This window comes from Pseudophryne corroboree, chromosome 8 (assembly GCF_028390025.1).
Source record: "Pseudophryne corroboree isolate aPseCor3 chromosome 8, aPseCor3.hap2, whole genome shotgun sequence".
NCBI lineage: Eukaryota > Metazoa > Chordata > Amphibia > Anura > Myobatrachidae > Pseudophryne > Pseudophryne corroboree.
The window spans coordinates 36,811,802-36,955,980 of NC_086451.1; the positions used below are offsets into that span (position 1 = coordinate 36,811,802).

Here is a 144,179-nt window from a genome sequence, read left to right on the forward strand (position 1 = left end):
AACGAAGCCACATCAGCCTAAACCCCAGACCCCTGATGGTAAGTCATATGTGGTAAAATGTTTTAAATGTCAGAGGGAAGGACATTACGCACAAAACTGTAATTTTAAAGACCCACATAAGGTATATCGACCCCCTAGACCAGAACATGACACACAGTATGACGCACGTAATTGGGATCAGGGACCGCATAGGAGGAATTACGAGCCACATGCAGGGGAAACAAGGAGGTACCCACCTATGAAGGACTGGCAGACCTCTGTAAATTTTCAGTTACCCCCCTCACATATTGTAGCTGCCACCGCGCTGCGGGAGGGTCACAACATATAATAGGGGTTAGGCCACACCTGTAGTTTGCAGCCAGTGAAGTTGATTGCTAGCCTTGGTAGTAAACCTGAGGTCACAGTTGATGTAGCTGGTAGATCATTCCTTGTAGATGCAGGGGTGGCCAGGTAAACTCTGTGATTTATCTTTAAAGTTTCCTCTTCATTTCTGACGTTCACCGACAGATTTACAGCTCAAACGTCACATGTCTACTAGGTCTTTTCAGAGGTCTGCCCAACCCCAGTATATCTCACCAGCATCATTGTGCCTGGCCATGCACAGAGGGTGGAGAGTGTAAATACTGGTGAAGGGAGACTGTGCAGAGATACCGATAGACATGATGGTGTGACAGCCTGAAGGTGAACGCAAATCTGACAAATTTTCTTTTATTATTCTCTCTCTCTTTTTTTATTCATTTTCTACGAATGGTTTATTGCACACAACAGTTAAACACATGGTACTGCAAGATTTATGTTCCCTACAGAAAGGTCGCTGACTCGGAAAGAACATTGTATCACTGGAGTGTCTGTTCCAGGAAGGTTGAGAGGCAGCACTGTTGAGACGGCACCTGAGCACAGAGAACTACAAGACCAGAGGCGGTAGTCGCACCAAATTTCTTTTTCCTTTTTATTATTTTCTCCATCTCCCGTTACCCTCCTTTCCCCCATTCTTGCTCCTTTTTCTCTCCCCTTAGGAAGATGGACCTACCCCAAGAGACTGCATTCCGGGTTTTTCCTGTTGACCCTGTTGTTGACCAGAGCAGTCTGTTTCGGTGAGAGTACCAGAGAGGTCGAGAAAGGATCTGGAATGGGTTCTGATGACAAGGACGGATTTGTAGAATTCCAAGAGCAACACATTCACCGAGCAAAGGCGAGTATCAGAAAACGATCTGGTAGTCATGAAACTAGGAGGCACTATGAAGGGTTATTGGCTGAGGAAAATTGTATTTGTAGAAACTGTGAAAACATAGTTGAGGACGGGTGCATCCAGAGATGTCAGTCCAGCCTTAATATCAACATGGACCGTCATCCATTGAGTGACTATCACTCATTAGTGGGTAAGGTTTTAAACCAAATAGAATGCTGGGTGTGCTCACAAGTACCTCAAGGTCGGAGCAAGTCAGGACTAGTACCGTATCCCTTAACAATAGATGAGGTACTTGAATTAAGGGGTGGGAGACCGGTGGACAAGAAATTTAATATTTCTAGGCCCCCTAGTTTGAAGCTCCACCAATATCATGTGGATAGGTCCTTAGTATGTTTCAAACATTTCCAATCCCCGAAAGCCGGGAAATTGGGAAGTGACATGGAATAACCAAACCATGGCATTTTCACACAGAGCCGATAGAATGCCCGTAGACTCAGAACTTATACGCCAAATAGCCGATGTTGGAAGATATTTTCGGTACAGGTATCCTCTAGAAAGTAGGACCATGCGGGTTGGAGAAGTATCTCCAGGGTACTGTGCGCATATCATACAGCCTGATACGTGTACTGAACAGATGAGAGAGTTAGGGGTAGGATTTTTCACTTGGAAGGTTTGCAATATGTCATATTCTGTCCCATATGTTCTCCCCGATGATGCATATTTCATATGCGGGAGGAAGGCGTATAAGTGGCTTGCCCCAAACTCAGAGGGATTGTGTTACATTGGAAGAGTGTTGCCAGAAGTAATGACTATAACCCATAATAAGATGAAAGACGTTCACCGCAATGCTCAAGCTCCTTACACTCACACTCACTATGAACACATCATTAAGAGACACCTTATAGATAGGACAGAGCACGCAGCCTCTGATTTGATCCACGAATCCACCGGGATTCAATTCCTACTCGCGTTAGATATCACCCGTACCGCCAGAGGAATTATAAATTTTAGGTATATTCATGCGCTAGCGAACCTGATAGATAATATCACCGAGATGTATGATGACACCTTCAGGTATACTGGGAGGGAATTGCAAGCTTACAAAATGGAACTGATCCAGCACAGAATGGTTCTCAATTACATCACAGCGGTGACAGGCGGGTATTGTGTCACCCTAGCAACTCAGTATGGTGTGAAGTGCTGCACGTATATTACAAACAGCACTGATGACCCAACCGAGTTCATAGATCAAAAGATGGACGATATCCTGCAATTGAAATGGGAGTTCCGAAGGAGGCACAACCTTACCCGTACTGCTGTGAGTAATGAACTGACCGGCTGGGTCTCATGGTTGAACCCACGCAATTGGTTCTCAGGTTTAGGAGAATGGGCTCAAAATGTTATCGTGAGTGTAGGAAAGTTTCTCCTTTGTATCCTGGGAGTCGTCATAATGATTGGTTTGATATTTAGATGTGTTCGGATTTTAATGCAGCGCAAGCGTAGTACCAAAGTGATGAGTTTGAGGAGCGAGGGTATTGTTACACAAACTGATTTAATTTATGACCCATCAATTGAGACAATGCTGTGATAAGACGTGATTCCACGGTCCGTTTCTTTCACCCGTTTCTCCTTTGTTTTTCTCCCAAGCAAAAATACATCCATTCGGAAGAAGACTTTGATGGACATTTCTACAGACTTTGATAGACACTTTAAAGACGTTTAAAGACTTTTTATGGACACTTGAAAGACTTTGATTACCACCCACAGCAAGGATACACCCATCCGGACAAGACTTCAATCAACACCAAAGGACGATTGCACAAAATGTTATGTGAATGTATTTGTGATACGTGTCTTATCTTCATCTCTACAATCTTCAGGTAGTATCACACATAGTCGACAGGTGATATCCACATAGTAGCATTCACATATGTTCCCCCTCCATGTATCATCAACTAAATGTGCACCCCATTTGTTGGAACAAGAAGCCGAAAAGAGCTTGGTAGTGTTTGTTGGCCCACTTACAGACCCTTAATATGGGATAAGAAGGATTTAATGTATACTTCGCAATACCTCGAAGCTTATCTAGAACATGTACGGCACGATGATACATGCCCCTCAGACATGGATTTCATACATACATGCTTTTACTATCCCACTAGGCCATACATTTCCCGCCTACTCCTCTCCTCCTACCATCCAATTATTTTATAGATATTGTATTGTATATTTTTCTTTTTAATGTTTAGATAGTGGCAGTTATTGTTGACCGCCAAAGGGTGGACTGTCAAAGTCGAAAAATATCATAATGCATATGCCTTGTACTAACCCCATGCACATGCCCGCTGCTCGTGCACTCAGTCCGCCGTGCGTGCACATATCCGCAAGTTGCGTAAGATCGCTCCAGCGATCATGCGCATGATATGGGTATTTACGGCGGAGTTTGTGAGCGTGTAGCGTGTTATTAGAACATTGCATATTTAACCCAAATTGCGTATATTGTAGATATAGTTCCCCTAGACCATGACAGCAAGTATTATTAGTTTAAACAGTTCCTGGACAGAGAGATTCCTCTTTGCATGATAGGAAGGGTCAGATAAAGGTTGGAAGGTGATGTCTAGTATCCAGCTGTAGGGTACTTTGAGGGTAACATTCCGGTGTTAGTTAGAGAAAGATCGCTTGTTCCTGCGTATAGTTATGTACAAAAGTAGATTATGAACATTAACTGTATTTACTGTAAATTACATATGCGGCGGGAATCCACAGGATACCACCCACAAGAGCAGTTGGGAAAGACAGCGCCCACCTTTTCAAATCCACCTATGACATTTGCTGTAATGTGGAGACATATCTCTGTGTTCAATGAACAATGAGATTACAGTGACCATTGTATTGTGTATGCATGTTGTGTATAAAAGGACCATTGTTGCCTGGCCGGTCAGAAGACTCTAAACGCTATCTGTATGACCAGCGGAGGACCGAGTTCGGGTTGCGCTTGCGAATATTCTCACGTACGTACATTCTCTGTAGCCATTATTCTGTTTAGATTTACTTGTTAGTCTGTAGTGTATAAATTGTATTGTTTTATCTTTTGGAATCAATCCACGGAGGCCTTAGAACCCTGTGGTTTAAACTACAAACAGTGTTGTGTTTTCACTTTCCTGCATGGGCTTTAAAGTAGTTTAACCTGTTTAAGGTGTATAAGCATTGTTAAGGTGTACGCACTGCGGATACTTTGTATCGCCAGCGCTACTTGAGGTTTAAAGGTATAACATTGTTGCAGTACTTTGCTGCCAAAGGTTTAAAGTATAAGCATATCATTACATTGTATAATTAACAAGGTTTAAAGGTTATCCATTGTGTGAGCGCTCGCTGTGTGTACTCCGTACACTCAGCGCAGCGTGCGTACGCCAAGTGCGTACCATGTGCAGGACTCTGTACGCAAATAGCGTACAAAGTGCGTAGCACGTGCACGTAGTCTAGCGGCCATAGCGGCTCAACGGTAATAGTGTACAAAGGCGTATAGCTTTGCGGTCTAAGATAATACCGACATTATCACCGGCTCTCCATATAGTATAAATACCTGTCCGGGTGCCCTCACGTAGCATGCATTCACACAGACCTCCGAGTGCGGCACTTCTGGACTTTAGTAGAAATCACGGCTCAGATAGGCTAGTATATATACTATCTTATCTGAGCCGTGATTACTACTAAAGTCCAGGAGTGCCGCACTCGGAGGTCTGTATATATATATATATATATATATATATATATATATATATATATATATATACTTGTTACCATGTTTCCTGTTCTTCCAGTAGATGTTTAGAGTGCGGACTCTTCAGGTGTAAACTACACACCTGTATTATCCTGTATGCACTTGAATATGAATTAGGAGTACCAACTTCATTTTATACGCAAATGGAATTACCACTCTTATAGTGGAGGGAGCCACTCATGACTAAACTGTCATGAAAATTGTTTATGAAGAGGTCACATACTACTAATACATTGTGGTGCACTTTAAATGACAATGGGCCGTGAAAGTGCATAACAGACCAAGAGAAAGAGTTAAAATGCTGTGTTTACTGCTTTAATTAATTCACTGGTTAAAACTTACAATGAGGACAGAAATATAATGAAAATTAATAAGCAGACATTTACTTTAATTATGCTAAATACAATCATAAGCTTTTTAGACCTTGTATTATGGTGCAGCGTTCTTATATCTGAGTAGTGGGATAAGTCTCATCCTTTAGCTATTATTTCATTTTTGTAACTATTCTCAGGATTGTGGTCGAATTTTCATTTCCGCAAGTTTGTATGAGTAACTAGACCCTCGGCCGGAGTTCCACTTAATTCCACCTTGCTTGGTGCTGATATTGCCCTTCAGGTAGAGGCCATTCAGGTTAGACCAATAACATTTTTCATACCACCAGCCTCCCTTATGCCATTCAGCACAGCTACTTTTGTCTGCATCATTGTCTCGGTCTTTGGTGGAAAATTGAAAATTTTTGTGCTTGGAAAATGAGTCACCTGGAACAGACAGGAAGACGAAATTACATTCCGAATATCGCTGATCAAACAGAGTAAAATGTGCTCCTTTACTCACCTGCATGGACATCCAGAAAGAACGTTAACAAATTGTGCTTATTATATATTTTATTTGGCTGCTTCAGTTTCAAACATAATGCTGCAATTCGGAAAGGCGATCCTTAAGGGCCCTATAGACTGGGCGACCTGCCGCCGAGCTGCCCGACCACCGATACAAGCAAAAGAATATTTTTTTTATAAAAATAAGGTATTGTGTTGACTTACTGGTGGAGAAATAACTTACTAATATTTCCCTTCTTAGGGGTATTCTAATAGTAATACTGCTGCTGCTACCCAAAGTGAGGGATGTTTTGCGCCCCTCGTGATTAGGATATATTAGAAACAAGAAAACAAACAAAGTGGGAGCGCTGCTAGTATTACTAAAAAACCAACCTTCTTCACTCATATAATTAATACTCATTAGCGGTGTAAATGATAAAATGACCTTTAATTAATACCATAAAAAAACAAAACAGAAAGAGAAAAAGAAAGAAAGAAAATAAAAAAGAAAAACAGTAATAATAACACCAATAATAAAATGTATTACTGAGATGGAATACCAGATCAGAGATATTTTATCTGATTCACCTGAAACATATAAAAGTCCTGTGCAGGCTATAATAGTATTGCACAATGCCCTTGCTTAATAGCGTGGTCTCATAGGTTAGTCCAGATGGTTACTTGTTGCTGGCCAAAAGAAAACATTGTTTCATTTTTGCATGAAGATATTGATACTTTTATATGGCTTCATCCACATATATCACAATGTAGCAGTACGGATCCAGCTAAATGCAATATCCTTTATAGAAATAAGGATCCCTTGATCACACAGTCTCTATATTGAGGTTACCTGGGTCCCACGGCACTGGTGCTGTTCCTCTATTTGTCTCCTACTGGACCTACAAGAGATCACCGGAGTGCCGCTGTGCACATCACCAGCACACAGTACTGACGTCAGCAAAGAGAACGGGACCACGAAGCACACACGGACAAAAATCCTCCTCCCTTGTTGTAAAACGCTGGCAGGTCCAGTAGGAGACAAATAGAGGAACAGCACCAGTGCCGTGGGACCCAGGTAACCTCAATATAGAGACTGTGTGATCAAGGGATCCTTATTTCTATAAAGGATATTGCATTTAGCTGGATCCGTACTGCTACATTGTGATATATGTGGATGAAGCCATATAAAAGTATCAATATCTTCATGCAAAAATGAAACAATGTTTTCTTTTGGCCAGCAACAAGTAACCATCTGGACTACCCTATGAGACCACGCTATTAAGCAAGGGCATTGTGCAATACTATTATAGCCTGCACAGGACTTTTATATGTTTCAGGTGAATCAGATAAAATATCTCTGATCTGGTATTCCATCTCAGTAATACATTTTATTATTGGTGTTATTATTATTGTTTTTCTTTTTTCTTTTCTTTCTTTCTTTTTCTCTTTCTGTTTTGTTTTTTTATGGTATTAATTAAAGGTCATTTTATCATTTACACCGCTAATGAGTATTAATTATATGAGTGAAGAAGGTTGGTTTTTTAGTAATACTAGCACCACTTTGTTTGTTCGACCACCGATACGGCAGACTGGGCGACCCGCCGCCAAGCTGCCCGACCACTGATACGGCAGACGGGCGACCCGGCGGTGGTGGTGGTGGTGGTGGGGGGGTGATGGTGGTCACTCCCCCCGTCAGCCGGCGCCATAGCAATGCATGCTAATATGGACAATCTCGTCCATATTGGCCTGCATGCATAAGCGACGGGGCACCAACGATGACCGAGCGCGGGGCAGCGCATCATTAATCGTTGGTGCCTACATACTGCATGATATGAACGTTCATATCATGCAGTGAGATCTGCCAGTGTGTAGGGCCCTTTAGTCTTGCCACTGGAAACTTTGTCAAGTTCTGTAGAAGTGTAAGGTACTACTAGTCTCTGGCCATTAAGGTGCGGCCTCCACAACGTAAGTCTTGCTGATACACAGGGGCCTGTACCTGTGCCCCCTGCCACCATATGCATAATTAGATGTCACTAAACAGTGCCATTTTTTTCAGGGTAAATAAAAAATGACTATGTTTGGACATAGCTGTAAGTAAAGTAACAGCAATATTGTGCTTGTTCTCAGGGACACAGATATAACGGGATGCTGCTAATATGCCAGCTGTCGGGATCCCGGCGGTCAGGATATTGATGCCGGGAAAATGCAGTTGGACGGAATCCCAAAACAAGCCTGGTATTCCCACTCGGGTGTTGGTCCACGCCACCACCCGAGGGGAATATAATAGTGAGGCGAGGTAAACTCGCCACGTGCCCGAAGAGTTGCAAGTGAAGGGATTGCGGCTGTAGGGATTCCAGCATTGGTCTCCTGACCGCCAGGATACCATACCGAATACAATATAACAGTTGCTTTGACAAGTTGATACAAGATCTTTTACTACACAATTCCCAAATATCAAATACTTAGCAGCAATCAAGAGAGAGAGCGATACATTTTTAAATGTATTAGACTGCAATGCATTAGCTTTTAAATAACCAGATTTTATATACAGCTGTGTCCTTATACCCCTAGAGCCTATACGCCATACGGTGCGATACCCAGTGTGATTGTGATGCTTTTTTTAGAAAAATGCACAGATTATTTGCACAGTGTTCTAGAAATGCTGGGCTGTGACTTTAACCGCACAGGAATTAGAGAGTCTGGGGCAGATGTATTAACCTGGAGAAGGCATAAGGAAGTGATAAACCAGTGATTAGTGCAAGGTGATAAACGCACCAACCAGTCAGCTTCTAACTGTCAATTTGCATATTGGAGCTGATTGGCTGGTGTGTTTATCATCTTGCACTTGTCACTGGTTTATCACTTCCTTACGCCTTCTCCAGGTTAATACATCTGCCCCTCTATTTACTAAGTCTTGGAGAGAAATAAAGTGGACGGAGATAAAGTACCAACCAACCACCTCCTAACTGTCAAACACTGCCTGTAACATGACAGTAAGGAGCTGATTGACTGGTACTTTATCTCTGTCCTCTTTATCTCTCTCCAAGGCTTAGTAAATAGACCCCTTAGTTTCAAACACATACAAAGTCACGGTTGAAGCACAACAGAACTTGGAGTGAGAAAAAGACTCATCCGTTGCATGACAGCACTTCCTACACAGATTCAGACTCAGTCGCACACAGATTTACAAATATTGCACATTAAATTAATCTAATAGAATAGTTTTGTTGCTTCCAGCTGTTTCATTTATGTGAATAAGACAATCTGTGCGTCCGTGTTGCCTGGGACCTAAGAGGGGCTGTTTGGTTGAATGAAACAGTGTATGAGGACACATCTGTATACAGCCTTTTATAAAGAACAGATGTAATGAACACACAATATATGCACTTAAGTATCCACATGTGAATAACTAAATGACTGAGACAAAAACATCTGTAATCACTTCGAACAAGGAAACATCCCTATGGGTCATAATACACAAGTTGCTAAATAAAGCAAATAGTAATACAACTAGATTAGATTCCAAACAAATACATGTGACAGGAGCTGTAGAGAATCACCGGCACCCAGCAACAGACAACTTACATATAAAATGAACAAAAGAAAAACAATAAAAAATCAGACATGCACTAAACATAGAGACAAACACCTTCAGCAGCAAAAAGGCGGAATTGAGGGATTATTTGCAGAAGTTGGACTGTCCTAAGACTTGTTAACAGTCTTCAAAAATGTCCCTGGCATCTACTACTAATGGTTATTTGCTGCTACAATAATAATAATAATAATAATAATAATAATAATAATAATAATGTGGCCATTGGCCCAATATCACCACATGCCTCTCCAATCCCCCCAAGGAAGTTTTGAGGCGAAGAAATGTGTTGGAACACTCTGGGACCTGTAACCTGTTCTAACTGGAGTTTTAAGAATCAGGACCAGTTCTTCAGCTAAGCTATTTATATATATTTTTTAAATGTACTGATGTTACCCTTTTGTATTGTGTAAACTATGTCAAATAAAACTGTATAAACTAAACCTCCTAATGATAATGTGTGGACCCCTTATTCAAAAGTAAAGCATTCAGTACCTTTAATACCAAGAAATAATGACACGGAGACTTAAATTTGGCAGAAAATTGTTAGCTATTTATTGTACCCTAACCATTAGCAAACCTGTAAATTGAAAATTTTAGTTAACATGCCGATTCAGCCGGCATATGGTGGCAGAAAAAAGAACGGCTCTATTCAACTGACGCTAACCTTAAAACATTAAAATTCAAAACTATCCAAATTTAAACACAAACTATAAAATTGGTAATAGGTGCCCGACTCATACCCCCACGGTGACTACCCACCCGGATGGGTGATGCCGCTGCCCCCGGACGGGTGGTCGAGTGGCCTTAAAAGTCAATGGAGGTGAGTGCACCTAAACCACACCAAACTGTAAATCACTACAACTAACAAGACAAACTACAACCTGACGTTCTTTTCCGCCAACAAATAGCCAACGATAACACCAGACTAACAATTCAAAGCCAAGGCACTCCGTGCCAGAACCTCTACCAAACAGGGTGGGAGGGCGGGAAGGCAATTCAGCAGCAAGAGAGACCAAGCTGGCCTAGCATTCCCTATATATATTGACCCTCCCCTCTCACCATGGGCTGTACTTTCCTCACAGCTAGGTCCACCCCTCACAGGAGGTTTAACTCTCTCTATTCCTATGCAGTCATTTCGCTCTCCTAAACCTCCTAATGATAATGTGTGGACCCCTTATTCAAAAGTAAAGCATTCAGTACCTTTAATACCAAGAAATAATGACACGGAGACTTAAATTTGGCAGAAAATTGTTAGCTATTTATTGTACCCTAACCATTAGCAAACCTGTAAATTGAAAATTTTAGTTAACGATTCAGCCGGCATATGGTGGCAGAAAAAAGAACGGCTCTATTCAACTGACGCTAACCTTAAAACATTAAAATGCAAAACTATCCTAATTTAAACACAAACTATAAAATAGGTAATAGGTGCCCGACTCATACCCCCACGGTGACTACCCACCCGGATGGGTGATGCCGCTGCCCCCGGACGGGTGGTCGAGCGGCCTTAAAAGTCAATGGAGGTGAGTGCACCTAAACCACACCAAACTGTAAATCACTACAACTAACAAGACAAACTACAACCTGCCGTTCTTTTCCGCCAACAGCGAAAGACTCCTCCCCAGAGTCTTCGCACCGCCACCATAACCTCAACCTAACTCCTGCAACACTAGAAACAGATCCTCCAGGAAAAGCATCATCCCCTCATTGGACAGATGCACACCATCAGGCCGAAAAAGGTGACTGTCTCGAAACCGAATCCTAGGGTGGCGAACCACTTTGCCTCCGTGGGACAACACCCACTTCGCCACCGCCCCATTCACCTTCTGCCTGGCCTCATCAATCAGGCGACCGTCCGCCACACCTCGCCAACTCAACCTTGGCACCATCATAGAGAACACCAAGACACAATTGGTCCATGCTGCGGCCACACTGGCCAGATCCTTCATCATGGCCCACCGCAGCTCCAAAGATGTCCTCTTCCCCAGGTCGTTGCCACCTAAATGGACAACCAGCACCCTAGGGACTCCACGCTCGCTGACCTGACTGACTAATCTACTCTTCAGATCTTTCCACATCATCCCCCGCCAACCAAGCCAATGAACGCCATGAGCCCTAGGAAACATCTGCGCCCCCTCCGAAGCCAAAAACCTGGCTGCCCAGTACACATAAGAGTGGCCAACCACCCAGACTGCCAAATCATCGTCTACCCAACCTGAAGAGAAGGAAAGGGGTAAAAATTTGGTTAATAAGAATCTAAAGCAGAATTTATTAAATGCATTAACCTGAAGGATCTGCTAAAAGAAAAAATGGATTTTCGTGTCTTGCAGAAGTAACGGCCTAGCCGATCTGCACAAGCTTCCAGCCAATTGAAGCAGAACATAAACACACAATGGGAAAAATAAAAATAAAATAAGAAAATAAACGGTGGGGAGGGGGGTATAAAATGGGAAAAACATGTAAGAACTCAGCTGGAGGTGAAAGCGTAAAAACCTGCTGAGGGACTTTGATTAGAACTGATCAGCCGAATTGTAGATTAGAATTCAGTCCGTCAAGTCAGGCAAAAAATCGCAAAAGAACTCCGGACCCCCGCTGCCAGCAGCGGCGAGTGGCTAATCCCTGAGTAGGATAAACAGGGGAGACAAACAGATACACCACACAAGGACGTTCTGAACTTTACAACAGGACTTATACAACTACAAATAAACAAAACCATATTCAAGCAAACAAATCATGCAACGGGGCGAATATATCGTCTGTAACTCGACGACTTCCATCGCCCCACCGCCTGGATTTCAGCCACGGAAAACCCTGCCGACGCAGCTGACGTCGCAGCCCCGATGCGGAAGGAATGCGTCCCGAAAGCAGCGGGTGGAAGGCCCAAGCTCGCCAGACAGCGACCCAGCATCCAACGAAACTGATATTTCGTCACTGGCAGACCGTCATAATGCAGCAACCACGACCCCCGACCATCGGGCCGCACTGTCGCATATTGTACTGCCAACCTCACTGGGCAAATGCTCTCCTCCAGCGCCGAAACCAAGGTGACCCAACGACCTCTACCTACTTGGTCCTTCTTAGAGCGACGCAATCTGCACAGCAAGGACCTCTCACCCACCTTCACGTCCTCGAGAAGCATGCGCGAATCTGCTCGCTTAGATGGCGCCACCAGCTCCGAAACCCGAAAGGCACCGTGGTAAGCCATTGAGAACGCCAAACGGAACAGAAGCGATTCAAAAATAGACGACGCGATACTGCCAACCACCATGATGACAGCCGGAAGCAAGGCCGCATCAATGGGCCGCCTCCTATCAGGCGGCGTTAGCGCCACGCGCGCCCACCCCTTCATCGCCTTAAGCAGAATCCCGCTCTTTGTCACGTCAGGGACACCCTTGATTTTGTTAAAGAACGAAATACCAGCTAAGTACCGGGATACCACCGCTCTGGACCTACCCATAACAAACAGCTGCCAAATAAAAGAAAGCATCATCCGATGCCCGCTCTTACCTTGTTGACTTCGTCCTCGGACAAACTCCTCCCACTCGCTCCAAGCTTGTCCGTAAGCCTTGAGCGTGTTCGGAGCGACTGACCGCATCGCTAGACCCTCCAGTCCGGCCCGATCACCTGCCAGACATAACCGGGACATTGAAACCCTTGCTCATCGGCCTCGGGTGCCAACAAACAAAACCTCTCCCACTGATCTCGTGACAACGCGTCGGCAATTCCGTTCTCCAGACCAGGCACATGCTGCGCGCGGAACCACACATTCCTATGCAAGCATGTCAACAGCAACTGCCCCAGCACCCTCAGGACCACCAGCGACTTCGCCCTCTGGTTATTTATCGCATGCACCACGCCCAGATTGTCACATCTAAACAAGATGCTGCGATGCGCCAGACGATCGCCCCAAACCTCCAGCGCCACCATAATGGGGAAAAGCTCCAGCAGCAAAAGGTCCTTAGTTAAACCCTCGCGATGCCATTCCGCCGGCCACAAGGCCGCGCACCAAGATCCCTCAAGGTAGCAACCGAACCCAGAGGAACCCGCCGCGTCGGTAAACAGCTGCAGCCCAGCGCTGTCGACTGTTGGGGCCTGTCAGATACACACCCCGTTGAAGTCCTCCAGGAACGAGGCCCATACGGCCAAATCCCTCTTAATCTCGGAGGACAAGCGTATGAAATGATGTGGCCTGGCACACCCCGCAGTCGCCCTCTCCAGCTTCCGGCAGAAAACCCTGCCCATCGGGATTACCCGACAAGCAAAGTTCAAAAGGCCCAGCAAGGACTGCGCCTTCCGCAGCATGACTTTGCGCGACCTTACGAACCGGCAGATAGCCTCGCGGAGCTTCGCAACCTTGTCCTGAGGCAGTCGACACGATCCTGCCACCGTGTCGATTTCTATCCCCAAGAATGACAAACAGGAGACCGGCCCCTCCGTTTTATCCTTGGCCACAGGAACGCCAAAGTGAAAAAACAGAGCTCGGATGCTGAACAGCAAGTCGCCGCAGCGTGGCGAATTCGCCGGACCCACACACAGGAAGTCGTCGAGGTAATGGGCGACTCCGTGACCCCCTGATGAAGACTCCACGCACCAATGTAAGAATGTGCTAAACCGTTCGAAAAACGAGCAGGAAACGGAACATCCCATCGGCAAACATTTGTCGATGAGATACTCCGCTCCAATCCGAAAACCCATAAAACGGAATGAGTCCGGATGCAACGGCAGCAACCGAAACGCGGATTCCACATCGATCTTAGCCATCAGGGCCCCAGGGCCGTAACTACGGACCAATTCTAGCGCCTCGTCAAACGACTGATACACCACCGAGCAATGAGCCAGCGGTATCGCGTCGTTGACCGACGACCCCGACGGGTAAGAAAGATGCTGAATGAGCCTAAAAGCACTTGGAGTCTTCTTGGGAACTGCCCCCACTGGGGAGATGACCAAGTCATCCACCGGGGGTGAGATAAACGGTCCCTCCATCCTACCCAGCCGTACCTCCTTATCCACTTTCTCCCGCAGAACCGACGGCAAGGCACGAGCAGACTGGAGATTCCGTTGGGCCCGGACCGAAACCTTGCTCGCAACAGGCAAGCGAAAACCAAACTGAAAACCGTGAAACAAAAACTGAGCGTCCGCCTTATTTGGATACCAATCCAACCACTTGGCCATTGTATCCAAATTAATTGGCGTTGGTGCCCTGCGGAGCGCTCCCGCCAGGTCTTGGGTAACTTTGCTTACCCCGCGCACCCTGGTGTTAGGTTCCTGGTGCTCAGAACAAGGGAGATGTTATGAAGCGAGTCCAGAGCACCAGGACGTAATGCTGGGAAAGGGGAATGGAAAGGGAATAGCCCCTGGCGCCCTATCTCCGTTGTCTCGCCCGTGCTGTCAGTACACTCTTGCGAGACTATGGTTGCTTGAGCCCATGGCAGCCGCGTTTGAAGGGCGGATTACGTCTGCCCAACTTCGATGCCCCCTCAGGTCTTAATGAGAGACAAAGAGTGAACCGAGACAGGGTGATAACAAGGGGCCCTCTGACTAAACAACAAGGCCAGGGGCTACTAACAAACCTAAAACCAAAGTATGTGCGGCTTGCCGCCAGAGGAAAAGAACAACAAAGGAAATGCTGACCACACGCCGACACAATACTTTTGTGTACCGGCGGTGACAGCATAAGCAGAACCCTCTGCAAAACACCAGTGACAGAAATAATAAGGGAATACAGCGGCCTAGGCCGACGGATGCGGCAGTGCCGCTACTCACGGAACCAGTACGAATACTGGCAAACGGACAGGAACTTCCAATGCTGCTGACACAGACTCTCAGAACTGGAGGACAGGCAGAATCCCAAACGACAGACCGGTGGACACCAAGAAGCCAGAAACTTGACCAGGCACAGGCAAAGGCACTGGACCTCAGGACAGGAACGCCTCACGGCAGGACACGGGATCAGACATAGGAATCGACACAGGGACTGACACAGGAATCGACACAGGAATCGACACAGGAAGCTCAGGAACTAGCAGGAACCAAGCTCAGAACTCAAGCAGACTGGAAACCCAGAAATATCACCAGCGTCTGTGAATACCACTGAGCCAGCATATAACAGAGAGGCCTAATTAATAATCTCATGCAGCTGCCCTGTTGCATGACTCCAAACTGACAAGATGCAATTAGCAGCCAGGTGAGGCTGAACACATGGGAACAAGCTGCAATTACACAGACTCACCAGCGGCAGCAACCAAGAGTACTCTTAAACAGAGCAACGGGAAATCCTGGCCTGCGAAACAACTTATAAACATAAAATAGGAATGAACCACTACCTGTGGTTCATAACAGTATCCCCTCCTTAAGGGTGAGTTCCGAGCACCCCATGACACCCACGGGGAACATGAACAGAAGAATAATAAGAATTTACTTACCGATAATTCTATTTCTCGTAGTCCGTAGTGGATGCTGGGGACTCCGTAAGGACCATGGGGAATAGCGGCTCCGCAGGAGACTGGGCACATCTAAAGAAAGCTTTAGGACTATCTGGTGTGCACTGGCTCCTCCCCCTATGACCCTCCTCCAAGCCTCAGTTAGGATACTGTGCCCGGACGAGCGTACACAATAAGGAAGGATTTTGAATCCCGGGTAAGACTCATACCAGCCACACCAATCACACTGTACAACTTGTGATCTGAACCCAGTTAACAGCATGATAACAGAGGAGCCTCTAGAAAAGATGGCTCACTACAGCAATAACCCGATTTTTTGGTAACAATAACTATGTACCAGTATTGCAGACAATCCGCACTTGGGATGGGCGCCCAGCATCTACTACGGACTACGAGAAATAGAATTATCGGTAAGTAAATTCTTATTTTCTCTAACGTCCTAAGTGGATGCTGGGGACTCCGTAAGGACCATGGGGATTATACCAAAGCTCCCAAACGGGCGGGAGAGTGCGGATGACTCTGCAGCACCAATTGAGAGAACTCCAGGTCCTCCTCAGCCAGGGTATAAATTTTGTAGAATTTTACAAACGTATTTGCTCCTGACCAAGTAGCTGCTCGGCAAAGTTTTAAAGCCGAGACCCCTCGGGCAGCCGCCCAAGATGAGCCCACCTTCCTTGTGGAGTGGGCATTTACAGATTTTTGGCTGTGGCAGGCCTGCCACAGAATGTGCAAGCTGAATTGTACTACAAATCCAACGAGCAATAGTCTGCTTAGAAGCAGGAGCACCCAGCTTGTTGGGTGCATACAGGATAAACAGCGAGTCAGATTTTCTGACTCCAGCCGTCCTGGAAACATATATTTTCAGGGCCCTGACAACGTCTAGCAACTTGGAGTCCTCCAAGTCCCTAGTAGCCGCAGGCACCACAATAGGTTGGTTCAGGTGAAACGCTGAAACCACCTTAGGGAGAAACTGAGGACGAGTCCTCAATTCCGCCCTGTCCGAATGGAAAATCAGATAAGGGCTTTTACAGGATAAAGCCGCCAATTCTGACACGCGCCTGGCCCAGGCCAGGGCCAACAGCATGACCACTTTCCATGTGAGATATTTTAACTCCACAGATTTAAGTGGTTCAAACCAATGTGACTTTTGGAACCCAAAAAACTACATTGAGATCCCAAAGTGCCACTGGAGGCACAAAAGGAGGCTGTATATGCAGTACCCCTTTTACAAACGTCTGAACTTCAGGGACTGAAGCTAGTTCTTTTTGGAAGAAAATTGACAGGGCCGAAATTTGAACCTTAATGGACCCCAATTTCAGGCCCATAGACACTCCTGTTTGCAGGAAATGTAGGAATCGACCCAGTTGAATTTCCTCCGTCGGGCCTTACTGGCCTCGCACCACGCAACATATTTTCGCCAAATGCGGTGATAATGTTTTGCGGTTACATCCTTCCTGGCTTTGATCAGGATAGGGATGACTTCATCCGGAATGCCTTTTTTCCTTCAGGATCCGGCGTTCAACCGCCATGCCGTCAAACGCAGCCGCGGTAAGTCTTGGAACAGACAGGGTCCTTGTTGGAGCAGGTCCCTTCTTAGAGGTAGAGGCCAAGGATCCTCCGTGAGCATCTCTTGAAGTTCCGGTTACCAAGTCCTTCTTGGCCAATCCGGAGCCACGAATATAGTGCTTACTCCTCTCCATCTTATCAATCTCAGTACCTTGGGTATGAGAGGCAGAGGAGGGAACACATACACTGACTGGTACACCCACGGTGTTACCAGAGCGTCTACAGCTATTGCCTGAGGGTCCTTTGACCTGGCGCAATACCTGTCGAGTTTTTCCCAACGGTTTATAATCATGTGGAAGACTTCTGGGTGAAGTCCCCACTCTCCCGGGTGGAGGTCGTGCTGAGGAAGTCTGCTTCCCAGTTGTCCACTCCCGGAATGAATACTGCTGACAGTGCTATCACATGATTTTCCGCCCAGCGAAGAATCCTTGCAGCTTCTGCCATTGCCCTCCTGCTTCTTGTGCCACCCTGTCTGTTTACGTGGGTGACTGCCGTGATGTTGTCCGACTGGATCAACACCGGCTGACCTTGAAGCAGAGGTCTTGCTAAGCTTAGAGCATTGTAAATGGCCCTTAGCTTCAGGATATTTATGTGAAGTGATGTCTCCAGGCTTGACCATAAGCCCTGGATATTCCTTCCCTGTGTGACTGCTCCCCAGCCTCGCAGGCTGGCATCCGTGGTCACCAGGACCCAGTCCTGAATGCCGAATCTGCGGCCCTCTAGAAGATGAGCACTCTGCAACCACCACAGGAGGGACACCCTTGTCCTTGGTGACAGGGTTATCCGCTGATGCATCCCGGACCATTTGTCCAGCAGGTCCCACTGGAAAGTTCTTGCGTGGAATCTGCCGAATGGGATTGCTTCGTAGGAAGCCACCATTTTACCCAGAACCCTTGTGCATTGATGCACTGAGACTTGGCTCGGTTTTAGGAGGTTCCTGACTAGCTCGGATAACTCCCTGTCTTTCCCCTCCGGGAGAAACACCTTTTTCTGGACTGTGTCCAGGATCATCCCTAGGAACAGAAGACAAGTCGTCGGAATCAGCTGCGATTTTGGAATATTGAGAATCCAATCGTGCTGCCGCGACACTACCTGAGATAGTGCTACACCGACCTCCAACTGTTCCCTGGATCTTACCCTTATCAGGGAATCGTCCAAGTAAGGGATAACTAAAATTCCCTTCCTTCGAAGGAATATCATCATTTCGGCCATTACCTTGGTAAAGACCCGGGGTGCCGTGGACCATCCATACGGCAGCGTCTGAACTGATAGTGACAGTTCTGTACCATAAACCTGAGGTACCCTTGGTGAGAAGGGTAAATTTTGACATGAAGGTAAGCATCCTTGATGTCCCGAGACATCATGTAGTCCCCTTCTTCCAGGTTCGCAATCACTGCTCTGAGTGACTCAATCTTGAATTTGAACCTCTGTATGTAAGTGTTCAAAGATTTTAGATTTAGAATCGGTCTCACCGAGCCGTCCGGCTTCGGTACCACAACAGTGTGGAATAATACCCCGTTCCCTGTTGCAGGAGGGGTACCTTGATTATCACCTGCTGGGAATACAGCTTGTGATTGGCTTCCAAAACTGTCTCCCTGTCAGAAGGAGACATCGGTAAAGCCGACTTTAGGAAAACGGCGAGGGGGAGACGTCTCGAATTCTAATTTGTACCCCTGAGATATCACCTGAAGGATCCAGGGGTCTACTTGCGAGTGAGCCCACTGCGCGCTGAAATTCATTGAGACGGGCCCCCCACCGTGCCTGATTCTGCTTGTAAAGCCCCAGCGTCATACTGAGGGCTTGGCAGAGGCGGGAGAGGGTTTCTGTTCCTGGGAACTGGCTGATTTCTGCAGCCTTTTTTCTCTCCCTCTGTCACGGGGCAGAAATGAGGAACATTTTGCCCGCTTGTCCACGAAAAGACTGCGCCTGATAATACGGCGTCTTCTCATGTTGAGAGGCGACCTGGGGTACAAACGTGGATTTCCCAGCTGTTGCCGTGGCCACCAGGTCTGAAAGACCGACCCCAAATACTCCTCCCCTTATTAAGGCAATACTTCCAAATGCCGTTTGGAATACGCATCACCTGACCACTGACGTGTCCATAACCCTCTACTGGTAGAAATGGACAACGCACTTAGACTTGATGCCAGTCGGCAAATATTCTGCTGTGCATCACGCATATATAGAAATGCATCTTTTAAATGCTCTATAGGCAAAAATATACTGTCCCTATCTAGGGTATCAATATTTTCAGTCAGGGAATCCGACCACGCCAACCCAGCACTGCACATCCAGGCTGAGGCGATTGCTGGTCGCAGTATAACACCAGTATGTGTGTAAATACATTTTAGGATACCCTCCTGCTTTCTATCAGCAGGATCCTTAAGGGCGGCCATCTCAGGAGAAAGTAGAGCCCTTACAAGCGTGTGAGCGCTTTATCCACCCTAGGGGGTGTTTCCCAACGCACCCTAACCTCTGGCGGGAAAGGATATAATGCCAATAACATTTTAGAAATTATCAGTTGTTATCGGGGGAAAACCACGCATCATCACACACCTCATTTAATTTCTCAGATTCAGGAAAACTACAGGTAGTTTTTCCTCACCGAACATAATACCCCTTTTTGGTGGTACTCGTATTATCAGAAATGTGTAAAACATTTTTCATTGCCTCAATCATGTAACGTGTGGCCCTGCTGGAAGTCACATTTGTCTCTTCACCGTCGACACTGGAGTCAGTATCCGTGTCGGCGTCTATATCTGCCATCTGAGGTAACGGGCGCTTTAGAGCCCCTGACGGCCTATGAGACGTCTGGACAGGCACAAGCTGAGTAGCCGGCTGTCTCATGTCAACCACTGTCTTTTATACAGAGCTGACACTGTCACGTAATTCCTTCCAACAGTTCATCCACTCAGGTGTCGACCCCCTAGGGGGTGACATCACTATTACAGGCAATCTGCTCCGTCTCCACATCATTTTTCTCCTCATACATGTCGACACAAACGTACCGACATACAGCACACACACAGGGAATGCTCTGATAGAGGACAGGACCCCACTAGCCCTTTGGGGAGACAGAGGGAGAGTTTGCCAGCACACACCAAAGCGCTATATATATACAGGGATAACCTTATACAAGTGTTTTTCCCCTTATAGCTGCTGTATTGTTAATACTGCGCCTAATTAGTGCCCCCCTCTCTTTTTTAACCCTTTCTGTAGTGTAGTGACTGCAGGGGAGAGCCAGGGGAGCTTCCCTCCAACTGAGCTGTGAGGGAAAATGGCGCCAGTGTGCTGAGGAGATAGGCTCCGCCCCTTTTTCGCAGACTTTTCTCCTGCTTTTTTATGGATTCTGGCAGGGGTTAAAATTCATCCATATAGCCCTGGGGGCTATATGTGATGTATTTTCGCCAGCCAAGGTGTTTTTATTGCTGCTCAGGGCGCCACCCCCCAGCGCCCTGCACCCTCAGTGACCGAAGTGTGAAGTGTGCTGAGGAGCAATGGCGCACAGCTGCAGTGCTGTGCGCTACCTTGGTGAAGACAGGATGTCTTCTGCCGCCGATTTTCCGGACCTCTTCTGTCTTCTGGCTCTGTAAGGGGGCCGGCGGCGCGGCTCTGGGACCCATCCATGGCTGGGCCTGTGATCGTCCCTCTGGAGCTAATGTCCAGTAGCCTAAGAAGCCCAATCCACTCTGCACGCAGGTGAGTTCGCTTCTTCTCCCCTTAGTCCCTCGATGCAGTGAGCCTGTTGCCAGCAGGTCTCACTGAAAATAAAAAACCTAAACTAAAACTTTCACTAAGAAGCTCAGGAGAGCCCCTAGTGTGCACCCTTCTCGTTCGGGCACAGAGATCTAACTGAGGCTTGGAGGAGGGTCATAGGGGGAGGAGCCAGTACACACCAGATAGTCCTAAAGCTTTCTTTAGATGTGCCCAGTCTCCTGCGGAGCCGCTATTCCCCATGGTCCTTACGGAGTCCCCAGCATCCACTTAGGACGTTAGAGAAAACATAAAATACCTAACTGACATGCAAAACAGGAATGAGCCACAGCCGTGGCTCATAACACCTGGCGACTGCCTTTAAAACAGGTAGAGGCTGGGTGGGAGCCGTCACATTGCAAGCACAGATGTCGAAACCGACACTGCTTGCCGAAGGAACAGGACGCATTGTTAAATGCGAAGCACTTCCCTTTTGCGGCGGCCTGCCCCCCCCCCCTCCACGGACGGCCAACCTACCTGTCTTGCCCGATCCGCCGTCCGCGCCGGTCCCTTGGGCGGACGACCCTGCGCGGTGCCCGTCCGCCCCCGGATTCCGGGGCTCCCTAGCAGGTTGAGAAGCCCGGGTGACTTGGAGCCAGACTTCCACGTCCTTGCAAACCAAAGTCAATCACCTGCAAGCAGTCCTGTTTTTCCCGGAATTTCTCGTCATCCGCCATTCGATGCCTGACGATGTGCGCTGCATATCGTGTATTAAATGCAGGTATCTAATGACGTTCATATGTTCGTCAGGCCTATCTTCTAGGTAAAAAGCCGCGAAAACGCAAAAACCGGCCAGCCAGTTGTCGAAGGTACGGAAAGCCTCGGCCCCGATGCCCTTCTTCGCTGACGCCGACTTATAGTCCTTCTTTGCGTCCTTCGTCAAGACGAACATATCAACGTAATCGCCCCTGCAGATTTTCCTACGGCAGCTATCCCGCAGTCCCCGCATCACGGCAGTGTAATCGCAGTGGACTACCCCAGGCAAATCGCGGCGCTTCTTGTCCCTGCGAGCGTCCTCGCTAAGCCGCTTACGTCTCTTCCGCCTCTCCTGCTGACCCGCCGCCCTCTTGGCGTATTTTGTCACGCGCTTTTTTGCCCTAGTCGTGCTACTGACTTCGGACGCCGGCGACGACAGGGAAGAAGAAGAGGAAGAGCTGCGAGAACTAGAGCGCGTGCTGGAGCCCGACACCGACTGCTCAACCTCACCTGATGCTGTCGACTGCTCGGACAGGGAATCCTCCGGTGTGGCCACTGCAACATCCTCTTCCTCGCTGCCCACCATCTCCACTTCGCCGCGATCACCTGAAGTAGAAGACGGAGCAAAGGACCCAGAAACCAATTGAGGCGCATGCCTAGCACCCCGGGGCGAAGGCGTCCCCACTGCGCACCCTTGCTCGTCCCGCACGGAACGACGACCTAGCTGCGCCGCGGCCGCCCCCAGCTCGCAGCAAGCGCGAGCAACTCGCTGCGCCGCCGACCCCGGCCGCGCACTGGACCCACTTGCTATTGCGTGCGTGCCGGAACGCCTTGCCACCCCCGGGGATGCGGCAGCGGCCAGCGGACCCAATGCCGCCACCACCGTTGACAGAGCCGACGTCAGTTCTCCGGAGGGGTCCTGACCACCCCAAAACTCACTGCCGGCACCCGCGGGAGCCCCCGCAGATGCCGGCGCGCGCCTCCCTGCCCGTCGCCCGACAGGCGCCAACAGGGGGCCCGATGCCCGAAGCCCAGACTGGCCCGATGGGGAACCGGCAGCGCCCCTGACCATCAGCGGCCCGGTCCCCCACCAGTCACTTCTCCCCACCAGTGCCTGCCTTTCGTTGCCAGCGCTGCTTCCACTGTCTGACCCCCCGCGTGCGCCCTCCCCACGCAGGCCGGAGCTCCCTCCGCCCGCTGGGAGGGCGCCGCGGTGGGACTCCCCGTAGCCCTGCTCGCTTCTGCTGCGCCCCCCCCCCCCCCCCGCCGCTCCCCGCCGGACTCCGGCTGCAAGGGAGGCAGCAGGGGAGACAAGGACACCAGCGGCGCCGCTGTGCGCACACGTGCGCGAACGGCGCCACCTGTGGAGAGCGCGGGCGTGCGCGCACCCTGCGCGCGCGGCCTGCCACTTCCCGCCACTACCCCTCCATCAGTGTCTGCAGGGATAACTGTCGGACCAGACCCCGCGACAGGCCTCGTCCGACTTGCCACCGCCGCCCGCTCTGCCCCCCTCGCCTGGCACCGCCTCTCGGCCGCGACAAGGGGGAAGAGAAGGGGGACGAAACGGCAGCCTCCGGCGGGCGCCCGAACGCAGCACCGAAGCCGCCAACACTGCACCCGGAGGTGAGGGCCGATGCCCGTCCACCTCCGGGCGTCCTGCCTGTGCCCCCAGCCCTCCCCGCCGCCCGCGCCCGGCCGGCAAGACCGGACCGGAACCCAGCGGCAATGAGCACCGGGTCCGCCGCACCCCGTCTGCACCAGCGCCCGCGTAGGCCCCAGAAGACGGGAAGCCGTCAGCAGTGCCAGCTAGCCCGTCCTCGGGCCCAGACCCGCCGCCTGATGAGCGGTAACGGGCTGGGGTCCCGGCGGTACGGCGAGGTTGAGATGCGGCCATCACAGACAGATTATAACTTTGAAGGGAAGTGGTAATAACGAAGCTATAGCAAACAAGGCTAACAATGTGGAAACTCTGCTATGCAGCACTCACCAAAGGCAATTCAGAGAGACCAAGCTGGCCTAGCATTCCCTATATATATTGACCCTCCCCTCTCACCATGGGCTGTACTTTCCTCACAGCTAGGTCCACCCCTCACAGGAGGTTTAACTCTCTCTATTCCTATGCAGTCATTTCGCTCTCCATACTGGACTATGCAATTATATCTTACCTTTCCGTGATCTATATCACAGGTTCTCAAACTCGGTCCTCAGGACCCCACACAGTGCATGTTTTGCAGGTTTCCTCACAGAATCACAAGTGAAATAATTAGCTCCACCTGTGGACCTTTTAAAATGTGTCAGTGAGTAATTAATACACCTGTGCACCTGCTGGGTTACCTGCAAAACATGCACTGTGTGGGATCCTGAGGACCGAGTTTGAGAACCACTGATATATATTATGACATTTGGAGAAAAGGAGAAAGGACCACGTTATAACACTCGTCAGATGAGCCATATTGCATTTGCTACTGTTTATAATCATACTACACTACATGGTGCCATCTACTCACAGATATATACCATGGTAAGTAATGTTCTCTTATGGCAGTGCCTGTGCCCATCTTAACACTTTATTTAATACTTTTTAGTTTTCTTTGGGTTTTTAACGTCAGCACAAAGGCTTGGTATCTATGCAACATGGGTGTAGTTCTGCTGACTGGCGGTCTCCTGACCGCTGGTCAGCTTACCGACGCCGGGATCCCGGCAGCCTACCGACGCCGGGATCCCGGCGGGGAGGGGCGAGTGCAGCAAGCCCCTTGCGGGCTCGCTGCACTCGCCACTCTGCGGGCTCGGTGGTGACCTGCGGTCGCCACGAGTTCTATTCCCACTCTATGGGTGTCGTGGACACCCACGAGTGGAAATAGTCCCTGTTGGTCAGCATGCCGACTATCGGGATAGTGACACGTTGGGCTGGTGGAGGAGGTCATGTGACTGCCGTGATCTAGCCTGTCCAACTGGCGACTTGTGGGCTGCATCAGCTTTTTAGTGGCTTATCCGGTACAACCTTCATAGATTCCATTACCATCTTATCTTGTATTTGTAAAATTATCATATTACGCAGCACTGTACAATGAAGGGATCATGACGCAGACCAATTACATACAATGACATGAAAGACAAGGTAAAGATGGCTGTGCCTAAATGAGGGGTATCCGTTCAGATGGTCGACCATGTTATGGTCGACAGTCATTAGGTCAACCACTATTGGTCGACATTGACATGGTCGACATGGACACATGGTCGACACATGAAAATGGTTGACACATGAAAGGTCGACATGAGTTTTTTTACTTTTTTTTCTTTTGGGGAACTTTTCCATACTTTACGATCCACGTGGACTACGATTGGAACGGTAAACTGTGCCGAGCGAAGCGAAGGCACCATGCCCGAAGCATGGCGAGCGGAGCGAGCCATGCGAGGGGACGCGGTGCACTAATTGGTGTTCCCAGTCACTTTACGCAAAAAACAACACCAAAAAAAGTTAAAAAACTCACGTCGACCTTTTCATGTGTCGACCATTTTCATGTGTCGACCATGTGTCCATGTCGACCATGTCAATGTCGACAAATAGTGGTCGACCTAATGACTGTCGACCATTCATACCGGAACCAAATGAGGATGCACTCTAAGGGATATGGGGAACAATTTATATGTAAGGTAAAAAGGAGAGTGTAAGCAGCTACTGAAGGCAGAAGCATTACCAGCCCCCAATAATAAAGCAGCCGTTTGCTGGCAAGAGAGAAGACAGAAGGATATGAACTATAACCAGTCACTGTAGAAATCTTACAGCTGATATCAACCATAACTTCACAACTTACTCCAATGGAACCTCCTTCCTCTTCTGGTTCTAGAATGTATGAAGTCGTCCTTTAAAATCGTTCACCACAAGAACTTAGGTACAGTGCCTTTGAGGACCACTTCATGTAAGGACTAAGGCCTTACTAGGCTACACCAGTGGCAGTTGTAGAGGTGGGGCTGCAGATTTATATAGGGGAGACACACCAACTGCCAATGAGTACTGGCCGGTAGAGCCGGCCCTAATCAATATGATGCCCTATGCAAGATTTTGGATGGTGCCACTTAGCACCGCTGCTAGTTCCGCCTCTGACCCTGCACCCCTTTCCCATCACCCCTCAGTCATAGCAGTCCTCATTTTGGTGCTCCTATCCCCTATATTTTAAATAGGAACAGTGTGCACATTCAGCGCGCAGCCCAAAAAGGGGCGTGTTCTTTTGGGAATGGGCATGGCCACACAATAGTGCCCCCAATTCAAAGTACGCCACACCATATTGCTCTTTATTCACATTAGACCACACAGTAGTGCCTTTTCTATACATTATGCCACACAGTAGAGCACCTTATACACATAATGCCACACATTAGTAATGCCTTTCTACACATAAGACCATGCAATATTGCCCCTTACACATATGACACACATTATTAATGTCCTTATAAACATAATACACCTTACACATTATGCCAACCTTTATTAATGTCCTTAAACACATATGACACACATAATGCCCCTTACACATGTTGCACATTGTTAACGCATTTATACACATGGCACACATAATGCCTTTTACACATATGCCAAACACTATTGCACAACGAACCTACCCACACACAGCACTCACATGGCCGCTAACACTGTGACCTCTTCCTCTGCTTGGATACAGATGTGTCCTCATACATCTTGCCTCAATATGCCATGCAGCTCCCGTCCAGCTCTGCTAACGTTGGGCGCCTTTTTTTGCAGAAAATGCATCTCATTTTCATTGCTATGTGACTAGAACGTACAAGCAGCTTCTACTGATTAAAATGATATGCAGCATGCCTATATTCTGTGTTGCCACTGTGGCTGTATCTGCATACGAAATGCTAAGTTACAATGATTTCCAGGAATACACTAATGTAGCATTTCATATGCAGATACAGCCGCAGTCACACACAGAATATAGGTATGCAGCATATTATTTTAATCAGCAGAATCTGCTTGTGCCCCATGGCATTCCAAATGCCCTAGGCATCTGCCTAGTTCGCCTATGACTAGGGCCGGCTATGCTGGCCGGCGACGTTTGGCAGTGTTTGTATGGGCAGTTGATGTGGCTCTCCTATTTGAATTTTGGACTGTGCTGTAGTCCCACCTTTGGAACCGTCACTGGACTACACCAAATAAATATTGCACTATGGAGTGCTTACAGAGAAGATACACGTCTGACCTGCATCAATCCCCAATTTGCTAGCCAAACTGTGCAGGGCTTACAGTTAAAAGGCATGGTTTAGGTAAAATGTGGAAGGGGAGATTGGGCACATTGGGATTTGCAAACTTTCCCCCTATTTTTTAGTAGGTTTGCACATAAATACCTGCACTTCCTGCTACAAAGTTGATGTCAGTCAACGTGTAGTTCTGTTTCTCTCCTGCAATACGGAAATTTCTGTACAAGGCATAAACGTGGTCTCCCTCATAATCGGTGAGATCGAAGCGCAGCTGGAAGGTCCCTGAAAATGACAACAGAGAAAGTGGAGGGATCAGCAGCGAGAATTGAGATCGGGAAGCAATTTATGTTAATCGTACACACATCTGGGGATATCACAGCCCGTACCAGGGGATTTCACCGGTACCACAGCATGCGTCTCCACAGTGACACCAATGCCATGTAGTAATGCAATCAGGGTGATCATTATTGGACTTGGCTATAAAAGTGACCAGAAGATGACCACTATGGACCTTTTCTGAGTGGTCACCTGTAAGTTATGTTAATGTGCCTCAGTTGTCCATAATATTCTCTATGAAGTCTTACCAAGTTTGCCCAATAATGTACCGGTATGTGTGGCCAAATTGGACATTAACCCTGTTAGGACTGGACTTTGCAGAGATGTAGGGGTGTCCCTTTGTCACTGTTTTACATTTTATATACACATTATTATAATCAGGTTTATTCCACCCTGTGTGTGTGTTAATTGTCGAAAGTCGAAAATATTTCAGTACACACATCACGTACAAACTACACACAGATAGCCTCCGTGCGTGTACTTGTTCTGCCGTGTGTGGTCATATTCGCAATTTGCGCATGGTCGCTCCCGTGGTCCTGCGTATTAGCGCGTGGTATGAGTATTTACGGTAGTGTTTGTAATCGCATGGAAAAGCCATAAAAACACATTACATATTTAATCCAAATAGTGCACAATGTACACATAGTCTCCCTGCATCACACCAGCAAATTACACTAGTTTAAATGGTATCAGAACAAAGGGATTCACCTTTACAGGACAGGAGGGGACAGAACTAGGTTATAAGGTGGTGTTTGGTATCCAGCTGTAGGGTATTTTAAGAGCAATATTTTGGTGTCAGTTTGCAAAAGATCGCACGCCCCTGCGAATAGTTATGCGCAGGAGCAGAATATTAATATTAACTATATTTACTATACTCTTGATATGCGGTGGGAACCCAGAGGAGAACATCTGCAAGTGCACCTGGAACAGACATCGCCCACCTATTCAAAACGACCTATGACCTCTCCTGTACTGAAAATGACCATCCCAGTGTCCAATGGACAAAGAGATTACAGCTTTCATTGTGTTAGGTTTTGGACAAATGTATAAAAAGCCAGCTGCAGGCCAGGTCACTCTCTCAATCTCTGAAGGTCATCTACCTTGATGACTGAGGACCGGACCGGAAAGCGCAGGCGAAACCAAACGTATGTACCATTGACTGTAGCCTCTTTTATGTTATTGTAATTGTATCTTTGTTGTAACCCCCTTTTATCAATTATATGTTGGTGGGTCAGATCCCAACATCTTAAATACAATTGGTGTTGTGTCTTCTCCCTGCTAAGGTTATAAGTGTACTTCAGGCACACGTGTAGCTACATTGTGCTCACGGCGTGTCGGTGTGTGTACGCTAAGTTAGTAAAAAGTACGTATGTTAAAGATTAGATCCAGCAGCCACAGCTGCTCGAATTTCAATGTAAAAGGTATTGTTTTTTCTGTCCTGTATCCAGCAGCCACAGCTGCTCGAATTTCAATGTAAAAGGTATAGCTTTTTGTCCTGTATGCAAATCAGCATTTACATACTTCAAGCACACTAATAATGCGGGTGGTATTCATGTGACCGGCGGTCACATGACCTCCACCAACATCTCGCCCCCTCACTATCCCGATGGTCGGCATGCTGACCAACAGGGACTATTTCCACTTGTGGGTGTCCATGACACCCATAGATTGGGAATAGAATCCGTGGAGACTAAAGGTCGCCACAGAGCCGGCAGTGCAGGCTGCACTCGCCCCTCCCCGCCGAGATCCTGGCTTCGGTAAACTAAGGTCAGCCATACTACACCCAATAATGCACCTAGTGGAGCACAGGGAGGAAACATACTGTATGTCTTCAGATTTCCTTGCTCTGGATGTCCGGTGTGCTGAGGTACAGTAAGACACTTTTCCCAACGGCATTGTGGGGGATAAATTTGGTGAGCATGGTGGTATGGTGGCTAACATTACTGTTACATTACTAAAAAATTAAGCTCATCGGGGATGGGGGGTTTTCCAGGTACTCGGAAACCCCTCCTACGTGTGCCACTGTGCAGGGGAGCCCTGGGTTGGTGGTCCAGGACCAATTCAAATTGTTTATGGTCAGTGTAATAGGCAAAACTAAGAATAAATAATAAGGTTTGTGGACAAACGGAAACTACTCCTGTCCCTCACGAGAAACTAAGAAACTATTGGCCTAGGGGTGCTGTGAAAAAAATTCTAATACTCTAGGGCAAAATGATTAAAAAAGGTTTGTAGCAAGCAATAGTGTGACATTTCCATACTGTATATGGGACTAATTCAGACCTGGTCGCATGCAGGCTGTATTTCGCACTGCTGGACAGAGGCGTAACTAGGGTTTTCGGAGCCCAGGGCAAGATGGAAAATGGCGCCCCCCCCCCCCCCTTAGAAAAAAAAAACACAAAAAGAAGCATGTGCGCGCGCTGAAGGCGCGTGCGCTGAAAAATGGGCGTGGCCACACACCAGAAGGGGTGTGGCTACGCTCCAGAAGGGGTGTGGCCACTGAAAATGGCCCACAGTGCCAGTTACATTGCCCCACGGTGCCGGATACATGCCCCACGGTGCCGGATACATGCCCCACGGTTCCGGGTCAATGCCCCACGGTGCCGGATACAATGCCCCACTCAGTGCCGGATACAATGCCCCACTCAGTGCCGGATACAATGCCCCACTCAGTGCCGGATACAATGCCCCACGGTGCCAGATACATTGCCCCACGGTGCCAGATTACATGCCCCACGGTGCCAGATACATGCCCCACAGTGCCAGATACATGCCCCACAGTGCCAGATACATGCCCCACAGTGCCAGTTACAGTGCCCCACAGTGCCAGTTACAGTGCCCCACAGTGCTGGATAAAATGCCCAACAGTGCTGGATACAATGCCCCCCCCCCACAGTGCCAGATACATGCCCCACAGTGCCAGTTAAAGTGCCCCACAGTGCTGGATACATGCCCCACAGTGCTGGATACATGCCCCACAGTGCCAGTTACATTGCCCCACAGTGCCAGTTACAGTGCCCCACAGTGCCAGTTACAGTGCCAGTTACAGTGCCTCACAGTGCCAGTTACATTGCCCCACAGTGCCAGTTACAGTGCCCCACAGTGCTGGATAAAATGCCCCACAGTGCTGGATACAATGCCCCACAGTGCCAGTTACATGCCCCACATTGCCAGTTACAGTGCCCCACAGTGCCAGTTACAGTGCCCCACAGTGCTGGATACAATGCCCCACAGTGCCTGTTACATGCCCCACAGTGCCAGGCCCCCCGTGCCGCCGCCGGACCCCCGTCACTCACCTCTTGTGAGGGGAGGAGAGCGCAGCGCAGCGCCTCTCCTTCCCCTTGCTGCTCCAGGTCTCCGGACACCGGCGGCTGTCTGGCGCCGGTTCGCTAGCCAATCAGAGCTCGCGGACCGGCAGCCAGTCAGGATCCGGTCCGCAAGCCCTGATTGGCTAGCGCCGGAGACCGGACACGGCAGCGCTGCTGGCAGCGCTGCTAGTGCTCCCAGTGGCGGTGAGGGGAGGGAGAGACGCTGCGCTCTCTCCTCCTCTCACATTTAGGGTTAACGGGGCGAGTGGGGCATGATGCCCTGGACGCCGGCGGCGCCCCCCTCTCCTGGGCCTGCCAGGGCGCCCAGGGCACGTGCCCCACTCGCCCTACCCTAGATACGCCTCTGCTGCTGGAACTAGGTAATCACTGTCTACAGGGGGAGCGGGCAATCGCAGTGCAGGGGTGGGATCGGCTGTGCAGAGAGCTGCACAAACAAAAGTTTGTACAGTTTCTGCACAGCCCAGGACTTACTCACCCACTGCGACGATCTGGACTGTTGGTGTCGTCAGAGATCCGCCCCCCGAATGGCTGCCTATGCCTGCGTTTTCCCAGACACTCCCTGGAAACGGTGAGTTGTTGCCCACGAACGCCTTCTTCCTGTCAATCTTCTTGCGGCTGCAGCTGCGATCCCTTTCCTCGTACATTCCGTCGCTGTCCGGCGACCCCTGTCGCCGGCCTGTGAAGCTCCTGCGCAATGCGACCCGTGCGCATGCGCAGTACAGACCCGTTCGCACAGCTGCAAAAAACTGCAGTCTGCGAATGGGTCTGTATGACCCCCTATGTCTGCTTAAACTATGAAAACTTTTAAAGTTTAGGAATTTGCTGAATGCTAAACAGCCCCATCAGGCCTGTTACTTATTACATGAGGAAACTAGTGTTTACACAAGTGTAACATGCCTATTAAGGATTAAGCTCATACAGTGTCGGACTGGGGCATGAAAAGCCCACCGGGGGGATGCAGTGATAGGCGCCCATACTTAGGGGTGTGGTCAGCCTACAATGGGGGTGTGGCCAGCTTCCACAGAGGCTTGAAATACACAATAGTTTAGTGCAGTGTAATGCAACATATCTACCATGTATAATACAAGTGCACAGTCTGGAACCTGATCCCTAGAGGAAGGAGGGGGCCCTCAGGCAGGGGGGCCTACCGGTGGTTTCCCTGGTACCCCTGTGGGCCAGTCCGACCCTGAGCTCATAACATGTATTATATAAGGTTATGGTAAGATGATATTATTATAAATATAGAAGCCTAATGGAAGTGGATTTCCACACACAGCTCTATACATTGAACAAACCGTGACCAAACCTGAAGACGTGAGACGGTGAATGTTGTCGTTCCCCAACCAGAAGTCACCCGCTTGATGTCCAAATCCCTTCTTGTAGGTGTTCCAGTCCCTATCCATATCCACAGAACCATCCAGCCGCCTCTGGAACAGCTAGGAAAGGAGGAAAGACGACCATATATCATATTGTAAGTTCAATATTGCAACCACTGAAGTGCCAGCTGCTGGCCAAGTCTACAATATTCACAGGGGAGATTCCATATTTTTTTATTTTTTAATTTTTTTTATTGAAGCATGAATAAAAATATATCATTCACAAGACACGTATGTACAGAGTGAGTACAATAAAATATTAACATTACAAATATCACCATGTAGTGTCATTCATTAATTATCAACCAATAGCAAGAAGAGTAATGAAACATTGGAGGTCATTCCGACCCGATCGCACGCTGCAATTTTTTACAGCCGCGCGATCGGGTATGTCCTGCGCATGCGTGCAGGCCGCAATGCGCAGCCGTGCCGCTGCCCCGGAGCCGACCGTCGCCAGGCAGTGATCAGGTCGGAATGAGGGCCATTATGTTGTATTCACATAATGTATAATGCACAATTTCACTTTAGATTCAGTAGAATGTGTGGCGTTTATCACCCACCCAAAGATAAAATTTAGGGGAACCAATTAGTAAAGAGCAATGGGAGGATCTCCATCTAGGATACGTAATCCATACCACGAAGACAGACGTGAGCTTTTGTGGATTCCCTCGTGTAGTGAGACAGTTTGCGTTGCTATGTAACTTTCCCAGACATCAAAGAACGGACCTACCCGCTTCTCTTTTTCGAACATGGTTTCCACCTAGTCCATTCTAAAAATATTATGCAATTTTTCTTTAGAAAGGTGAAAAAACGGAGAGATAGGATTGATCCAGCTTTGCAAGATTGCTTTTTTTTTTAGCAGCTGAGCTAATGGCTAAGAGCAACTTCTTCCCTCCCTTAGTAATACGTTGAGATTTTGGGGGGAATCCAAAAAAAGCCCACCCAGTGGAAAGAGGGACATAGTTAAAGCAATTTCTGCATCACGTTTGACTCTTGTCCAAAAGCCACTAATTATTGGACAGTCCCAAAAGCAATGGTACAAATGTGCGAGGCCTCGAGTACATTTGGGACAACTATTAGATGGGACTAAGCCCATGAGAAACTGTCTATTAGGAGAAAGATAAGTTCTGTGTATTATGTTAAAAAATAGTTTGTGGTACATACTAGAAGATAAAAGTTTGCGAGAAACATTAAGAAATCGTAAGAGGTCGAGAAAGTTGGGAAGTGGACCAACCATTGGCTCATCCCCGATTGTGAGGCAGTATGATCAAAGGGTTTTTCTCAGGAATACATAATGAGAGGAATTCCTTGACGAATGACAATATCTAAAGGGTTATCCCAATCTGGACCTTTAAGTTCCCTCAGGACAGTAGAGCTATAGTGTTGTGCTTGTAAAAATGCCACTGGATAAGATTGAAGAATTTCAAACCTAGCCACTGCTTCTAGAAACGTGAGAGGTCTTTTGTCTTTTAAATGAGCTAAGTGCCCAATTGAAATGATCCCTCCTAGCCTCAATAAAGGTGAAGGGGTAGGCTGCCATGTCGCCTTGAAAGCCTGGGTTTTTGCAGAAGGGGAGGTGTATGGAGAAATGAGCATTAAACCCATTTTTGTATCTCAAAATGTGCCAGACCTTTCTCGTACTCCAGAGAAAAGGGTTGTCTCAAAGATTAAGTGGGATATCCTGATCACGAGTGTGGAGAAAACTAGCAGTATTTGAAATCGCCTGATAGCTGAGATTCAAGTAATGTATTTGTGTATACGCTAGTGCAGAGGTTCCTGTGCCGTGGCTCCCTGGGGTGCCTCGGGACACTTGCAGGGGTGCCCTGGGTTGGTGGTCCAGGACCAATTCAAATTATTCATGGTCAATATAATAGGCAAAACCAGTGCTGGTGGCTGCCAGTCATAAAATATGTGGCCAAACAGAAGCGAATCTTGTCCCTCACCACACAACTGACCCTAAGGATGACATATAAACGCGATCTACTTAATGTAATATTTCTTTCTAAATTTCTCAATAAGAAATTTTTGGCCTAGGGGTGCCGTGAAAAAAAATCTGATATTCTAGGGCGCCGTGATTCAAAAAAGTTTGGGAACCACTGCGCTAGTGATATGTATCCAGTCAATTAAATATCTTAAATGGGCTGCATGACTATAACGTATCACATCCGGAAAATTAATCCCTCCATTGGTCCTGGTCTGGCACAGCTTTAGTAAACTAATGCAAGGCCTCTTTCCGCGCCATATAAAAGATCAAATGGCTATTAATACATTTTACATCCTTTTGAGTGAGTAGCAGAGGAAGAACCTGTAATAAATACAGTAATCTAGGAAAAGTGATAATTTTGATCAAGTTTGCTCTTCCAAGATAAGAAAGAGGTAGATGTTTCCAATCCTTTAACTCATGAGAAATATTGTGAATTGCCCTGGTGATATTGAATTTATAAAAGTCAGAAGGGTTTCTAGTTAAAGTTATACCCAGATAAGTTAAAAAATAAGATTTTACTTACCGATAAATCTATTTCTCGTAGTCCGTAGTGGATGCTGGGACTCCGTAAGGACCATGGGGAATAGCGGCTCCGCAGGAGACAGGGCACAATAATAAAAGCTTTAGGATCAGGTGGTGTGCAATGGCTCCTTCCCCTATGACGCTCCTCCAAGCCTCAGTTAGGATACTGTGCCCGGACGAGCGTACATAATAGGGAAAGATATTGAATCCCGGGTAAGACTCATACCAGCCACACCAATCACACCGTACAACTTGTGATCTGAACCCAGTTAACAGTATGATAACAACGAAGGAGCCTCTGAAAAGATGGCTCACAACAAGAATAACCCGAATTTTGTAACAATAACTATATACAAGTATTGCAGACAATCCGCACTTGGGATGGGCGCCCAGCATCCACTACGGACTACGAGAAATAGATTTATCGGTAAGTAAAATCTTATTTTCTCTGACGTCCTAGTGGATGCTGGGACTCCGTAAGGACCATGGGGATTATACCAAAGCTCCCAAACGGGCGGGAGAGTGCAGATGACTCTGCAGCACCGAATGAGAGAACTCCAGGTCCTCCTCAGCCAGGGTATCAAATTTGTAGAATTTGGCAAACGTGTTTTCCCCTGACCAAGTAGCTGCTCGGCAAAGTTGTAAAGCCGAGACCCCTCGGGCAGCTGCCCAAGATGAACCCACTTTCCTTGTGGAATGGGCTTTTACAGATTTTGGCTGTGGCAGGCCTGCCACAGAATGTGCAAGTTGAATTGTACTACAAATCCAACGAGCAATCGTCTGCTTAGAAGCAGGAGCACCCAGCTTGTTGGGTGCATACAGGATAAACAGCGAGTCAGATTTTCTGACTCCAGCCGTCCTGGAAACATATATTTTCAGGGCCCTGACAACGTCAAGTAACTTGGAGTCCTCCAAGTCCCTAGTAGCCGCAGGTACCACAATAGGTTGGTTCATGTGAAAAGCAGAAACCACCTTAGGGAGAAATTGAGGACGAGTCCTCAATTCTGCCCTGTCAGAATGAAAAATTAAGTAAGGGCTTTTATATGATAAAGCCGCCAATTCTGACACACGCCTGGCTGAAGCCAGGGCTAACAGCATCGTCACCTTCCATGTGAGATATTTTAAGTCCACAGTGGTGAGTGGTTCAAACCAATGTGACTTTAGGAAACTCAAAACAACATTGAGATCCCAAGGTGCCACTGGAGGCACAAAAGGAGGCTGTATATGCAGTACCCCTTTTACAAATGTCTGAACTTCAGGCACTGAAGCCAGTTCTTTCTGGAAGAAAATCGACAGAGCCGAAATTTGAACCTTAATGGACCCTAATTTTAGGCCCATAGACAGTCCTGTTTGCAGGAAATGGAGGAAACGACCCAGTTGAAATTCCTCTGTAGGGGCCTTCTTGGCCTCACACCATGCAACATATTTTCGCCAAATGCGGTGATAATGTTTTGCGGTTACATCCTTCCTGGCTTTGACCAGGGTAGGGATGACTTCATCTGGAATGCCTTTTTCCCTCAGGATCCGGCGTTCAACCGCCATGCCGTCAAACGCAGCCGCGGTAAGTCTTGGAACAGACAAGGCCCCTGCTGGAGCAGGTCCTTTCTTAGAGGTAGAGGCCACGGGTCTTCCGTGAGCATCTCTTGAAGTTCCGGGTACCAAGTCCTTCTTGGCCAATCCGGAACCACGAGTATCGTTCTTACTCCTCTCCTTCTTATGATTCTCAGTACTTTTGGTATGAGAGGCAGAGGAGGGAACACATACACTGACTGGTACACCCATGGTGTTACCAGAGCGTCCACCGCTATTGCCTGAGGGTCCCTTGACCTGGCGCAATATCTGTCTAGTTTTTTGTTTAGACGGGACGCCATCATGTCCACCTTTGGTTTTTCCCAACGGTTTACAATCAGGTGGAAGACTTCTGGGTGAAGTCCCCACTCTCCCGGGTGAAGGTCGTGTCTGCTGAGGAAGTCCGCTTCCCAGTTGTCCACTCCCGGAATGAACACTGCTGACAGTGCTATCACATGATTTTCCGCCCAGCGAAGAATCCTTGCAGCTTCTGCCATTGCCCTCCTGCTTCTCGTGCCGCCCTGTCTGTTTACGTGGGCGACTGACGTGATGTTGTCCGATTGGATCAATACCGCCTGACCCTGAAGCAGGGGTTTCGCTTGACTTAGGGCATTGTAAATGGCCCTTAGTTCCAGAATGTTTAAATGAAGAGATGTTTCCATGCTTGACCACAAGCCCTGGAAATTTCTTCCCTGTGTGACTGCTCCCCAGCCTCTCAGGCTGGCATCCGTGGTCACCAGGATCCAATCCTGAATGCCAAATCTGCGGCCCTCTAGTAGATGAGCACTCTGCAGCCACCACAGAAGAGACACCCTTGTCCTTGGCGACAGGGTTATCCGCTGATGCATCTGAAGATGCGATCCGGACCATTTGTCCAGTAGATCCCACTGAAACGTTTTTGCATGGAATCTTCCGAATGGAATTGCTTCGTAAGAAGCCACCATTTTTCCCAGGACCCTCGTGCACTGATGCACTGACACCTGGCCTGGTTTTAGGAGGTTCCTGACTAGCTCGGATAACTCCCTGGCCTTCTCCTCCAGGAGAAACACCTTCTTCTGGACTGTGTCCAGAATCATTCCTAGGAACAGTAGACGTGTCGTTGGAATCAGCTGCGATTTTGGAATATTTAGGATCCACCCGTGCTGACGTAACACTACCTGAGATAGTGCTACTCCGACTTCTAACTGTTCCCTGGACCTTGCCCTTATCAGGAGATCGTCCAAGTAAGGGATAATTAAAATGCCTTTTCTTCGAAGAAGAATCATCATTTCGGCCATTACCTTGGTAAAGACCCGTGGAGCCGTGGATAACCCAAACGGCAGCGTCTGAAACTGATAATGACAGTCTTGTACTACAAACCTGAGGTACCCTTGGTGAGAAGGGTATATTGAGACGTGGAGATAAGCATCTTTGATGTCCAGAGACACCATATAGTCCCCTTCTTCCAGGTTCGCTATCACTGCTCTGAGTGACTCCATCTTGAATTTGAACCTTTTTATGTAAGTGTTCAAGGATTTCAGATTTAAAATTGGTCTCACCGAGCCGTCCGGCTTCGGTACCACAAATAGCGTGGAATAATACCCCTTTCCCTGTTGTAGGAGGGGTACCTTGATTATCACCTGCTGGGAATACAGCTTGTGAATGGCATCCAAAACTGCCTCCCTGTCGGAGGGAGACTTTGGTAGAGCAGACTTCAGGAACCGGCGAGGGGGAAACGCCTCGAATTCCAGTTTGTACCCCTGTGATACTGCCTGCAGGATCCAGGGGTCCACTTGCGAGTGAGCCCACTGCGCGTTGAAATTCTTGAGACGTGCCCCCACCGTGTCTGAGTCTGCTTGTAAAGCCCCAGCGTCATGCTGAAGACTTGGCAGAAGCAGGGGAGGGCTTCTGCTCCTGAGAAGCGGCTGCATGGTGCAGTCTTTTTCCTCTTCCTCTGCCCCGGGGCAGAAATGAGTGGCCTTTTGCTCGCTTGTACTTATGGGAACGAAAGGACTGAGTTTGAAAAGACGGTGTCTTTTTCTGCTGAGGTGAGGCGACCTGGGGTAAAAAGGTGGACTTTCCAGCCGTTGCCGTGGCCACCAGGTCCGATAGACCAGCCCCAAATAACTCCTCCCCTTTATACGGCAATACTTCCATATGTCGTTTGGAATCCGCATCCCCTGACCACTGTCACGTCCATAAGGCTCTTCTGGCAGAAATGGACATAGCACTTACTCTTGATGCCAGGGTGCAAATATCCCTCTGTGCATCACGCATATATAATAATGCATCCTTCAAATGCTCTATAGTTAACAATATATTGTCCCTGTCCAGGGTATCAATATTTTCAGTCAGGGAATCCGACCACGCGACTCCAGCACTGCACATCCAGGCTGAAGCGATTGCTGGTCGCAGTATAACACCAGTATGTGTGTATATGCTTTTTAGGATATTTTCCAGCCTTCTATCAGCTGGTTCTTTGAGGGTGGCCGTGTCAGGAGACGGTAACGCTACTTGTTTTGATAAACGTGTGAGCGCTTTATCTACCCTAGGGGGTGTTTCCCAACGGGTCCTAACCTCTGGCGGGAAAGGATATAGTGCCAATAATTTATTAGAAATTAGCTGCTTTTTGTCGGGGGAAACCCACGCTTTATCACACACCTCATTTAACTCATCTGACTCAGGAAAAACTATTGGTAGTTTTTTCACACCCCACATAATACCCTTCTTTGTGGTACTTGTAGTGTCAGAAATGTTCAATGCCTCCTTCATTGCCGTGATCATGTAACGTGTGGCCCTACTGGACATTACGTTTGTCTCCTCACCGTCGACACTAGACTCAGTATCTGTGTCTGGGTCTGTGTCGACCCACTGAGGTAACGGGCGTTTTAGGGCCCCTGACGGTGTCTGAGACGCCTGGACAGGCACTAATTGATTTGCCGGCTGTCTCATGTCGTCAACAGTCTTTTGCAAAGTGCTGACATTGTCACGTAATTCTTTAAATACGACCATCCAGTCAGGTGTCGACTCCCTAGGGGGTGACATCACTAACCCAGGCAATTGCTCCGCCTCCACATCATTTTCCTCCTCATACATGTCGACACACACGTACCGACACACAGCACACACACAGGGAATGCTCTGATAGAGGACAGGACCCCACTAGCCCTTTGGGGAGACAGAGGGAGAGTTTGCCAGCACACACCCAGCGCTATATATATATATATATATATACAGGGATAACCTTATATAAGTGTTTCTCCCTAAATAGCTGCTGTTTTATATTTTAGCTGTCAAAAATGCCCCCCCTACTCTTTTTTACCCTGATTCTGTAGCAGGCCTGCAGGGGAGAGTCAGGGAGCCGTCCTTCCAGCGGAGCTGTGAGGGAAAATGGCGCTTGTGTGCTGAGGAGATAGGCTCCGCCCCTTCATGACGTCCTTATCTCCCGCTTTTTCTGGAAAATTTGGCAGGGGTTAAATACATCCATATTAGCCCAGGAGCTATATGTGATGTATTCATTTTTGCCACATAAGGTTTTATCGTTTTTATTGCGTCTCAGGGCGCTCCCCCCCCAGCGCCCTGCACCCTCAGTGACCGGAGTGTGAAGTGTGCTGAGAGCAAAGGCGCACAGCTGCGGTGCTGTGCGCCTACCTTATCTGAAGACAGGAAAGTCTTCTGCCGCCGCTTTCTCCGGACCTCTTCACTCTTCTGGCTCTGTAAGGGGGCCGGCGGCGCGGCTCCGGTGACCCATCCAGGCTGAACCTGTGATCGTCCCTCTGGAGCTAATGTCCAGTAGCCTAAGAAGCCCAATCCACTCTGCACGCAGGTGAGTTCGCTTCTTCTCCCCTTAGTCCCTCGATGCAGTGAGCCTGTTGCCAGCAGGACTCACTGAAAATAAAAAACCTAAAATAAACTTTTATTCTAAGCAGCTCAGGAGAGCCACCTAGCTTGCACCCTTCTCGTTCGGGCACAAAAATCTAACTGAGGCTTGGAGGAGGGTCATAGGGGGAGGAGCCAGTGCACACCACCTGATCCTAAAGCTTTTATTATTGTGCCCTGTCTCCTGCGGAGCCGCTATTCCCCATGGTCCTTACGGAGTCCCAGCATCCACTAGGACGTCAGAGAAAAGAGGAAGTCCACTTTATGGGAATCATATTACTCCACTGCGGAATAGATTTATCCGATCCTAACAGCATCCCTATTGATTTATCTGCGTTAATAACCAATCCAGAGACGCCGCCATAAGAGTTAATTTTGTCCAAAATAAGAGGGACTGATTCACGGGGATTATCAACATATAAAAGAAGATCATCCGCGAAAGCCAAAATTTTTATTTCACACGATCCAATTCCCTGGAATTATGGCCAGTTTTGAAGAATTCGTAAAAGAGGGTCAAGTGACAGATTGAAGAGTAGGGGAGAAAGAGGGCAGCCCTGACAAGTGCCTTTGTAGAGGGTCAATGCATTGCTTCTCAACCCATTAACCAAGAGAAAAGTAGTGGGAGAACGATAGAAAAAATAAATGAATCTTATGAAATCCATATCAAATTCCCTATGCTCCAATATAGAGAACAGGTGTGGTCAAAGCACTGTATCAAATGCTTTGTGCGTATCTACACTAAGCAGCATATTGTTTGAACGAGATGACTGAAAGGTGGAAATGGTGGCCGCTATCGCAGATCGAATTGCGCGAACCAAATGTCTGCCTGCTACAAAACCCAATTGATGGGCAGTAAGTAGGGTCGTCAAAATTTGTTGCAGACAATTAGCCATGATTTTGGATAAAATTTTAAAATCAACATTTAATAATGTTATGATGGGTCTATAAGATCCTAACAGTTGAGGATTCCTGTCTGGTTTCGGTATTAAGATTGTATGCAATTCATTAAAGGATGTGTAAATAGGGGAGTCTCTATAGATGGTCTGGTAAAGCTCCTGTAAGATCGGGAGTATATTATCATGAAGGATTTTGTAGTAATCTAGGGGAGATTTCATATTTTTTAATTGTGCATACTTTATAGAAACATTTGACGGCAGATAAGAACCACTTGGCCCATCTAGTCTGCCCCTTTTTTAACCATATTGTTACCTCAAACCCTATTTGATCCTTGGCCCTCATTCCGAGTTGTTCGCTCGGAGTTTTTCATCGCATCGCAGTGAGAATTCTCTTAGTGCGCATGCGCAATGTTCGCACTGCGACTGCGCCAAGTAACTTTACTATGAAGAAAGTAAGTTTACTCACGGCATTTTCATTGCTCCGACGTTCGCATTGTGATTGACAGGAAATGGGTGTTACTGGGCGGATGCACGGCGTTTTAGGGGCGTGTGAATGGAAACGCTACCGTTTCCGGAAAAAACGCAGGAGTGGCCGGAGAAACGGTGGGAGTGCCTGGGCGAACGCTGGGTGTGTTTATGACGTCAGCCAGGAACGAAAAGCACTGAACTGATCGCACAGGCAGAGTAAGTCTGAAGCTACTCAGAAACTGCTAACTCGTTTGTAATCGCAATATTGCGCGTATGTCGGTCGCAATTTTAAGAAGCTAAGATTCACTCCCAGTAGGCGGCGGCTTAGCGTGTGTAACTCTGCTACATTCGCCTTGCGAGCGAACAACTCGGAATGAGGGCCCTTATTTCTTAGTAAGGAGATCCTTATGTCTATCCCATGCATGTTTAAATTGCTCTACTGTCTTAGCCCCTACCACCTCTGCTGGGAGTCTATTCCACTTGTCCACTACCCTTTCTGTGAAGTAATTTTTCCTCAAGTTTCCCCTGAACCTCCCCCCCTCCAGTCTCAGTGCATGTGTTCATGTTCTAATACAAACTCCAGCAAACATATTTTGGTTTTTAAATGATCCATTAGCTTGTACTAACTAGAATGGCGTCTTCCTATAAACATTAATCTTTCAGTCAGACACACAGTGCTTACCAGCCATCCTCCTCCATCAGTTTCCATGTCGCACATCACTGTGAGAGGAGCGCCACCTGGTGGGTAAACTGTATACCAGCCAGTAAGGATCTGTCCTTGGTCCAGAAGTTGCTTGCAGTTCTGTGCGGCTAAATAAAGTTAGTGATACTTAACATCCAAAGTAAATTGAATACGGGAACCGTACATTAAAGCGTACTTGTCACCTACACAGGCCCAGCAGAGGGGGGCGACGCCAGCAGCCAGGGTATCATGCCCACTCACCTCCGCTACTGTTGCTCTGCCCCCGGGCCGTCCCCCATTCCGCTGCTATGTGAGGGAAGGAGAGCGCAGCGCCTCTCCTGCCCCTCAATGTGCTCAGTGTCTGGTCTCCGGCGGTGGCAGGTGAGTCTCCTTGGTTTGGTTTGTCAGCCAATCAGAGCCCGCGGGCCGGGGGGGGGGGGGGTATCCTAACGATGTGTTTCTGGCAATGTGTATCCTAACGATGTGTTTCTGGCACTGTGGGGCAATGTGTATCTGGCACTGTGGAGCAATGTGTATCTGGCAATGTGTATCTGGCAATGTGTATCTGGCACTGTGGAGCAATGTGTGTGTCTGTGGGGTAGTGTGTATCTGGCAATGTGTATCTGGCACTGTGGGGCAATGTGTATCTGGCACTGTGGGGTTATGTGTATCTCTGTGGGGCAATGTGTATCTGGCAATGTAGGGCAATGTGAATCTGGCACTGTGGGGTAATATGTATCTGGCACTGGGATAATATGTATCTGGCAGTGTGGGGCAATGCGTATCTGGCACTGTGGGGTAATATGTATATGGCACTGTGGGGTAATATGTATATGGCACTGTGGGGTAATATGTATATGGCACTGTGGGGTAATATGTATATGGCACTGTGGGGTAATATGTATCTGGCACTGGGGTAATATGTATCTGGCACTGTGGGGTAATATGTATCTGGCACTGGGGTAATATATATCTGGCACTGTGGGGAACTATGTATCTGGCACTGTGGGGGCATATACTTTATGTATCTGGCACAGTGGGGTAATATGTATCTGGCACTGTGGGGCAATGTGTATCTGGCACTGTGGGGGCATATACTTTATGTATCTGGCACTGTGGGGTAATATGAATCTGGCACTGTGGGGCAATGTGTATCTGGCAGTGGGTAATATGTATCTGGCACTGTGGGGCAATGTGTGTCTGGCACTGGGGAAATATGTATCTGGCACTGTGGGGCAATGTGTATCTGGCAGTGGGTAATATGTATCTGGCACTGTGGGGCAATGTGTATCTGGGACTGGGGTAATATGTATTTGGCACTGTGGGGTAATATATATCTGGCACTGTTGGGAACTATGTATCTGGCACTGTGGGGGCATATACTGTATGTATCTGGCACTGTGGGGTAATATGTATCTGGCACTGTGGGGTGATATGTATCTGGCACTGTGGGGCAATGTGTATCTGGCACTGGGGTAATATGTATCTGGCACTGTGGGGTAATGTGTATCTGGCACTGTGTAAAAAGGGACTCTGCCTGCGAACTGTGTAAAAAGTGTACTCTGCCTGCGTACTGTGTAAATAGGGAACTCTACTGCCGTAATGTGCAAAAATTTAACGAAGGTGTGCTGAGAGACGACACAAGGGGGAGGTGATAGTGTGCTGAGAGACGACACAAGGGGGAGGTGATAGTGTGCTGAGAGACGACACAAGGGGGAGGTGATAGTGTGCTGAGAGATGACACAAGCGGGAGGTGATGGTGTGCTGAGAGATGACACAAGGGGGAGGTGATAGTGTGCTGAGAGATGACACAGGGGGAGGTGATAGTGTGCTGAGAGACGACACAAGGGGGAGGTGATAGTGTGCTGAGAGACGACACAAGGGGGAGGTGATGGTGTGCTGAGAGATGACACAAGGGGAGGTGATGGTGTGCTGAGAGACGACACAAGGGGGAGATGATAGTGTGCTGAGAGACGACACACGGGGGAGGTGATAGTGTGCTGAGAGATGACACAAGGGGGAGGTGATGGTGTGCTGAGAGACGACACAAGGGGGAGGTGATAGTGTGCTGAGAGATGACACAGGGGGAGGTGATAGTGTGCTGAGAGACGACACAAGGGGGAGGTGATAGTGTGCTAAGAGACGACACAAGGGGGAGGTGATAGTGTGCTGAGAGATGACACAAGGGGAGGTGATGGTGTGCTGAGAGACGACACAAGGGGGAGGTGATGGTGTGCTGAGAGATGACACAAGGGGGAGGTGATAGTGTGCTGAGAGATGACACAGGGGGAGGTGATAGTGTGCTGAGAGACGACACAAGGGGGAGGTGATAGTGTGCTGAGAGACGACACAAGGTGGTGGTGATAGTGTGCTGAGAGATGACACAAGGGGGTGGTGATAGTGTGCTGAGAGATGACACAAGGGGGAGGTGATGGTGTGCTGAGAGATGACACAGGGGGAGGTGATAGTGTGCTGAGAGACGACACAAGGGGGAGGTGATAGTGTGCTGAGAGATGACACAAGGGGGAGGTGATAGTGTGCTGAGAGATGACACAAGTGATAGGTGATAGTGTGCTGAGAGATGACACAAGGGGAGGTGATGGTGTGCTGAGAGATGACACAAGGGGGAGGTGATAGTGTGCTGAGAGATGACACAAGGGGGAGGTGATAGTGTGCTGAGAGACGACACAAGGGGGAGGTGATTGTGTGCTGAGAGATGACACAGGGGGAGGTGATAGTGTGCTGCGTGACGATGTAGGGGGAGGTGATGGTGTGCTGAGAGATGACACAAGGGGAAGGTGATAGTGTGCTGAGAGACGACACAAAGGGGAGGTGATGGTGTGCTGAGAGATGACACAAGGGGGAGGTGATAGTGTGCTGAGAGACGACACAAGGGTGAGGTGATAGTGTGCTAAGAGACGACACAAGGGGGAGGTGATGGTGTGCTGAGAGACGACACAAGGGGGAGGTGATAGTGTGCTGAGAGACGACACAAGTGGGAGGTGATGGTGTGCTGAGAGACGACACAAGGGGGAGGTGATGGTGTGCTGAGAGATGACACAAGGGGAGGTGATGGTGTGCTGATAGATGACACCAGGGGTAGGTGATAGTGTGCTGAGAGACGACACAAGGGGGAGGTGATGGTGTGCTGAGACACGACACAAGGGGGAGGTGATGGTGTGCTGAGAGATGACACAAGTGGGAGGTGATGGTGTGCTGAGAGATGACACAGGGGGAGGTGATGGTGTGCTGAGAGACGACACAAGTGGGAGGTGATAGTGTGCTGAGAGACGACACAAGGGGGAGGTGATGGTGTGCTGAGAGACGACACAAGTGGGAGGTGATAGTGTGCTGAGAGACGACACAAGTGGGAGGTGATAGTATGCTGAGAGATGACACAAGGGGAGGTGATAGTGTGCTGAGAGGCGATACAGGGGGTAGGTGATAGTCATGTTGGCACGCCCCATTTTCTCTGACATCCTAGTGGATGCTGGGGACTCCGTAAGGACCATGGGGAATAGCGGCTCCGCAGGAGACTGGGCACAAATAGAAAGCTTTAGGACTACCTGGTGTGCACTGGCTCCTCCCCCTATGACCCTCCTCCAAGCCTCAGTTAGATTTTTGTGCCCGGCCGAGCTGGATGCAATCTAGGGGGCTCTCCTGAGCTTCTTAGAAAGAAAGTTAGATTTAGGTTTTTTATTTTCAGTGAGACCTGCTGGCAACAGGCTCACTGCATCGAGGGACTAAGGGGAGAAGAAGCGAACCTGCCTGCTTGCAGCTAGCTTGGGCTTCTTAGGCTACTGGACACCATTAGCTCCAGAGGGATCGAACACAGGCCCAGCCTCGGAGTCCGGTCCCAGAGCCGCGCCGCCGGCCCCCTTACAGAGCCAGAAGCAAAAAGAGGTCCAGAAAATCGGCGGCAGAAGACATCAGTCTTCACCAAGGTAGCGCACAGCACTGCAGCTGTGCGCCATTGCTCCTCATGCACACCTCACACTGCGGTCACTGATGGGTGCAGGGCGCTGGGGGGGGGCGCCCTGAGCAGCAATATTAACACCTTGGCTGGCAAAAATACATCACATATAGCCCCCAGGGCTATATGGGTGTATATTAACCCCTGCCAGATTTTCCATAAAAGCGGGAGAAAAGTCAGCCGAAAAGGGGGCGGAGCTATCTCCTTCAGCACACTGGCGCCATTTTCCCTCACCGCTCCGCTGGAAGGACGTCTCCCTGACTCTCCCCTGCAGTCCTGCACCACAGAAAAGGGTAAAACAAGAGAGTGGGGGCACTATTTAGGCGCAGTATTCATTATATCAGCAGCTATAGGGGAAAACACTTTATATAGTGATATCCCTGTGTATATATAGCGCTCTGGTGTGTGCTGGCATACTCTCCCTCTGTCTCTCCAAAGGGCTAGGCGGGGTCCTGTCCTCTATCAGAGCATTCCCGGTGTGTGTGCTGTGTGTCGGTACAGCTGTGTCGACATGTATGAAGAGAAAAATGATTTGGAGGCGGAGCAATTGCCTGTAGTGGTGATGTCACCCCCTACGGGGTCGACACCTGAGTGGATGGGCTTATGGAAGGAATTACGTGAAAGTGTCAACTCTTTACATAAGAAGTTTGACGACATGGGACAGCCGGCTTCTCAGCTTGTGCCTGTCCAGGCGTCTCATAGGTCATCAGGGGCTCTAAAACGCCCGCTACCTCAGATGGCAGATACAGACGTTGACACGGATACCGACTCCAGTGTCGACGACGAGGAGACAAATGTAACTTCCAGTAGGGCCACACGTTACATGATTAAGGCAATTAAAAATGTTTTACACATTTCTGATAATACCCCAGGTACCACTAAAAAGGGTATTATGGCCCTCATTCCGAGTTGATCGGTCGCAAGGCGAATTTAGCAGAGTTACACACGCTAAGCCGCCGCCTACTGGGAGTGAATCTTAGCTTCTTAAAATTGCGACCGATGTATTCGCAATATTGCGATTACTAACTACTTAGCAGTTTCAGAGTAGCTTCAGACTTACTCTGCCTGTGCGATCAGTTCAGTGCTTGTCGTTCCTGTTTGACGTCACAAACACACCCAGCGTTCGCCCAGGCACTCCCACCGTTTCTCCGGCCACTCCTGCGTTTTTTCCGGAAACGGTAGCGTTTTCAGCCACACGCCCCTGAAACGCCGTGTTTCCGCCCAGTAACACCCATTTCCTGTCAATCACATTACGATCGCCGGAGCGATGAAAAAGCCGTGAGTAAAATTACTTTCTACATAGCAAAGTTACTTGGCGCAGTCGCAGTGCGAACATTGCGCATGCGTACTAAGCGGATTTTCATTGCGATGCGATGAAAAATACCGAGCGAACAACTCGGAATGAGGGCCTATGTTTGGTGAGAAAAAACTACCTGTAGTTTTTCCTGCATCTGAGGAATTAAATGAAGTATGTGATGAAGCGTGGATTTCTCCCGATAAGAAACTGATCATTCCTAAGAGATTATTGGCAGCGTATCCTTTCCCGCCAGAGGATAGGGCACGTTGGGAAACACCCCCTAGGGTGGATAAGGCGCTCACACGCTTGTCCAAACAGGTGGCCCTACCGTCTCCTGATACGGCCGCCCTTAAGGAACCTGCTGACAGAAAGCAGGAGACTATACTAAAGTGTATATACACACACACTGGTGTTATACTGCGACCAGCGATCGCCTCAGCCTGGATGTGCAGTGCTGGGGTGGCATGGTCAGACTCCCTGACAGAAAATATTGATACCCTGGATAGGGACAGTATATTACTGACTTTAGAGCATTTAAAAGATGCATTTTTATACATGCGTGATGCACAGAGGGATATTTGCCGGCTGGCATCAAGAGTAAGTGCTATGTCAATTTCCGCCAGGAGAGGGTTATGGACTCGGCAGTGGTCAGGTGATGCCGATTCTAAAAGGCATATGGAAGTATTGCCTTATAAAGGGGAGGAGTTATTTGGGGTAGGTCTGTCGGACCTGGTTTCCACGGCAACTGCTGGGAAATCAACGTTTTTACCCCAGGTTACCTCTCAGCAAAAGAAGACACCATATTATCATACGCAGTCCTTTCGGAACCATAAGGGCAAGCGGGCGAAAGGCTCCTCTTTTCTGCCACGTGGCAAAGGGAGAGGAAAAAAGCTGCAGCAAACAGCCAGTTCCCAGGAACAGAAGTCCTCCCCCGCTTCCGCCAAGTCCTCAGCATGACGCTGGGGCTCTACAGGCGGACTCAGGTACGGTGGGGGCCCGTCTCAAGAATTTCAGCACACAGTGGGCTCGCTCACAGGTAGATCCCTGGATCCTTCGGGTAGTATCCCAGGGGTACAAATTGGAATTCGAGACGTCTTTCCCCCGCCGTTTCCCTCCGACAGGGAAGCGGTATTAGAGGCTATTCACAAGCTGTATTCCCAGCAGGTGATAACCAAGGTACCCCTCCTGCAACAAGGAAAGGGGTATTAATCCACAATGTTTGTGGTACCGAAACCGGACGGTTCGGTGAGACCCATTTTAAATCTGAAGTCATTGAACACTTACATAAAGAAGTTCAAATTCAAGATGGAATCGCTGAGAGCGGTTATCTCGAGCCTGGAGGAAGGGGATTATTTGGTGTCACTGGACATCAAGGATGCTTACCTACATGTCCCCATTTACCCTTCTCACCAAGGGTACCTCAGGTTTGTGGTACAGGACTGCCACTATCAGTTCCAGACGCTGCCGTTTGGGTTGTCCACGGCACCGCGGGTCTTTACCAAGGTAATGGCCGAAATGATGATACTCCTTCGAAGGAAGGGAGTTTTAATTATCCCGTACTTGGACGATCTCCTGATAAGGGCGAGATCCAGGGAACAGTTGGTAGTGGGGGTAGCACTATCTCAAGAAGTGTTACGACAGCACGGTTGGATTCTCAATATTCCAAAGTCGCAGCTGATCCCGACGACACGTCTTCTGTTCCTAGGGATGATTCTGGACACAGTCCATAAAAAGGTATTTCTCCCGGAGGAGAAAGCCAGGGAGTTATCCGATCTAGTCAGAAACCTCCTAAAACCAGGTCAAGTATCGGTGCTTCAATGCACAAGGGTCCTGGGAAAAATGGTGGCTTCTTACGAAGCAATTCCATTCGGCAGATTCCACGCAAGAACTTTCCAGTGGGACCTGCTGGACAAATGGTCCGGATCGCATCTTCAGATGCATCAGAGGATAACCCTGTCACCAAGGACAAGGGTGTCTCTCCTGTGGTGGCTGCAGAGTGCTCATCTTTTAGAGGGCCGCAGATTCGGCATTCAGGACTGGGTCCTGGTGACCACGGATGCCAGCCTTCGAGGCTGGGGAGCAGTCACACAGGGAAGAAATTTCCAGGGATTGTGGTCAAACCTGGAGACTTCACTTCACATAAATATCCTGGAGCTAAGGGCCATTTACAATGCCCTAAGCCAAGCGAGACCTCTGCTTCAGGACCAGCCGGTGTTGATCCAGTCGGACAACATCACGGCGGTCGCCCACGTAAACAGACAGGGCGGCACAAGAAGCAGGAGAAGCAGACTTCCTCAGCAGACACGACCTCCACCCGGGAGAGTGGGGACTTCACCCGGAAGTCTTCCACATGATTGTAAACCGTTGGGAACAACCAAAGGTGGACATGATGGCGTCCCGCCTCAACAAAAAACTAAGAAGATATTGCGCCAGGTCAAGGGACCCTCAGGCGATAGCTGTGGATGCTCTGGTAACGCCGTGGGTGTACCAGTCGGTTTATGTGTTCCCTCCTCTGCCTCTCATACCCAAGGTACTGAGAATTATAAGACGGAGAGGAGTAAGAACTATACTCGTGGCTCCGGATTGGCCAAGAAGGACTTGGTACCCGGAACTTCAAGAGATGCTCACAGAGGACCCGTGGCCTCTACCTCTAAGAAGGGACCTGCTCCAGCAGGGACCCTGTTTGTTCCAAGACTTACCGCGGCTGCGTTTGATGGCATGGTGGTTGAACGCCGGATCCTGAAGGAAAAAGGCATTCCAGAGGAAGTCATCCCTACCTTGATAAAAGCCAGGAAGGATGTAACCGCAAAGCATTATCACTGCATTTGGCGGAAATATGTTGCGTGGTGCAAGGCCAGGAAGGCCCCGACGGAGGAATTTCAACTGGGTCGATTCCTGCATTTCCTGCAAACAGGGGTGTCTATGGGCCTCAAATTGGGATCCATTAAGGTTCAGATTTCGGCCCTGTCGATTTTCTTCCAGAAAGTACTGGCTTCAGTTCCTGAAGTTCAGACGTTTGTCAAGGGAGTGCTGCATATACAACCTCCTTTTGTGCCTCCAGTGGCACCTTGGGATCTCAATGTAGTTTTGGGGTTCCTAAAATCACATTGGTTTGAACCACTTAAATCTGTGGATTTAAAATATCTCACATGGAAAGTGGTCATGCTGTTGGCCCTGGCTTCGGCCAGGCGCGTGTCAGAATTGGCGGCTTTATCCTGTAAAAGCCCTTATCTGATTTTCCATTCGGACAGGGCGGAATTGAGGACTCGTCCTCAGTTTCTCCCTAAGGTGGTTTCAGCGTTTCACCTGAACCAACCTATTGTGGTGCCTGCGGCTACGAAAGACTTGGAGGACTCCAAGTTGCTGGACGTTATCAGGGCCCTGAAAATATATGTTTCCAGGACGGCTGGAGTCAGGAAAACTGACTCGCTGTTTATCCTGTATGCACCCAACAAGCTGGGTGCTCCTGCTTCTAAGCAGACTATCGCGCGCTGGATTTGTAGCACTATTCAGCTGGCGCATTCTGCGGTAGGACTACCGCAGCCTAAATCAGTAAAAGCCCATTCCACAAGGAAGGTGGGCTCATCTTGGGCGGCTGCCCGAGGGGTCTCGGCTTTACAACTTTGCCGAGCTGCAACTTGGTCAGGGTCAAATACCTTTGTAAAATTTTACAAATTTGACACCCTGGCTGAGGAGGACCTTGAGTTTTCTCATTCGGTGCTGCAGAGTCATCCGCACTCTCCCGCCCGTTTGGGAGCTTTGGTATAATCCCCATGGTCCTTACGGAGTCCCCAGCATCCACTAGGACGTCAGAGAAAATAAGAATTTACTTACCGATAATTCTATTTCTCGTAGTCCGTAGTGGATGCTGGGTGCCCATCCCAAGTGCGGATTGTCTGCAATACTTGTACATAGTTATTGTTAACTAATCGGGTTATTGTTGTGAGCCATCTATTCAGAGGCTCCTCTGTTGTCATGCTGTTAACTGGGTTTCATATCACAAGTTGTAAGGTGTGATTGGTGTGGCTGGTATGAGTCTTACCCGGGATTCAAAATCCTTCTTTATTGTGTCAGCTCTTCCGGGCACAGTATCCTAACTGAGGCTTGGAGGAGGGTCATAGGGGGAGGAGCCAGTGCACACCAGGTAGTCCTAAAGCTTTCTATTTGTGCCCAGTCTCCTGCGGAGCTGCTATTCCCCATGGTCCTTACGGAGTCCCCAGCATCCACTACGGACTATGAGAAATAGAATTATCGGTAAGTAAATTCTTATTTTCAGTGGCCACGCCCCTTCTGGTATGTGACCACGCCCAGCGCCACTCTTCATCTTGCCCTGGGCTCCGAAAACCCTAGTTACACCTCTGATTAGTACGCACTCCCCCCATTCCCGCTCGACACGGCACCCATGGTCATTGTTAATCTCAGTGGGTTTGGAAGTGGCTATTATGTACTGGGATGTGTTAATTTAGTGTAGTGGACAGAGGGCCTAATTCAGACCTGTTCGCAGCAGCAAATTTGTTAGCAAATGGGCAAAACCATGTGCAGTGCGGGGGGAGATATAACATGTGCAGAGAGAGTTAGATTTGGGTGGGGTGTGTTCAAACTGAAATCTAAATTGCAGTGTAAAAATAAAGTAGCCAGTATTTACCCTGCACAGAAACAAAATAACCCACCCAAATCTAACTCTCTCTGCCCATGTTATATCTGCCCCCCCTGCAGTGCACATGGTTTTGCCCATTAGCTAACAAATTTGCCGCTGCGATCAGATCTGAATTAGGTCGAGAGCCGTAACTAGACATTTTGGTGCCGTGTCAGAAATAGAATTAGTGCCTTTTCCACTATAAGTAAAACAGGGTCAGTGCGCACCTGAGGTGTGCATCAAAAATATAGAGGCGTTGCTTGCTTCATGGGGAAGGGGCGTGGTCACAAAATAATACCAATTCATGTTACGGTGCACAGTAGTTTCCATTATTCAAATTACACCACACTGTAGTACCACTTACAGTATACACATTACACCAGGTAGAGCCCCTTATATACATAACACCATGTAGAGACCCCTATACACATTACGGCAGGTTGGGCCCCCTTTTACACTTTACATCAGTTACGGCCCCCTTTTACACATTATACCATGTAGAGTCCCATTTTACACATTACGCCACAGAGTCACATTTTACAGATTACACCAGGTACAGCCTCCTTTTACACATTATGCCAGGTAGAGTCCCATTTTACACATTACACCAGGTACAGCCTCCTTTTGCACATTGTGCCAGGTAGAGTCCCCTTTTACACATTATGCCATGTAGAGTCCCCTTTACACAATGCACCAGGTAGAACCCCTTTTACACACTGCACCAGGTATAGTCCCCTATTACACATTGAGCAAGGTACTCTTTTTAGTCTATGCACTACTCACTCAGACTGCACTATGATCTGCCTCAGTGCCTCCTCCTCTCTTTGCCCCGCCCAAACACCGTGGATCCTTGCGGCACAGGGCACTGTGGGAGTCAGCTAGGGCTGGGAGAGACGTCATCACTTCTCTCCCTGGAGACACTGGGGGGGGGGTGGGGTGGCAGAGCATTCGATCAGGGGGTAAGGTGGTGCTTCAAGCCTCTATAGTGTTGCGCTCAGTAACATGGAAGTAGCTGAGTGCAAACCACTACACACACTGCAGCGCTGCAGGGGCGGGAGGTGGGCAGCGGGCGGCTGTGAATGAGCGGGCAATGGTGCTGCCAGATGGTGAGCCCACAGTGCATATGCGCTGTAGGCAAGGCACCACTGGGACATAACTAGTTACAGCTCTGGTAATGGTAGTACTATCACAGCCTCCAATAAATAGTGAAAGGAAAGAGTAGCAGTGATCAAAAGTTTCCTAACACTTCCCCCCACGGGCGGGATACTGCAGACCGCGGGTTGGACAGTGGAACAGTGTCCGAAATATGGGACTGTCCCACTAAAATAGGGACAGTTGGCTATCCTTAAAACCTGGACTGTACTTAAGGATCGTAGTCTGGTGGAATGACATGGGGTGCACCACCACTAGAAACCCGGTGTTTGCCCCTGCAACTCTAAATGGCTTCTGATGGCTATGAACTTACAGCGGTCATGGATAGAGCAATAGATCTGGAGTCAAGAAAGTGTTTAGCATATTCTTATAAATTATCAAGATGGTTATGTAAATGTATATTACCTTATTACCTAGTCCTAGCAATTTCCTGTTTCCATTTAACTACACTTCAATTTAGTATAACACATTCAAAACAATAAAATCATAAATAAACATGACTAAAAGAAATGTGATTTATGCCTCTCGTAGAACTGTCAAAAAATGATCAGAATTTATTACATATTTGGAATTCATAATGAGAAAAAACCAAACAAAAACATTCTCAAAAACATTTTCCTTGTTTGTATAATACTCACTTCCCTGGGCAGGAACTCCTGGATCTCCTTTATCTCCTAGACAGAGAAAGAATAATTATTACAGGTTAAGTATCCCTTATCCAAAATGCTTGGGACCAGAAGTATTTTGGATATCGGATTTTTCCATATTTTGGAATAAATGCAGGGCCGGTGCAAGGTTTCTCGACACCCTAGGCAAAAGCTCAGCCTACTGCCCCCCCCCCCCCCCCGCCCCCACTTATATTAGTCTGAAAGCCGACACCGGAATGCAGAAAGGGAACAACATCCCGGCGTCGGAATCCCGACCAATGGGATCCCGAATGAGTAGACACCGTGGTGCTGCAGAGGTTAGCCAGATTGGTGGGGGGGGCGGTGTTGGGGGGGTAGGTTTATGCAGCATCCCGGGGGGTTAGGGTTAGGCTGCGGGTAGGAGGGTTAGGGTTAGGCATCCCTCTCAAAGGGTAATGGTTAGGCTACAGGGTGGGAGGGTTAGCTTTAGCCAGCGAGTAGGGATGGTTAGGGGGTGGGGAGATGGTAGAACACCCTTTACTCACCCGTCTGTATTTTTAACTCTGGGATCCCGGCATCGGTATTTCAAATGCGGTGATACCATACGCCGGGATATCATACTGATCCCTACTGTCTGTTGTTTTATATAATAGATAGGTACTATATCTAATTATTAATAGTACTAAGGGCTGCAAAGCCTGCAATTGTTAATATGGCTCCTCATAGGGCCTCAGAAACTAAAAGCAATGTGTGCGATGGGGTAATACACAACTTCCACATATAACATGCACATACACACACACACACACACACACACACACACACACACACACACACACACACACACACACACACACAACATGCACATATACACATACATATCACACACACACACACACACACACACACACACACACACACACACACACACACACACACACGTACATATATAAATACACACACATACAGCATGCACATATACACTTACATATTGTACAGCATGCACATATACATACTACTGCAGACTGTACACACTCTGACCACTTGTTTCTCTGCTCTAACCAGCTGTGTTAACATGGCAGAGCAGGGAGAAACCAGCAAGGTGCCAGTGACCTGATCTCCTGGAGTCGGGCTGCTGATTCACCACAGTTTCAGGTTACCTCTGCTCTACGGCGTCTCTGTCCAGTGAAACTGCGCCCCGGCATCCTCATAGTCTGTCACTTCAACACACTGCAAGAGCACGCTCTGATCCGCTGCTGCTTCCCCCGCTCCTCAGTGTCTCTGTCCAGAGAAGCTGCGCCCGGCATCCCTCGAGCCCATCACTTCCGCAAAAAGCAGCAGCAGCACGCTCAGCTCAGCTCTGCTGTCGCCGCCGCCGCCATCAACTCCTTCACTCCTGGTCAAACAGAGCAGCCTGGGACACATCATCTGTGGCTGCATCCTCCAGATGCAGTTATTTTGAGAAAATGTTTATTTTAGCGGGACTCTGAAGCGTGCCGCCCTCCAGTGGCAGGCGCCCGTAGGCAGCTGCCTAAAGCTGCCTAGTGGTGGCGCCGGCCCTGAATAAATGCATACCATAATGAGATATCATGGTGATGAGGCCCAAGTCTAAGCACAGAAGGAGAGCAGAATGACAATATTTGGAATGGAGAGAGTTAAACCTGCTGGGCTGGGGGTGGATCAATATGGTATGACAGGTTACAGCCAATTAGGAAAAGTTAGGGGTTGTGTCAGTGGATGAATTGGGCTGGATTTGTGGTGTATTCTGTCTCTTTCATTTTGCCTTTCGGCTGGTGAGTGTTTTCATTGTGATAGGGAGAGATTTGGCTTTCAGGTAGGCTGTAGCTTTGCTTTTTGTGAGCCTAGGGCAGTTTAGGTTGTTATCTGTAGGTTATTATCTGTACTTCCTACAGTAAAGGCCTGGGCTTATATCCCCCCCTCCTTGATAGTGGTTTTGTAGTGGGGTCCCCCTCTCCTTGTGTCATTCCTTTTTTAATGGCCTCCGCTTCCCGTCCCCATCGTTCCCCCCGGTCCCCCGTTCGTTACCGCTCTGGAGACGGTAGTGGAGGGGTTTCCACGGGGCCTGTGGTCTCTGCTGCTCGATCTCAGTCTGCTTCGGCTGGCGAGCGGGTGCGCGCAGCGGTGGCTGAGGGTGCTGTCTCGTCCCTGCCGCCACTGCTGGAGTTGGTTGCCGACCATGGGTGGCGGGGCGGACGGCAGGCGGTAAGTGGGCGGGAGGGTGCTGTGGCCGGGTCTCAGGCTTTGGCTCCATCCCCTGGTGTCCGGGATGCGCGGGCGCGGCGCCTGCCGAGATTGGACTCAGCACCTTGTATATGTGTCTGCTGCGGCCCGATCGGCTGGCGCACGGGAGCACGCAGCGGCGGCCGTAGATGCTCTCTCTCCCCTGCCGCTTCCGGCTCGAGCTGGAGTCTGTTACCGGCCAGGAGCGGTGGGCAGTGCAGAGTGCGGGGGCATGCGTACACAGAGCGGGAGGTATGTTTCCCCTGCAGCTGGCGGGGAGCTCCAGGGAGCAGGTACCTGGGAGCTAACGTCCTGGGGTAGGGGTTCATAGCGGGGCCAGTTGGGTGGCGGTGGCCATGCTGCGGTGGGCGGATGGAGGAGGGAGTTGGCATCTCAGGTTAGCGAGGATAGGATTGGGAGGCGGAGCTGCAGGTCACGCAAGCAGGGCTGCAATTCTATGGCCGCAGGGTCCTCCTCGTTACCCCCCAGGCAGCGGAGAAGGAGGCAGGGTGGGGTGCCTGAAGACTCAAGGGCCTGTTAGGGTCTCCTGCCCTGTGCTGCCACGTCGTCATGGCAACCGGAGACAAGTGCTAGCGGAGTAACCTGAGCGCAGCTGATACTCCGGTTCGGGTCTTTTGCTGTGCAGTGGTTACAGGCTTTGTGCACGGCAGGGGATCCGTTGCTGGTTTTTGTGCTCACAGTCTGTGAGGTCTGAGTAAGCCGTGGACAGCACCTGCTATATAAAGCCTCTTCTCAGGTTAAGCAGATGCTGCTGAATCTTTGTTGGTTAGTCAGTTCCTGAAAGTTAGCCAGTACTGTGTAACTTTGTATTTGTTTGTTGCTTACTGCAAATAGGCCTTGGGATTTGGTACTACACTCTGCCAATCCAGACCTAGCAGTAAGACTGGAGTCAGTCGTTTAACTTGCTGGGGTTCTTTTGCTACTCTGTGAACTTAGCAAGTTTGCTGCTGTATTCTCAGACTTGCCTGCCAAAATCCTTTCTCACTGTGCAAGGTGTTCTGGTGTCAGTTTAGTGGCAGTAAGCTGAACCAGTGCACTGCAAGTGAGGACTAGGATTGTGGAGACTCTCCTTGTGTCTATTATTCCATCTCTGACCAAGGAGTTTACTGCCACACCCGTTGGTAACCATTTAGGGTTTTGCTGTTGCCCTTAGCAACAGCATTTCGGGTTCTCTACGTATTAAAACACAACATCTCGCTTCTTTTCATCTGAGCATTCCTAATACTAGGGAGACACCCAGTTTCTTAGCCTCTGGGCTTCTCTGTTCACTTTGTGTTTATTTTGTTACCCTATCACCTTCTGTGTACGTAATGTCATATTCCCCAGTCTGTCTGTGAGTTCAATTGTTTTGCATCCCTCTCCGTTCAGACACCAGTACATTCCTGCAGGCACTGGTGTGCATAACATATTCAGCAGCCAAATACTCCTGTTGAAATTTTGTGGGAATATGGAGCATACCCCTCAAAATACTTTGCAACAGGTGGTCGATCAGGTGCAGGTCTTGACTCGACAATTTAATGATTTGTCCATTAAAATGCACACCTCCCAGGCCGCTGGCGGAGCTCCCGCAGCAGCAGCACCTTCAAGGGTTAAGGAGCCGAAAGTAAATCTCCTGGATCGTTTTTCTGGAGATCGCTCGCAGTTCTTTTGTTTCAAGGAGAGCTGCAAGCTATATTTCCAGCTTAGGCCTCAGTCTTCTGGGTCAGAGATTCAGCGGGTGGGCATAGTGATTTCCTTGCTACAAGGAGACCCACAGGTCTGGGCATATGGGTTGCAGCCTGAGTGTCCGTCGCTTAAAAGTGTTGATGCTTTTTTTACGGCACTGGGCATGTTTTATGATGACCCTGACAAGACGGCCTCAGCCGAGGCTCAGATTTCGATCCTTAAGCAAGGGCGAAGGCCAGTTGAGGTTTACTGTACGGAGTTTCGGAGGTTGGCCCATGATACCCAGTGGAATGACCCAGCCCTGAGACACCAGTACTGAAGAGGTCTTTCTAACCAGATAAAAGACCAACTGGTACAATATCCCTTGCCTGATAGCTTGGATCAGCTCATGCAGTTATCCATCCTGGTGGATAGACGGCTGAGAGAGCGTAGGCTTGAAAGGGAGACCGAGGTTTGCTTCTTTCCCAAGGGAACCTCGGACTCTGAGGAATTTTCCGAGGAGCCTATGCAGATTGGGGCTACCCGCCTCTCCTCGCATGAGAAGACGCAGAGGAGACAGCAGGGGTTGTGTTTGTACTGTGGGAATAAAGGTCATGTGGTAGTATCATGCCCAGAAAAGTCGGAAAACTTCAGGGCCTGAGGGTGATGGGAAATATCCTGTCAGGCCAGAAGTCAGAATTTCCCAAGAAGACTTTTATCATTCCGGTGACCTTGAAGATCCTCGGTCAAACTGTCAAGACAGGCCTTTGTGGACAGTGGGGCCGACGGGGTTTTTATGGACCGCCAATTCGCCCTGAAACATTCTGTTCCCTTAGTACCCTTGGCATCGGAAATTGAGATTTGTGGGTTAAACGGGGAACCATTTTCCCAGGGTAAAATTACCTCTTGCACTAGCCAGATTTCTTTGTTTATTGGAGCCACACACTCTGAAAAATTGTCCTTTTATGTGACTGTCTGTACTTTTGCCCCATTGGTGTTGGGGTTACCCTGGTTAAGGGCCCACAATCCTCAATTTGACTGGGTCTCTGGGGAGATTCTTAGTTGGGGTACTGATTGTTTCAGGAGTTGCTTGAGCCTTCCAGTCAGGCTTTCGCAGCTAAGTTTGCCAGGATTGCCAGGATGTTATGCAGATTTTGCGGACGTGTTCTCCAAAAAAGTTGCATAGGTACTACCTCCCCATCGCCCCTATGACTGTGCCATTGATTTGTTGCCGAATGCTAAGCTTCCCAAGAGCAGGTTGTACTCCCTGTCACGTCCTGAGACTCAGGCTATGGCAGAGTACATTCAGGAGAACTTGGCTAAGGAATTTATCAGACCTTCACAGTCTCCAGTTGGGTCGGGGTTCTTCTTCGTGGGTAAAAAGGACGGTTCGTTGCGACCCTGCATCGACTTCAGGGAATTGAACCGTATCACGATTAAAAACTCATACCCACTGCCTCTCATTTCGGTCTTGTTTGACCAGCTTCGTACTGCCACCATTTTTTCTAAGATTGACCTACGCGGTGCGTACATTCTAATCCGAATAAGAGAGGGGGATGAATGGAAGACTGCCTTTAATACCCACTCAGGGCATTATGAATATTTGGTGATGCCTTTTGGGCTCTGTAATGCCCCGGCAGTCTTCCAGGATTTCATGAACGATGTGCTCAGGGAATATTTGGATAGATTCTTAGTTGTATACTTAGATGACATCCTAATCTTCTCCCATTCCCTGGAGGAACATCGGAAGCATGTACGCTTAGTCCTCCAGAAACTCAGAGACCACCGGCTTGGGGCGAAGCTCGAGAAGTGCGAATTTGAAGTTCAGCAAATCGCATTTCTAGGATATATTATCTCCCCAGAAGGTTTCCAAATGGAGGGTTCCAAGGTACAGGCAGTCCTGGATTGGGTGCAGCCCACTAGTTTGAAGACGCTTCAGCGTTTCCTGGGCTTTGCAAATTTTTATAGACGATTTATCGCTGGATTTTCGTCTATAGTAGCGCCCTTGGTGGCACTCACTAAGAAAGGGGCGGATGTTGCTCACTGGTCTTGTGAGGCCAAAGCGGCTTTTGCCCGTTTTAAAAGGGCATTTGTCTCGGCCAAGGTGCTGCGACACCCAGATCCAGAGCGTCCTTTTGTGGTGGAGGTGGATGCCTCTGAGATGGGTATTGGGGCAGTGCTCTCTCAGATGGGAGTGTCTGATAATCGCCTTCATGCCTGTGCTTACTTTTCCCGTAAATTTTCGCCTGCCGAGATGAATTATGACGTGGGTAACCGGGAATTGTTGGCTATTAAGGATGCACTCGAGGAGTGGAGACACTGGCTTGAGGGGGCTAAGTTTGTGGTCTCAATTCTCACCGACCATAAGAATTTGGCATATTTAGAGTCAGCGAAGCGTCTCAATGCCAGGCAGGCACGATGGGCTTTGTTTTTTGCTCGCTTTAATTTTTTGATAACATATCGCCCTGGGTCAAAAAACATCAAGGCTGATGCGCTCTCGCAGAGTTTTGCTCCAATCCAGGAGACCACCGAGGAGCCATTGCCCATTGTGTCCCCATCATGTATTAAAGTGGGCATTACCCAGGACCTCTTGTCATTAGTCCTTAGAGCACAGGAGCAGGCTCCTCCAGACCTTCCGGTAGGTCTTTTGTTTGTGCCTCCTAGGTTAAGACAGCGAGTGTTCCTGGAATTCCATGCCAAGAAGTCGGCAGGTCACCCGGGTATTGCTAGAACTCAGGAGTTGCTATCTAGGGCAGTGTGGTGGCCCTCGGTGGCTAAGGATGTGGATCAGTGGGTTCGGGCATGTGACATCTGTGCCCGAAATAAGACTCCTAGAGGGGTTCCTGTTGGCCCATTACATCCACTCTCTATTCCACGTAAGCCATGGACCCACATTTCAATGGATTTTGTGGTGGACTTGCCCAAATCCTCGGGGATGACAGCCATCTGGGTTGTCGTTGACAGGTTTTCGAAGATGGCACACTTCGTTCCACTGGTTGGGCTGCCATTGGCCAGACGCCTGTCTGAATTATTTATGCTGCATGTTGTGCGCCTCCACAGGTTTCCACTTGATGTGGTCTCTGACCGCGGATCCCAGTTTGTGGCCAAATTCTGGAGGGCATTTTGTTCCGATCTCCAGATTTCTGTCAGCTTGTCGTCAGGCTACCATCCGCAGTCTAATGGGCAGACTGAAAGGGTGAACCAGTCCTTGGAGCAGTTCGTCAGGTGTTATGTCTCCAAGTGCCAGCATGACTGGGTTGCTCATCTGTCCATGGCAGAGTTTGCCTATAACAACGCGGCTCACTCTGCTACAGAGATCTCTCCCTTCCTTTGTGTGTATGGGCATCATCCTAAGGCCAATTCTTTTGACCCCCTGGACTCCACGCCTGGTGGTTCCTCTGTGGTTTCGGTCCTTAGGGGTATTTGGAGGAAAGTGAAGAAAGCCCTTGTGTCTGTGTCATTAGTGACCAAAAGGGTTTTTGATCAGCGGAAAAGACCCTGCAGCTTCAAATTAGGAGACTTCGTCTGGTTGTCTACCAAGAATTTGAAGTTGAGACAGCCATCTCATAAGTTAGGCCCCCGGTTCATCGGCCCTTATAAGATCACTAGGGTTATCAATCCGGTGGCATTTCAGTTAGATCTGCCCCGTTCTATGGGTATCAATAAAACATTTAATTGTTCCCTTTTAAAACGGGCGATTAGTAATCCTTCTTCCAGTGGAAGACCTTCTCCTCTACTGATACGTGGCCAGAGGGAGTTTGTTGTTGAAAGGATTCTTGACTCCAAGATGGTTCGGGGTCGGCTGTCATTTTTGGTGCACTGGAAGGGGTATGGCCCGGAGGAGCGGTCGTGGGTGCGCAGTTGTGATCTTCATGCCCCCAGACTGATACGCTCTTTCTTCTCGCAGTTCCCCGATAAACCCGGTGTTAGGGGTTCTTTGACCCCTCGTCAGAGGGGGGGTACTGTTAGGGTCTCCTGCCCTGTGCTGCCACGTCGTCATGGCAACCGGGAGACAAGTGCTAGCGGAGTAACCTGAGCGCAGCTGATACTCCGGTTCGGGTCTTTTGCTGTGCAGTGGTTACAGGCTTTGTGCACGGCAGGGGATCCGGTGCTGGTTTTTGTGCTCACAGTCTGTGAGGTCTGAGTGGGGCGTGGACAGCACCTGCTATATAAAGCCTCTTCTCAGGTTAAGCAGATGCTGCTGAATCTTTGTTGGTTAGTCAGTTCCTGAAAGTTAGCCAGTACTGTGTAACTTTGTATTTGTTTGTTGCTTACTGCAAATAGGCCTTGGGATTTGGTACTACAATCTGCCAATCCAGACCTAGCAGTAAGACTGGAGTCAGTCGTTTAACTTGCTGGGGTTCTTTTGCTACTCTGTGAACTTAGCAAGTTTGCGGCTGTATTCTCAGACTTGCCTGCCAAAATCCTTTCTCACTGTGCAAGGTGTTCTGGTGTCAGTTTAGTGGCAGTAAGCTGAACCAGTGCACTGCAAGTGAGGACTAGGATTGTGGAGACTCTCCTTGTGTCTATTATTCCATCTCTGACCAAGGAGTTTACTGCCACACCCGTTGGTAACCATTTAGGGTTTTGCTGTTGCCCTTAGCAACAGCATTTCGGGTTCTCTACGTATTAAAACACAACATCTCGCTTCTTTTCATCTGAGCATTCCTAATACTAGGGAGACACCCAGTTTCTTAGCCTCTGGGCTTCTCTGTTCACTTTGTGTTTATTTTGTTACCCTATCACCTTCTGTGTACGTAATGTCATATTCCCCAGTCTGTCTGTGAGTTCAATTGTTTTGCATCCCTCTCCGTTCAGACACCAGTACATTCCTGCAGGCACTGGTGTGCATAACATATTCAGCAGCCAAATACTCCTGTTGAAATTTTGTGGGAATATGGAGCATACCCCTCAAAATACTTTGCAACAGGTGGTCGATCAGGTGCAGGTCTTGACTCGACAATTTAATGATTTGTCCATTAAAATGCACACCTCCCAGGCCGCTGGCGGAGCTCCCGCAGCAGCAGCACCTTCAAGGGTTAAGGAGCCGAAAGTAAATCTCCCGGATGGTTTTTCTGGAGATCGCTCGCAGTTCTTTTGTTTCAAGGAGAGCTGCAAGCTATATTTCCAGCTTAGGCCTCAGTCTTCTGGGTCAGAGATTCAGCGGGTGGGCATAGTGATTTCCTTGCTACAAGGAGACCCACAGGTCTGGGCATATGGGTTGCAGCCTGACTGTCCGTCGCTTAAAAGTGTTGATGCTTTTTTTACGGCACTGGGCATGTTTTATGATGACCCTGACAAGACGGCCTCAGCCGAGGCTCAGATTTCGATCCTTAAGCAAGGGCGAAGGCCAGTTGAGGTTTACTGTACGGAGTTTCGGAGGTTGGCCCATGATACCCAGTGGAATGACTCAGCCCTGAGACACCAGTACTGAAGAGGTCTTTCTAACCAGATAAAAGACCAACTGGTACAATATCCCTTGCCTGATAGCTTGGATCAGCTCATGCAGTTATCCATCCTGGTGGATAGACGGCTGAGAGAGCGTAGGCTTGAAAGGGAGACCGAGGTTTCCTTCTTTCCCAAGGGAACCTCGGACTCTGAGGAATTTTCCGAGGAGCCTATGCAGATTGGGGCTACCCGCCTCTCCTCGCATGAGAAGACGCAGAGGAGACAGCAGGGGTTGTGTTTGTACTGTGGGAATAAAGGTCATGTGGTAGTATCATGCCCAGAAAAGTCGGAAAACTTCAGGGCCTGAGGGTGATGGGAAATATCCTGTCAGGCCAGAAGTCAGAATTTCCCAAGAAGACTTTTATCATTCCGGTGACCTTGAAGATCCTCGGTCAAACTGTCAAGACAGGCCTTTGTGGACAGTGGGGCCGACGGGGTTTTTATGGACCGCCAATTCGCCCTGAAACATTCTGTTCCCTTAGTACCCTTGGCATCGGAAATTGAGATTTGTGGGTTAAACGGGGAACCATTATCCCAGGGTAAAATTACCTCTTGCACTAGCCAGATTTCTTTGTTTATTGGAGCCACACACTCTGAAAAATTGTCCTTTTATGTGACTGTCTGTACTTTTGCCCCATTGGTGTTGGGGTTACCCTGGTTAAGGGCCCACAATCCTCAATTTGACTGGGTCTCTGGGGAGATTCTTAGTTGGGGTACTGATTGTTTCAGGAGTTGCTTGAGCCTTCCAGTCAGGCTTTCGCAGCTAAGTTTGCCAGGATTGCCAGGATGTTATGCAGATTTTGCGGACGTGTTCTCCAAAAAAGTTGCAGAGGTACTACCTCCCCATCGCCCCTATGACTGTGCCATTGATTTGTTGCCGAATGCTAAGCTTCCCAAGAGCAGGTTGTACTCCCTGTCACGTCCTGAGACTCAGGCTATGGCAGAGTACATTCAGGAGAACTTGGCTAAGGAATTTATCAGACCTTCACAGTCTCCAGTTGGGTCGGGGTTCTTCTTCGTGGGTAAAAAGGACGGTTCGTTGCGACCCTGCATCGACTTCAGGGAATTGAACCGTATCACGATTAAAAACTCATACCCACTGCCTCTCATTTCGGTCTTGTTTGACCAGCTTCGTACTGCCACCATTTTTTCTAAGATTGACCTACGCGGTGCGTACATTCTAATCCGAATAAGAGAGGGGGATGAATGGAAGACTGCCTTTAATACCCACTCAGGGCATTATGAATATTTGGTGATGCCTTTTGGGCTCTGTAATGCCCCGGCAGTCTTCCAGGATTTCATGAACGATGTGCTCAGGGAATATTTGGATAGATTCTTAGTTGTATACTTAGATGACATCCTAATCTTCTCCCATTCCCTGGAGGAACATCGGAAGCATGTACGCTTAGTCCTCCAGAAACTCAGAGACCACCGGCTTGGGGCGAAGCTCGAGAAGTGCGAATTTGAAGTTCAGCAAATCGCATTTCTAGGATATATTATCTCCCCAGAAGGTTTCCAAATGGAGGGTTCCAAGGTACAGGCAGTCCTGGATTGGGTGCAGCCCACTAGTTTGAAGACGCTTCAGCGTTTCCTGGGCTTTGCAAATTTTTATAAATCGCTGGATTTTCGTCTATAGTAGCGCCCTTGGTGGCACTCACTAAGAAAGGGGCGGATGTTGCTCACTGGTCTTGTGAGGCCAAAGCGGCTTTTGCCCGTTTTAAAAGGGCATTTGTCTCGGCCAAGGTGCTGCGACACCCAGATCCAGAGCGTCCTTTTGTGGTGGAGGTGGATGCCTCTGAGATGGGTATTGGGGCAGTGCTCTCTCAGATGGGAGTGTCTGATAATCGCCTTCATGCCTGTGCTTACTTTTCCCGTAAATTTTCGCCTGCCGAGATGAATTATGACGTGGGTAACCGGGAATTGTTGGCTATTAAGGATGCACTCGAGGAGTGGAGACACTGGCTTGAGGGGGCTAAGTTTGTGGTCTCAATTCTCACCGACCATAAGAATTTGGCATATTTAGAGTCAGCGAAGCGTCTCAATGCCAGGCAGGCACGATGGGCTTTGTTTTTTGCTCGCTTTAATTTTTTGATAACATATCGCCCAGGGTCAAAAAACATCAAGGCTGATGCGCTCTCGCAGAGTTTTGCTCCAATCCAGGAGACCACCGAGGAGCCATTGCCCATTGTGTCCCCATCATGTATTAAAGTGGGCATTACCCAGGACCTCTTGTCATTAGTCCTTAGAGCACAGGAGCAGGCTCCTCCAGACCTTCCGGTAGGTCTTTTGTTTGTGCCTCCTAGGTTAAGACAGCGAGTGTTCCTGGAATTCCATGCCAAGAAGTCGGCAGGTCACCCGGGTATTGCTAGAACTCGGGAGTTGCTATCTAGGGCGGTGTGGTGGCCCTCGGTGGCTAAGGATGTGGATCAGTGGGTTCGGGCATGTGACATCTGTGCCCGAAATAAGACTCCTAGAGGGGTTCCTGTTGGCCCATTACATCCACTCTCTATTCCACGTAAGCCATGGACCCACATTTCAATGGATTTTGTGGTGGACTTGCCCAAATCCTCGGGGATGACAGCCATCTGGGTTGTCGTTGACAGGTTTTCGAAGATGGCACACTTCGTTCCACTGGTTGGGCTGCCATTGGCCAGACGCCTGTCTGAATTATTTATGCTGGTACTACAATCTGCCAATCCAGACCTAGCAGTAAGACTGGAGTCAGTCGTTTAACTTGCTGGGGTTCTTTTGCTACTCTGTGAACTTAGCAAGTTTGCGGCTGTATTCTCAGACTTGCCTGCCAAAATCCTTTCTCACTGTGCAAGGTGTTCTGGTGTCAGTTTAGTGGCAGTAAGCTGAACCAGTGCACTGCAAGTGAGGACTAGGATTGTGGAGACTCTCCTTGTGTCTATTATTCCATCTCTGACCAAGGAGTTTACTGCCACACCCGTTGGTAACCATTTAGGGTTTTGCTGTTGCCCTTAGCAACAGCATTTCGGGTTCTCTACGTATTAAAACACAACATCTCGCTTCTTTTCATCTGAGCATTCCTAATACTAGGGAGACACCCAGTTTCTTAGCCTCTGGGCTTCTCTGTTCACTTTGTGTTTATTTTGTTACCCTATCACCTTCTGTGTACGTAATGTCATATTCCCCAGTCTGTCTGTGAGTTCAATTGTTTTGCATCCCTCTCCGTTCAGACACCAGTACATTCCTGCAGGCACTGGTGTGCATAACATATTCAGCAGCCAAATACTCCTGTTGAAATTTTGTGGGAATATGGAGCATACCCCTCAAAATACTTTGCAACAGGTGGTCGATCAGGTGCAGGTCTTGACTCGACAATTTAATGATTTGTCCATTAAAATGCACACCTCCCAGGCCGCTGGCGGAGCTCCCGCAGCAGCAGCACCTTCAAGGGTTAAGGAGCCGAAAGTAAATCTCCCGGATCGTTTTTCTGGAGATCGCTCGCAGTTCTTTTGTTTCAAGGAGAGCTGCAAGCTATATTTCCAGCTTAGGCCTCAGTCTTCTGGGTCAGAGATTCAGCGGGTGGGCATAGTGATTTCCTTGCTACAAGGAGACCCACAGGTCTGGGCATATGGGTTGCAGCCTGACTGTCCGTCGCTTAAAAGTGTTGATGCTTTTTTTACGGCACTGGGCATGTTTTATGATGACCCTGACAAGACGGCCTCAGCCGAGGCTCAGATTTCGATCCTTAAGCAAGGGCGAAGGCCAGTTGAGGTTTACTGTACGGAGTTTCGGAGGTTGGCCCATGATACCCAGTGGAATGACTCAGCCCTGAGACACCAGTACTGAAGAGGTCTTTCTAACCAGATAAAAGACCAACTGGTACAATATCCCTTGCCTGATAGCTTGGATCAGCTCATGCAGTTATCCATCCTGGTGGATAGACGGCTGAGAGAGCGTAGGCTTGAAAGGGAGACCGAGGTTTCCTTCTTTCCCAAGGGAACCTCGGACTCTGAGGAATTTTCAGAGGAGCCTATGCAGATTGGGGCTACCCGCCTCTCCTCGCATGAGAAGACGCAGAGGAGACAGCAGGGGTTGTGTTTGTACTGTGGGAATAAAGGTCATGTGGTAGTATCATGCCCAGAAAAGTCGGAAAACTTCAGGGCCTGAGGGTGATGGGAAATATCCTGTCAGGCCAGAAGTCAGAATTTCCCAAGAAGACTTTTATCATTCCGGTGACCTTGAAGATCCTCGGTCAAACTGTCAAGACAGGCCTTTGTGGACAGTGGGGCCGACGGGGTTTTTATGGACCGCCAATTCGCCCTGAAACATTCTGTTCCCTTAGTACCCTTGGCATCGGAAATTGAGATTTGTGGGTTAAACGGGGAACCATTATCCCAGGGTAAAATTACCTCTTGCACTAGCCAGATTTCTTTGTTTATTGGAGCCACACACTCTGAAAAATTGTCCTTTTATGTGACTGTCTGTACTTTTGCCCCATTGGTGTTGGGGTTACCCTGGTTAAGGGCCCACAATCCTCAATTTGACTGGGTCTCTGGGGAGATTCTTAGTTGGGGTACTGATTGTTTCAGGAGTTGCTTGAGCCTTCCAGTCAGGCTTTCGCAGCTAAGTTTGCCAGGATTGCCAGGATGTTATGCAGATTTTGCGGACGTGTTCTCCAAAAAAGTTGCAGAGGTACTACCTCCCCATCGCCCCTATGACTGTGCCATTGATTTGTTGCCGAATGCTAAGCTTCCCAAGAGCAGGTTGTACTCCCTGTCACGTCCTGAGACTCAGGCTATGGCAGAGTACATTCAGGAGAACTTGGCTAAGGAATTTATCAGACCTTCACAGTCTCCAGTTGGGTCGGGGTTCTTCTTCGTGGGTAAAAAGGACGGTTCGTTGCGACCCTGCATTGACTTCAGGGAATTGAACCGTATCACGATTAAAAACTCATACCCACTGCCTCTCATTTCGGTCTTGTTTGACCAGCTTCGTACTGCCACCATTTTTTCTAAGATTGACCTACGCGGTGCGTACATTCTAATCCGAATAAGAGAGGGGGATGAATGGAAGACTGCCTTTAATACCCACTCAGGGCATTATGAATATTTGGTGATGCCTTTTGGGCTCTGTAATGCCCCGGCAGTCTTCCAGGATTTCATGAACGATGTGCTCAGGGAATATTTGGATAGATTCTTAGTTGTATACTTAGATGACATCCTAATCTTCTCCCATTCCCTGGAGGAACATCGGAAGCATGTACGCTTAGTCCTCCAGAAACTCAGAGACCACCGGCTTGGGGCGAAGCTCGAGAAGTGCGAATTTGAAGTTCAGCAAATCGCATTTCTAGGATATATTATCTCCCCAGAAGGTTTCCAAATGGAGGGTTCCAAGGTACAGGCAGTCCTGGATTGGGTGCAGCACACTAGTTTGAAGGCGCTTCAGCGTTTCCTGGGCTTTGCAAATTTTTATAGACGATTTATCGCTGGATTTTCGTCTATAGTAGCGCCCTTGGTGGCACTCACTAAGAAAGGGGCGGATGTTGCTCACTGGTCTTGTGAGGCCAAAGCGGCTTTTGCCCGTTTTAAAAGGGCATTTGTCTCGGCCAAGGTGCTGCGACACCCAGATCCAGAGCGTCCTTTTGTGGTGGAGGTGGATGCCTCTGAGATGGGTATTGGGGCAGTGCTCTCTCAGATGGGAGTGTCTGATAATCGCCTTCATGCCTGTGCTTACTTTTCCCGTAAATTTTCGCCTGCCGAGATGAATTATGACGTGGGTAACCGGGAATTGTTGGCTATTAAGGATGCACTCGAGGAGTGGAGACACTGGCTTGAGGGGGCTAAGTTTGTGGTCTCAATTCTCACCGACCATAAGAATTTGGCATATTTAGAGTCAGCGAAGCGTCTCAATGCCAGGCAGGCACGATGGGCTTTGTTTTTTGCTCGCTTTAATTTTTTGATAACATATCGCCCTGGGTCAAAAAACATCAAGGCTGATGCGCTCTCGCAGAGTTTTGCTCCAATCCAGGAGACCACCGAGAAACCATTGCCCATTGTGTCCCCATCATGTATTAAAGTGGGCATTACCCAGGACCTCTTGTCATTAGTCCTTAGAGCACAGGAGCAGGCTCCTCCAGACCTTCCGGTAGGTCTTTTGTTTGTGCCTCCTAGGTTAAGACAGCGAGTGTTCCTGGAATTCCATGCCAAGAAGTCGGCAGGTCACCCGGGTATTGCCAGAACTCGGGAGTTGCTATCTAGGGCGGTGTGGTGGCCCTCGGTGGCTAAGGATGTGGATCAGTGGGTTCGGGCATGTGACATCTGTGCCCGAAATAAGACTCCTAGAGGGGTTCCTGTTGGCCCATTACATCCACTCTCTATTCCACGTAAGCCATGGACCCACATTTCAATGGATTTTGTGGTGGACTTGCCCAAATCCTCGGGGATGACAGCCATCTGGGTTGTCGTTGACAGGTTTTCGAAGATGGCACACTTCGTTCCACTGGTTGGGCTGCCATTGGCCAGACGCCTGTCTGAATTATTTATGCTGCATGTTGTGCGCCTCCACAGGTTGCCACTTGATGTGGTCTCTGACCGCGGATCCCAGTTTGTGGCCAAATTCTGGAGGGCATTTTGTTCCGATCTCCAGATTTCTGTCAGCTTGTCGTCAGGCTACCATCCGCAGTCTAATGGGCAGACTGAAAGGGTGAACCAGTCCTTGGAGCAGTTCGTCAGGTGTTATGTCTCCAAGTGCCAGCATGACTGGGTTGCTCATCTGTCCATGGCAGAGTTTGCCTATAACAACGCGGCTCACTCTGCTACAGAGATCTCTCCCTTCCTTTGTGTGTATGGGCATCATCCTAAGGCCAATTCTTTTGACCCCCTGGACTCCACGCCTGGTGGTTCCTCTGTGGTTTCGGTCCTTAGGGGTATTTGGAGGAAAGTGAAGAAAGCCCTTGTGTCTGTGTCATTAGTGACCAAAAGGGTTTTTGATCAGCGGAAAAGACCCTGCAGCTTCAAATTAGGAGACTTCGTCTGGTTGTCTACCAAGAATTTGAAGTTGAGACAGCCATCTCATAAGTTAGGCCCCCGGTTCATCGGCCCTTATAAGATCACTAGGGTTATCAATCCGGTGGCATTTCAGTTAGATCTGCCCCGTTCTATGGGTATCAATAAAACATTTCATTGTTCCCTTTTAAAACGGGCGATTAGTAATCCTTCTTCCAGTGGAAGACCTTCTCCTCTACTGATACGTGGCCAGAGGGAGTTTGTTGTTGAAAGGATTCTTGACTCCAAGATGGTTCGGGGTCGGCTGTCATTTTTGGTGCACTGGAAGGGGTATGGCCCGGAGGAGCGGTCGTGGGTGCGCAGTTGTGATCTTCATGCCCCCAGACTGATACGCTCTTTCTTCTCGCAGTTCCCCGATAAACCCGGTGTTAGGGGTTCTTTGACCCCTCGTCAGAGGGGGGGTACTGTTAGGGTCTCCTGCCCTGTGCTGCCACGTCGTCATGGCAACCGGGAGACAAGTGCTAGCGGAGTAACCAGAGCGCAGCTGATACTCCGGTTCGGGTCTTTTGCTGTGCAGTGGTTACAGGCTTTGTGCACGGCAGGGGATCCGGTGCTGGTTTTTGTGCTCACAGTCTGTGAGGTCTGAGTGGGGCGTGGACAGCACCTGCTATATAAAGCCTCTTCTCAGGTTAAGCAGATGCTGCTGAATCTTTGTTGGTTAGTCAGTTCCTGAAAGTTAGCCAGTACTGTGTAACTTTGTATTTGTTTGTTGCTTACTGCAAATAGGCCTTGGGATTTGGTACTACAATCTGCCAATCCAGACCTAGCAGTAAGACTGGAGTCAGTCGTTTAACTTGCTGGGGTTCTTTTGCTACTCTGTGAACTTAGCAAGTTTGCGGCTGTATTCTCAGACTTGCCTGCCAAAATCCTTTCTCACTGTGCAAGGTGTTCTGGTGTCAGTTTAGTGGCAGTAAGCTGAACCAGTGCACTGCAAGTGAGGACTAGGATTGTGGAGACTCTCCTTGTGTCTATTATTCCATCTCTGACCAAGGAGTTTACTGCCACACCCGTTGGTAACCATTTAGGGTTTTGCTGTTGCCCTTAGCAACAGCATTTCGGGTTCTCTACGTATTAAAACACAACATCTCGCTTCTTTTCATCTGAGCATTCCTAATACTAGGGAGACACCCAGTTTCTTAGCCTCTGGGCTTCTCTGTTCACTTTGTGTTTATTTTGTTACCCTATCACCTTCTGTGTACGTAATGTCATATTCCCCAGTCTGTCTGTGAGTTCAATTGTTTTGCATCCCTCTCCGTTCAGACACCAGTACATTCCTGCAGGCACTGGTGTGCATAACATATTCAGCAGCCAAATACTCCTGTTGAAATTTTGTGGGAATATGGAGCATACCCCTCAAAATACTTTGCAACAGGTGGTCGATCAGGTGCAGGTCTTGACTCGACAATTTAATGATTTGTCCATTAAAATGCACACCTCCCAGGCCGCTGGCGGAGCTCCCGCAGCAGCAGCACCTTCAAGGGTTAAGGAGCCGAAAGTAAATCTCCCGGATCGTTTTTCTGGAGATCGCTCGCAGTTCTTTTGTTTCAAGGAGAGCTGCAAGCTATATTTCCAGCTTAGGCCTCAGTCTTCTGGGTCAGAGATTCAGCGGGTGGGCATAGTGATTTCCTTGCTACAAGGAGACCCACAGGTCTGGGCATATGGGTTGCAGCCTGACTGTCCGTCGCTTAAAAGTGTTGATGCTTTTTTTACGGCACTGGGCATGTTTTATGATGACCCTGACAAGACGGCCTCAGCCGAGGCTCAGATTTCGATCCTTAAGCAAGGGCGAAGGCCAGTTGAGGTTTACTGTACGGAGTTTCGGAGGTTGGCCCATGATACCCAGTGGAATGACCCAGCCCTGAGACACCAGTACTGAAGAGGTCTTTCTAACCAGATAAAAGACCAACTGGTACAATATCCCTTGCCTGATAGCTTGGATCAGCTCATGCAGTTATCCATCCTGGTGGATAGACGGCTGAGAGAGCGTAGGCTTGAAAGGGAGACCGAGGTTTCCTTCTTTCCCAAGGGAACCTCGGACTCTGAGGAATTTTCCGAGGAGCCTATGCAGATTGGGGCTACCCGCCTCTCCTCGCATGAGAAGACGCAGAGGAGACAGCAGGGGTTGTGTTTGTACTGTGGGAATAAAGGTCATGTGGTAGTATCATGCCCAGAAAAGTCGGAAAACTTCAGGGCCTGAGGGTGATGGGAAATATCCTGTCAGGCCAGAAGTCAGAATTTCCCAAGAAGACTTTTATCATTCCGGTGACCTTGAAGATCCTCGGTCAAACTGTCAAGGCAGGCCTTTGTGGACAGTGGGGCCGACGGGGTTTTTATGGACCGCCAATTCGCCCTGAAACATTCTGTTCCCTTAGTACCCTTGGCATCGGAAATTGAGATTTGTGGGTTAAACGGGGAACCATTATCCCAGGGTAAAATTACCTCTTGCACTAGCCAGATTTCTTTGTTTATTGGAGCCACACACTCTGAAAAATTGTCCTTTTATGTGACTGTCTGTACTTTTGCCCCATTGGTGTTGGGGTTACCCTGGTTAAGGGCCCACAATCCTCAATTTGACTGGGTCTCTGGGGAGATTCTTAGTTGGGGTACTGATTGTTTCAGGAGTTGCTTGAGCCTTCCAGTCAGGCTTTCGCAGCTAAGTTTGCCAGGATTGCCAGGATGTTATGCAGATTTTGCGGACGTGTTCTCCAAAAAAGTTGCAGAGGTACTACCTCCCCATCGCCCCTATGACTGTGCCATTGATTTGTTGCCGAATGCTAAGCTTCCCAAGAGCAGGTTGTACTCCCTGTCACGTCCTGAGACTCAGGCTATGGCAGAGTACATTCAGGAGAACTTGGCTAAGGAATTTATCAGACCTTCACAGTCTCCAGTTGGGTCGGGGTTCTTCTTCGTGGGTAAAAAGGACGGTTCGTTGCGACCCTGCATCGACTTCAGGGAATTGAACCGTATCACGATTAAAAACTCATACCCACTGCCTCTCATTTCGGTCTTGTTTGACCAGCTTCGTACTGCCACCATTTTTTCTAAGATTGACCTACGCGGTGCGTACATTCTAATCCGAATAAGAGAGGGGGATGAATGGAAGACTGCCTTTAATACCCACTCAGGGCATTATGAATATTTGGTGATGCCTTTTGGGCTCTGTAATGCCCCGGCAGTCTTCCAGGATTTCATGAACGATGTGCTCAGGGAATATTTGGATAGATTCTTAGTTGTATACTTAGATGACATCCTAATCTTCTCCCATTCCCTGGAGGAACATCGGAAGCATGTACGCTTAGTCCTCCAGAAACTCAGAGACCACCGGCTTGGGGCGAAGCTCGAGAAGTGCGAATTTGAAGTTCAGCAAATCGCATTTCTAGGATATATTATCTCCCCAGAAGGTTTCCAAATGGAGGGTTCCAAGGTACAGGCAGTCCTGGATTGGGTGCCGCACACTAGTTTGAAGGCGCTTCAGCGTTTCCTGGGCTTTGCAAATTTTTATAGACGATTTATCGCTGGATTTTCGTCTATAGTAGCGCCCTTGGTGGCACTCACTAAGAAAGGGGCGGATGTTGCTCACTGGTCTTGTGAGGCCAAAGCGGCTTTTGCCCGTTTTAAAAGGGCATTTGTCTCGGCCAAGGTGCTGCGACACCCAGATCCAGAGCGTCCTTTTGTGGTGGAGGTGGATGCCTCTGAGATGGGTATTGGGGCAGTGCTCTCTCAGATGGGAGTGTCTGATAATCGCCTTCATGCCTGTGCTTACTTTTCCCGTAAATTTTCGCCTGCCGAGATGAATTATGACGTGGGTAACCGGGAATTGTTGGCTATTAAGGATGCACTCGAGGAGTGGAGACACTGGCTTGAGGGGGCTAAGTTTGTGGTCTCAGTTCTCACGACCATAAGAATTTGGCATATTTAGAGTCAGCGAAGCGTCTCAATGCCAGGCAGGCACGATGGGCTTTGTTTTTTGCTCGCTTTAATTTTTTGATAACATATCGCCCTGGGTCAAAAAACATCAAGGCTGATGCGCTCTCGCAGAGTTTTGCTCCAATCCAGGAGACCACCGAGGAGCCATTGCCTATTGTGTCCCCATCATGTATTAAAGTGGGCATTACCCAGGACCTCTTGTCATTAGTCCTTAGAGCACAGGAGCAGGCTCCTCCAGACCTTCCGGTAGGTCTTTTGTTTGTGCCTCCTAGGTTAAGGCAGCGAGTGTTCCTGGAATTCCATGCCAAGAAGTCGGCAGGTCACCCGGGTATTGCCAGAACTCGGGAGTTGCTATCTAGGGCGGTGTGGTGGCCCTCGGTGGCTAAGGATGTGGATCAGTGGGTTCGGGCATGTGACATCTGTGCCCGAAATAAGACTCCTAGAGGGGTTCCTGTTGGCCCATTACATCCACTCTCTATTCCACGTAAGCCATGGACCCACATTTCAATGGATTTTGTGGTGGACTTGCCCAAATCCTCGGGGATGACAGCCATCTGGGTTGTCGTTGACAGGTTTTCGAAGATGGCACACTTCGTTCCACTGGTTGGGCTGCCATCGGCCAGACGCCTGTCTGAATTATTTATGCTGCATGTTGTGCGCCTCCACGGGTTGCCACTTGATGTGGTCTCTGACCGCGGATCCCGGTTTGTGGCCAAATTCTGGAGGGCATTTTGTTCCGATCTCCAGATTTCTGTCAGCTTGTCGTCAGGCTACCATCCGCAGTCTAATGGGCAGACTGAAAGGGTGAACCAGTCCTTGGAGCAGTTCCTCAGGTGTTATGTCTCCAAGTGCCAGCATGACTGGGTTGCTCATCTGTCCATGGCAGAGTTTGCCTATAACAACGCGGCTCACTCTGCTACAGGGATCTCTCCCTTCCTTTGTGTGTATGGGCATCATCCTAAGGCCAATTCTTTTGACCCCCTGGACTCCACGCCTGGTGGTTCCTCTGTGGTTTCGGTCCTTAGGGGTATTTGGAGGAAAGTGAAGAAAGCCCTTGTGTCTGTGTCATTAGTGACCAAAAGGGTTTTTGATCAGCGGAAAAGACCCTGCAGCTTCAAATTAGGAGACTTCGTCTGGTTGTCTACCAAGAATTTGAAGTTGAGACAGCCATCTCATAAGTTAGGCCCCCGGTTCATCGGCCCTTATAAGATCACTAGGGTTATCAATCCGGTGGCATTTCAGTTAGATCTGCCCCGTTCTATGGGTATCAATAAAACATTTCATTGTTCCCTTTTAAAACGGGCGATTAGTAATACTTCTTCCAGTGGAAGACCTTCTCCTCTACTGATACGTGGCCAGAGGGAGTTTGTTGTTGAAAGGATTCTTGACTCCAAGATGGTTCGGGGTCGGCTGTCATTTTTGGTGCACTGGAAGGGGTATGGCCCGGAGGAGCGGTCGTGGGTGCGCAGTTGTGATCTTCATGCCCCCAGACTGATACGCTCTTTCTTCTCGCAGTTCCCCGATAAACCCGGTGGTAGGGGTTCTTTGACCCCTCGTCAGAGGGGGGGTACTGTTAGGGTCTCCTGCCCTGTGCTGCCACGTCGTCATGGCAACTGGGAGACAAGTGCTAGCGGAGTAACCTGAGCGCAGCTGATACTCCGGTTCGGGTCTTTTGCTGTGCAGTGGTTACAGGCTTTGTGCACGGCAGGGGATCCGGTGCTGGTTTTTGTGCTCACAGTCTGTGAGGTCTGAGTGGGGCGTGGACAGCACCTGCTATATAAAGCCTCTTCTCAGGTTAAGCAGATGCTGCTGAATCTTTGTTGGTTAGTCAGTTCCTGAAAGTTAGCCAGTACTGTGTAGCTTTGTATTTGTTTGTTGCTTACTGCAAATAGGCCTTGGGATTTGGTACTACACTCTGTCAATCCAGACCTAGCAGTAAGACTGGAGTCAGTCGTTTAACTTGCTGGGGTTCTTTTGCTACTCTGTGAACTTAGCAAGTTTGCGGCTGTATTCTCAGACTTGCCTGCCAAAATCCTTTCTCACTGTGCAAGGTGTTCTGGTGTCAGTTTAGTGGCAGTTAGCTGAACCAGTGCACTGCAAGTGAGGACTAGGATTGTGGAGACTCTCCTTGTGTCTATTATTCCATCTCTGACCAAGGAGTTTACTGCCACACCCGTTGGTAACCATTTAGGGTTTTGCTGTTGCCCTTAGCAACAGCATTTCGGGTTCTCTACATATTAAAACACAACATCTCGCTTCTTTTCATCTGAGCATTCCTAATACTAGGGAGACACCCAGTTTCTTAGCCTCTGGGCTTCTCTGTTCACTTTGTGTTTATTTTGTTACCCTATCACCTTCTGTGTACGTAATGTCATATTCCCCAGTCTGTCTGAGAGTTCATTTGTTTTGCATCCCTCTCCGTTCAGACACCAGTACATTCCTGCAGGCACTGGTGTGCATAACAGGGCCTTATCGAGCAGGGGCCGGAACGTTGTGGGGGAGCAGGGTAGCACAGTTGATTTGGCATCCGCCCTGTCATCAGTGGCGGCAGCTTTGGCTCCACTTGTGGTGGCTGTGTCCCCTGAGCCTGTCGGGCCTTCTGCCGCTCGGCACGGCGTAGGTGCTTCTCCCATACCATCGGGATCGGCTGTGGGGCGGATTGTGCGTGCTTGTCAGGTATTGGGGGACACCGCTGAGCAATGGGGCAGTCAGCAGACAGTAGTTTCGCGCGGGCGTGTTGCGCGGACTGCCATCCCTCCTGCCAGGTTGCTCTCTCCCAGGGCTTTGGCCTCGGCCCATGGTGTGTATTCTCTTTCAGATGGAGGCGGTGAGGTGGATGATGAAGACGAAGGTGATTTTGAGGTTTCCGCAGTGGAGGCGGCTGGGTCTGAGCAGTCTGAGACATCAGGTGATGTGTCGAATTTTTCTGATGGCGAGGGTGAGGAATCATCCTCGGCCTCCTCCTGCTATACCGTTTCTGACAGTTCTTCCTCTTCTTCATCCTTATCTTCGCTGGCATCAAAGGTTAGTAGCGTGGCAAGAGCAAAAAAGTGGGCTGTAAAGTACGCGAAAAGGGCGTCCGTACAGCGCGAGCAGAGGAAGAGGTGCAAGCGCCTGAGTGAGAGGGATCGCAGGGCTAAGAAGCGTCGCAATCTGCCAGGAGTGGTGCATTGCGATTATATGGCGGTGTTGAGGGGCCTGCGTGATAGCTGCCATAGAAGATTAGTAAGGGTGAGTATGTGGACATTTTTGTGCTGACTGAAGATGCAAAAAAGGAGTTTAATGCAGCTAGGGCTAAAAGAGGAATAGGGGATGACATATTTCGGACATATGATAACTGGCTGCCCGGCTTCTGCGTATTTACTGCTTGTTATTTGGAGGATAGGCCGGATGAACATATGAACATCATTCGGTACATACACCTTATCTCCTATATAATAGCCCTATTCTGTGACCTTGTGATTCATTTGCTAACGCTGGGCGGAGTTACAACACTGGGCGGAGTTAGTCAAATGAGTCACAGAGATCTGGCCAAATCTACAGGAGACTAGGAGCAGAAGCAGATAGCATGGGCATTGGGCATGTCACAGGCAGGGGTGCAGACCTCCCAGCTTTCTGCAGGAACTTTATCCAGGCAGAAGGAGGGAAACACACACACACTCGGCGAAAAGGGGGCGTGGCTTCACGGGAGGGTCCCCGTTTTCGTCAGTGAGGGAGCATGCCCAGCGCTCTGTGAGCTGCTGGCATGCTCCCAGGGGCTGATTATGAGTCCGGGGGGCCCAGGGCACTTGTGACAGGCGAGCCCTATCTCATTGCTGTGCCTGCTGTGGGTTAGGGGCGTGGCCTAATCGCGCCCCCACGCGGCCACGCCCCCTTATGCAAATCTCGCTTTTTATTTTTATTTTTTTGATGGGATTTTGGCCCCTCAGCTAGGGCTAAATCCAGAGGAGGTGGTCGCTCCCCCCCTACACACCCGCACAGGCAGAAGAAAGCAGGGAGACTGCTGCCTCCCTGCAACACCACAGACCTGCCAATATGCAGCAGTGTGTGCTGACTGTAGCACAATGTTGCCGCTGTTACTGGCAGGACGGGGGGGGGGGTAGCTTCTGAGCTGGGACAGAGCTACTCCAGCCGGGGGGTCCCCTAAAACTGTGGGGCCAATGGTACGTATCCCCTGCCCCCCCCCCCCCCCTTAATCCTGCTCTGCTGCTGGAACCCCCCCATTAATCCGTACCCCCTGATGCCCCCTCTCCCTCTGTCTCCACTATTCACCGTTGCTCTGCTAAGCAGAACAGCGAGTACAGGAGCTTTCCAACTGCCCCCCCCCCCACCGCCGGACACTGCGACCCGCGGATGGGACAGCGGGACAGACCCCAAAAATGGGACTGTCCCGCGAAAATCGGGACATTTGGGAGGTATGGGGGTGTGTGAGGGGTATGTCATACAGACAGACGGGCACCGGCTCACTGTGTGCTTGACCCCCCACATCGGCATACTCAGCAGGGTCTCTCTGATGCGGAGGAGCGTCACTTTCTGGCACACTCCACGCTTCTTAGCTGCAGTTTAGTGGGGCACCTGCTGCTGTACAGGTTCCATACTGCCTCTGTTATCTCCAGCCCCGGCAACCCCACCGCTAGCTGCAGCGCTGCCAACCGCAGTGGAGTGCGCCCAGCTCATTCACACACTTTAGCTGGCGGGTAGCGCTGCAGAAATCCGAGCTGCTTGCAGGCTCTGACCCACTCCTCCCTCCAGCCGCAGCGTCTCCTGGGAGCTAACCAGTCACTCCCAGTCTCCCCTTACCACAGTGCCCGGAAGCCGTGAGGTCCGCGCCACGTGCATGCTATGACCCCCTCCTCCCTCCAGCCGCAGCATCTCCTGGGGGCTAACCAGTCATTTCCAGTCTCACCTTACCACAGTGCCCGGCAGCTGCGCGAGGTCTGCGGTGTGTGACTGAGGAGGGGGGGAGGATTGCGGACGGGCAGAGGAAGCAGGACTCCAGTCTGAGAGAGTCAGCCATGCCAAGTCTCCAGCAGCAGCAGATCCCAACAGGTTGGAGTGGAACAGCAGCAGCCAGCAGCAGGGACTCCGGTAAGACACATCTGTCTGTCACCACTGTTTTGTCCCTAATACCAATCTATCCCGTGCCCTGTGTTCTGTCATGTCCCTGTCACCCCTGGCCTTGCCCTGCCACCCTTATCCTGGCCCTTTCACCGTTATCCTGGCCCTGTCACCCTTATCCTGTCCCTATCATTTCTGTCCTGGCCCCGTCACCCCTGTCCTGGCCCCGTCAACCCTGTACTGACCCTGTCACCCCTGTCCTGGCTCTGTTACTGCATACCCTCCAACTACCTTTTATGGCATGTACAGTACCCGCAGCGCCTCCAGACCTCTCCCCAATGCACCACACCTCCGCACCTTCCCCTCCACCACATGCGGCACTCCACCCCTCCCCCACATGCTGTGCCTCCAGACCCCCTACACCACCCGTGGCTCCCACTCCTCCACTCCACCCCTTCACCACCCACAGCACCTCCAGGCCCCTTCCACCATTCACCCCCCTTATATGTCTCCCCCAACACCTGCTCCCCTCCACCCGCAGCATCTGCAGACACCCTCCTCCATCAGCGGTCCCCCCTTCACCCACCCCTCCCCCACCAATGGCACCCCTGCACCTGCCCCTCCACCACCTGCAGCACCTCCGGACCTCCTTTCCCATCCGCCGCAACACCCGTACCTGCCCCTACCCTACCCATGGTGCCTGCGGTCCCCTACCCAACCCCCGGCACTCCCGTCCCTTCCCATCCAACAGCACCTCCGGAACCCTTCATCCATCCACAACATCCCCACACCTGCCCCTCTCCCACTCGTGGCACCCCTGCCCCTCCCCCACCTTCAGTGCCTCCGGACCCCTCCCCCATCTGCATCCCCCACTCCTCTGCCCCTCCCCCACGCGCAGCACCTCCCGAACCTTCCCCATCCGGGCCCCACCCCCACTTCTGCCTCCCTCCACCCGCAGCATCTACAGACACCATCCGCAGTCCCCCCCACACCCGCTACATTCTGTACATCGTGCCCTGCAGGTGCTGTTCACGCCGTCGCAAGGGGCTGCGCCTCCTTCACCATCGCACGCCCTTTCATTGTGCAATATTTAACAACTAACAAAGGAATGCAGGTAATACTCCATATAATACAAATATTAAACCCCAGAAAGGCATGCAAGGGTTAAGGGGGCGTAGCCCCTTGCGACGGTGTGAAGAGCGCCCGTAGGGCGCGATGAAGCACCTAGTACATGATATACAGCGAACGTCCAAGAGGTCAGAATGGCGTACATATGATGAAAACTTTTGGCGCAAGCAGGACTGTTTGCGGATCATCGATTTTGGGTGTAAGGACGTTGAAGTGTGGTTGGACGTCACTCGGGCCACTCAAGATTCGAAGGAGCCCCAGAGTACGGGGGATGATGGTCAGCAGGCTGGTCCTCTTGCGCAGGGGGCTAGTGTGGAGGCTGCGTCTGGTCGGAAGTCAGGGGCTGCTGGTCGAGGGTATGTGCAGTCAGTTGCGAGCAGAAAATGCTTCGCATACAATAATTTGGCATGCTCCCAAGGCCGCAAGTGTCGGTTTCAACACTTATACTTGCGCTGCTGTGGATTTCACCCGGCCTCGAACTGTTTTCGAGGGAATCACCAGGCGCCCAGAGCAGAGAAGGCAGGAGCAGGAAAACTCGCTGGCGGCGGGAGTCCTCAGTAGGGCTCCAACGCCAGTCAGGTTGGATACTATGGCCAAGTGGCTCAGCTGGTATCCAAATCAGGAGGTCGCAGAGTTTTTGTTGCAAGGTTTTCAGTTTGGTTTCCGCCTGCCAGTTGCAGGCGAGGTGCGAGTCCAGGCCCCGAGGAATCTTCAGTCACTCGCACTTTTTCGTCAGTTTTATCATACTTTAACATATTATTTTGCAAACGTTGAGAAGGAGGTTCGACTGGGCAGAATGGCAAGTGCATTTGCTCTGCCCCCTCTGGAGGATATGGTTATTTCTCCGGTGGGGGTGGTCCCTAAGAAGACTCCGGGTTCCTTTAGGCTCATTGAGCATCTGTCTTATCCGTCAGGGTCATCCGTCAATGACGGTATGCCTCTTGAGCAATGTTCGGTGGTATACCAGTCGTTCGACGAGGCTCTTGGCCCTGATGGCTAAGATTGATGTGGAATCCGCATTTAGGTTACTTCCTTTACATCCAGACTCATTCCATTTTATGGGTTTTCGTATCGGGTCGGAGTATTTGCCAATGGGATGTTCTGTTTCCTGTTCATTTTTCGAAAAGTTCAGCACCTTTTTACATTGGTGCGTGGAGTCTTCTACAGGGGATCATTACCTTGATGATTTCCTGTGCGTAGGGCCTGCAGATTCCAGGCGTTGCAGCGAGTTGTTATTTAGTATCAGAGCGCTCTTTTGTCACTTTGGAGTGCCAGTGGCTGAAGATAAGACTGAAGGGCCCGTCTCTTGCTTGTCATTTTTGGGTATCGAAATCGATACAGGGGCAGGTTCGTGTCGCCTTCCTCAGGCCAAGGTTGCCAAGCTTCGGGAAGTTATTGGGCAGTTCTTAGCGTCGCGCAAGGTCACGCTTCGGCAGGCTCAATCTTTGTTGGGCTTTTTGAACTTTGCTTGTCGGGTCATCCCAATGGGCAGGGTTTTTTGCCGAAAGTTGGGGAAATGGCAGGGTGTTCCAGACCGCATCATTGCATTCACTTTTCCGAGATTAAGAGAGATTTGGCCGTGTGTGCCTCTTTCTTGGCATAGTTTAATGGGGTGCGGATCTGGTTGACTCCAGTTGTCGGCAATGCTGAATTACAGCTATTTACTAACGCGGCGGGTTCCTCTGGGTTTGGGTGCTACCTCGAAGGATCTTGGTGCGTGGCTTCTTGGCCTGAGGAAAGGTCTTGTAAGGGTCTCACTAAGGATCTTTTGCTGCTCGAGCTTTTCCAAATCATGGTGACTTTGGAGGTTTGGGGAGAGCGTCTGTCTAGTCGCAGCATTTTGTTCAGATGTGATAATCTGGGCATGGTGCATGCGATTAACAATCAGAGGGCAAAGTTGATTGTTGTGCTTGCGCAGCTTGTGTTTGCTTGTTTGCTTTTGGAATGTGTGGTTTCGCGCGCAGCATGTTCCCGGGGAAGATAATGAAATCTCTCCCGCGGGCAGTGGAAGAGATTTCAAATTTTGGTGCCTGAGGCTGATGCTCTTGGGATTCGCTGTCCCGATTATGTTTGGCAGGTGATCGGACCGGCCTGGAGGGATTAGCGATGCGGTCAATAGCCCGAGTACGCTCAAGGCTTACAGTCAAGCTTGGAGTGAATGGTAAGAGTTTGCCCGCGGACGGGGGTATGAAGGTAAGAGTGGGCATTGGCTGATGCTTTCTTTTATTTGGCAACTCCTCGTCACTGGTAGGTCTAGAGTGGTTGTGTCACGGTACCTGGCGGGGATTTCATTTTTCGCCAAACTGAAGGGTCTCCCTGACGTTACGAAGAACTTCCTCCTTGCAAAGGCTCTTAAAGGTTGGGCGCGGCTGGCACCAACGCCACCTGATAGGAGACGCCTGATTGTTGTGGCTCTTCTGCCAGCAATTATTGGAGCTGTCGCCGACGTAGCTTCTTCAAATTTTGAGGCCTGTTTTTCAAACTGACCGTCTCCATGGCGTATCATGGGGCTTTTTGCATTTCAGAGTCGGTGGAGCCATCTAAATGGAAAGATTTGCCCATGCTCCAAGAGGATGTGGTGGTGGGTGATAGATCCTTGCTGTGTAGACTGCGTCGCTCTAAGGCGGGCCAGTTAGGTAGAGGTCGATGGGTTACTTTTGTCTCATCTTTGGATGATCGCATTTGCCCGGTGACTTTGGCGGCCCGCTACTCAGCAGTTCGGCCCCCCTTGCGGGGGTCCTGACTGCTTCATTATGATGGGTTGCCATTGACGAAATACCAATTTTTCCTGATGTTAAGTCGCTGTTTGGCCAGCGTGGGCCTTTCACCCACAGCTTTTGGTACGCATTCGTTTCGGATTGGAGCAGCTACGTCGGCTGGATTTTCCGTCAGGGAGATCCAGTTGTTGGGCCGTTGGAAATCTTCCAGCTACAAACGTTATATTCGGCCTGTGTTATAAATTATTTGTTTAGCAATCGTTACCGAGTTGATTGTTTAACTTGTTGAGTACGTCAATGTCCAGTATGTCTATGTTTGTTATCCCCTGTTCATCCTACTCAGGAATTAGCTACTCGCCGCTGTTGGCAGTGGGAGTCTGGAGTCCTTTTTCACTTTTTTGCCTGACCTGACGGACTGAGGGGGTAATTCCAAGTTGATCGCATCAGGAATTTTGTTAGCAAATGGGCAAAACCATGTGCACTGCAGGGGAGGCAGATATAACATGTGTAGAGAGAATTAGATGTGGGTGGGGTGTGTTCAATCTGCAATCTTAATTGCAGTGTAAAAATAAAGCAGCCAGTATTTACCCTGCACAGAAACAAAATAACCCAACCAAATCATACTCTCTCTGCACATGTTATATCTGCCTCCCCCGCAGTGCACATGGTTTTGCCCAACTGCTAAAAAAAATTCTACTGCGATCAACTTGGAATAACCCCCTGAATTTGGTTTATTCTCTTTAATTCGGCTAATTCCAATTGAAAGTCCCTCGGCAGGTTTTTTAAGTTTCACCTCCAGCTGAGTTTTTTTTGTGTTGCTCCCCCCCCCCTTCCCCTTCTTCAGGACCATTAAGATTTTTCTTTGTTATTATATTTTATTCCTTTCCCATTGTGTCTTTATGTTTGCTTCGATTGGCTTGAAGCTTGTTTACACGGCCAGGCCGTGGTACCCAAGAAAATTTTTCTTTTTGGTAGATCCTTCAGGTTTATTTCATGTATCGATTCATTTTTAGTGAATTTATTAACATACTTTTATTTCTTTTCCTTCATTTTAGGTTGGGTAGAGGATGAGATTACAGTGTGGGTAGTTGGTCACTCCAATGTGTTCTGGGCAGCCAGGTTTATGGCCTCAAAGGGGGCACAGTTTTTTCCACGGGCTTGTGGTATTCGTTGGCTCGGTTGGCGCAGAATGTTGTGGCAGGACCTTAAGGGTCGGTTATTGGCTCAAGCTCGGGTGCATGGTGTCCCTGGGGTTTTGTTGGTGCACCTGGGTGGCAATGATTTAGGTAGGAGGACATCGTTAGATTTGAGATGTTCTATGGTAAAGGATTTGGCTAGTATTGCCGTAGCTTGGCCTCACTGTGCATTGTTTTTTTTGTTTTTTGTTCCGAGGTTGTGTTGGCGTGGAGTGCCAGATGGTCGCCCTATTGATGAGGCCAGAAAAAAGGTGAATTCGGCAGTGGCGAAGTGGGTGCTAGCTCACGGTGGTGCAGTGGTTCGCCATGATAGGATCAAATATTGCTATGATTACCTTTTTTCGGGCAGATGGTGTGCACTTGTCGGAGGAAGGGTTGTTGCTTTTCCTGGAGTATCTTTTTTTGGCTTTGAGTTGTTTAGGTTGTGGGTATGGTGGCGGTGCAAAGCCTCTTTAAGAAAAGCCTTTCGCTGTTGGCGGAAAAGAGCGGCAGGTTCTCGTGTTTGAGTTGTTAGTCACAGTTTTTAGTCGGTTTGGTGCTATTTAGGTGCACTCTCCTTCGTTGACTGTTAGATCTGCTGGACCACCCTTCAGGGGGCAGCGACATCACCCTTCAGGGTGGGTAGTCAAGGTAGAAGGTCTAAGTGGATACCTAGTGTTTTGTGATTATGATTGGTTTTGATTTAATTAGCTTGGGGTTTTTTGTCATTGTATTTCAGCCATTCTTTTTTCTGGCCACCATACTCTTTATCTTAAATATACAAATTAATATAATTTTATTACAGGTTTTTTTCTAGTTATTAGATTAATAATAAATACCTAACAACTTTCTGCCAAAGTACATGTCTCCATGTCGTTATTTTATAGTATAAGTTGTTTGAATTGTTCATTGTCATGAGGGAGGTAAACCCCTCAGCCAGTAGGAGGTTTATGCATTTATGTTTCATACACACCTTATACACACAGCCTGAAGGTAATTTTAGACAATATTTTTAATAACTTTGTGCATTAAACAAAAAGTGTGTGTACATTCACACAATTAATTTGTTTCATATACACCTTGGGGGTCATTCCGAGTTGTTCGCTCGTTATTTTTTTTCGCAACGGAGCGATTAGTCGCTAATGCGCATGCGCAATGTCCGCAGTGCGACTGCGCCAAGTAAATTTGCTATGCAGTTAGGTAATTTACTCACGGCATTACAAGGTTTTTTTTTCGTTCTGGTGATCGTAATGTGATTGACAGGAAGTGGGTGTTTCTGGGCGGAAACTGGACGTTTTATGGGTGTGTGCGAAAAAACGCTACAGTTTCTGGGAAAAACGTGGGAGTGGCTGGAGAAACGGAGGAGTGTCTGGGCGAACGCTGGGTGTGTTTGTGACGTCAAACCAGGAACGAAACTGACTGAACTGATCGCAGTTGCCGAGTAAGTCCCGAACTACTCAGAAACTGCTAAGTGTCTATTCGCAATTTTGCCAATCTTTCATTCACAATTTTGATAAGCTAAGATTCACTCCCAGTAGGCGGCGGCTTAGCGTGTGCAAAGCTGCTAAAAGCAGCTTGCGAGCGAACAACTCGGAATGAGGGCCCATACACAGCCTAAAGGTAATTAATACTATATTTTTTTATAACTTTGTGTATTAGTTTGTGTACATTGAGCCATCAGTAAACATAGGTTTCAGTATCTCTCGCTCACTAAAAATTATCCGTATTTCGGAATATTCCGTATTTCGGAATATTAGGATATTGGTATACTCAGCCTGTATTACTGATGGTGGCAATGTACATATGGGCTATCCCTTCTCAAGTGCAGTCCTCATGGTACACTAGCAGTGCATGTTTTCCATATTTCCTTGCTGTAGCTCAGGTGTATTCATTACTAATACATTTTTAAAGGTCCCGGTGCTAATTATTTCACTTGTGGTTCTGTGAGTAGACCTGGAAAACATGCACTATTAGCAGGGCCGTCTTTACGTATGGGCTCAATGGGCTCTTGCCCAAGGGCCCCAGGAGTATAAGGGCCCTAGGCTGATAGCTGAGGGTCCCCTCTTTCCAGGGGTACCAGATTTTTGAAAATCGGCCTTGGGGAACCGGAGATATTCAACGTGAAAGCAGTGGTCCCCATCCGAGCCTGTTAATTGCTCTTCCCAGCCAGATATCTCAGGTTCTGTCTGACATAGAGTTTTTCTGAGGGTATAATCCAAAATCTGAGACTCTCCCCTTTTGCTGGACACTGTCAGCTTGTCTCTACTGTGCCCAGAACCAGATATATCAGCCTTCCAGCAGCTGGTCCCTGCTCCAGCTCCACACGCCTGGTATACAGTTTTATATATTCATTGGAGGATTTATCTGGCTCCTGACCTCTGATCCCCAAGTTCCCAGAACCTTCTGAAAGGTGGGACTCTCTAATTATTATCAAATTCAAAGCTAAGAAATATGTTTTCAGGAACTTGAGATATCTGCAGTCAAGCAAGCTGCCCTCCCACCAGAAAATGATGAATATTAAGCCCACTCCATTATCCACCCCTCCCCTACGTATTAAACACCCCCTACCACCCCAGAAGTCATGTACCAGGGCTTCTTTATTCAGCCCAATGGCCCCTCTACAGTTTAGTCCCATCTGTGCAGTAAAGGAGTAATTAGCAGAAATTACTGCTCCAGGTCCTACATGCTGAGCGGAAGATAGAACACCCCCTACCGCCCGTGGGACATCAAAGCTGCCACTGATAGCACACCCCACCCCTACCGCTGCAGGATGGGTAGGGGGCCCAATGCATTGCTGTGCCCAGGGGCCCACACTGCTGTTAAGACGGCCCTGACTATTAGCAGTGGCGTCACAAGGTAGGTGCGGGGGGTGTGGCACGCACCGGGGGTGACTCCTAGAAGGGGTGACACCAGGCCCGGCGCTACCCGCTCAACGAAGGGATGCAGTGCAGGGAGGCGCTGGGAAGGAGAGGCGCTCCCCCTGCTCTGCATCCCTTCCCTGCTGCTGCGCCACCTGGCCTGTCCTTCTGCTGCCAGCTGCTGTGCCTGTCACTGTATGACAGGCAGCGGCGCCGACAGCATGAAACGCCTACTGCCCTCCCCTCATCTGTAACAGCGGCTGTGTGCACTGCAGATCCGAAGAGGGGGTAGAGCTACACGGTATGCAGGGGGCGTGGCTACACGGGATACAGGGGGCGTGGCTACATGGACTAGGTTGCTGTAGCTGTACAGAGGAAGAGTAATTACAGTGACAGCCCTACTTAGGTAAGTGGAGGGTGAGAGAGAAATGTATGTATGTGTGTGTGTATGGTGGGTTGTGTGTGTATAGTGGGGGTGTGTATGTGTGTATGGTGTGTGTGTGTGTGTGTATATGTGTGTAGTGGGGGTGTCAGGTGTGTCTGTGTGCGCGCATTATGGACGCTACCACTGGGGGGTGCATTACGTATAAGGACGCTACTACTGGGGGGGGCATTACATATAAGGACGCTACTACTGGGGGGGCATTACATATAAGGACGCTACTACTGGGGGGGCATTACATATAAGGACGCTACTACTGGGGGTGCATTACGTATAAGGACGCTACTATGGGGGGGCATTACATATAAGGACGCTACTACTGGGGGGCATTACATATAAGGACGCTACTACTGGGGGGCATTACATATAAGGACGCTACTACTGGGGGTGCATTACATATAAGGATGCTACTATGGGGGGGCATTACATATAAGGACGCTACTACTGGGGGTGCATTACGTATAAGGATGCTACTATGGGGGGCATTACATATAAGGACTCTACTACTGGGGGGGCATAACATGTAAGGATGCTACTACTGGGGAGGCATTACATATAAGGACGCTACTACTGGGGGGCATTACATATAAGGACGCTACTACTGGGGGGGCATTACATATAAGGACGCTACTACTGGGGGTGCATTACGTATAAGGACGCTACTATGGGGGGGCATTACATGTAAGGACGCTACTGCTGGGGGGCATTACATATAAGGACGCTACTACTGGGGGCATTACATATAAGGACGCTACTACTGGGGGTGCATTACGTATAAGGATGCTACTATGGGGGGGCATTACATATAAGGACGCTACTACTGGGGGGGGCATTACATATAAGGACGCTACTACTGGGGGGGCATTACATATAAGGACGCTACTACTGGGGGGGCATTACATATAAGGACGCTACTACTGGGGGTGCATTACGTATAAGGACGCTACTATGGGGGGGCATTACATATAAGGACGCTACTACTGGGGGGCATTACATATAAGGACGCTACTACTGGGGGGCATTACATATAAGGACGCTACTACTGGGGGTGCATTACATATAAGGATGCTACTATGGGGGGGCATTACATATAAGGACGCTACTACTGGGGGTGCATTACGTATAAGGATGCTACTATGGGGGGGCATTACATATAAGGACTCTACTACTGGGGGGGCATAACATGTAAGGATGCTACTACTGGGGGGGCATTACATATAAGGACGCTACTACTGGGGGGCATTACATATAAGGACGCTACTACTGGGGGGGCATTACATATAAGGACGCTACTACTGGGGGTGCATTATGTATAAGGACGCTACTATGGGGGGGCATTACATGTAAGGACGCTACTGCTGGGGGGCATTACATATAAGGACGCTACTACTGGGGGCATTACATATAAGGACGCTACTACTGGGGGTGCATTACGTATAAGGATGCTACTATGGGGGGGAATTACATATAAGGACTCTACTACTGGGGGGGCATAACATGCAAGAATGCTACTACTGGGGGTGCATTACGTATAAGGACGCTACTACTGGGGGGGCATTACATATAAGGACGCTACTACTGGGGGGCATAACATGTAAGGGTGCTACTACTACTGGGGGGGTATTACATATAAGGACGCTACTACTACTGGGGGGGATTATGTATAAGGACGCTACTGCTACTGGGGTCGCATTATATATAAGGACGTTACTACTACTGGGGGGGCATTAAGTATAAGGATGCTACTACTACTGGGGGGGCATTATGTATAAGGACGCTACTACTACTGGGGGTGCATTACATATAAGGACGCTACTACTGGGGGGGCATTACATATAAGGACGCTACTACTGGGGGGCATTACATATAAGGACGCTACTACTGGGGGGCATTACATATAAGGACGCTACTACTGGGGGTGCATTACGTATAAGGATGCTACTATGGGGGGGCATTACATATAAGGACGCTACTACTGGGGGTGCATTACGTATAAGGATGCTACTATGGGGGGGCATTACATATAAGGACGCTACTACTGGGGGCATTACATATAAGGACGCTACTACTGGGGCGGCATTACATATAAGGACGCTACTACTGGGGGGCATTACATATAAGGACGCTATTACTGGGGGGGCATTACATATAAGGATGCTACTACTGGGGGTGCATTACGTATAAGGATGCTACTATGGGGGGACATTACATATAAGGACGCTACTACTGGGGGGCATTACATATAAGGACGCTACTACTGGGGGGCATTACATATAAGGACGCTACTACTGGGGGCATTACATATAAGGACGCTACTACTGGGGGTGCATTATGTATAAGGACGCTACTACTACTGGGGGGGCATTATGTATTAGGATGCTACTACTACTGGGGGGGCATTATGTATAAGGACGCTACTACTACTGGGGGGGCATTATGTATAAGGACGCTACTACTACTGGGGGTGCATTACATATAAGGACGCTACTACTGGGGGGGCATTACATGTAAGGACGCTACTACTACGGTGGAGCATTACGTGGGGCATTACAGATAATGTGAATAAGATTGTGCTACTGTGTGGCATAATTTTAAATGGGGGTCCTATTGTGTGGCCATGCCCCTTCCTTGTGAGACCACACCCCTTCTTTGGCGAGCTTAACCTTTGTGAAATATGGGAGGGCGTCAATTTATAATTTGCAAGGGGGGGCGCCGAACACCCTAGCACCAGCCCTGGGTGACACCAATCTGTGGGCTCCTCCGCAGTGATAGGAGCCAGGTGCTGCAGTGTGAAATCCTGCTACAGCACCCGGCTCCTGTCATAACAGAGGAGCCGATAGCGCTGCAGAGAGTCTCCGGGGGCAGCCCAGTACATCCCAGCATCTCCGGAGATGCCGGGCACGCCCCCGGAGTGACGATCTGTGAGGCTATGCTCCCTTTTACAGCGAGCGCACCTCCGGCGCGCTGGCATATCAAAGGTGCGCACCGGGTGTCACCACACCCAGTGACGCCTCTGCTATTAGTGTGTCCTGGGGACTGGAATTGAGAAACCCTGGCCTGAGCAATGAGCATAAGGGGAGATGTGTCAATAATTGCCCAAAGCAACCAATCAGCTGATAACTGACATCTCCCCCGCCATAATTTGGATGGAAAATGGTCACACACACACACACACACACACACACACACACACACACACACACACACACACACACACACACACACACACACACACATCACACTGCCATCTTCTATGGGAGTGCCAATAAAGAGCCTAAATATTCAGACCTCTAACTTCCATATACATTTGTACGTAAGTTGTGGGCAATTGAGAAACCAAATATAGGGCCGATTCAGCACGGATTGTAGTTGTGTTAAAATTCTCACAACTACAACCCCTAATACTATAAAACAGGGAAACGCCCAGCACAGGGCAACTCCGCCCAGCATGCCGGATCCTGCCGCACGGGGGGGGGCACTAATATGCGAGCGCCTAGCCTACGCAGTCTAGCTGCAAAGGCAGACGGCTACCCACCATGTTTCAGGTCACAGTGGCTTCGTGTGACATCATGCAGCCACCGCGGCTCGCCCCGCAAACGGTCTGGGCACACCTGCGTTTTCTGGACAGTGCTCCCTCAACACCACATTGCCGCCCCTGAAACGCCGATGCAACGCCCCCTCCCGCCCCACGAACACCTCTGCCTGTCAGTCAGGCAGAGGCATTCGCATATGTGAGATGCCATCACATCTCAGTGTGTGCACGTGCAGTGCGGCTTCTGCGTGTGTCACACTGTAAAAGGACTTCAGCGTGCGAACGCATCGCAGATGCATACCATGCTGAATTAAGCCCTCAGTCATTTTCAAGCATTATCAGGTCTACCAAGCAGGAGCTTTGCAGAGACTCTGGGTGCCATTCCGAGTCAATCGTAGCTGTGCTAAATTTAGCACAGCTATGATCATCTTCCCTGACATGCAGGGGGACGCCCAGCACAGGGCTAGTCCACCCCGCATGTCAGCCCTCCCCCCCCCCGCACAAATACAAGAGCGTCGCACAGCGGCGATGCTTTTGTACTTGAAAAGTAACTCCCAGCTAGCGCAGCTCCTGCGGCTGGCCGGGAGTTACTCGTCGCTGCCCTGGGTTGCAGCAGCTGCGTGTGTGATGTCACATAGCCGCTGTGGCCCGCCCCCCGCATGCATGCGTTGGGAAGACCGCGCCCATAAAATGGCGGCCAAATGCCGCCGTGCTGCCCCCTCCCGCCCAGCGACCGCCTCTGCCTGCTCCCCGTGGCAAAGTGCTACAAATCCTGCATAATTGAATAGGGGTTGGGGCCAAAATGACACGATTACAATAGGATCGTGTAATTAGGCCTCAGGCCTTGCCCCCTCCATACTGACCGCATATTACCGGTGTCATTCTCCTCATTCTCCTCACTTCACTAGGAAGTGGGTGCGTAGCGGGAGGGATACTCACTTTTCCGAGGTGCTGGGGAGTACCCAGAAAATTGGATGTCTCCCGCAGGATCCGGGAGAGTAGACAAGTAAGCTCTGCTACCAACAAAATACAATAGCTTCCAACTGTTGTAATTTTGGTAACACAGCCCCAATTTGAGGGCTCTGTCTTGCTGTTATGAATGGGGAGGCTTTTTCCCAATTGGTTGGGCAGTTGGCAGGTACCGCTGCTCTACATATGGCAGCTGGCATGTTAGTAGAGAGCACACTGCCTGAATGAGGAAAAACTGGATCAGCAGAAGTACTGTAGTAAGGAGTGTGCAGAAGACATCAATGGACCCTATACACTCCTGGTGACCTGGGGGCTTATGTAATAACCTGAGAAATGCAGGTTCTGGTGAGCTTGCCCGTATTTTTAAAGCAGCAATCTTTAAAAGGCAAAACTAACCATTTTTTCTTCATCTTGCAGTCTATTAAATAAGCCCCTTGTTCTGTTTTAATACAAGCATTCAAAGTTGTTTTTTTAGTTTTGGATGTAATTATTATTTAACGATAATTAACAGTGTTCCAGACACTGGCATTTCTATAATGGGTGCACACGGGCTCCTGAGTCCAGAGGGGGCCCCCACCGCCCACGCTGCACCCATTTTTAAAATACTCACCCCTCCGGAGTCCAGCGCCGGCATCTGCAGTGCTGTGAAAACACACTGAAAATGGCTCAGCGGCCATTTTCACAGAGTTTTGCGCATGCGCAGTAGAGTCTGAGCCCTCTAATGCTCAGACTACAGCACTCCAGGCAGAGAGGAGGGGGCCCGAACGGAGGAGGCTGAACACGGGCCTCCTCCTCTCCTAAAGCGCCCCTGGCTTTAGAGGCATATTAATGCCAGGGGACCCCAGTGTACAGTGCATGCCGCAAAATACCAATGTTTGGTCTTTATGCATGCGCTGTACCCATACTGGACATATGCAATATGGGTCTGCGACGGAGGTCGCAGTACGGATTCAGACTGTCGGTTTTTGACAGTCTGATGCCTTTTGGGGGCAGGGAGGGGTCGGCGATAGCCTCTGTAGCCACCGTTGTGGGGAGGGATGAGGCCAAGATCTCTGTGCAAAGATTTCCTGGTCTCTTGGAAATACCGGCTTCTGCGACTCCCTAGGTCAGGGAGCTGGCCAATGGTGTTGCATATGTTCCAATGCCTCTGCTGCTTTACCATATTAGAGCTATCTTTACTGCTTCCTGTAAGTGATAGCGCCTCCATCCACATCTGAATTAGGCCCAATGGTAGACGATAGAAAGTGCCAGAGTCTTTACTATCACCTGTGTCAGAACCATCTTTCTGAATATATCACCCAAAAGATGGCAACGCCGGCAAAAGGTAGAGGCCTGGGCGCACTGCACACCCTGCACCCATTATAAACTCCCCATTGCCCTACTGAATGCAGCATTCACCATTCAAAGTGGTGTTAAAAAAAATTGTATTCAAAAATAAAACCAGCAAAAAAAAGTCCTGTACGATCCCAGCTGTGACAGCTCAGTGTTCTGTTCCTATAAATATATAGAATAATACCAGCTTCAGTTCTCACCACCAAATCTCCTCAGCCCTATCCCTCTGTTTCCCCACCTCTGGCATCTTACTTGGCTGTTAACCTCTATTTTTTGGCACCTCCTTATATCTCCCTCCTTACCTGCTAGTGTCATGTCACAGATGGGTAATCCTGAGGAAACACCCACTGTGGCATGACAATAATTACATTGCCAGTAGTTCTGCTAGCCTGTGACACTATAAGTCACAATTAATTTAATTGACTTTGCTACTGCTTACAGCCCGGCCATTTATCTTGCTGTAGTTTGTGCTTATTTATGGTGGAGGAGCCCTGTGATAGTCTTTATACTTCAACCCCACTAAAATGGCTATCATACTGCAGTGGCGGAACTAGCGTGCGGTGGGCCCAGGTGCGACAAAATGCTTTGCACCCCTCATCCCATCCAAGTCCACCCCCTCACCCCTGGAGAGGATCTGGTGAGAGGGACCTGCTCAGGGCCAGAGAAATGGATACCTAGCAACAGCGCTGTAACTAGACATTTTAGCACTGTGTGCAAGAAACAGCATCGGAGCCCCCCTTCATGTAAAACAGGGGCAGTGTGCGCCGTAGCCGCACCAAAAAATAGGGGCATGGCTTTGTGGGGAAGAGGTGCACAGTAGTCTCCATTATTCAAATTATGCCGGACAGTAGCACCACTACACCAGGTAGAGCCCTTTTACACCTTATGGCGGACAGATTCCCCTTTTTACACATTACGGCAGACAGCGTCCCCTTTTTACACATTACGGCAGACAGCGTCCCCTTTTTTACACATTAAGGCAGACAGCGTCCCCCTTTTAGACATAACGGCAGACAGCGTCCCTTTTTTACACATTGCGACAGACATCGTCCCCTTTTTTATATATTAAGGCAGAAAGCGTCCCCTTTTTACACATTACGGCAGAGAGCATCCGCCTTTTTACACATTACGGCAGACACGTCCGCTTTTTACACATAACGGCAGACAGCGTGCCCTTTTTACACATTACGGCAGACAGCATCCCCCTTTTTACACATAACAGCAGACAGCGTGCCCCTTTTTACACATTACGGCAGACAGCGCCCCCCTTTTTACACATTACGGCAGACAGCGTCCCCTTTTTTACACATAACGGAAAACAGCGTCCCCCTTTTTACACATTACGGCAGACAGTGAGCCCCCTTTTACACATTAAGGCAGACAGCGTCCCCTTTTTTACACATTATGACAGACAGTATCCCCCTTTTTACACATTACAGCAGACAGCGCTCCCTTTTTACACATTGAGGCAGACAGAAAAGAAAGAAAGAAAGAAAGAAAGAAAGAAAGAAAGAAAGAAAGAAAGAAAGAAAGAATTATACTTACTCTCTCCGCTGGCTCAGGCTCCTTGGTGCAGCTTCTCCAGAGATCCCGGGCAGGGAAGAAGGAGGAGGGAGCCGCAGTAGCGCTGTGTAAGTGGTGGAGGTGCTGCTGCTGCTGCTGTCCCTCTGCTTCACCATAGGCTGTTCTCTGTCGCTGTGAATACTGGGATGCTCTTCCCAGCATTCACAGCAGCGGAGGGCAGCCTATAGTGAAGCAGAGGGACAGCAGCAGCAGCGCCTCTACCAATTACACAGCGCTGCTGCTGCTCCCTCCTCCACCTCCCTCCTTCTCCCCTATGCTGCTGCGCTCTTCTCCTCTCCTCCGTGGGCGGCTGTGTGCTGCAGACAGCGGTTGCTCACAGCACACAGCGGCATGTAATGAGTCAGTTTGACTCATTACATGCTTTGGGCCCCTGGACAGTGGCGGGCCCCAGTGCAACGCACTGCCTGCACTGGCGGTAGTTCCGCCCCTGTCATACAGCAATACTAGAAGCACTTCCATAAATCTCACTATACATATAGGCATTGTCCCTCTCAGAACCACCATTACCACTAGTGAAGCCTAGGCAGTTCCCTATTTCACTAATGGTTAGAAATTAATTCCTGATTATATTTATTTTATAATAACTCCTGAAATGTATGTAATGTATTATTTTGTGTATCTTCTGGATATTGTAAGGTATTTACCTTTCACTCCCGCAGGTCCGGTCATCCCAAGATCTCCCGGTGAGCCGTTATCTCCTCTGTCTCCTGAAAACATGAGATATAAACATTTAGAAAGGTGCGGACCTGCTCACTACCGGTTAGAAGTAAAATTCTGAATGTATTCCTTTTATAATAACTCCTGAAATGTATGTAATGTATTATTTTGTATATGTTCTGGATATTGTAAGCTATTTACCTTTCACTCCTGCAGGTCCGGCCTTCCCAGGAGCTCCCGGTGAGCCCTTATCTCCTTGATCTCCTGAAAATATGAGATACTGTATAAACATGTAGAAAGGTTCAGGCCTGTTCCTTGTGTTGCAATTTGCTGTGGCCCAGGAACAGTTAATTGGCGTGGGTTTTGCGGGTAGAATTATTACCTTTTGGTCCAGTGGGTCCTGCCATTCCAGGATGTCCTGGTGCACCTGGGGTCCCAGGACACCCCCTTAAAATTGCCATCTTCTCTGATCCCCCGACCCCAATGAGTTTCACATCTGTGGTGAGAAAAGAGGATGTTTACAATCAATGGCTGTAATCTGTTACCTGCTCTCTTCAGATGCTCTCAGGGGCCAGGAAGGAACCTAGTGACCTCCATAGCTTCCCAACAGTCCTAATTTCTGGAAACCAAAATGGACATGACCTACTTTAGTAAAAGGTATGGTTCACTAATAATGGGCGTGGAAATGGACGGTTTGCGTGTACCAGGAGTGTGGCCCTAATATAATGTGTGGTAAAGCAGCTAATCTATATGTATATAAACAGGAACAACAAGAAAATGAATATTAGTATCCTAGAGATATAAAAAAAAATACCTGTGCACCCCCACATCACTCACCATCAAAAAGCCCCCACACCATCCGCGTGACAAAAGCCACCACATGCCTCCACACCATCCACATGACAAAAGCCCCGACATGCTCTAACACCACACTTGCCACAATGGAGAGGGGGCATAGGGGTGTCTTCTATTCTTGGGAGTGTGGCTCTTGACTGTGACATCAAAGCTAATGCCTAAACTCCCAGTCACCCGCCCATTACTAACATGGAGGAGCACCTGGAAGCTTAAGATGTAAGAATCAGTTGACCGTTGCCCCTTCAGAGGACGGTGGGCAGTGTGAGATGATTTAATGAGTGGCATTAGTGTCACTCATGCAGTGCTGTAGGTGCCCCCTTCACTCTGGTGATCTAGGCAACTTCATTGAGGTAAAGCCGATCCTGCATGCCACTAAAACCTCCCAGCTTGCCATAGAATATCCCATATGCCATTCAGACCTCATAAAAAATGCCCCCACATGTTATTGAAAACTCCTACTAGTCATAAAATGCCCTCACATCCCGTCAGACTTCACATGTAGTACAAAACGCTCTTCAGATTTCCCATCCGGTCAGTCAATCCCCCTGCTTACCCCCACATGACACTCAGTCTACCTTACATGCCCACACTCACTGGGTGTACCAGTCACAATCCACTGCAAATGCATTACCTCAACTAATTAGTAACTAAATTTTAATTCATTTTTATAAATACCAGCCTAGACATTGCTAGCCTTTGGTAGAGAAAGGAGGCAGACCATGTGTGCAGACTACATTGTTCCCTCCTCTATTTGGGTGAGCTGCGTGACCACTCGTTTTGCAGAGGAGGTCATGTGACACCAATGTACGCTGCTCCTGTTCAGCCTCTTTCTCTGTTTCATGATAGAAAGCAGAGAATATGTCAGAGCGCGGTACAGAGCAGGGGATGGCCGGTGAAAGCTCTGTGCGACGCCTGCCGCCCATTACTACATTTTGATTTTATACTCACACTGAGTTCTGCTCCATAGGCGTGAAATCTACTGTAAGCAATGCGGCAGGCTGTATAAATATGTCAGTTGTCACACAAATGTTTCTCCACCGCACCTATTGTATATTATATTATGTCATAAGCGTGATCCGTTACTATACCTAGACAGATGACAGTCCTTAGACAAATCACAAATTGTTTTTCTTTGCTTGCAACGTGCAACATAACCAAAAAGTGGATGTTTCCTCAGCTGCGCACTGCTACAAGTAAGTAAACTATTATACTTTTCTCATATGGGGGTGGTTACTTCATAAACAACACTTCTATTTATGATGTAACCACCCCCCATATGGGAAAAGGAATAGGACTCCCTTGAATTATTAACATCTGCTGGATATCAAGTGTATATGAGGAACTGAGCCCTTTTTTCTGTTTTTTCTTCTCTTTCATATATTTGGACGCACGGAGATTCCAAGAATACATTACTATCAGAAGATAAAAGGACCACATCTCAGAGACTGTGTAAAGATTTTTTGGGGGTATATCTAATCCCGTTGCATATGTAGAACGCTATTGTAATCGTAAGAGATAATTTGTATGACGTATAATAGTTTACTTACTTGTAGCAGTGCGCAGCTGAGGAAACACTCACTTTTTGGTTGTGTATCTTGGATTAGGGGTGTTGAGTGACACCCAGAGTTAACCTCGACTGCTGCCGCAAAGGGCGCAGTCGTTTTCTATTTTCTTTGTTGTTAAAAGCGTAAACATATTGCAAGCAATGAGAGTTTCTGTTAAACGCTCCATTTACACCGGATCAATAAAAACTAAGGGGTAAATTTACTAAGGTGGGATTTTTCTTTAGAACTGGGGATATTGGGGGCCATTCCGACCCGTTCGCACGCAGCGGTTTATCGCTGTGGTGCGAACAGGTACGGAATACGCATGCGCGGCGGCCACAGTGTGCGACGTTGCCCGGCAACAGGGGTCACCGGGTTACGTTGCGTCTACCGAAGGAAGCGGTCACAGAGCCGACCGCAAAGAAGATTGATAGGAAGAAGGCGTTCCAGGGCAGATCCGGACCGTTGGCTGCCGTTTTCGGGGAGTGGTAAGGAAAACGCAGGCGTGTCCAGAAGAACGGAGGGCGGATGTCTGACGTCAGAGGCGGCTTCAGCATCGCAGGGATCGTCGCACAGGCTAAGTAAGTATAGGGCTGGTCAACTTCTGCTTGAAAATTTTTTAGCTTAGCAGGACTGCACAAGCGATCGCAGCCCTGCTAAGCTAAAATACACTCCCCCATAGACGTGGACTAGTTGATCGCAGCAGCAGCAAAAAGTTGCTTGCTGCGATCAACTCGGAATGACCACCAATGTCCATAGCAACCTATTAGATTCTATCTATTATCTTCTAGAAGCAGCTACATAAATGTTAACTAGAATCCGATTTGTTGCTATGTGCAACATCGCGAGTTCTGAAAAACTCCCACCTCAGTAAATTTACCCCAATGTGTTGATTAGTTACTGTGAGTCAATGTGTATTTACTCTTTTTCATTGTGATGAAATAACCCCATTACCTTTGAAGAAGCAGCAGGGGACCTATTTAATACTAATCACTGCTCATTAAAAAGAAAATCTATCACCGCGATTTATCAATGAAATCTTACTGCCACCGCAATGCTGGCCAGGAGTGGTATTAACTTAGCAGTTACTTAGCTTGTACATGCGCCCGTTATAGTAAAACTACTAATGTGCGTAGTCTGCAGATAATATTATAGCGGCAGTCCTGTGTATCACCTACCTGGGCACGTGTCCTCCGCCGAGCAAATAATGGCGCTCACCCAGAGCAGGTAGTAGATGGAGCTGCTAGTGCCTCCCCTCATGGCTGCTGCCTGCTGACTCCTCTATCCCTGCAGCTCATACTGAAGCTTTATATTCACTGCGCAAAACATGTGTCCTAACGAACTTCCTGACGTGTAGCAATCAGTGTGTCAGCAAAAAAGACCATTTGATGACATTCAGCTTATTCCACATTCAGCTTATTCCGCATTCTACTACTTTCTGTTTTTCTTGAAAACTAGCCGGTGGGTGCTAACTTGTCTGCCAAAGCTTTGGATTGTAGAATACCCCCCTAATTTCTTTGAAAGACACATTATATAATTAATATCCATAGTTTCCAACATGCCAGCTGTCACCTAGGGGATTGCGCAGCCAGGTGGGAAGTTCTGAGGTTGAACTACCATGATCACATCAACGTGGTCCCATCCGTGCTGTACATGGGTGAGATTCTTGGCATTGTAATGGGGAGGATGACACAATTCAAGTATGATATATGATTACCATCTTATAGCATTGCCAACTCTCCCTGAATGTCAGGGAGATTCCCTGAAATAGCAGCGATCTCCCTGACCCCCCGAAGAGTCTAGTAACCTCCCTTATTGTACCTTTCCCCCATTATGTAACTGTTATGTACCTGGAAATAGAAGAAATATGACATACAGACATTAATATGGTTTCATCAGTGCCGTTTCCATGCATTGGTTATAACTAGAGATGAGCGGGTTCGGATTTAGCGCTAGAATTAACGCCGGCGGGTCAGCGCGCACGGCGTCCCGGCGTTGCCAGGCGCCGTGCAGGGACAGGAGGAGGTGGGGCGGCCGTGATGCGCTGGGACCGTTGCTTAGCAACGGTCGGGCGCTGGCGAGAGCCGCCGCGCCTAACAGTACCCACCCTTGAGGATTTATCCGGGTTTATGAGGAAATTCCTGAAAGAACAACCTCTTAAGTCTAGGGGCATGTAAATCCTTGTCCAGGACCCAAGACCTTTCTTCTGGACCGTACCCTTTCCAGTGAACCAAAAAATAGAGCCGACCACGAGAAAATTTAGAATCTAAGACCTTCTCCACTAGGAATTCTTGTTGACCCTGAACATCCACCGGAGGTCTACCCTGGAACATTCTCAGAGGAAATCTCCTGGAAAGGACACACGGCTTCAATAGAGAACAATGAAAAGTGTTGCCAATTTTAAGTGACTTTGGCAACCGTAGCCGAAAAGCCACTAAATTGACTTTTTTTGACAATAAGGAACGGTCCAATAAATTTGGGTCCCAATCTAGCGGAGGGTTGTCGGAGCTTGATGTTGCGGGTTGACAACCACACCTTATCCCCTACCTTAAGCATACATGGGCGTCGGAACCTATCAGAAAAAAAATGTTGTCCACGGACTTCCCTAAAAAGTTGCGGAGGACGTCATTTATAACATCCTGAAATACCGCCGGAGCGTTAGACAGCCCGAACGGCATCACAAGATATTCGTAATGTCCGGACTGAGTACTGAAAGCCGTCTTCCACTCATCCCCAGATCTTATTCGGATGAGGTTGTAGGCTCCTCTGAGATTGATTTTGGAGATTTTGGAGAAAATAACCGCAGTGCGGAGCTGATCAAACAACACCGAAATCAGTGGCAAGGGGTAGGTTTTTTTTAATAGAAATCTTGTTCAAGGCCCGATAGTCTATGCACGGTTTTAGGGATCCGTCTTTTTTCTCAACAACCCCCCCCCCCGCACTTAACAGAGATTTCGAGGGCCTAATAAACCCCTTCTTCAGGCTCTCCTGTACATAGTTATCCATGGCCTTAGTCTCGGGGCCAGATAAAGCATAAAGTCTCCCATTTGGCAGAGTGGCACCAGGAACAAGGTCAATGGCACAGTCGTATGACCGGTGGGGTGGCAGGATATCAGCGTTACCCTTAGAGAAAACATCAGCAAAATCCTGATATACTGAAGGTATGAGTTCCGGAGTAGCAGCAGCGACCCGGACTGGACGAGAAATACATCCTTTAACACAGAAGGAATCCCAGTGGGAAATTTCCCCAGACCGCCAATCTATGGTGGGATTATGAAGGGCAAGCCAGGGGTGACCTAAGACAACCGGCACAGCTGGACAATGGGTGAGATAGAACTCAATTTTTTCAGAATGTAAGGCCCCCACTGTCAGTTGTACTGGAGGGGTCTGGTGAGAAATTATCCCATTTGATAGTGGACCACCATCTAGTCCGTGCATAGTGATAGGTTTATCTAATTGGAGCTGCGGAACTCCCAAAGCTTAAGCCCAAGCCAGATCCATAAAGTTCCCGGCAGCTCCGCTGTCAATGAAGGCTGAAACAAATGAACTGAGACTTCCAAAATAAATTTTAACAGGAATTAACAAGGAATCATTTGAGGAGATTAACTGCAGACCCAAGTGAACCCCCTCACAATTCACTTGGTCAGAGCGTTTCCCTGTTTATTTGGGCAGTTACGCGCAACATGTCCCTTGCCACCACAATATAAGCAGAGCCCTGAATTTAGCCTTCTGGCTCTTTCCTCTGGAGACAGCCGGGAGAGACCCACTTGCATGGGCTCCTCAACGTCCTCAGGGAAAGCATACACACATGGACTAGACCTGAAATTAGCTCCTCTTTCAGCCCTCCGCTCTTGGAGACGACGATCAATCTTAATAGCAAGCTCCATGAGCTTATCTAAAGTCTCCAAAGCTGGATACTGAAGGAGACTATCCTTGATTACATCAGACAGACTGAGGCGAAACTGACTGCGCAGGGCAGGATCATTCCAGCCACAGTCGTTCGACCAACGGCGAAATTCTGTACAATATGCCTCTGCGGGATTTTTACCCTGTTTAAGTGCACGCAGGTGGCTCTCTGCCGACGCTTCCCTATCTGGGTCATCATACAAAAGGCCTAAAGACTTAAAGAAGGCATCTACTGTTAGCAAGGCTGCATCGTCGGATTTCAACCCAAAAGCCCAGGTTTGTGGATCGTCTTGAAGCAAAGACATCACAATGCCCACCCGCTGAGACTCAGTACCTGAGGACTGGGGCCTTAAACAAAAATAAAGTTTACAGGCTTCCTTAAAATTAAAGAAATCTTTTCGGTTACCCGAAAAGCGGTCAGGAAGGTGCATCTTTGGTTCAGGAATCATACCCGGAGAGGCTCGTAAAAGATCTTCCTGCGATCTCACCCGAAGGGTAAGATCCTGAACCATCTGAATGAGTTCCTGAATCTGATTGGCCAAAAGCTGGCTGGGATTCTGTCCTAGTACTACCGGATTCATGAGGACCGAATTTCAAGGCCACCCTGGTTAAAATAAATTTTTTACTGCTTTTGGCCGGTGATAATGTTACGTTCTCTGTGCTTAGAACGTGAGCTAGTGAGTAGGTAAGTCCCGAGCACAGGAACGTGACGCTGTAATAAGGACAAAGAATGGCAGTAACCCCTAGGACCATACCTCCGTTGTTTCATCCACGTTGTCAGTCTACGCCTGCGAGACTATGTGTTCTTGGGCTTATAGCAGCCGCGTTTGAAGGGTGGATTAAGTCTGCCCAACTCCGATGCCCCCAGGTTCTTAAAATGAGACAAGGCGCAAACCGAGACGGGATGATAACAAGGAGACCTCTAACTAAACAAAACTCAGAGCTAGGGGCTACTACAAAACGTATGTGCGGCACGCCGCCAAAGGAAAAGGACAACAAAGGTACTATTGTCCACACCCTACACTGCACCGTCGTGTACCGGGGAGGATAGCTTGGGCGGAAACCTCCGCAAAAACACCAGCAACAAGTTTAACCAAAGAATACTGCGGCCAAGGCCACAAGATGCGGCAGAAGCCGCTACTCACAACACCGGGAGAGTAACCACGAGTGAACGAGAACCCCGAGATGACAGGCACAGGTTTCAATCGACTGGAGGGCTGGAAAGACTCCCACGACCGGCTTCCGAACGCCAGGACTCAGGACCACCGGGAACAGAGTAGACTAGATAACAGCACGCTGAGCTAGGAATTCTCCAGAGCAGGAACAGCGCATAGGAAACTATCACCGGCTTCTGTGTCAGGCACTGAGGGAGAATATAACAGGGAGCCCTCCAATAGCTTCAGAGAGCCTAAATTAGTAATGTCGTGCAGCTGCCCTGCTGCACGACCCAGAGCTGACAGGTGGATTGATAAATAGATAGCAACGGGGAACGCGGTCCGCCTGTGGCGTCCCCGTTGCTATGGATCTGACGGCTCAGCGCGCACGGCGTCCCGGCATTGCCAGACGCCGTGCGGGGATAGGAGTAGGCGGGGCAGCCTTAGGCAAGGGGGGACCCACGATCCCTTTTTCCCCTCAGTAGGCCTTTTGGCTCTGAGGGGTAGGGGAGTAACGGGGCCCTTCTCCTTTTGGAGAGGGTCCAAGAACCTAAGCTCCCCGCACGTTTGGCACAGACACTGTGTGATCAAGCCATGCACCTCGGGCTTCAAGTATAATAATAAAAAAAATATAAAAAAATAAAGCTGATTGCACTGCAGGACTCACAGGCACACCTTAGGGGTGAGACAAAGAAAAAGGGGAAATGTGGGCGCTCAGAGGGGATCGTGAAACAACAGCTGCTGGTTTTGTAAATAAAAATAATTTATTGGTAAGAAATTTCTCACAAAAGGACATTAAATGGCTGTAATGCCATTAGCAATACATATACCATTCAAATAAAAAAAATTACATAAAATCACAAGACAAATTAATATAATGATTAAAACTAATGACTGTGTCCAGGGCCTCAGGACTTATAATTGGGTACCCACCCTAATAAAAATAAGTTTTCTTGCATGCAAAAGCTTGTTGTTAGTTGCAGTTAGGGTTAGTGCATAATATGTTCAGATTGCACTTTGCGGAAAGAAGGCTAAGTAGTATTGAATAAAGCCTGTTAGTACTTCACCATAGGACACTGGTGGATGTAATATTCAATAATATGGCTGAGTGTTAAACGTGCCAATCCCGCGACTGTCTCCTATAGAACAAGTTGGTTTAGTTCACTCACTGATTGGATGGCTGTCCGCACTGCGGCGGTTCTCTTAGGCAATGCTTGGTGTGGTGTGCTGTCTTAGAGCACTGTGCCTGGACAGGAGCGGAGACAGGAATTCGTGTGTGCAGGTCCTGGATGGCAGGGGACGCTGTAATGCCGCGGTGCGCGGCTTCCGGGTTCGGGGCTTCCGGTTTCAGTCCACCTGCGTTCCACAGTCGTAACAGGTCACCTGACGCGTTTCTCCGCCTCCAAAGTGGGCGGTTTCATCAGAGGTATGCCAGATGGTGATTGCAGTCTCTATTTATACCCACTTCTGACTCCTCATTGGTTACCAAGATAAACGGATTACAGTTAACCCTTTCTGCATATTTTTATTTTGAACACAACCAGCAACGTAGCAACTTGCATTACATTTGTATGTGTTGTAAATTGTTTTCTCAATGGATTTATTAAATAATGAAAAAACATAGTAGCAATAGGATCAATGCAAGTTGCTACGTTGCTGGTTGTGTTCAAAATAAAAATATGCTGAAAGGGTTAACTGTAATCCGTTAATCTTGGTAACCAATGAGGAGTCAGAAGCGGGTATAAATAGAGACTGCAATCACCATCAGGCATACCTCTGATGAAACCGCCCACTTTGGAGGCGGAGAAACGCGTCAGGTGACCTGTTACGACTGTGGAACGCAGGTGGACTGCAACCGGAAGCCGGAAGCCCCGAACCCGGAAGCCGCGCACCGCGGCATTACAGCGTCCCCTGCCATCCAGGACCTGCACACACGAATCCCTGTCTCCGCTCCTGTCCAGGCACAGTGCTCTAAGACAGCACACCACACCAAGCATTGCCTAAGAGAACCGCCGCAGTGCGGACAGCCATGCAAACAGTGAGTGAACTAAACAAGCTTGTTCTATAGGAGACAGTCGCGGGATTGGCACTTTTAACACTCAGCCATATTATTGAATATTACATCCACCAGCGTCCTATGGTGAAGTACTAACAGGCTTTATTCAATACTACTTAGCCTTCTTTCCGCAAAGTGCAATCTGAACATATTATGCACTAACCCTAACTGCAACTAACAACAAGCTTTTGCATGCAAGAAAACTTATTTTTATTAGGGTGGGTACCCAATTATAAGTCCTGAGGCCCTGGACACAGTCATTAGTTTTAATCATTATATTAATTTGTCTTGTGATTTTATGTAATTTTTTTTATTTGAATGTTATATGTATTGCTAATGGCATTACAGCCATTTAATGTCCATTTGTGAGAAATTTCTTACCAATAAATTATTTTTATTTACAAAACCAGCAGCTGTTGTTTCACGATCCCCTCTGAGCGCCCACATTTCTCCTTTTTCTTTGTCTCTGCCTTATACGGTGGACAGCCAGGTCCACCTTTGTGGGCAGCTAGAAGGGTGAGAGATATATATGTATATATTATACAATAGAATTCTTTTGTATATAAAGAATTGATATAATAGTATTTACTCAATTCCTTAGTTAAATACATTCTTAATCAGCGCCCACTGTTGTCTTAGGACTTCCCCCTTCTACACCTTAGGGGTGGCCTTCAGTATGCCAAATGTCGGGATCCCGGCGCACAGTATATCGGCGCTGGAATCCCGACACCCGGCATACCGACAGCTATGCTCCCTCGTGGGGGTCCACGACCCCCCCTGGAGGGAGAATAAAATAGTGTGGCGCGCGTAGCACTCCACCATGCCCACAGCGAGCCCGCAAGGGGCTCCTTTGCGCTCGCTCGCTGTCGGTATGCCGCCGGTCGGGCTCCCGGCGCCGGTATGCTAGTCGCCGGGAGCCCGAGCGCCGGCATACCGTACTACACCCCACCTTAGTGTGGCTTTACCTCAATACCGTACAGTTTAGAGCAGTGGTCTCCAACTTTAATTAGGGTGTGAGCTACTTTCGGAAAATAAAGCCTCTGAAAGAGCTCCCCCCAATGCGTGCGTTCCTGTGAAAGTGTGTGTGGCCTCACAACTACAAGTAATTCCCCACCACGTAGTGCCAGGTACAAATATTGCCCTTCAGCAGTGCCAGATACACAAATAATGCCCCTCCAGCAGTGCCAGATACAATGCCCCCCAGCAGTGCCAGATACAATGTCCGCCGTACAGTGCTCACCGCTGCTGGCTTCTTCTAGCGCCGCCGGTGCTGCTCCTCCTGTATGAGGGACGGAAGGGGAGAAGAGCGCAGCGCGTGCCTCTCCTGTCTGTGACGTCCGGAGAGTGGCTCCGGTGAAGGTGACAGTCTCCGGCGGCGGAGGGCATTTGAAATATGGTGCCGGTAAGTGAGCCAATCAAAGCTCGCAGTCCGGCAGCCAATCAGGTGCCGCGGCTGCCGGTGTGCGAGCTCTGATTGGCTGACGGCCGGCACCATATTAAAAATGAAGGGAGGAGAAGTGCCAGTTGATTGCTCAAGCCCGTGTGCTCTGCGAGCTACAGAAAATACTACGGCGAGCTACCGGTAGCTCGAGAGTTACGGGTTGGCTATCACTGGTTTAGAGGCTGCAAGAGATCTTAACGCACTGAAATCAATACAGAAAGCTTAAACATTTTGCAGTTAGGTACAATGGGCCTAATTCAGACCTAAATTTAGCACATCTATGATCAGCTTCCCTGCTATGCGGGGAGACGTCCAGCACAGGGCTAGTCCGCCCCGCACGTCAGGCCCTACCCTGCCACACAAGTACAAAAGCATTGCACAGCGGTGATGCCTTTGTACTTGAAGAGTAGCTCCCTATCAGCGCAGCACCTTCTTTGCCCAGACCGCGCCCCTAAAACGACGGGCAAATGCCACCAGCCCGCTTCCTCCCGCCCAGCGACCGCCTCTGCCTGTCAATCAGGCAGAGGCATCCGCAGGGCTGAGGCGCTGGCGCATGCGCAGTTCAGACCTGATTGGCTGCTGCATTTTACACCTAAAAATTGGTACAAATTAGAAAAGGGGCATGGCCACAAGTAAAGGGGCGTGACCACGCCCCTTTCCCTATACTTTCAATGGAAAAATGGAGAGTCAAAAATTGGTACATACCATAGAAAAAAGGTCCTGTACCTGCCAAAAAGGTCCAGCTGGAGGTAGGGAAGCCAATCCCGGGCCATTTTTTCAATCCCGGGTATCGGGATTGAAAAATGGTCAATCCCGGGTTTCCCGGGATACCCGGGATTGGCTTTCAACTGTTTCCGGCTGTCCCCCCACACCCCTCCCCGCCCCTCCCCACCTGCCCCGCAGACATTAAAAAAAGTACAAACCTGCACAGCCGGGTAGCTGGTGAGGAGGAGGCGGCGGGGGAGTGCAGGGAAGCCGGGAGGAGGCGGCGGGTAAGTGCAGGAGGAGCCGGGAGGAGGCGGCGGGTAAGTGTAGGGGTAGCCGGGAGGAGGAGGCGGGTGAATACCGCCGTACCTTCCTGCTCTGCGGCTGCTGACAGTGCAGCGTGACCTCACAGGCACAGGTCACGCTGCGCAGGGGGAGCCGAGAGGAGGGAGCCGGGCAGCGTCTGAGCATCCTGAGGACGCTCAACGCTGATCCCTCAATCCCCCGGATTGGAGCTTCCAATCCCGGGATTGAATCCCGGACGTTTTGGGGCCTAAATCCCGGGATCCCGCCGATCCCGATCCCGGGATTGGCCTCCCTCGCTGGAGGGTATGTTATGGGCCTAAAGACAGACCTGTAAGGAGCAGATGAAAGTGATAAATAAAGGTCAGTAATTGTCAGAAAAGAAAGGAACAATAAGGAAGAGTCATTTTCCCCTATTCTCCCATGTGAATATAAATAATATGAAATATGATAACGTCGTAATATGAGAAGCAGGTAAAATGTACATCACATTCTCAAGAAAAAGTAAGTAGTTTCAAGGATGTACTGGCACTAATAGTAAATATATTAAAAGTAATACTTTGATATGCAATAAAATGTTTCACAATTTTTGAAATATAAAATAAAAGATTGTGAAAAAAAGATATCAAAATTTGTGTAATATAAAATCTATCAAAATTCAACCGTTGTCTTGTGTCGTTCTTATGATATAGATAAATATTGGCTCAATGGCTCATTTATTCATATACGTTGTTTTGTTGCAATGGTGGTCATTCCGAGTTGTTCGCTCGTTGCCGATTAGGTGGAAAATGCGCATGCGCTTAGTAATTTTTTTAAGAACTTAGTAGATGTCTCACGAGCGAACAACGTTTTTTCCACGCTGAAGTGTTCGTAGTGTGATTGACAGGAAGTGGGAGATTCTGGGCGGCAACTCAGCGTTTTCACGGCGTTGGCGGAAAAACGCAGGCGTGCCAAGGCAAAACGCGGGAGTGGCTGGAGAAACGGGGGAGTGGCTGGCCGAACGCAGGGCGTGTTTGTGACGTCAAACCAGGAACTAAACGGACTGAGCTGATCGCAATCTGTGAGTAGGTCCGGAGCTACTCAGAAACTGCTAAGAATTATGTATTAGCAATTCTGCTAATCTTTCATTCACTATTCTGCTAAACTAATATACAGTCCCAGAGGGCGGCGGCCTAGCGTGTGCAATGCTGCTAAAAGCAGCTAGCGAGCGAACAACTCGGAATGACCACCAATGTCCCCTCCTGGAGCTGCCTGTCTCGTGAGTGGGAAGTTACATTTGTCTAAAACCATCTCATTCAATTCCATGTATCAAATAAATGTTTCAGATATCCAGCTCACTTGGTCCCTCATTCCGAGTTGTTCGCTCGCAAGCTGCTTTTAGGGAGTGAATCTTAGCTTATCAAAATTGCGAACGAAAGATTAGCAGAATTGCGAATAGACACTTCTTAGCAGTTTCTTTCTGAGTAGCTCCACACTTACTCGGCATCTGCGATCAGTTCAGTGCTTGTCGTTCCTGGTTTGACATCACAAACACACCCAGCGTTCGCCCAGACACTCCTCCGTTTCTTCAGCCACTCCCGCGTTTTTCCCAGAAACGGTATAGTTTTTTCGCACACACCCATAAAACGGCCTGTTTCCGCCCAGAAACACCCACTTCCTGTCAATCACATTACGATCACCAGAACGAAGAAAAAACCTTGTAATGCCGTGAGTAAAATACCTAACTGCATAGCAAATTTACTTGGCGCAGTTGCAGTGCGGACATTGCGCATGCGCATTAGCGACTTATCGCTCCGTTGCGAGAAAAAAATACAGAGCTAACAACTCGGATTGACCCCCATGGAGCGGTTTATTTTATCACACACATGTAGAGGCTGGATTTCTTCTGATATTGTAATCAGACTGCCAGATAATTATAATCACACATGTATCTATCTTGTTTTGAGTAGTTTTATCAGTTGTTGTTGGTCTCTCACAATGGAGCGGAGAGATCAGGAAGCATTACCTGTCCTCGGCCGCCATCTCCACATGGGGACACCAGCCTGTGTCAGCCACCGGGAGTCAGCGTGGTTTTCCATCCCGCTACCCGCCACTTCCCCCGAGCCACACTGCCTGCCTGACCACCGGCAGTGCCCATCAGATGCCGGGTGAGTACAGTAACGACATCCCGGCACCTGAACCCGACCCTCTCCATACCACAGCTCCAGACTGACTGCCGCCATAAAAGTGCAGTGATTTTGTGATGTCTAATGACTTATTTATTTTACCATGGAAAACTGCTGATGTAGATTTCAATTAGGAGTTTATAATTTAGGGGTCTATTTATTATAGGACTGTAATAATTAATATCTTGTATTACCACCATTGCCCTGGGTCGCAATCTCACCATCGGGATCCGGTCTGAAGGTCGACACTGTCTAGGTCGACAATGTTTAGGTTGACTACTATAGGTCGACAGTCACTAGGTCGACAGTGATGGAAGGTCGACAGGGTTTCTAGGTCGACAGGTCAAAGGGTCGACATGAGTTTTTCAAAAATGTTTTCTTTTTTTGAACTTTTTCATACTTAACGATCCACGTGGACTACGATTTGAACGGTAATCTGTGCCGAGCGCAGCGGTAGCCATGCGAGGGGACACGGTGCACTAATTGGGGTTCCCGGTCACTCTACGAAGAAAACAACACAAAAAAACAACAACCTCATGTCGAGCTTTTGACCTGTCGACCTACCACATGTCGACCTAGAAACCCTGTCGACCTTCCATCCCTGTCGACCTAGTGACTGTCGACCAATAGTGGTCGACCTAAACATTGTCGACCTAGATACTGTCGATTTGATGATCCACACCCCTCACCATCACCATGTCTTTCACCTTGTACCTCCGTCCACACTGTATGCTGTAGAGGTATGCTGTACCTCCACCACCCAGTCAGCAGCAAGCTACACAGTACGATGCCTCAGATGGTTTCTTCGTGGGCAGGATGTGCTACATGTGTGATCCATTCATACACGGTATATTATACTATTACACACATGTCAGCTTTCACATATGCAGCTCGGGTCCTGGTATGGCTTATCCCCCACAGAGTAACCTTCGTAACATGCCCAACATGGCTGCCTCACCTGGCGCGCTTGTGGATGGGATGGAAAATACATTGAGCTGATGGTTATGTTGGTGTTAAGACACTGCAGCCAGCCATTTTGTGTAATTTCTTCTGGGCATGACCTATTCCACCTATGGTAATCCTATGTAGTGTGCCCAACATGGCTGCCTCACCTGGTACCTGCATGGGTGGAATATATAACCCATACAAGTTATTACCCCAAATGTTTGCATCAACCCTGAGTTATGCTTCTTGTGTTCTCTAGGGGGTATATTAACTAAAGTGTGTTTTTTTTGTCGAAGTCAGAAAAATGTCTCAATGCACACTGCCATATTTGCACCGCACACGGGTCCGTGCTGCGCATGCGTATGCTCTCCCGTGGAAGCGCATACCCGCAATAGCGTGCACTCGCACGCGCAGTATGCGCATTTACGGTAGAGTTTATGTGATCGTAGCGTGCGACTCATTCGTTACAAAAGTTCACAATTAATGTCGTTTATAGATCATGTTCCCCTCAATAGTTTCTGTAAGTTTGGTTTAGATAGAATGTCCCTGAGCGGAGGAGTCCCTCTTTGTATTGCACGAAGGGTCTAACAGGAGTCATACAGCAGTATTTGGTACCCATCGGAAGAGTATTTAATTAGCAATATTCCGGTGTTGGTTTGGAGCGTATTAATCGCTCGTGCGAATAGTTATGAACATAAGAAGTTTATGTCCATTTCTATTATTTACCCATACTCAGGTATGCGGCGGGAAACCCAGTTTCCCACCCACCTGAGCCGTTTAAACTCAGCACAGCCCACCTGTATGAATCAACCTATGACCTTTGGTTACAGTACAGGGCCGAATTCCTGTGTCCAATAAACTGAAGGATTGTAGGACCAGGAGATTGCATTGTGTGTGGGGCATAAATAGGCAGGCCGACCACATCCAGCTCTCACTCTCTCATCAACGGTTATCTGCTGATAATCGGGAGCTGGATATCGAGGCGCAGGCGATCATACCCTTTGTGCGTAAGTTCTCTCCGTAATCATTGTCTTTCTGTGAGCCAATTCCTCTCTCTCCCTCTGTGTCTATTTCTCTCTCTCTATTTTCTCTTTTCTCTCGTAACTCCCCTAGACTAAAATAGTATTGTATTGTATTGTGTTAGGCCAGGATAGTATTGTAGTTTATCCCTTAGTTAGGTGTTTGGTTAGGAAGTCTTTGTTATATTGTAGTGTATCATTTGTACTGTGTTACTCTTTTACAAGTATACTAGATATAATACAGATAATAGGCTTTGGAACCCTAAAACAGTATCTGTGTATTTACTATAGTGTTAAGTGTTCACTTGAGCGTCGGTGACGCTCAAACAGCTTTGTAGGTAGTCAGGCTACACAAAGTTGCATTTACACCCTGTACTCACATTAAAGGTATTCTGTGTGTTTCGTCGGTATAAGGTTTAATATCAAGGTATAGTGTTGTGAGCGTCTGCATCGCTGGTGACCTCCTCGTGGTCTCGAGTGTATGCTACGCCATAGCGAATCATTCCCCTAGACATAACCAATAACGTGTCCTGTGATCGCTGGGCCGTGAGCGAACGTGACGCTTGAGCGTCTCGCCTACGGCTGAGCGATCGTTACGCAAATAGCGTACCATTACGGTATTTCTTAAGTAAACAGCGTACAGTGTTCTTAGCTTCATAAGGGTTGTTTATACGACATAGGAATTTAGCATTGTCAATTGGGGACTCGTCCGATCCTTTTCACATCTGCACTAGGTAGATCAGCAGACATTATCCCCCAGCAAAAGGGTGGGAGGTTGTCTCGCAGTTGCTGACGGGATAAGCGTCTGCTTCACTTAGGTAAAGAGTGCTGAAGGAATCCGGTAACCGGAAGTAAGAACAAAACGCTTGTCTTTTAAAAACTGTTTATTTGTCTTTTGTCTTGCGTACGCACGCATATATCTGCATTTCTGTTCCATTTTTCGTATATCACTATTCCTGTTTGCCAAATTTTATAGTTGATAGAAAGGGCTAAAAGGAGATTTGCTGTTATTTAATAAGTAGAGGTAATAGTTAAAGTATAGAACAACACACGGCTTGTCCGAGAGACGAGGCAGCCAGTGTGCAGTGTGGATTGCGGTAGATGATCAGGGATCGTCTACATTGATAAAATATATATTGTGTTACGGTGGATCCTTTGCATTGCGTACACGTGTCGCTAACAAAGACTAGCGTACGCAATCCGAAAGGCAGACGCACGCAGCGTACATTACGCAACGTAGCGTCTGGTTACGCCCACGTAGCTCAAGTCACGAAAAGTTGAATTAGCGCAAAGCGATAATTAGCGCAAAGGCGATAAGTAACGCACAGCGGTAAATAACGCAAGGCGATAAATAACACAAATTGATTTCAGCTTTCCAAAACTTAGTTTAAATACCTTGTTTTACTGTAGTACCTCTGGGGAGAGCTATCAGACTACGGGAAATGATTTTTCTGATCAGAAAACTATAAGAATGATATTGGGTTGAAAACGGTATGAGTGTATTGAATCCCGCTTTGTGGACTTTGTGATCTATGTGATAATTTGTGATCTATGTGGAATGTGATGAGCACGATCTGAGTGAAAACGTGCAACAGAGTGTGATAAAGTTTTCGTTGTATTACGCTCTGGCTGTTTTGGAGCACAGTAGGGAGACTCCAATGATCCTACCATTTATGGGCAACAAGTGTCTATAAGTGGTACGATTGGACCGCACGGTTGTATGTGTGACCAAAAACAACGGGTTATGAGGTCGTATATCCATGCGTAAATCTTGCCCTCATACGTGTTGTAGGGAGCACATGCAAGCGTGATTTGTGTAAAGAAAAAGGAAGGGAATTTTCTCAGGAAAATCTCTAGAGATAGGGCCTGCAACGGCTACACGTGTCTGCTAGAAGGCGGAACGGAGATACCCGGAGCAGAAGAAGTTTTAAGGAAGTTCTGTGTTTGGTGCATTTTAGGAAGTTTTTTCTGTGTTAAAAAGGTCCACAATGGCAGCCAAGTGCACAATACAGAGACGGTCGGAGGTCGGGATTCAGACTCCAGAGGCTTGCAGACCCCGAGGGTCTGCTCGGTTAGTAATGTGGGGGAAATATGGTCCCCACTCTGAGACCTTTTGTGATGAATGGACACGAATGACTGCGGGGGATAAGGCACCATTTCCCGGGATAGGTAGTTTTGACTCAGAGGTGTTGCATAATTTAAGGCAAAGGATATGTCTCATCAAATCAGCAAAGAGACGAATCAAGCATTATGATTGTTTACAAATATGGCAACAGGAGAGTGAAATGCAAAGAAATATAACTTACTTACCTAACTTTCATCTTGAGAGAGGAGAAGTGGCAATGGAGGGGATTGTGGTTGCGGAGAGAAGCACAAGGGTGAACAATAAAAATGCTCTTAGCAACAGTAGTACAGATAATAAGAATAAGTGTAATAAATGTAACAAAGATAATTGTAATACTGTTGAATGTACAACTATTAACCCATGCAAGTCGCACCCCATGTTAAACTTTCCTCAGGAACACCAACCAGAAAGTGAACCAAGAACGATGTCGGCACCTCTTTCAGAAGCCATCACACAAGACGTCCAGGTGGACACGACCCAGTCGGTAAAAACTGTAATCAAACCCCCTAATGGAGGGTCAGGTGAGGTCGTGTTCACAGGTATGTATGGTAATATACATCACGCACAAACAAATGTACCTTATATCCTAGAACCAATTCAGAATGACATTACTGGACTTAATCCTGTTAGGGTAATTGCAGTACCAAATGGGGAAACTGACTCTTCAGGAATCACTCCTGTCAGGAACATCGCCATGTACTGCCCTTTTTCCCGAACAGAATTAAGAGCAATTCTGTCTGAATTTCCTGATCCCAGGAAAGATTTAGTTGCTTGTCAAAGATACATTAGAGTGCTAGGACATACTGCAGAGCCAAGTAACAAAGATTGGAGGACAGTGCTGAGGGCATGTTTACCCCCCGATGTTGATTCATTGAAATTTATCACTGATTGTAAGCTAGATGAGGAAGTGCCACTAACAAACAAGTATAACCAAGATAATATAAAAAGAATCAATCTACAGTTGAAAGAATATTTTCCTACAGTAGCAAAGTGGAATAAAATCTATACAATAAGACAAAAAGAAGGTGAATCCGCAGAAGAGTATTTTCACCGGGCTCTGCAGGATATGGCTAGGTACACTGGTATGGATGACATTGAAACTAATGTACACCACAGAGAGGTAGCTGTGTCCGTATTAGCGAGCAACTTGAAAGACACACTAAAAATTAGGGTACAAACTTCAATACCTCATTGGAGAGGTATCTCGGTGGCGGCATTAAGAGAGTCCGCTATCGAGCATGACCGAAATATCCAAAGAACCAGGGAAGCGCAGGGAGAGCGGTTGATGACACTGAACATCCAAGCACTAGAGGATGCATCAAGTCGACCGGAACCCCAGGCCCCTAGCACATGGAGAAGGCCAAGGATTTGTTACCATTGTAGAAGAGAAGGGCATTATGCCAACAACTGTAATAACCCACATAAAGTTAGACCCCCTAGACCAAGAAATGAGCAAAGTTACAACATACACCATTATAATCAGGGATCATATAGGAAGAATTTTGGGCCACACCCATAAAATATAGTCAAGAAAGGTGATCATTAGGACTGATGGTAAGCCTGAGGTAACGATTAATAAAGTGGGAGGTCATTCACTAAAGACACAGGGATGACCAGGTGAAACGTTGTAAATGTATTTGTGAAAAATGTTTTTCTCTCCCTCTCTCTATCCCCATCTCTGACTAGTAGTGGTAAGAATTCACACATTGCATATCCACTTGGTCCTTGCAGAAGTCTACCAAACCCCAGCATGACCTCCGCCACAATGTATTCTGGCCAGATACAGACAGTGGAATAATGCAAGTGCTGGTGGGGAGGGACTGCTCAAGGAGACCATTAGACACGTAGATACGACAGCCTGATAGTCTGACAATGTTTTTCTAATGCTAACAATGTTTTCTTACAATGTTTAAAAATGCTTTGTTTCTCTTCTCTTATTGGTGGTTATTGTCGGGTTATGTAATGTATATATGCACATGAATTGTTCTCTATCTCTTTTGTTTTTTTTATTTTCTCTCTCTTCTCACTCATGTTTCCATGGTTTAAAGATGTTATGTCACCCCTCAGTTGGACCAATGGTAATGCCAGATTTTTGCTCCTTACAGAAAGATCGTCGGTTAGGAAGGAATATTGCATCACCAGAATGATCGTTTTTGAAGACTGAGAGACAACACCTTTGAGAGGACAGCAGAACAAGAAGAACAACAAGACGAGAGAACTTATTATCGTAACAAGTTCTCTCCCCCTCAAACTGATTTTCTTATACCCCATTTACAAATTTCTTCTTTTCTCCTCCTGTAAGATGGACTTGCCCCAAGAGACTGTGATATGGATTTTTTCCCGTTAACCATGATGTTGACCAGAGCAGTCTGTTTCGGTGAGAGTACCAGTGAGGTCGAGAAAGGATCCAGAAAGGTCCTGAGGACTGAGACGGAGGTGTAAATTTCCAATAGCAACCCAATCACCAAGCAAAGGCGAGTACCGGGCACGATCTAACCACCCTGTTATCTGTAAACATTTTCTTTGAAGGATTGTTAGTTTAAGAAGAAAGACCGTATCTGTAGGCTCTGTAACAAGAATGCCAATCCAGTCTTAATAACCATATGGACCGGCATCCATTGAGTGACTATCACTCTCTAGTGGGTAGCGTATTAAACCAAACAGATTGTTGGGTATGCTCTCAAGTACCTCAGGGTCACAGCAAATCAGGGCTAGTACCATTTCCTTTAACGTTAGGGGAGGTACTTGAGCTAAGTGGTGGGAGACCGGTGGACCGGAGGTTTAACATCTCCAGCCCTCCTAGTTTGAAGCTCCACCAGTACCATGTGGATAGGTCCCTCTTATGTTTTAACATCTCCAATCCTAGAAAACCGGGAAATTGGGAAGTGTCATGGAGCAACCTTACCATGACCTTTTCACACAGAGCAGATAGAATGCCTACAGATACAGAGCTTGTACGCCACATAGCCAGTAGAGGAAAATCTTTCCGGTATAGGTATACCTTAGGAAATAGAATTACTAAAGTTGGAGAGGTATCACCAGGATACTGTGCACATATCGTACAAACCGATACATGTATTAGACAGATGGAAGAATTAGGGTCAGGAGATTTCACCTGGAAGGTTTGTAACATGGTCATGTCCTTCTCCGTCCCTTATGTTCTCCCCGATGATGCATATTTCATATGCGGGAGAAAGGCGTACAAGTGGCTTGCCCCAAACTCTGAAGGATTGTGTTATATTGGAAAAGTATTGCCTGAAGTGATGACTGTAACACATGACAAAATGAAGGACATACACCGTGGTGCCCAAGCTCCTTATACTCACACTCACTACGAGCACCTTGTTAAAAGACAACTGTCAGAAAGGTTAGAGCATCCGGCCTCTGATCTTATCCATGAATCCACCGGGATTCAGGTTCTGGTAGCGTTAGATTTCACTCGTACCGCTCGAGGAGTGATGAATTATAAATACATTTCCGCACTCGCCAATTTGTTAGATAATATCACTGAAATGTATGATGACACGTTTAGATACACTGGAAGAGAACTTCAAGCTTACAAAACAGAACTAGTTCAGCATAGGATGGTTCTTAATTACCTTACAGCAGTAACAGGCGGATATTGTGTTACATTGGCAACACAGTACGGTATAAAGTGTTGCACGTATATCACAAATAACACCGAGGATCCGGTAGAGGTCATAGACCAAAAGATGGACGATATTCTGCAATTAAAGTGGGAATTTCGTCGGAAACACAATCTCACCCTTGCTGCTGTAGGTAATGAGCTGACTGGTTGGGTGTCATGGTTGAACCCGCGAAATTGGTTCTCCGGTTTGGGAGAGTGGGCTCAAGGAGTCATAATGGATGTTGGAAAGTTTCTCCTGTGTATCTTAGGTGTTGTTATATCTATTGGATTGATATTTAGATGCGGGCAGGCTTTGATGAGGTGTAAACAAAGTACGAAAGTGATGAGCTTGAGGAGTGAGGAAACTGTAATTAACCTGGATTTGATTTATGACCCAATGCTAGAAACCATGACGTAATGATGTAATGAGTATACGGTCCGTCTTTCACCCATTTCTATGTTTTCCTCCGAGGTACAAAGACCCACGTAGACGAAGGACCTGATGAGCCAAGGGGCCGACAACGGAAAGATGGAAAGAAGAAGAGCAGACGACCTGATATACAAGATTTTATGGACAATGCCATGGGTACCCCAGTTTCCCTAGGAACTTTAAAATCACGCTAGCCCAACATTTTTTGTAAATCCATGGACGTTGTTTGCTTTACTCACGATTTATGAGCAAAAGCACAAAGAAGAAGACTGCAATCAAACGACACCAATCAAGACCTCAATCGACGAACGTACATTAACCTGACATAGAATATCATTGCATTTTTCGTAAGTGTTCTTTATCTTCATCTCTGCAACCCTCAGGTAATAACACACATAGTCGATAGGGAATACAGGCACAGATAGCAGCAACCACATACCCCCCCAATTCATGTATCATCAACTAAAATGTGCATCCCCATTGTGTTACAACCACAGCCGAAATGAGCTCGGTAGAGTTTGACAGCCCATCCACAGACCTGTACCACAGGATAAGAAGGAATTCAAATGTATACTTCGCAATACCTCGAAGCTTGATTTACCACACGTACGGCACGATGATACATGACCCCCCCAAACATGGACTCATACACACATGCTCCTGCTTTCTCACTAGGTCATACTCTCTTCACACCTACTCCATTCTTCCTCCTTTCCCCACCATGGAAATCAATTAACCCCTGACTTACATTTTTCTCCTTAAATATTTTGTGGCAGTTATTATTGACTGCCAAAGGGTGGACTGTCGAAGTCAGAAAAATGTCTCAATGCACACTGCCATATTTGCACCGCACACGGGTCCGTGCTGCGCATGCGTATGCTCTCCCGTGGAAGCGCATACCCGCAATAGCGTGCACTCGCACGCGCAGTATGCGCATTTACGGTAGAGTTTATGTGATCGTAGCGTGCGACTCATTCGTTACAAAAGTTCACAATTAATGTCGTTTATAGATCATGTTCCCCTCAATAGTTTCTGTAAGTTTGGTTTAGATAGAATGTCCCTGAGCGGAGGAGTCCCTCTTTGTATTGCACGAAGGGTCTAACAGGAGTCATACAGCAGTATTTGGTACCCATCGGAAGAGTATTTAATTAGCAATATTCCGGTGTTGGTTTGGAGCGTATTAATCGCTCGTGCGAATAGTTATGAACATAAGAAGTTTATGTCCATTTCTATTATTTACCCATACTCAGGTATGCGGCGGGAAACCCAGTTTCCCACCCACCTGAGCCGTTTAAACTCAGCACAGCCCACCTGTATGAATCAACCTATGACCTTTGGTTACAGTACAGGGCCGAATTCCTGTGTCCAATAAACTGAAGGATTGTAGGACCAGGAGATTGCATTGTGTGTGGGGCATAAATAGGCAGGCCGACCACATCCAGCTCTCACTCTCTCATCAACGGTTATCTGCTGATAATCGGGAGCTGGATATCGAGGCGCAGGCGATCATACCCTTTGTGCGTAAGTTCTCTCCGTAATCATTGTCTTTCTGTGAGCCAATTCCTCTCTCTCCCTCTGTGTCTATTTCTCTCTCTCTATTTTCTCTTTTCTCTCGTAACTCCCCTAGACTAAAATAGTATTGTATTGTATTGTGTTAGGCCAGGATAGTATTGTAGTTTATCCCTTAGTTAGGTGTTTGGTTAGGAAGTCTTTGTTATATTGTAGTGTATCATTTGTACTGTGTTACTCTTTTACAAGTATACTAGATATAATACAGATAATAGGCTTTGGAACCCTAAAACAGTATCTGTGTATTTACTATAGTGTTAAGTGTTCACTTGAGCGTCGGTGACGCTCAAACAGCTTTGTAGGTAGTCAGGCTACACAAAGTTGCATTTACACCCTGTACTCACATTAAAGGTATTCTGTGTGTTTCGTCGGTATAAGGTTTAATATCAAGGTATAGTGTTGTGAGCGTCTGCATCGCTGGTGACCTCCTCGTGGTCTCGAGTGTATGCTACGCCATAGCGAATCATTCCCCTAGACATAACCAATAACGTGTCCTGTGATCGCTGGGCCGTGAGCGAACGTGACGCTTGAGCGTCTCGCCTACGGCTGAGCGATCGTTACGCAAATAGCGTACCATTACGGTATTTCTTAAGTAAACAGCGTACAGTGTTCTTAGCTTCATAAGGGTTGTTTATACGACATAGGAATTTAGCATTGTCATTTTTTACAAGTGGAGATGTTGCCCATAGCAACCAATCAAATTCTACTTCACATTTATCTAGATGCTTGTAGAAGATAATGGCTAGAACCTGGTTGGTTGCTATGGGCAACATCTCCACTTCTAAAAAACTGCACCGTAGTAAATATACCCCTAGGTTTCTGTTGGTCTTAGTTATTTCTGTATGTTTGTCAACTTGCTGTAACTGTGATGCCTTTGTACAATGGGCCTCATTCCGAGTTGATCGCACGCTGCGATCAGGCTACTACTGCGCATGCGTATGCACCGCAATGCGCACGCACATCGTACGGGTACAAACAGCATTTTTGCAGTGCAATGCTTTTAGCGACGATTCCATTTGCACAGCCGTTTGCAAGGAGATTTTCTGGTAGTCATAGGGAAAATGCAGGTGTGTCCAGGCGTTTGCAGGGTGGGTGTCTGACGTCAATTCCGGGACCGGACAAGCTGAAGTGATCGCAAGGGCTGAGTAAGTTTAGACCTACTCAGAAACTTCAAAAAACTTTTTCGTCCCGCTTGGCTGCACATGCGATCGCACACTTGCAAAGCGAAAATACACTCCCCTGTGGGCGGCGACTATACGTTTGCATGGCTGCAAAAAGTAGCTAGCGAGCGATCAACTCGGAATGAGGGCCAATGTACCATGTTTTTGATGTATGTAAAGGCTTGATTCAATTCAGCGTCCATTGAATAGAGCTGGAAAGGAGCTCCCGGAGCTATTCAATTCAGCGCAATGTTATGGCAGATTAGAGGATTTCTTCTCGCACCCCTCCTGGGGTGTGAGCATAAATCTGACAAAACTACTGGCGTGAGAACTGGCATTCTCCAACAAAACAGCACGCTGAATTGAATAGCGCTGGGACCTCTTTCCCTTGGCTATTCAATTCGTGCTGAATTGAATCGAACCCTTTGAGACCTTTGGGAGAAAAGCGCTATATAAATATTATTATTATTATTTCTCTGATGTCCTAGTGGATGCTGGGAACTCCGTAAGGACCATGGGGAATAGCGGCTCCGCAGGAGACTGGGCACAAAAGTAAAGCTTTAGGACTACCTGGTGTGCACTGGCTCCTCCCCCTATGACCCTCCTCCAAGCCTCAGTTAGATTTTTGTGCCCGGCCGAGAAGGGTGCACACTAGGGGCTCTCCTGAGCTTCTTAGTGAAAGTTTAGTTTTAGGTTTTTTATTTTCAGTGAGACCTGCTGGCAACAGGCTCACTGCATCGAGGGACTAAGGGGAGAAGAAGCAAACCTGCCTGCTTGCAGCCAGCTTGGGCTTCTTGGCTACTGGACACCATTAGCTCCAGAGGGACCGAACACAGGCCAGCCTCGGAGTCCGGTCCCAGAGCCGCGCCGCCGGCCCCCTTACAGAGCCAGAAGCAAGAAGAGGTCCGGAAAATCGGCGGCAGAAGACATCAGTCTTCACCAAGGTAGCGCACAGCACTGCAGCTGTGCGCCATTGCTCCTCATACACACTTCACACTGCGGTCACTGAGGGTGCAGGGCGCTGGGGGGGGGGGGGGCGCCCTGAGCAGCAATAAAAACACCTTGGCTGGCAAACATACATCACATATAACCCCCAGGGCTATATGGATGTATTTTAACCCCTGCCAGATTCCATAAAAATGCGGGAGAAAACTCAGCGAAAAAGGGGCGGAGCCTATCTCCTCAGCACACTGGCGCATTTTCCCTCACAGCTCCGTTGGAGGGAAGCTCCCTGGCTCTCCCCTGCAGTTACTACACTACAGAAAGGGGTTAAAAAAGAGAGGGGGGCACTAATTAGGCGCAGTATTAATAAAACAGCAGCTATAAGGGGAAAAACACTTCTGTAAGGTTATCCCTGTATATATATATATATAGCGCTCTGGTGTGTGCTGGCATACTCTCCCTCTGTCTCCCCAAAGGGCTAGTGGGGTCCTGTCCTCTATCAGAGCATTCCCTGTGTGTGTGCTGTGTGTCGGTACGATTGTGTCGACATGTATGAGGAGGAAAATGGTGTGGAGGCGGAGCAATTGCCTGTAATGGAGATGTCACCCCCTAGGGGGTCGACACCTGAGTGGCTGAGCTTATGGAAGGAATTACGTGACAGTGTCAGCTCTTTACAAAAGATTGATGACATGAGACAGCCGACTATTCAGCCTGTGCCTGTCCAGGCGTCTCAAAAGCCATCAGGTGCTCTAAAGAAAAACCAAAGGTGGACACGATGGCGTCCCGCCTAAACAAAAAATTGGACAGGTATTGCGCCAGGTCAAGGGACCCTCAGGCAATATCTGTAGACATTATCACCGCATTTGGCGAAAATATGTTGCGGGGTGCGAGGCCAGTAAGGCCCCGATGGAGGAATTTCAACTAGGTCGATTCCTGCATTTCCTGCAAACAGGAGTGTCTATGGGCCTAAAATTGGGGTCCATTAAGGTTCAATTTCGGCCCTGTCAATTTTTCTTCCAGAAAGAACTAGCTTCAGTTCCTGAAGTTCAGACGTTTGTAAAAGGGGTACTGCATATACAGCCTCCTTTTGTGCCTCCAGTGGCACCTTGGGATCTCAATGTAGTTTTGGGGTTCCTAAAGTCACATTGGTTTGAACCACTTGAATCTGTGGAGTTAAAATATCTCACATGGAAAGTGGTCATGCTGTTGGCCCTGGCCTCGGCCAGGCACGTGTCAGAATTGGCGGCTTTATCCTGCAAAAGCCCTTATCTGATCTTCCATTCAGACAGGGCGGAATTGAGGACTCGTCCTCATTTTCTCCCTAAGGTGGTTTCAGCGTTTCATCTGAACCAACCTATTGTGGTACCTGCGGCTACTAGTGACTTGGAGGACTCCAAGTTGTTGGACGTAGTCAGGGCCCTGAAAATATATGTTTCCACGACGGCTGGAGTCAGAAAATCTGACTCGCTGTTTATCCTGTATACACCCAACAAGCTGGGTGCTTCTGCTTCTAAGCAGACTATTGCTCGTTGGATTTGTTGTAATACAATTCAGCTTGCACATTCTGTGGCAGGCCTGCCACAGCCAAAATCTGTAAAAGCCCATTCCACAAGGAAGGTGGGCTCATCTTGGGCGGCTGCCCGAGGGGTCTCGGCTTTACAACTTTGCAGAGCAGCTACTTGGTCAGGGGCAAACACGTTTGCTAAATTCTACAAATTTGATACCCTGGCTGAGGAGGACCTGGAGTTCTCTCATTCGTTGCTGCAGAGTCATCCGCACTCTCCCGCCCGTTTGGGAGCTTTGGTATAATCCCCATGGTCCTTACGGAGTTCCCAGCATCCACTAGTACGTCAGAGAAAATAAGAATTTACTTACCGATAATTCTATTTCTCGTAGTCCGTAGTGGATGCTGGGCGCCCATCCCAAGTGCGGATTGTCTGCAATACTTGTACATAGTTATTGTTAACTAAATCGGGTTATTGTTGTTGTGAGACATCTATCCAGAGGCTCCTCTGTTATCATGCTGTTAACTGGGTTCAGATCACAGGTTGTACGGTGTCATTGGTGTGGCTGGTATGAGTCTTACCCGGGATTCAAAAATCCTTCCTTATTGTGTATGCTCGTCCGGGCACAGTATCCTGAGGCTTGGAGGAGGGTTATAGGGGGAGGAGCCAGTGCACACCAGGTAGTCCTACAGCTTTACTTTTGTGCCCAGTCTCCTGCGGAGCCGCTATTCCCCATGGTCCTTACGGAGTTCCCAGCATCCACTACGGACTACGAGAAATAGAATTATCGGTAAGTAAATTCTTATTTATTATTATAAAACACCACTTTTCTTTTAACAAGAGGACTGGCTGTTGGGGCATGAGCACAGTCATAAGGGTACTCCAGTTTTGCTTTCATATCTGCAGAGATCTACAGGACATGAAGTGGAAAAAAATACATTTTGTTGAAGACAGACATATAAGCGCTTTGCAAACAGAAATGTCTAAAAATGCAAACAATCTGCTTTGCTGTTGATACCTGCTGAGAGCCGTATTGCACAATAAAGAAAAATCCCGGAATCTCAGAGACATGCGGACTGCTGACATTACAGTATGTGCTGTTCTTGTCACTTCACCCGGACTTTTACCATCTCAACCTAGTGGGCCTTGGGGGTCATTCCGAGTTGATCGCTCTTTATTTTTTTTTTCGCAACGGAGCGGTTAGTCGCTAATGCGCATGCGCAATGTCCGCACTGTGACTGCGCCAAGTAAATTTGCTAATAAGTTAGGTATTTTACTCATGGCATTACAAGGTTTTTTCTTCGTTCTGGTTATCGGAGTGTGATTGACAGGAAGTAGGTGTTTCCGGGCGGAAACTGGACGAAAAAACGCAGCCGTTTCTGGGAAAAACGCGGGAGTGTCTGAAGAAACGGTGGAGTGTCTGGGCGAACGCTAGGAGTGTTTGTGAAGTCAACCGAGGAACGAAACTGACTGAACTGATCGCAGTGGCAGAGTAAGTCTCGAGCTACTCAGAAACTGCTAAGAAGTTTCTATTCGCAATTCTGCTAATCTTTCATTCGCAATTCTGCTATGCTAAGATTCACTCCCAGTAGGCGGCGGCATAGCGTGTGCAAAGCTGCTAAAAGCAGCTTGCGAGCAAACAACTCGGAATGACCACCCTTATTCAAAACCATGGCCCTCATTCCGAGTTGTTCGCAGCAGTTCATCGAATCGCAAACGGCGGAAATCCGCAAACTGCGCATGCGCGAGTGCTGAACAGCGCGTGCACAAAGGCAGCGATACGACGCTTGTGCAAAATGACTAACAGAATGTTCTCTCTTACTACACCACCGAAAACAGGGAGTGACGAAGGCGTGACAGAGGCGCGGCTTCGCAATCTGACGACATGGGCGTGAAAGTGGGCGTCTAGTATGGGAGTATGCAACGAGCAGTAGGCGTGTTTTTAGCAGAAATGCGTTCCCGATGTTAAACTTAACACAACAAATGATCGCTATCTTGACGCAGCATAGGAGTAGGTCTGCAGTTACTCTGCATTTGCGAAGTACTGTTACAAGTGTCTGCAATAATTAGCAGTTAATTAAAGAGCCCATTCATCTGTTGTCCAAGTACTTCCTAAACACTGCTCTGCTGAAATACTGCAAACAGCAATTGTGTGGACACATTACATTTTTGTTGTTAGCACCTATAAATCTGACACGCTGCCAAATAAGGCATCATTTGTTTTAGTTATTAACAAAACATTGGGGTACATTTACTAACATTCGTAATTTCCGAAAAAAGGTCAAAGTTCAATCATGAATGACATCGAAAGTGTAAAACTGCAACTTTTTGAATTTGTTACGATGGATTTACTAAGCTGTCGTATTCGGGTTTTTCTTTTCTTCCGATGTCGATGTCATTCGTGTTTTTTTTTATTTTTTTACGGCAGTGATTAGCAAAACACTGCCGACTTTTTTTACAATCAATCTCGGCCGGATCTGTGTGATCCGTGCTGGGGTTCATTTTTTTTTTTTTTTAATTAAACAATGTAAAATAAAAAAATAAAAATGCGTGGGGTCCCCCCTCCTAAGCATAACCAGCCTCGGGCTCTTTGAGCCGATCCTGGTTGCAAAAATATGGGGAAAAAAATGACAGGGGTTCCCCCATATTTAAGCAACCAGCATCGGGCTCTGCGCCTGGTCCTGGTCCCAAAAATACGGGGGACAAAAAGAGTAGGGGTCCCCCGTATTTTTAAAACCAGCACTGGGCTCCACTAGCTGGACAGATAATGCCACAGCCGGGGGTCACTTTTATATAGTGCCCTGCGGCCGTGGCATCAAAAATCCAACTAGTCACCCCTGGCCGGGGTACCCTGGGGGAGTGGGGACCCCTTCAATCAAGGGGTCCCCCCCCCCAGCCACCCAAGGGCCAGGGGTGAAGCCCGAGGCTGTCCCCCCCCATCCAATGGGCTGCGGATGGGGGGGCTGATAGCCTTTGTTGTAAAAGAAAAGATATTGTTTTTAGTAGCAGTACTACAAGTCCCAGCAAGCCTCCCCCGCATGCTGGTACTTGGAGAACCACAAGTACCAGCATGCGGCGGAAAAACTGGCCCGCTGGTACCTGTAGTACTATTACTAAAAAAATACCCAAAAAAAGACAAGACACACACACCGTGAAAGTATAATTTTATTACATACATACACACATACATACATACTTACCTTAAGTTCCCACGCAGGTCGGTCCTCTTCTCCAGTAGAATCCAAGGGGTACCTGTTGAAGAAATTATACTCACGAGATCCAGGGGTCCAGGCTCCTCGGGAAATCCAGGGGTAATCCACGTACTTGAAAAAAAAAAAAAAACGGTGTCCCGACCACGAACTGAAAGGGGACCCATGTTTGCACATGGGTCACCTTTCCACGAATGCCAGAAACCCACTTTGACTTCTGTCTAAGTGGGTTTCTTCAGCCAATCAGGGAGCGCCACGTTGTAGCACTCTCCTGATCAGCTGTGTGCTGCTGTCCTCACTGACAGGCAGCACACGGCAGTGTTACAATGTAGCGCCTATGCGCTACATTGTAACCAATGATGGGAACTTTCTGCTCAGCGGTGACGTCACTTTAGGTCAACCGCAGGGCAGAAAGTTCCCATCATTGGTTACAATGTAGCGCATAGGCATAGGCGTGCGCAGCACATTTTATAAGGGGGTGCACAACTGGAGTGGCGTGCCTTGCACTGCCTACCGGGCATACCTAGCACCATATATTAGCAGTCAGAGAGAAAGAGAGAGAAAAAGAGAGAGGCGAGACAGAGGGTTAAGAGAGAGGACCAGGGTAGAGAGAGAGGACCAGGGTAGAGAGAGAGGGCCAGGGTAGAGAAAGATGGGGTACAGGTGGCACTGTGTAGCTCGTTCTGTCCCCGTACCCCCTAGTACAAGCATCACTGTGTGTGTGTCCCTTCAGTACAAGAGGCACTGGGTACCTGTGGCAGCGGCGGGTCCCCCTTTCAGCACCGGCAGCAGCGGTTCCCCTCTTCTGGTTTCTGTTGGTTTGTGACGTTGGGCAACAGCACCAGAGAGGAGAAGAAAAGGTGAGAGGAGGGACTGGATCGCCTCCTCCCACTAGTACTCCGTTGACAGTGCTGCTGTATGCTCCTTCAATGCACCACACTGCCGCAGGTCACTGCTTATAAAATATATGTATAAAAAAGTGGCACAAACCACATGGGGTGGGAAAGGGCCATCACAATAGTAGGACCCCTTATACTATCTAGTACTGTTTCACCTTTCACATTATAGCACACGGTATGAGCCGAAATTCACATTATAGCACACAGTATGAGCCGAAATTCACATTACAGCACACGGTATGAGCCGAAATTCAATTTACAGCGTACGGTATGAGCCGAAATTCACATTACAGCACACGGTATGAGCCGAAATTCACATTACAGCACACGGTATGAGCCGAAATTCACATTACAGCACACGGTATGAGCCGAAATTCACATTGCAGCACACGGTATGAGCCGAAATTCACATTATAGCACATGGTATGAGCCGAAATTCACATTATAGCACATGGCATGAATCAAAATTCACATTATACCACACAGTATGAGACGAAATTCACATTATAGCATACGGTATGAGCCGAAATTCACATTATACCACATGGTATGAGCCAAAATTCACATTATAGCACACGGTATGAGCCGAAATTCACATTACAGCGTACGGTATGAGCCGAAATTCACATTACAGCGTACGGTATGAGCCGAAATTCACATTACAGCGTACAGTATGAGCCGAAATTCACATTACAGCACACGGTATGAGCCGAAATTCACATTACAGCACACGGTATGAGCCGTAATTCACATTACAGCACACGGTATGAGCCGAAATTCACATTACAGCACACGGTATGAGCCGAAATTCACATTACAGCACACGGTATGAGCCGAAATTCACATTACAGCACACGGTATGAGCCGAAATTCACATTGCAGCACACGGTATGAGCCGAAATTCACATTATAGCACATGGTATGAGCCTAAATTCACATTATAGCACATGGCATGAATCAAAATTCACATTATACCACACAGTATGAGACGAAATTCACATTATAGCATACGGTATGAGCCGAAATTCACATTATACCACATGGTATGAGCCAAAATTCACATTATAGCACACGGTATGAGCCGAAATTCACATTATAGCACACGGTATGAGCCGAAATTCACATTATAGCACATGGTATGAGCCGAAATTCACATTATAGCACATGGTATGAGCCGAAATTCACATTATAACACACGGTATGAGCCAAAATTCACATTATAGCATATGGTATGAGCTGAAATTCACATTATAGCAAACAGTATGAGCCGAAATTCACATTATAGCACACAGTATGAGCCAAAACTCACATTATAGCACACAGTATGAGCCAAAATTCACATTATGCCACACGGAATGAGACAAATTCATGGAGAGTGACAGCTTGGACATAGTGACAGGAGAGTGACAGAGGGAGAGCAAGAGCATACAGTAGGGACTAGGGAGAGAAAAAGGTAGCAGGGTAAAATTACCTATTGAGCTGTGACGGAGGCTGTGGACTGCGGTCAGTGGATGAGGAGGCCATGCGGCCACTCCTGATTGGCTGTCGGTTTGAGAGAGCTCTGTGACCAGCGGAGGCGGGGATCTCCAGTCAGTGTATACGGCCCACTCAGAGCACTGTGTATATATAGCAGTGAGTAATCTATTCAAGGATATTTGAGTGCTGGGTCATTCTGCAACATATATATATATATATATATATATATATTAGCTGCGCCAAGTAATCAATAGTTTACTGAGTGCACTAATAGATTGTAGGTGCACTCAGTAAACTATGGATTGCTTGGTCCAGCTAATATATATATATATATATATATGTTGCATATATATATATATATATATATATATATATCATACAGTAAGTAACAACCCTTCGTTTAGAAAAAAATGTATCCCCCCACAGACTCTCACCCAGACTGGAGAGAGACTGAGTGCGGGCAGGACTCGGCGACTGGAGGACAGCACAGGGCGCCGCTGCCAGGGAGGAAGGGAGGGAGGGAGGGGCCGGGCGCACGTCACTTTGCGAGGCAGACTATGGGGCTTGACCTGCGGCAGCGCAGCGGGACGGGAGGGGATGTGACTGCCGGGAAGCAATGCGCACAGGTGATCCGATCGTTGTATCTGTGTGCTGCCGTAGTTGCGCTGCTACAACAGCAGCACACAGACCGGGATGATCGGATCGCAGGCGTGAAGTGCGGGGGGTGCCGGACATTAGGGGGTGCCTGTGCGCACCAGGCACCCCCTGTGCGCACGCCTATGCGCATAGGCGCTACATTGTAACACTGCCGTGTGCTGCCTGTCAGTGAGGACAGCACGCCTATGCCTATGCGCTACATTGTAACCAATGATGGGAACTTTCTGCCCTGCGGTTGACCTAAAGTGACGTCACCGCTGAGCAGAAAGTTCCCAACATTGGTTACAATGTAGCGCATAGGCGCTACATTGTAACACTGCCGTGTGCTGCCTGTCAGTGAGGACAGCAGCACACAGCTGATCAGGAGAGTGCTACAACGTGGCGCTCCCTGATTGGCTGAAGAAACCCACTTAGACAGAAGTCAAAGTGGGTTTCTGGCATTCGTGGAAAGGTGACCCATGTGCAAACATGGGCCCCCTTTCAGTTCGTGGTCGGGACACCGTTTTGTTATTTTTTTCAAGTACGTGGATTACCCCTGGATTCCCTGAGGAGCCTGGACCCCTGGATCTCGTGAGTATAATTTCTTCAACAGGTACCCCTTGGATTCTACTGGAGAAGAGGACCGACCTGCGTGGGAACTTAAGGTAAGTATGTATGTATGTATGTGTGTATGTATGTAATAAAATTATACTTTCACGGTGTGTGTGTCTTGTCTTTTTTTGGGTATTTTTTTAGTAATAGTACTACAGGTACCAGCGGGCCAGTTTTTCCGCCGCATGCTGGTACTTGTGGTTCTCCAAGTACCAGCATGCGGGGGAGGCTTGCTGGGACTTGTAGTACTGCTACTAAAAACAATATCTTTTCTTTTACAACAAAGGCTATCAGCCCCCCCATCCGCAGCCCATTGGATGGGGGGGGGACAGCCTCGGGCTTCACCCCTGGCCCTTGGGTGGCTGGGGGGGGACCCCTTGATTGAAGGGGTCCCCACTCCCCCAGGGTACCCCGGCCAGGGGTGACTAGTTGGATTTTTGATGCCACGGCCGCAGGGCACTATATAAAAGTGACCCCCGGCTGTGGCATTATCTGTCCAGCTAGTGGAGCCCGGTGCTGGTTTTAAAAATACGGGGGACCCCTACTCTTTTTGTCCCCCGTATTTTTGGAACCAGGACCAGGCGCAGAGCCCGATGCTGGTTGCTTAAATATGGGGGAACCCCTGTCAATTTTTTCCCCATATTTCTGCAACCAGGATCGGCTCAAAGAGCCCGAGGCTGGTTATGCTTAGGAGGGGGGACCCCACGCAATTTTTTTTAAAAAAATAAGCACTTTCCCACCCCTTCCAACTGATATACATGCACGGATCTCATGGATCCGTGCATGTCTATCAAATCACGGAAAAAAAAATCAGGTCTGTTTTTTTTTAGCACTTTTTTACGAGTTGTAATTTTTCACGGCAGTGTTTTGTATTTTTTTGCTTTGCACTTCTTAGTAAATGACCGAGATTCATACTTAAACAGCCGCGTTTTGACCGATGGTGTATTCATTCGTAATTTTTTACTTGGACTTGCAAAAAATTACGAATGCCCTCATCTCTGCCGTGATTAGTGTTTAGTAAATTACCGAGATGACACTTTGTTGAAAAAACGGCATCTCGGTCAAAATCGGGAGCTTAGTAAATGTACCCCATTGATGTTAAATGCATGTTTTCATTTTGTCTTAAATCCTACCAAATGCAAACAAGTGGAAATAACCAAACTTAAAAACTACATCAGCAACATCTAAACGACATAAAAATATTCCTTTGTATATAACAAATATCATGAGCAACATAATGCAGCATACACTTAAATTTTTTTTTTTTTTAACTTTGGTGCGAATATCTGTCAATGTTTAATATTATGTCATGTTGCCCCTAGTAACCCAAGAACCTATTTGTAAATACTATTTTTATATGGCCAGTAAAGTGTTGTGCAAGGCGTAACTGTTGCATTTTATAAGATGCAATGTTTGTATGAATATTCGGATTGTTCCCTTGTTCCACAAGTGTCTTTATGCCATGCTAAACTTTACTGGGCTAAGTTTTACATAATGCATTAACTTTAATAAAGTACACAAACATAATTGTTTTCAATATTTTTTTACTGAAACAATATATTCATTGGCCCAAACAACATGGCTACAGGTGAGAATCACAGACAAAGATCGACATAGCAGCAAGCAGATGCCACTGACCAGTAGCGGATCTTGCCACGGGCAAGCAGTACTTTTGCCCGGGGCGCCGCCTTCCGGAGGGCGCCGCACCAGGGCAAGATCCGCTGCTGGTGTGTGCCCCCTGCCCGCTGCCCCCGTCCGCTGCCGCTGGGAAGGGAAACTAGACGCGTACGCGTCTAGTTTCCCTTCTTGGAGAGGTCCTTTACTGTGCGGTGCGCGATGACGTCATCGCGCACCGCACAGCAAAGGTCCTCTCCACGAAGGGAACTAGACGCTACGCGTCTAGTTTCCCTTCGTAGAGAGGACCTTTGCTGTGCGGTGCGCGATGACGTCATCGCGCACCGCACATCAATTCAGCTGTACAGGGGGCGTGAATGACCACGCCCCCTGTACAAAGCCACGCCCCCTATAGCCGCCCGGGGCGCCACAAGCCCCGGAGCCGGCCCTGCCACTGACACAAATCACATAGCAGAACCCAGTACTAGGGAAACACCATCTTCTGACAAAATAAGAATTTTAATGTTAAAAAATAATATGGTGTGAACACCCAGCCAGACATATTTTTTAGGGGAACTGAGTTAGATTCTAGAACCAACACACAAACACAACAATACACAGCACGCTAGGAAGAGGAAGATGGCTCTGGTGTACAGGAAAAAAAGCTCACAGGCTACAATATACCAAAACAGAAATATATCTTTTCACTTTGAGGGAGTTTGCCATTCTGGCCACACAAGCCAACACAAAAAATACATCGAGCCAACATGAAAAACATGGGTGCTGCCCATCTGGAGAGACATCACTTTCTCTTTTTTTCCCCGCCTGATGAAGTTCTTCCTGGCTCGATCTGCGAAGCGACCTTCGAGGGCCCTGCCCAGTGGGATGTTCTTCCTGGGCAGAGGGAGGGGAGGGAGCAGATGTGGCTGGCTCTCTGCCACTGTGGGCAAAGGAGACAGCGAAGTCCTGGAGCCCTTGCAAGATGGATTTTGCGACGTCTTTGAAGTAGGAGGCGAGTTGCTCTTGGCCCTGCCTGATCTCTGCCAGACCTTGGCAGAGTTGAGGTACACCTTGCTCCACACTGGTTCTGTGCTCAGTGAGCCGGACAGGTATCTGGCTAACCTCCCGGATCATCCTGTCTTGAAACGCATTCAGGCTCTCACCATACCTTGCTGTTTCAGACAGGATGGCCGGGATAGCAGAGGGTTATGTGGGGGGTCCAGTTGGAATCTGGATGGGTGGGATTTGTGGTCCCACAGTGCCAGAGTCACTAGGTCCCTCCACCTCAGCCTCAGCCACATAACCCTCCTCTGACTCTACCTGCTCAGCCAAATGTGCTGTGTTATGTTCAAAGGAAATAGAAGAATGAGTGGAAAAAGATTTTTACAATTAAACATGTGACTTTTGGAACCACTTAATTAGTTGTTTAGGAATATGTGTGTAAACTTACCTGGCAAGTCATGTGCCATCAGTATTTCAGGCAGGTCCGTGTCCATATGAGACACCCCTACCCCCTCCTCGTAACTGAAAGGGAATCACCATCTCCTCAAGTTCTGTGTACTCCACAGTGGCAGCTGGACCTCCCCCAGTTGACCTCGAGGCATTTCACATCGCAGACCTCTTGCCCTTCAGGCGGGATTTGAAGTCGGCCCAACTACATATGTGGGGTAAAATAGGGGCAAGGTAGAGTAAAATAATGAATACCTGCTTTAATATATAGTACACATGTTATGCATTTGGTTGCTATAGGCAACATCACATCTAACTAACTTTTTAAGAATACTTGGCACAGGTAATGGACTGGCAATATACACTTACCGTCTTCGAACTTCCTGTGATGTTCGGACTATTGAGCCGACTTTATTAACAGAATCAGTGATGTCCCTCCAGATTCTATCTTTGGTTGCAGCACCCATGTTTTTTGGTCCTCGATGTATTTTTGACATGGCCTGTGTGACCAAAACACGCAACTCCCTCTTAGTGAATGCGGGCTGCCTTTTTTCTCTCTTTGAAGTAGCCTGTGAGCTTTGGTCCTGTTCCTCCTCACCATCTTCCTCTTCACTAGCTGCTTGTGTAGTTTGTGTTTGTGCGGCTAATGCAGAATCTCACTCAGTTACCCCAGTATGTATGTCTGGCAGGGTATCCACTCCTAACTGCTGGGTATCAGAAGTTGGAATGTCTCTAGTACTGGGTCCTGCTACTTCAGAATCCGCACCTGCAGATTCCATCATCTACCTCCGCAATGCTAGGCGCCTCTGTGTCAATGCGGACATCTGCTGCTGCACGCGGTCCATCCCTGCTGCCAACTGCTCACGAGTAGCCATGTTGCTAGTGGCATGTCTGTTCGCACAGGTGTGTAGCTGTTTATAGCTGCGTGTCCAGTGCGGTAATTCACACAGGTGTAAATTATGCTAATTTGGCAACTAATTGTACTGCTTATTTAACAGTCTGGATTGCAGCCTGTGTGAGTGGGTGTATGATGCCAGAAGCAGCTTTGTGCTAGCTGGGTGGCTGCTCTCCAACCTCTGAGGCTTGCGTCTGTGATTAGCAGAATCCAATTCTGAATCCCGAACCGTCGACCCTCAATTAGGTGAGAAGTCTGAAGCCACCGTAGAAGAGAAATCCTGGCTCTTGGCGACATACGGATCCTCTGGTGCATGTGACGATGCGATCCGGACCATTTGTCCAACAGATCAAGCTGGAAAGGTCTTGCGTGAAAACTTCCGTACTGAAGCGCCTCGTAAGAGGCTACAATTTTCCCCAGAAGGCGAATGCATAGATGAGCCGATATCCGGGTTGGCTTCAGGACAGCCCGAACCATCGACTGGATTACCAATGCCTTTTCCAACGGAAGGAACACTTTCTGCGACTCTGTGTCCAGTATCATTCCCGGGAATGGAAGCCCCCATGTTGGCTCTAGGTGAGATTTCGGAAGGTTCAAAATCCACCCGTGATCCCGGAGTAGTCAGGTTGAGAGGGCAATGCTGTCCAACAACCTCTCCCTGGACAGCGCCTTTATCAGAAGATCGTCCAGGTACGGAATTATGTTCACTCCCTGTTTGCGGAGGAGAAACATAATCTCTGCCATCACCTTGGTGAACACCCTCGGTGCCGTGGAGGGATCAAATGGCAGGGCCTGGAACTGGTAGTGACAGTCCTGCAGTGCAAACCGTAGATAAGCCTGATGAGGCGGCCAGATCGGAATGTGAAGGTATGCATCCTTGATATCCAGAGACACAAGAAATTCCCCTTCCTCCAGACCTGAGATCACCGCTCTCAGAGACTCCATCTTGAATTTGAACACTCTTAAGTACAGGTTCAACGACTTGAGGTTCAAAATTGGTCTTACCGAACCGTCCGGTTTCGGTACTACAAACAAGTTGGAATAATACCCCTTGTTTCGCAGATGAGGTGGAACTGTAACAATGACCTGAGTCTGCACCAGTTTTTGAATGACGTCCTGTAACGTTATAATTGCCTCCTGTGAAACTGGTAAGCCTGATTTGAAGAATCTGTGAGGTGGGAGCTCCTGGAACTCCAGTCTGTAGCCCTGGGAAATTAGATTTATGACCCAGGGATCCTGGCACGAACTTGTCCAGATGTGACTGAAGAATTTTAGCCGGGCTCCCATCCGCCAGCCTTCCAGGCATAGTGGTCCACCGTCATGCTGAAGGCTTTGAGGAAGCAGAGCTTGAACTCTGTTCCTGAGAACCGGCAGTTGCTGGTTGCGTGGTTTACCTCTAGCGCCTCTGTTGGATGTAGAAGAACCTCTGGTTTTGCCCTTAAACTTGGCTGTCCGAAAGGACTGCAAATTGGAAGCGGAGTAGGCCTTTCTGGCTGGGAGAGAGCTGCAGAAGGAAGATATCTGGACTTACCCGCGGTAGCTTTGGAGATCCATTTATCCATTTCATCTCCAAATAAGGCCTCTCCTGTAAATGGTAGGCCTTCCACGCCTTTCCTGGAGTCCGCATCAGCAGTCCACTGGTGCAGCCATAAGCCCCTGCATGCTGACACTGCCATAGCAGTGGTGCGTGCATTAAGCAAGCCTATTTCTTTTATGTCTTCCACCATAAAGTTTGCGGAGTCCTGTATATGTTGCAGGAGTAAAACAATCTTCCCCCTAGATAAGGAATCTAACCCCTCAATTAGTTAGGAATCTAACCCCTGACCATTTAGCAGTGGCTTTAGTGATCCACGCACATGTTATAGTGGGCCTCTGGGCCACCCTAGCAGCTGTGTACAAAGATTTGAGTGTGGTCTCAATTCTACGATCAGCCGTGTCTTTCAGGGAGGCTGCACCAGGGACAGGCAATACTATTTTCCATGACAGCCTGGATACTGATGCATCCACTATTGGTGGATTTTCCCATTTTTTCCTTTCCTCAGGAGGAAAAGGAAAGGATTAGAGCAACCTCTTAGGGATTTGAAATCTCCTATCAGGATTAACCCCCAGTTCTTCAAACAGGGTATTCAGTTGCTTTGACACAGGAAAAGTGACTGAGGATTTCTTTTTTACATTAAAATAAGATTCCTCACACTCCTCTGTCACCTTATCAGGAATTTGCAGAACATCTCTGATAGCTTCTATAAGAGCCTCTATTCCCTGTGACAGAGCAGCATCCCCCCTCTGAGTCTGCCTCACCCTCCTCCATGTGTGACCCTTCATCATCAGAGTCAGACTGCAGGATATGGGCCAGAGTACGTTTTTGCGGACAAATAGTAGGGGCCTGAGACGCTGGTTTGGGGACTGAGTCTCTGTTCATAAACTCCACTGATTGTCTTAAGTATTGTGTCTTTTTCTCATTGCGGGACAATTTAGTAGAAATATTGGAAATCATTCCTTTAATGGAATCCAGCCATGCTGGCTCAGCCCTGCTAGCCTGGGAAGGCGCACTACACTGAGTACACAGTAGTGAGCCCCCTGGGAAAGAGGAACAGTCTGCCGTACATGAAACACACTCTTTGCCTTACATATTGTAAATGTGATAGCACACACACACACACACACACACACACACACACACACACACACACACACACACGAAAAGGTTAAAAGTACAATTAACCCACAAAGAGCCCTTCCAGGGAGACACAGAGAAAGTATGGAGCCAGCACACAGCGCCCTTATCGCTAATGCCAAGCTTAGCGGGGTCGCAGACTGAGTACCCAGATTGGGGACTTAGGGCCTAATTTGGACCTGATCGCACGCAGGCGGTTTTTTGCAGTGCTGCGATCAGGTAGTTGCCGCCTACAGGGGGAGGGGGTAATCGGTGTGCAGGGGTGCGAACGCTTGTGCAGAGAGCTGCACAAACAAAAGTTTGTGCAGTCTCTGCACAGCTCAGGACTTACTCAGCCGCTGCGATGAGATGGCCAGGAGCTGACGTCAGGAATCCTCCCTCCAAACGGCTGGGCACGCCTGCATTTTTCTGGACACTCCCCAGAAACGGTCAGTTGACACCCACAAACGGCCTCTTCCTGTCAATCTTCTTGCGATCGCCGGTGCGATAGCTTTCTTCGTTAAATCCGTCGCTGTCCAGCAATCCCCGTCGCCGGCGGCCGACGCATATGCGCATTGCGGAGCATATGCATGTGCAGATCAGAGCCGATTGCACCGCTGCTAAAAAAGCTAGCGTGTGATCGGGTCTCAATGACTCCCTTAGTATACTAATAATATTTCCCTTCCCTGCTATGACCCCCTGGTACCGCCGAGGTAATCTGGTGTCACTCCGGAGGAGCTGCGTGTCCCTGTCAGTCAGCGTCTGTATCCACTGCGGAGGGGAAATGGCACTAATGAGCTGTTGGATCCGCTCATAGTGAAGCCCTGCCCCCTCCATGGCGCGCGGGCTTCCCGATTTCTTTATACTGGCTGAGGTAATTTTGTGCTTAAAGTCAGATCCGTTTTAAGTCTGTGTTTGCCAGTGTGGGTACAGCGTACAGTACTGAGACTCAGTTCGCCCCCTCAGAAGCTGTGCGTCTGCACTGTGTACTGAGGGCCTAATTCAGACCTGATCGCTCGCTAGCTATTTTTTGCAGCGCTGCGATCAGATAGTCGCCGCCTACCGGGGAGTGTATTTTAGCTGTGCAAGTGTGTGAACGCATGTGCAGCCGAGCGGTACCAAAAAGTTTTGTGCAGTTTCTGCGTTGCCCAGAACTTCAGCCTGTTTGTGTGCGGAATTGACGTCAGACATCCGCCCTGCAAACGCTTGGACACACCTGCGTTTTTCCAAACACTCCCAAACGGAGAGTTGACACCCACAAACGCCTTCTTCCTGTCAATCTCCTTGCGATCGGCTGTGCAAATGGATTCTTCGTAAAACCCGTCACACAGCAACAATCCGCTTTGCCCCCATATGACGCGTGCGCATTGCGGTGCATATGCATGCGCAGTTCTGACCTGATCGCAGTGCAGCAAAAAAAGCTATCGTACCATCGGGTCTGAATGACCCCCTGAGTCTGGAGACGCAGTTTTTCCCCCGTTTAGAAGCTGTGCGTTTCCGTACCCTCATGCCACCATAATGGCCGGCGACCCACTAACTGGGACGTCGGCTTAGTACTCACCACTCTTCACTCTTCTGGGTCTGTTAGGGGTGGTGGCGTGCTGCGGGAATGTACGCTCGCCGTGGTGGGGCTTGCAAATAGTTCCCTCAGGAGCTAGTGTCTGTCAGCGAGGAACGGGACCATTAACCCTTCAAGAGGTTGGGCCGTTCCCCCCCTAAGTCCCACGAAGCAGGCAGGCTGGTGCCATCCAGCCCTGCCTGAAAATAACAAATAAAATAAATGCAGAAAACTCTTTATCAGGAGCTTCCATAAGCATGACTGGCTCCTCCGGGCACATTTTCTAAACTGAGTCTTGTAGGAAGGGCATAGAGGGAGAAGCCAGCCCACACTATCATATTCTTAAAGTGCCCATGGCCATGGCTCCTAGTGGACCCATCTATACCCTATGGTACTAAATGGATTCCCAGTATTCTCTAGGACGTAAGAGAAAATAAACTACAAATCTCAAGCCACCCCTGGCACCCCACTGTCTCAGCCGCCCTCACTGAGTATAGTCAGCATGGCCAGGTCCAGCTGAGGCCTTCATTTCCCCCGACCTGTGCCACACCAACGCCAGCAGGAATAGTAAGAGGGTGGGGTTAGGGCTGCATGTTACTAGTGGTGATCGCCCTTTTTGCCCCCCCTGTAAATCCGCCACTGCTCTATGCACATGTTACATATGCCCCACCTGCAGTGCAGCATGGTTTTGCCCAGTTGGGTGCTTTTTTGGTTTGATAACCACCTGAATAACCCCTGGTGTACATCACATTGAAATATATAATGTCTGTCCTGCATCTAGGTGTATATTCTGGCAGCACTGCTGCATCACCCATCCTCTGCCATATGGGGTAGATGTACTAAGCATTGCAGAGGGATAACGTGTAGAGAGATAAACTACCACCCAATCAGCTCCTAACTGTCATTTTTCAAACACAGCCTGTAACATGAGTTAGGAGCTGATTGGCTGGTACTTTATATTTCTCCACTTTATCACTCTCCAAGGCTAAGTATATCTCCCCCTAAGCATGGAATGAAGATCTAGCTATTATGTACCATACATAAGTCTTTCCAATGTCCAACGTCCCTCAAAAATAAGAAATGGTGCACCAATCGTTGGATCTTTCTTAATTCGAATCCCTTCTTAAGAGTAAGGTACTTTATGGAAGGTAAGTATTATCGTACCGTACTCATGTGTAAACGTGTGATTATCCTCATATAAAGGTATCTTTGTCTCAAATGTCGTGTCTCCGGGGTGGATATCCACTCACAGTTATCGATGTCCCCAAGGACTCATCTTTTTCCCCTTTATGAGACCTTGTGGACATCGATCACGGTGAGTTCAACTGGGGGAGGCTCCGGTCAGCATGCCTTGCCAGGGTTGGACTGGCCCATAGGGGGTGCAGGGTAAACCACCGCTGGGCCACCTCCTACTCTAGGGATCAAGTTCCAGACTGCACTTGAATTATACATTATACATACAGTATTTGCTGGCGTATAAGACTACTTTTTTGCCCTGAAAAACATGCCTCCAAGTGGGGGGGTCGTCTTATACGCCGGGTGCACTTCAGTTGGGATAGACATAGCTGCCATAGTGGCCTTCCGATACTCGCCCGGTGCCCATAGTGGCCTCCCGATGCCCGCCCACCTCATTCTACTCACCATCCAGTATCGCGCGATATCCAGTGCGGCCGCGGCGGGTCACTAGTGCCAATTACAGGGAGATGCAGGGACTGGCCGGAGGCGCTGCAGTCGCGTTGTGGCCGTACAATGGTGACAATGACAGGTACTGTAATGGCACTAATACTAATACTAATGGCACTCATGTGAAACCGGTAACACTAAATGCACACAGGGGTATACTTTTATACATTTTACAACTTTCTCCTCGCCCCCTCCCCCCTTCTTATGCATACCTTGATAAATACTCCCTATACAAATCTCTTATCAGGTCATAATATACAGTATGTCACAAATCTGATGTTCTTTTACGTTTTATTTGGTGTGTGGAAGGGGGTAGTCTTATACGGCGAGTATATAAAAAACTCTATATTTTGAGTGGAAATGTTGGGGGTCGTCTTATACGCCCAGTCGTCTTATACGCCGGCAAATACGGTATGTATAATATTTATAATATATTATTATACTGTACTATATATATTTATCAAGGGGCCCAGACCATGCACTCTCTAATAGTTGGCCAAGCCACACCCCCTCTGGAGACTGACTACACTCCTAAACATGGGCCCTTACCACTGCATTTCCCCGGTGGGCCCTTCATGCCCCAGTCCGACATTGGTGGTCATTCCGAGTTGTTCGCTCGTTGCTGATTTTCGCAGTGCAGCGATTAAGTGAAAAAACGGCAAAAATGCGCATGCGCATGGTACGCAGCGCGCATGCGCTAAGTACTTTCACACAAAACTTTGTAGATTTACACAAGCTCGAGCGACGTTTTTTCATCGCTAAGTGATCGTAGAGTGATTGACAGGAAGTGGGTGTTTCTGGGCGGAAACTGGCCATTTTCCGGGAGTGTGCTAAAAAACGCCAGCGTGCCAGGAAAAAACTCAGGAGTGTCTGGAGAAATGGGGGAGTGGCTGGCCGGACGCTGGGCGTGTTTGTGACGTCATACCAGGAACTAAACGGACTGAGCTGATCGCAATCTAGGAGTAGGTCTGGAGCTACGCAGAAACTGCAGGGAATCATTTAGTAGCAGTTCTGCTAATCTTTCATTCGCTATTCTGCTAAACTAAGCGGGTACAATGCTGCTAAAAGCAACTAGCGAGCGACCAACTCGGAATGAGGGCCATTGTGCCTTGCCCTGTGATGGGCGGACCTCAGCATGCGATCCAAAGGATAGCAAATTCTGCTAATTAGCAGAGTTTGCTATCCTTACTGAATTAGGCCCTTAATTTGACAAAAATGTTGGTATATACTTGTTATTTTAAGTTTCCTGTTCTTCCATTGGATGTTGAGATTGTAAACTGCACACCTGGATAAACTGAAGGCTGCATAAGCCTGAGGCCATATAAGAGCTCAACTTTTGGTGATTGGTTGTTTAATGACTAAGCAGTTGCTAGGCAGATCAGTTTTTTCCTGTGGTTTTTCCTATTGGATTAGAGGGTTGTCCATCAAGCTTAATAGGTTGGTCTTAGGATAGTATATAGGGCAGGGCCATTTGCCTCAGACTTCCTCTTGCCATTCATTGTATTAGGAGTGTCGGCGTTTACAGCTTAATTTTTTATGCAGAGGAGGAAGCCACTTAGGAAGGGTGTGGCTCATAGGGTCGGCAGTAACTAGGTCGACGGTCATTAGGTAGACAACTATTGGTCAACAGTGATTAGGTAGACACCTGAAATAGGTTGACATGGTCATTAGGCCGACATAGAAAAAGGTCAACATGAGTTTTTTATATATTTTTTGTATTGTTTTCTTGGTAAAGTGACCGGGAATCCCAATTAGTGCACGGTGTCCCCTCGCATGGCTCGCGAGCTTCGGGTACGGTGCCTCACTGCGCTCGGCACAGGTTACTATTCCCAATCGTAGTCTACGTGGATCGTAAAGTATGAAAAAGTTAAAAAAATAAAATAAAATGAAAAACTTATGTCGACCTTTTCACTCACCTAATGAGTGCCGACGTAAAGACCGGATACCCTCAGGAATAACCTTTCATGAAAACTGTTTATGAAGAGGTCACATAGTACTAATACATTGTGGTGCACTTTAAATTATATGGGACAGCTAAAGTGCACAACAGACCAATAGAAAGAGTTAATTAATTCACTGATTAAATCTTACAATAAGGACAAACATATAATGAAAATGAATAAGCAGAAATGATTTTAATAATGTCAAATACAATCATAATCTTTTTATGCCTTGTATTATGGTGTGGGGGTCTTATATCTGAGTAGCGGGATAAGTGTCACCCCTCCTTATCTACAGTTTTGTTTTTAAAAATGTTCTCAGGATAGTGGTCGAATTTTCATTTCTGAAACTTTGTATGAGTAACTATGCCCTCGGCCAGTGGCCCACTTAATTCCACCGGCCGGGCTGCCGTGATTGTCCTTCAGGTAGAGGCCATTCAGGTTAGCCCAATAACAGTCATCATACCACCAGCCTCCTTTGTACTTTTGGGTGCAGCTATGTGCGACTTTATCATTGTCCCGGTCTTTGGTGGAAAACTGGGCATTTTTGTGCTGGGATAAAGAGTCACCTGGAACAGAGAGGAAGATTAAATGACATTATTACATTCCAAATATTCCTGCTCAAAACAGGGTAAAATGTGCACCCTCAATCCTCTGCCTGGTCATAAAGAACGTTAAATACATTGTATTGCTGATTATGCTTTTTTTTGGGGGGGGGGGGGGGCTGGTCCTGTTTCCAGCATAATGCTGCAATTCAGATAGGGGTCCCTTAATCTTGGCACTGGAAACTTTGCTGAGTACTGCAGAAGTGTAAGGTACATTGGCGTTTATATAATGGGTGCAATGTGTGTGGTGCACACGGGCCCCACACCGCACACATTGCGCCCATTTAAATGCTTACCTTACCGGAGTCCAGCAGCGTGCGGCGCGCATGTGCGGTAGCCAAATTGGTCTCCGGATCATGGCGGCAGCCATGTCTCCGGAGACCTGCGCATGCGCAGTAGACTCCGGCACAATGCCGGAGTCTACAGCGCCATTCAGCGGAGGGGGTCCACCCGGAGGTGCACATGGGCCCCCTCCTCTGTAGAAACGCCCCTGGTAAGGTACCACTAGTCCCTAGCCAATGAGGTGCGGCTTTCACAACATATCTCTTGCTGATACACAGAGGCCTACACCTGTGCCCCTGTCACCATACACATAATTATATGTCACTAACAGTGGCTTTTCTTCATGTTACATTACATGACAATGTGTGCAGAAACAGTTTGCACATAATAGTAAGTAAAGTAACAGCCATATTGTGCTTGTTCTGAGAAACACGGTTATACAGTAACAGGTGCTATGAGAAGTTGATACAAAATTTTCAATATACAAATCCCAAATATCAAATACAAAGAAGTGCGCAGCAGTCAAGAGAGAGATACATTTAGAAATGTATTAGACGCCAATGCATTAGCTGTTAAATAACCAGATTTTATGTACAGATGTGTCCTTATACCCCTAGCTCCAATACGCCACAGCTTGAGAGACACCTAGTGCAACTGAGCCGCTCTGAGAGGTGTAAGCAGGGGTTAAAGGGTGTGCGTGTGTGTGTGTGGGGGGGGGGAGACAGGGTGGAACTGAGTTCCACCACCTGTAATGGTAGGTGGAACTAGTTCCACCTCCTCCACGAGCCTACACAGTAAATCCAACAGAAAGCCCACCCCCAGTACTCTTGTCAATACATGATGCTGATGGCGCTAGTGTCACTAGTGAGCTGCTGGAATGACAAATGCAGAGATGTGTATAAGGGGCACTGCTGTGGGCATTATGTGTACAAGCACCACTACTGTGGGCATTATGTGTAAGGGACACTACTACTGTGGGAATTGTGTATAAGGGACACTACTGAGTGATGTAACATGATTAAGGGGCACTAATGTTTGATGTTATATAATGAAGGGACACTACTGTGTGTTGTAACAGGAATAAGGGCCACTACTATGTGGTGTTATATGAATCAGGGGCACTATGTGCGGTGTAATGTGAATAAGATTGTTCTACTGTGTAGTATAATTTGAATTGGGGGTGCTATTGTGTGACCACACTTATCCTTGTGAGAGCACACCCCCTTTTTGTAACCAGGGGGGCCTAACCCCTAGCACTAGTCCTGGCTCCGCCTAATGGGTGTTATGAGCCACGGCTGTGGCTCATTCCTGTTTTGCAGTTTTGTTCTGTATTTCATGTTATACTTCTGTTTATGTTCCCCGTGGGTGTCATGGGGTGCTCGGAGCTCACCCTTAAGGAGGGGATACTGTTATGAACCACAGGTAGTGGTTCATTCCTATTTTATGTTTATTTAGTTGTCTTGCATGCCAGGATTTCCCATTGCTCTGTTTTGGATTACTCTTGTCTGCTGCCGCTGGTGAGTCTGTGCAATTGCAGCTTGTTCCCATGTGTTCAGCCTCATCTGGCTGCTGATTGCATCTTGTCAGCTTAGTCGTGCAGCAGGCCAGCTGCAAGAGATAATTAATTAGGCCTCTCTGATATATGCTGGCTCACTGCAGTTAGCAGATGCTGATGATATTCCTTGGGTTGCAG

General features: G+C 48.4%; 1 protein-coding gene across 1 annotated transcript; it reads right to left on the bottom strand.

Annotated features, from left to right (window-relative positions):
- Window positions 1-5,269: 5,269 nt before the first annotated feature.
- On the bottom strand, window positions 5,270-99,206 carry LOC134948338 (ficolin-1-A-like). The gene is made up of 9 exons (XM_063936260.1): window positions 99,101-99,206; window positions 95,906-96,019; window positions 95,725-95,787; window positions 95,511-95,573; window positions 53,769-53,804; window positions 42,073-42,200; window positions 32,024-32,153; window positions 27,203-27,337; window positions 5,270-5,728 (listed from the first exon to the last, which is right to left on the bottom strand). Exons 1-9 carry the CDS (start codon window positions 99,180-99,182, stop codon window positions 5,478-5,480), a joined length of 1,002 nt encoding a protein of 333 aa, XP_063792330.1. The 5' UTR covers window positions 99,183-99,206; the 3' UTR covers window positions 5,270-5,477.
- Between the last annotated feature and the right edge of the window lie 44,973 nt (window positions 99,207-144,179).

What these genes read in the sequence shown, in the direction of transcription:
- LOC134948338 (XM_063936260.1), bottom strand. Translation starts at nt 99,182, where the DNA reads ATGAGGGGAGGCACTAGCAGCTCCATCTACTACCTGCTCTGGGTGAGC. An exon ending in TCACCGTCTCACGTCTTCAG is followed by an intron (nt 27,338 to 32,023) that starts GTTTGGTCACGG and finishes TGTCATTTTCAG; the next exon opens with GGACCTTCCAGCTGCGCTTC. An exon ending in CTTTGTAGCAGGAAGTGCAG is followed by an intron (nt 5,729 to 27,202) that starts GTATTTATGTGC and finishes TGTCTGTTCCAG; the next exon opens with GTGACTCATTTTCCAAGCAC.